Source organism: Sebastes umbrosus, chromosome 19 (assembly GCF_015220745.1).
Source record: "Sebastes umbrosus isolate fSebUmb1 chromosome 19, fSebUmb1.pri, whole genome shotgun sequence".
Classification (NCBI taxonomy): domain Eukaryota; kingdom Metazoa; phylum Chordata; class Actinopteri; order Perciformes; family Sebastidae; genus Sebastes; species Sebastes umbrosus.
This window is the reverse complement of record NC_051287.1, coordinates 25,102,257-25,246,435: the sequence shown is the minus strand read 5'-3', so window position 1 is coordinate 25,246,435 and position 144,179 is coordinate 25,102,257. Positions and strand designations below refer to the sequence as shown.

General features: G+C 41.1%; 4 protein-coding genes across 40 annotated transcripts in view; 2 read left to right on the top strand and 2 right to left on the bottom strand.

The window, feature by feature from the left end:
- Positions 1-6,039, top strand: part of LOC119477881 (alpha-synuclein-like) — a 10,697-nt gene extending 4,658 nt beyond the window's left edge. Inside the window, exons 5-6 of the mRNA XM_037752089.1 lie at positions 5,050-5,121; positions 5,352-6,039. Of these exons, the coding sequence (XP_037608017.1) occupies positions 5,050-5,121; positions 5,352-5,372 (93 nt within the window). The 3' untranslated portion in view covers positions 5,373-6,039. The remainder of the gene's footprint in view (positions 1-5,049; positions 5,122-5,351) is intronic.
- A 5,777-nt stretch (positions 6,040-11,816) lies between these two features.
- On the bottom strand, positions 11,817-27,497 carry nop14 (NOP14 nucleolar protein homolog (yeast)). 2 transcript variants are annotated; one of them, XM_037752071.1, is made up of 19 exons: positions 27,285-27,497; positions 26,790-26,975; positions 24,005-24,139; positions 23,647-23,788; positions 22,953-23,101; positions 22,417-22,548; positions 22,189-22,311; positions 21,967-22,098; positions 21,509-21,842; positions 21,146-21,276; positions 20,962-21,047; positions 20,698-20,833; positions 19,428-19,529; positions 18,884-19,037; positions 18,618-18,777; positions 14,382-14,529; positions 14,170-14,288; positions 13,911-14,066; positions 12,196-12,292 (listed from the first exon to the last, which is right to left on the bottom strand). In XM_037752071.1, the coding sequence occupies exons 2-19, from the start codon at positions 26,973-26,975 to the stop codon at positions 12,196-12,198; spliced, it is 2,622 nt and encodes an 873-aa protein (XP_037607999.1). In that variant the 5' UTR covers positions 27,285-27,497. The 2 variants fall into 2 exon arrangements, with proteins under 2 accessions (XP_037607998.1, XP_037607999.1); XM_037752070.1 differs by lacking the exon at positions 27,285-27,497 and having other exon boundaries at positions 11,817-12,292.
- A 3,729-nt stretch (positions 27,498-31,226) lies between these two features.
- add1 (adducin 1 (alpha)) lies at positions 31,227-78,148 on the bottom strand. Of its 30 annotated transcripts, none has more exons than XM_037752044.1 (20): positions 77,989-78,148; positions 61,191-61,399; positions 58,383-58,545; positions 57,905-58,056; positions 56,732-56,812; positions 56,401-56,550; positions 56,164-56,307; positions 55,915-56,013; positions 55,462-55,635; positions 53,167-53,517; positions 48,552-48,647; positions 47,666-47,758; positions 47,250-47,267; positions 45,291-45,377; positions 43,451-43,607; positions 42,633-43,001; positions 41,689-41,781; positions 39,260-39,275; positions 35,613-35,666; positions 32,029-32,162 (listed from the first exon to the last, which is right to left on the bottom strand). In XM_037752044.1, exons 2-19 carry the CDS (start codon positions 61,383-61,385, stop codon positions 35,615-35,617), a joined length of 2,490 nt encoding a protein of 829 aa, XP_037607972.1. In that variant the 5' UTR covers positions 61,386-61,399; positions 77,989-78,148; the 3' UTR covers positions 32,029-32,162; positions 35,613-35,614. The 30 variants fall into 30 exon arrangements, with proteins under 30 accessions (XP_037607965.1, XP_037607967.1, XP_037607983.1 ...); XM_037752050.1 differs by lacking the exon at positions 35,613-35,666 and adding an exon at positions 39,843-39,876 and having other exon boundaries at positions 32,103-32,162; XM_037752049.1 differs by lacking the exon at positions 32,029-32,162 and adding an exon at positions 39,839-39,876.
- Positions 78,149-85,369: 7,221 nt separating this feature from the next.
- sema4d (sema domain, immunoglobulin domain (Ig), transmembrane domain (TM) and short cytoplasmic domain, (semaphorin) 4D) lies at positions 85,370-143,784 on the top strand. 7 transcript variants are annotated; one of them, XM_037752034.1, is made up of 20 exons: positions 85,370-85,630; positions 96,418-96,537; positions 123,111-123,244; positions 125,961-126,106; positions 126,203-126,265; positions 126,350-126,448; positions 126,562-126,655; positions 126,830-126,946; positions 128,877-129,028; positions 131,216-131,391; positions 131,502-131,658; positions 131,848-132,070; positions 133,064-133,176; positions 134,509-134,681; positions 134,867-134,913; positions 135,045-135,425; positions 137,532-137,732; positions 139,293-139,505; positions 139,706-139,797; positions 143,052-143,784. In XM_037752034.1, the coding sequence occupies exons 2-20, from the start codon at positions 96,500-96,502 to the stop codon at positions 143,070-143,072; spliced, it is 2,640 nt and encodes an 879-aa protein (XP_037607962.1). In that variant the 5' UTR covers positions 85,370-85,630; positions 96,418-96,499; the 3' UTR covers positions 143,073-143,784. The 7 variants fall into 7 exon arrangements, with proteins under 7 accessions (XP_037607962.1, XP_037607963.1, XP_037607958.1 ...); XM_037752035.1 differs by having other exon boundaries at positions 85,371-85,630; positions 135,045-135,419; XM_037752036.1 differs by lacking the exons at positions 139,293-139,505; positions 139,706-139,797 and having other exon boundaries at positions 85,373-85,630.
- Positions 143,785-144,179: the final 395 nt, after the last annotated feature.

Below are 144,179 nucleotides of genomic sequence, written 5' to 3'. Positions count from 1 at the left end.
ATAAAAACAGTTCATACTATCACTTGAATTCCAACGGCTGAAGTTGTTAGCCGCTGCTTGTGTGATGTGAGCGCTTCATACGATACTTAAAGGCACACTTAAAGGAACAATGTGTAGCATTTAGGGGGGATCTATTGGCAGAAATGGAATATAATATTAATAAGTATGTTTTCTCTAGTGTATAATCACCTGTAAATATGAATCGTTTTGTTTTCGTTAGCTTAGAATAAGACGTTTATATCCACATACGGAGCCGGTCGCCATGTTTCTACAGTAGCCCAGAACGGACAAACCAAACACTGGCTCTAGAGAGGGCCATTTGCGTTTTCATGTTTTTGCGTCGGCCACCGTAGTTCTCCTACATGCTGGGGTCACGGGAAAATTTTCAGATGGTTGCAAGCTGCAACCTCTCCACTAAATGCCAGCCAATCCTGCACACTGCACCTTTAAATGTGTTTCTTGAGCTGTAAACGAAATTAAATGACTGTACTGTGGTGAAACACATCAATGCCGCCATTCAGCTTACACCATCATTCACATGTGTTTTTGTTTATGTTGAGATGTGCGGTACGTCAACAACGCGTCATCAGTTACACTGCGCATGTCCTAAAGCCTATGGTGTTAATGCACAGGCTGAGCAGAGTTATTAAAACAAATTCCCGAAGCCGGATCATGATCCGGATCGCCACCAAAATGTAATGGATTGTTCATTGGGCCACACCCCACCCCTCTAAAACATTTCATTCAAATCCATCTCGGACTTTTGGAGTAATCCTGCTAACGGACAAACCAACAAACCAACAAATCAACAATCCAACGCCGGTGAAAACATAACCTCCTTCCTAGGCCTTCGGCCTTGGTGGAGGTAAAAATGGCTCAACCGGTTGGCACTTATCTATGTCACGAAATAAGAAAAAGTAAGGAATGTTATTGCCCTCTAATCGAAGATGGGCAGCTCTTAAAAAAAATCCCCAAAATATGTACAATATCATTATAGCTTATAATTCCTTACACACAAAGGAAGAATAATTCAAATTTCAGTGCGACTTTGACTCGTCTGACCACAGTTGTTGAATGTTCACACTTCTCCACAAACATATCGATAATTGTACAATATGTACAATACACCTTTAGAAATGGTTGTTTTGCAGCCGAGCACATCTCTCCATTTCATGACAGTGGCTGCCAGCTATGTGTCAAAATGGCCTCCTGACCTTGAGTCATTTGTCATCACTTTTCATATCTACTGCGCGTCTCTCTCCTTTGAAATGAAGGCCGTTACATGTTGTTAGCTTTTCCTGCATTGTTCGTCTTGTCAGTCTGGCCATCGTTTGTCCAAAGGTGGAGGAGGAGGAGAATGAGGAGGAGGAGGAGGAGAAGGAGGTAAAGGCTGTTCACAGTAGCAAACTATTTACTGCTGCGACACAAACTCAAATATGAAAAATTATTTTCCCGTCCTCTTTTCTTTTTTTTGCCCTCTCCTTTTCTCTGGCAAAGATTTTGACAGTTCATGTTGATTTTTGATACAGTCAGGGCCGTAGGTAGCTGCCATTTAGGACGCTGAGATCATGTCTTAGGTCTATTTTTCTGGGAATTTGAGGCTTTAGCAATGAGTAGTTATATTGTATATAGCCTTACAAAACAATGAACTATTACTATACAATTAACTTTTCCAATGTGAAAAATGTTGTGGTTTTCAGACATTTCACTGATTAATTCACATGATATTTGCACCCGTGTTTTTTTTAGATATTTCACATGTGAAATCTAAGAAAGCACATGAAAACATTTATTTTTGGGGGGGGCAGAGCCGGTATGAGAAAAGTAAAGTGTTTTTAGAACATTAAAGCATGTAAACATGTTTTAGTAGAAACACAAAATACAAGTATGCACCTGAAAATAAGCATGATAGGTCCTTTTTAACAAAATAAATTAAATACAAAAAACTCACATAATTAACAAGAACCTGAGGGGCATTGGGGGAAGTTAGACTTCAGGATTAAACATCCTTTGAGTCCTTGAGTTCTTTGACTACTAGTAGCGCTGCTTCAACAAATGTACCCAGTTTTGTTACTTCTGCACATGCTCGAGGATGCAAAATGCGCAAAAAAGCTTCAAGTAAACAGTGCACAAATGTTTTATGAGAAAGGCACCGTTCAACAGGTCTGTTAGACCTCAAGGACACGTGTAGTACGTGTAGTAGATCCCTCGACCTAAATCTTTACTTTACTTGCTCCCATTAGCGCAGAAACCCTTTCTTCAAACAAGACACACTTTCTAAGAGGACCAGATGGCCTTCATGTTCACTGAAAAACACGGTTATCACTGTTCTTTTGTTGTCAGTTACATTTCCCCGTGGTATATATCTGGAAGGGATGAGTGAATTTGTGTGTAATTACCCTCCTCTCTCTCTCTCTCTCATAACATCGCTGTGAGTAGCAGGAAATGATGAGCCAATCAAATATTTCCCCAGGCGACACCAACACTTTGTTGAATGTTTGTTGTGATGCTCGATCTTCCTGCCCCCTTAATTAGCCATGAAACACGTTAAGGGATAACAGCTCACACACACACACGTGCACACATTTCTTCCGCTGTACTTTAATTGGCTGCGAATATGAAAAGATAAAGAAATTATTATTTTCCCGTCAATGGCAACAACTGAAACCTGTACAAGCAGTTCTTTTATTGAAGCAAATCATTTCCCCCCCTGCTGCTTTCACCCTTCATTCCTGCCATTTGATTTCATTATCAAAAGATGCTCGCAGTATTTCCCGCAAACACCCAAACACTGAATCCTCTCATCCTCGTTAGCAGTCGTGTTATTAAGGCAGTTAGATAGAAAATATTCACCCTGAGGGATAAAGACACTGATGGAGCTCCACCTGGAATGTGATCAGCTTCATTATGGAGAAGCCCCAAACTGGCAGGCGAGCACAGACAAAACAGATGGACAAACAGACACTGATGGAGAGATGGTGGACAGACTGACAAGAGATTAAATCCTGGTATTCCCAGCGAGAGATTGATGTGCAGATAGCAGCAGATTGTGCTCATTTAAACCATCGTTCCCAGGCGGCTCAGCCATTAAACGTCATTAATATTGATTTCATTTAAACAAATGTATGCCAGGTTGAGAGTCTCGTGTGCCACGTAGACACACAAACAAGAGGACGGTGGGATTAATCTCCTCATCTGGTTGTTTCGCCAATTCATCAGCTAGTGGTGATATCAGGAGACAGCCAAAGGTAGAAGGAGAGGGAAATGACAATGAGATAGGGAGTGGTTGGTAGCTGAGGAGGAGACATGACAGGAAATAGAAAACGGTCTCAACAAACACGTCTTATTGCTCGGATTTTCAGCGATGTGCAATAAAAGAGGCTGCTGTGTGTTTCACGTCCCTGAGAAGCTTTGAAACAATACAGACCGGAGGTGAGGTGTCACTTTGATTTTGCTTTGGAAGATGGTGCAGATATTGTCCTGAAAAGCGGACAAATCTTTAACTTTTGTCCAAAGTTTAATCTGACAGAAGCAAAAAAGACAAGCTGGTGTGTTTACATGAGCACACACATCTCTGCTCCAGCTCCGCTGGGTGAACAGATGGAGGCTTGATGGGTGGCGTTAAACACAAACAGCAGGAGGAGGAGGAGAAGGTGCAATAAGTGGGTTAAGGTGACGTGCGTGTGACACACATGCTGCAACGTCAGCGCACTGTGACCGCTTCCCAATTAAGGAAGGTCAGCTCAATGGCGCCGTGTAATCAAGGCGTCCTTTCAGCTATAGACGAGGAGGAGAGACGTCACGCCTCGCCTCTTTCTCAGCAGCCCCACTCACTCCAAACGACCACCGGTCACAATGATCCTTATGAGACGAGTGCCTCTTAATGTATAAAGGGACAAAGCAAGAGTGGGTTGTTTATATTCAAACTTGTGTTATATATAATACTGCATGAATTATGGCATAATGGTAGTAAATACATCCAGATGTTGTCCTGAGAGTCTGGAAGTGCATCTGTGCCTAGGGGCAACTAATGATTATTTTCATTATCAATCTTTAATGATTCTCTATTAATGTCTAAATTAAAAAAAAAAATAGTGAAAAATGCCTGTGATTATTTCCAAGGTGACATCTTCAAATGTCTTTTGTTTGACCAACAGTTAAAAAACCAGAAATATTTAGCTTATTATCATGTATGACAAAAAAACGTATCAAAACCTGGAACCAGAAGATATTTTTTCTTAAAACTAAAATACCGAAATGATTATTCAACTATTAAAGGGACAGTGTGTAGGATTCGGCGTCATCTAGTGGTGTGGTTGCAGATTGCAACCAGCTGAGTACCCCTCTGCTAACTCCTCCCTTTCCAAGACTGCGGTAACGTGAGCTACTGAGTGCAAAACCGTGGTAACGCCGTTGGCCTCGCTCAGAGGCCATCCTTACCGTAATAACACGAAGCAGAAGAAGTCAGACGGTGGCTGGTGGTTTTGCACTCTGCGGCTCACGTTACCGTAGTTTCACAAGCGTGTCAGAGAACTACGGTGGCCTTCAGGTAACGTAAAAACGTGAAAGTCTCTCTCTAGAGCCAGTGTTTGGTTTGTCCGTTCTGGGCTACTGCAGAAACATGGCGGAGCAACATGGAGGACTCTATGAAGAGGACCGCTCCCTATGTAGATATGAAGGGCTCATTCTAAGATAACGAAAACACGATCCTTAGTTTCAGGTGATTACGCGTTTATGAAAACATATTTATGAATATAATAATAATACTATATTCCATTTCCTTTGAAATAGCAGCAGATTAATCTTTTCTATTGATCAGCTTAAGCTAACCGCTTAATCGACTAATCATTGTAGTTCTATCTGTATGTCTTTTTTGTTGTTTTCTTACTTACAGTAATGCACCAGACCAGAGCACATATTAAATTCTTTAAATTTCCACATTCAACATCTTTTCTCCTATCTCACATTAAATATACAGTAACTCCCATAAGATCATGCGTATATAAAAATCAGATCATATTAAAATGTTTCCTTTGTGTCTCTTCCCAGTGTGATGAAGCCTCAGCAGGACAGGACCTGGCAGAGTCACCGGTTGATACCGACCCTGCTGATGCTACAGAGGTAAGACTCCTGTTAATAATAGTCAATAATAATAATAATAATAATAATAACTAGAATGGCCCTCGGAGAGTGTAGACCCCCCCAAAGACGACAGCAGCTAGAGGAATAAATAAACCATCTTAACGTGTCTTGTAACATTACCTCGACTGGTTAACACAGTTGTAATAGCGTCATGCCGCATGGCGACGGTAAATTCACCGTCCACCTCTTGTCCCTCTCCTCTCTCTCAGGACGACACCGATGATAACTGATCGAGAGCTTCACAGTCGAAGACCAACGATCAACAATCAATGACGAAACATTCCATGTCACTCTGCCAAGTCCCGTTGTGCCTCGTTTAATGGAGTCTGTGCCCAACGTCTCTCTGTGTGTGTGTGTGTGTGTGTGTGTGTGTGTGTGTGTGTGTGTGTGTGTGTGTGTTTGTGTTGTTACGTATGTCTGTACAGCAGTATATTTGTAAATGTTGTGTGAGTGTGTGTGTGTGTGTATACGTGTGCCTTTTACACATCAGTCCTGAAAGTGAAAAGTGTGTGTGTGTGTGTCTATATGTACGTTTTCTGTCACTTGTGTGGCTATATGTCAGTAACTCAACCATGGAATAACACCACTTCAAGCACCTAAGTGTCTCTATATAAATGGACAATTTACAGTGATCTGTTTCAAATGGAAGCGTAATGATAGTCTCTATTTTTGTCTGTATACCGTTAAAAACTGTTTTTTGCGGTGCGTTATGAAGTGCTGAGCTATTTGTGCATTCATATTGTATTTTTTAATTTATCACCTCTCACTGTAACAAATATATCTCACGTTGAATGGACTTTTGATGAACCAAGAGCATGTGAAACTACTCAGCTGAACTGCTGTGATATATAAATTTATTTGGAGTTAAGTGTTAAATAAAAATATGTTTAAACAAAAGGGGGTTGTCGCTGAAGTTTTTGTTCATTCAGTGTCAGGACAAACATGTGCACCAATAACAGGTTCTGCCAAGAGTTATAGTAATATAAGGATTCATGATTGAACTTTTATTTTCATCAGAGGAAAATGTGTCTTTTGGCATTTGCTTTAAAGGTCCCATATTGTAAAAAAGTGAGATTTCCATGTCTTTTATATTATAAAGCAGGTTTAAGTGCTATATAAATACTGTTAAACTATCAAAACACTCAATCCACAGAGAAATACACACAGCCTGTATTCAGAAACTGTGCGTTTGAAACAAGCCGTTAGGATTTCTGTCCACTTGTGATGTCACAAATCTACAATATTTAGACCATTTCACAGTTGTAAACGTAAACATTCTAAATGTGTCCCAATTTATTTCCTGTTGCAGTGTATGTGACTAACATCAGCTGACAGGAAGTAAACATGGACCCAAACTGTTTCCTAGTAACGCAATTCCGTTGCCATTCCGTTGATATGCACTAAAATGGAGCATTTCAGACAGAGGGTGAATACAGGTATATTCAGGCAGACAGTATGAGGAAAATAAAGTGTTTTTTTTAACATTACTGAATGTAAACATGTTCTAGTAGAAACACAAAATACAAGTATGAACCTGAAAATGAGCACGATATGTCCCCTTTAAAGGCAGTGATAATCCTGCCTGTAGCTACTGAACCAACCAGTGTGTTGTTACAATAGAACATGTTGGCCTTGATTATATGTGCTGCACCCAGCTGTTCAGCAGCAGCATGCTATAATGTGTGTTTAAGAGAGAAAAATATATTATGAGAACAGTAGATGTCACCTAGAAGTGGTGTACATCATCTGAAAACTCAGAACCTGAAGATGAATTTGAGATGCAGCTCAGTACCCTGTGTCAAGTTCTTCTATAGTCATAAATCTGAAATAAACATGAATGAATTAATAAAACTAAATTGTGAAAGTGTGTAAGGGTTTAGAACATGATGATAGAAGTATATGATGGTCATCCTCATGCTCTATTATGTCTCATAAGTTGTTGCAGCAATTTTTGGGTTAATACCATTTATTACACAGATTTGGTGCTAAATTAAACCATTTTTTACCACTGGAGAATTAATAAAAAATGATCAATAATCTCTCCAAAATAGCACATTAAGACACCAAGACCTTGAGGAATACCATAGAAAAAGCCATGCTGTGATTTGGGATCAAAAACTTTTGATTTGTCAATCTAGCTAGGAAAGCCACCCATCCTCTGAATGCTCTAGGTCTCTAGTTTGATCCATCCATCCTCTGAATGCTCTAGGTCTCTAGTTTGATCCATCCATCCTCTGAATGCTCTAGGTCTCTAGTTTGATTCATCCATCCTCTGAATGCTCTAGGTCTCTAGTTTGATCCATCCATCCTCTGAATGCTCTAGGTCTCTAGTTTGATCCATCCATCCTCTGAATGCTCTAGGTCTCTAGTTTGATCCGTCCATCCTCTGAATGCTCTAGGTCTCTAGTTTGATTCATCCATCCTCTGAATGCTCTAGGTCTCTAGTTTGATCCATCCATCCTCTGAATGCTCTAGGTCTCTAGTTTGATCCATCCATCCTCTGAATGCTCTAGGTCTCATTTTATACAGTGAGGTCAAGTTTTAAAATGAAATGTCTCCTATGGGGACTAACATCATCACACATGAATACAGTTGGGCTCATTGGATCAACAAGAGTCTCAGCTTTACAGTGATACCCTGTTTATGTAATTCCATGACCAGCATGCATAAATATTCAAACACATCATTTTAAAATAGGTGAAAATAACACATTTGTACTACATTAAAAAAAAACTGCATGTTATTATCATAAAGTGGACATGTCTGTGAAGGGGAGACTCGTGGGTACCCATAGAACCCATTTTTGATCACATATCTTGAGGTCAGAGGTCAAGGGACCCATTTGAAAATCAGTTTTTCCTCACCAGAATTTATCCAAACTTCATAGCATTATTTAGCTTTCTTCCCAACAAGCTGGTGTGACATGGTAGCGATGGATTCATTAGGTTGTCTAGTTTCATATGATACCTGTATCTTCACTCTAGCTTATGTCCCCCCTGTGCTGTGATATGCTGCTCATTACACACCCATCTACGGCTGCAGGACATCTTTTTTTGAACCTTTAGTACTGTAGAGCAGGTATTTCAGTGGTTGCTAAATTTGAACAACCTTTGTGAATCACTCCACCATTTTATGTCAAGATAAGTACTCCCAGGAAAACAGAGAGAGTCATCTGATTCTCTACTTTTCACTTCCAGTTCTAACTAATGAATCCTGCAGAGAGGCCTGCACTTGTTCACATCCTGACTGGTTATTGTACCTGTCGACTGCCGTTTCCTGGAACATCCCTACAGACTCCAAAGTATCCGATGACTCTGTGGTGTTGTTCATGCAGAGACGGGAACTGTGTCAACAACATGATGTTTATGTTTTTGTATTTTTGCTTATTTCATGATTCAGGTATTATCTTTTAGAGGTTCCTGTGCATGTGGAGAATGGCACGGACATCTTTGGAAGAGTTCAAGCAGCAGTGGGTAGAAATGGAGCAAATATGATTGAAAAAGGGTTATTTTTATAAAACGTCACTGACAATAGTTCATGAGACAGGTAACCTGAAAAAGATCATGTGCCTCTGTATCCTCCGGTGTCCTCTGGTGTTCCTAATGGCATCTGCAAGATTTCACAGAACGGAGGAAAACGAGCAGTCAGAGCTGATCTAGTCTGCTGTCCAGCTTCCGTCTATGAGAGACACGAATCAATCACTCACAAACTCCGACTGACTATTTCTCTCCTCAAATGTTTTCAGAATCATCTTGTAGTGTGCTGTTTAGCTGTAAAATGAGAAAGTTTGCGACCCGGCAGCCAGGTTGAGATCTGCTGAGGAAATACCAAGCACCACCCACCAGCCGGAGCACAGCCAATAGGAATGCTCTCTCTCTCTCTTTGAAGTGGCCTGTGATTGGTCAAAGTCTTCCGTCACGGGCTGAAAGATTATGGAATTTTTGCATAATGATGCCAAAAAATTGTTGCCTACTGCAGCTTTAAGGATAGGGCTGTCCTCAACCAAAGAAATTTGATTGATTGATTAGTTGATTTAATCGACAGATCTCTCCAAAAAGAATCACACAAAACCACCCCTATAAATATTGTGTTTACCAGAGATGTGGACAAAAATAGAAAGTAGCAGCGAGCACGTCTCCAAATCTTGAACAGTATTGGGTGCCAGGTAGTGGTAAGAACAGAAGAAACAAATCACCGGCGATTTGTTTCTTCTGTTCTTACTAGAGATGTGCTCATAAGTTTCTTGGAAAGAAATCATTCAGCGTGAAAAAAGCATAAAAAATTACTTATCAACTAAAGAAATCTTAGTCGACTCAGACCAAAACGACCGATAAGTCGACTAACCAACTAAAAGGGGCAGCCCTGGTTAACGGGATGTAACCTTAAACCTGCAGTAGGCAGAATGTTTTTGGCATCATTGGGCAAAAATTCCATAATAACCTTTCAGCATATTGTAATTCAAGTGTTCTGAGAGAAAACTAGACTTCTGCTCCTCCTCATGGCTCTGTTTTCAGGCTTTAGAAAATTGAGCCCATGGCGGGAGACTTTGACCAATCACAGGTCATTTCAGAGAGGGGGCGTTCCTATTGGCTGTGCTCCGGCTAGTGGGCGGTGCTTGGTACTTCGTCAAGAGATCTCAAGTGATTGACGGCTGGCTCTCATAGACAACAGCTGGACAGCAGACTCCAGCTCGGCTCTGATTGGTTGTTCTCCTCCGGTCTGTGAAATCTTGCAGATGCCGTTAGGAGCACCGGAGGACACCGGAGGACACCGAGACACATGATTTCTTTCAGATTACCTGTCTCATGCACTGCTGTCAGGATATAGTGATCGTTATATAATCATAATTTTAATCATATTTGCTCCAATTCTACGCACTGCAGCTTTAAGTTGTACTGGAAACTCAGCACATCACATGTATGTTCACATGAATCTACTCTATTACAGTTTTGTCTGAGAGGTGAGTGGAAAACAGCAGCCGTGCATGATGATCACTTTATTTGGATTAGACTTCATGCTCTCGAGTGCTAATGTTAACTAATGACATGGCTACTGTTGTTCTCCGGAAGACTGTCATGATCCACATTGAAGATATGTGTAAACATCCTTCAAGGCCCCATAAAACAGAGAGAGAACAACAGCTGGGAGATAATGGGAGCAGCTTATTTCCAAACTAGAATTACTGCCTCGCATTTGTATGCCTCACCACCGAAATCGAATTAGTTCATCCTTGAGTCCAGGGCTGCGGTCGAAAAGTCAATCAATTACATCCTAACGCCTTTTCCTCGACCTCAATGGAAAACGTCATGAAGTCAAGGAACGACGTGAAGGAGAATTCATAAGGAGTTAGGAAAAGACAACCGTGGTGTGATGAGAATCTGACTGCTCTTACACTAGGCTCCGTAATTATGATGCGACAGCGGTGGATTTTATTGACGTGGTGAAACTACAATGTTGTGAAGATGGACTACAAAAGGGGCTGCTTCCTCCCCGTGCGTTCTTAAATAACTCTTTCAGTGCTGAGCTGCTTCACCTGCGGTGTGTTAAAGAGAGATACCACAGATCCCCCCGCTGCTGGAACACTCTATCAACATATAATAAAAGATCATCTGACCTAATGTGGACAACCAGTGAAAAATATCACTTCATTACCAAGGTTGGAACTGAAATAAAAAAAGGAATAACCTACAGGCTACCACAAAGTTTATATGATAAATATTGAGTTCTTTTTTGAGTCATGGTGAAGGAGTAGAACCATTTAATGTATATTTCTTCCTTTTCGGACGTAATATTTATTGATGTATTGATTATTTGTTTACTGTTCATTTTATTAGTTATGCTTGTTTTTGACTTATTTGTTACTTGTTCGGAATAAATAAATAGAAATAAAGTGAAACGACTCATATTTATCAACATGAATCCCAATAAGTATATGACTGTATGAAAATATTATGCAAGATAAGCATGGCATTTCCGAGATATCACGAGAATGGGATGGACCTGAGGTCACAGTGACCTTGACATTTGACCACCAAAATCTAATAAACTCATCCTTGAGTCCAGGTGGACGTTTGTGCCAAATTTGAAGAAATTCCCTCAAGGCATTCCTGAGAAATTGCGTTCACAAGAATGGTCCGGACGCACGGATGAACTTACGTGCAGATGGACAACCTGAAAACATGATGCCTCTGGCCACGGCTGTTGCCGGCGCGGAGGCATAAGAAGCTTTTCCCAACAGGCGTGGACACTCCGATTTTCAGGGCACTACAATGGAAGTGTGAACAGACGGAGATGCACCGGCAGCGTGCCAACAAGAAGAAGGCGGAATAATGCAGGAGTTGAATGTCGTTCTTTGTTTAGGGGCAGGTTTAACCCTTCTCTGTATGACTACTTCCTTCTCCTCATTTCATTCAGGACTTCAAAATATATATCACCATCTCTATCTCACTATCTCTCCTCACACAACACTGCTGTATTTCAGAAAACCCTGTGTGGCTGTGGTTTCATTCTCATTTAAAACATAGTAAAGTCAAACTCCCTCTAAAGACGCCCACTGTCAGTTCTATTACATCAAATGTTTGACTTTTTACATTCTCATCATGGTGGGGATAACACTGAATCTTACTTTAGTGAGCGTGACTGGAAACATATTCATTGTTGATGGAAAGCAAGAGAACAGAGAGATACGGTCATTTATTTGTTTCTGTATTTAAGCACATTATAGTGATGGATTCTGGTGGTAAAAACAGAGAATGCAAACCAACTATTTACTGCTGTGTTGACTGACACCTCCAACAACAGTATCCGATGGTCGCATCAAACGCCTACATCATAATATTTGACAACTTCGTGTGACAGCTATTTGTCAAACGCTATAAAATGTGTGCTGCGACAAGACAAGTTGAATTTGTCTCGCGATTAAAAAAAGTCCATAGAGTACAAAACCCCAGTTCCACAAACGTGTTCAGGCTGTTATCCACACCACGAGTCGAGGGGGAGATGTCCATTTGACAGGGAACAGATGATGGGAGAGAAGCGATGAGATTCTGTATTTCACTTCCTCTTCCTCCTCTTCAGGGCCTTCCACTCTCCCTCCTGAGTGGCCAAGCTGCCAAAGAGCTCCCTCACTTTCCTCTTTCTCTCTGAATCTCTGAAACACAAAACATGTAACAAGTTAGACACAGAAACTAACCTCCTGCTGTTGCAGAACCTTACTGGTTCGGACTCTAACATTGTGGGATGGATTCTGGACTTCCTCACTAACCGGACTCAGAGAGTGAGAGTGAATGAACATCTATCTATCCGGACTGTCCAGAACATCAACTGACTCCCCCCCCCCCCCCCCCCCCCCCCCCCGAGGCTGCGTCCTTTCTCCTCTCTTGTATATTATGTACACCGATGACTGTCGTAGTGACTTTGATAACCAGCACATTGTGAAGTTTGCTGACGACACGGTTATTGTGAGCCTGCTGAACAATAACTGAACAATGCTGAACAAACAACGCTGAAGTGTAGGGATGCACCGATACCCGATACCAGTATGGGTATCGGGTATCAACGCCACAGACCCCTGGCGTCTTTTACATGGGCTGCGGCACGAGGCAGTTGAGGCGCACTGAGGACAGTCCGCCTCGGTCGACAGTCCCACCGGGAGCAGGGAGCCCCGTCACGGTGCGGCGAGGTCCGGGCGGGGAGCGCTGTAAAGCTGCGGCCACGAGCCACCTTTGCCCCGAGCCTTTCCAAGCCGACCTAGAGCCGGTCGCGGCGCACCACCTCGTATGCGGGACTCCCCAGCCTGCCGTGTGTCGCTAACACCCTCCAGCTGGCTGTTAACGAGGGTCTTCGAAGTACTCGTATCGGCACTCTGTATTGGCGAGTACCCAAATGTAAGTAAAAAGTGGTATCGGTGCATCCCTAGTGAAGTGTCTCATGGTCCTGCTTTTAACTATGTTTTAAACGTGACAAAAACTAAGGACATGTGCATTGATTTCAGACGTCAACAACCAACTCCTGCAAACACTACAATTAATGGACAAGATGTTGAGATTGTTTAATTCTACAATTATTTGGGCCTCATAATTGAATATAAGTTGAACCTTTGAGAGGAATACAGATAATCTGAGTAAGAAGAGCCAGCAGCATCTCTTTTGTTTGATGAAGTTATAGCCAAGTTCCAGGTTGACAAATCCCTGATGACACTGTTTTATACATCTTTTTATATTTTATATCCCAGAACAGAAAAACTCATTAACGAGGGTTAAAATCAAAATCCGCAGCAAAATCATCGGCAATCAGCAGAAATGTCTGTCTGAGCTGTACAACAAACAGCTGATAAAGAAATCAGAATCCATCATTTCGGACAGTACCCGCCCCCTTTATTCAGAATTTATGCCCTCTGGTTTCCGCCTCAGACAACCATCAGTCAAAACTAACCGATATAAATTGTCTTTCATACCCTCGGCCATTTCACTGCTCAACTCTGTGAAGTACAGTTAGCATCAGCACTTCCACCCAGGCCTGTTCTTTACTTCTTTTCACTAACTAATATGGCAACTCTTTTAACATTTTTGTACTTCAAGGTTTCACCTTTTTTACCCCTGTATTTAAGTGTTTTTTTAGTATGTGTTGATGTATGTGTATATAATCTATGTGATGAGTTGTTGTTGGTGCTACTGCGGCAAAAACCAATTGCCCCTCTGGGATAAATAAAGGTCTTGAACCTGAACTTTTAGGTTCATTTCCACGTGGACGCTGTGTTTCATCCGTACCTGTTCATGACCTCGTTGAGCTTCTCTCTGGCGAGGAATCGCGTGTCCTTCCTGATCTCCCTCAGAGCGCCCTTGAACTCCTTCTTGTACTTGTGCTTCAGTCGCTCCTTCTCTCTCTCCTCTCTGGTGCTGCCACGTTTCTTTCCATAGTCCAACCTGACAAATATTAAAGAAGAAGTATTTCAAACAGATGCACTAACAGCAAAGTGTGCATGCTTTTACCTCAGCTTCTGCAATTCATTTAGACAAGACCACTTACACTTCAACAATCTTTGGTGTGAGCAGCTTCAGAGGAATCGGCTTCTTCTTCTCTAAAACCAGCCGACTGCGAGTCACTGGAGCGCTGCTGATGGTCTCCAGGATCTCACTGTGAAGCTCCTGCAACAAAACAACAAACATTAGAATTAATAAGATACTTTGAGAGAGAAAAAGAGAGATATTTTGCTGTATCAAAGCCTCTTTGGCACCGACCTGTAAAAGCTCTGGTAATGTTTGGGCTGAGAGATGTTTGGAAAGCAGCGTTCTGATTGGCTGGAAGATGCATGTGAAGGACACGAGGTCTTTGTAGAGCAGGCAGCACCGCTTCACCAGGTCCAGGCAAGTAGACAGACACATCAACCTGCAGAGAGGTTTACAGAAACATGGATGAACATATCAGTTTTACAGTTTGATATTTGCCTCATGATTATCAGCCTCTGTTCACCTGACCCGACTCCTCACTGTTACAATCTACTCTTACTGAGGTCCTTTCTGCCGGAGCAGCCAAAAATAAAATACCCCACTGAACCGCTATGTAAAGATGTGTATGTGTGTATGTTAGTATATGTGGGGATATATTTAGAGGCCCTAGAGCAGGGGTCAGCAACCTTTACTATCAAAAGAGCCATTTTAAGCAAAAAAAAAAAAAAAATCTGTCTGGAGCCATAAAACATTTGATCATTGTGATGAAGGTAACACAGCTTATAGTCTAAGTATATAGTATATAAGTCTAATGCAGTGAGGGCCAAAGAGCAAATGTACTACGGAGTATTAGGGCCACATTGAGGGATAAAACATCTGAGATTTACAGAATAAAGTCAGAACTTTACGAGATAAAAAGTCGTAATATTACAAGAATAAAGACAGTTTTCAATTTCAGATATCCACAATTGCATTTTTGAATTCTTACTAGGAAAAACTCACATTTCAGATATTTACAATCCAATTGTTACTAGTCATAACTTCAGTAAGCTATTTTGGCATATTATTATCTTTGTTTGTTTCTAGTCATTATTCTAATTTTAGAGATCTGATATTGCATTTTTACTAGTCAAAATGTATTTTGGATATTCAAAATGACATGGATATCTGGAACGGTTTTTCATTTGGGATATCTGAAATTAAAGTTATAACTAGTAACAACTGGGAGATTTATATTGCAGATATCCAGAATGTTCATTCTCGATATCGAAATTGTGGGCATTGCAAAAGGGTCATTTGTCCTAGGAAGAACGTCACTGTGGAAATTTGAAATTTCAAAAACTTCCTTTTGACTCGGAAGAATTGAATTACAGATATCTGCGAGATATAATCCAGTCTAGCTATTAAATGTTAAAACAGTTTGTAATATTCCGCTACTCTATCTAGTTATCTACAAGAACCGTTTTCTCTCTATTACTGCATGAGCTCAACGACGTTCTGTGTCCAAATACATGAAGTCATCCATACACATTTAGACACACTATGGCCTTCATGCAGTGTTCACTCCCTCTGACCTTTCCCTCCCCAGATGCTAGATCACTCTGGCAGTAATAACCACAGCACACACAGCTGCTGCTGGTGTGGTGCATGTGACACTGTTAAGGCCTGAAGGAACGCAGAAATTAGAACATGACCGGGAGCCCGGGTGTGAGGAGCAGCAGCGCTCTGTTCATAACAGCGATTATTACGTTATGATTTACAGAGTAGGTATTTAGGTTGCAGCAAGCAACTGTCTGAGTCATTAAGAATAAACATACTGGTGTGAATTTATTTTATTAATTTATTTTGATTATTATTTTTTTAATTCATTTTTGTAACAATTTAATTTTTTTTTCTGCTCCCTTATTTTTTTTAATACTTTTCAATTTACAGTTACTATCTGTTATTATACTATATTGGTTATTATTTTACTAATTTATTTTAATTATTATTGTTATTATTTTTTATAATATAATTTATTTTAATGTATTATAATCCTTATTATATTTTTTATTATGATTATTATTGTTGTTATTATTATTATTATTATTTTATTTTTCAATTTATAGTTACTATCTGTTATTATACTATAATGGTTATTATTTTATTTGTTATGGTTTACGTTGTTGTAGTCATTTTTCTAAAGGAAACATTAAAAAGCATGATTCAAAAATAATTTAAATACTGTATATATAATAAACAACTGCTACTTTCAAAATAAAAATGGATAAATTACAGACAAAAAATGCTTAATGATTTTGAATTTGTAATCTTTGTAACTGATATTAGATACATAGACGATTAAATCAGGGTTTGTTCCTTGTGACTAACAGGTTTATTTGTTTTTCTTTATAGAAAATAAAAGAAATTGAATTCATTTCTCTGCAACATAACCATAGCGTTTGAGTCCGGGTCAGAGTGGTTTTATGGCTTGTTATGAGTATTCATTTTTAGTTGAGCACAAATATAAATGTATATTCTCACAAACCGTGCACAATCATGGTCGGCTGAAGCCTGTTTACAAGCCTTGCTTTGTGCCCACACACCAGCTGCTGTGTGAAAACCACGCTGGCGACTCATCCCAGTGGATGTATCAGCTCTGAGCCACACAGTCTGTACAGGTAAACACAGTATGACGGCTCATCTTAGCTTTTCATATCCGTACATTAATGAAGACCCTCGTCAAACATTGATTCCTTATCATCAGCACCACATGACATTCAAATTTGTTTATAAAATGTTGTAAAGCAGCTGGTTCATCTATATGAGTGCATGTGTGTGTGCTTCCATTTGGGTATTTTTTGTTGTTGTAATATTTTTTTACTTATATAAAAGGTCATTAAATCAGTCTAACGTCATGTATTGCCGTTTAATTTTTTTGGTGGTCATATTGTGGTCTAAACTGAACACGAGAATCTGTGTGAAGACGAAATGTGTTCTCACACTTCCATCTCCCTCCCTCTCTTCCTCTCTTCCTACTGGGCCTATAATTGTCTCCAGACAAATGTTCACTCCTGTCATTACATGCTGTTGTTACATACTCTACTCTGAATGGCCAATTAAGGCATTCTGAGATCTGTGGCATCTGAATGCCACGTCTCTGGGGGGTCAGCTGTATATACATATATATATATAGCTTTAATTTAGAAATCATTTTGAAACAGTGGACAATAAAACCAGGGGCTGTAATTAAATTTAACAGCATTCTTTTTCTTCAAAATCTTTCTGATAAGCCTGGATAGGTTTACATTTCTTCTCAAAATTATTGTTACAATTACTCACATGCCCATATTACATTGAAAGATGTATTAAACGTGCAGTAGGTGGAATGTTTTTGGCATCATTGGGCAAAAATCCCATAACAACCTGTCAGCATATTGTAATTCAAGTGTTCTGAGAGATAACTAGACTTCTGCTCCTCCTCATGGTTCTGTTTTCAGGCTTTAGAAAATTGAGCCTGTGACGGGAGACTTTGACCAATCACAGGTCATTTCAGAGAGAGAGCGTTCCTATTGGCTGTGCTCTGGCTGGTGGGCGGTGCTTGGTATTTCCTCAACTTGATCTCAACATGGCTGCCGGGTCACAAACTTTCTAATTTTACAACTAAACAGTACAATACAAGATGATTCTGAAAACATGTGAGGAGAGAAATAGTCATTACAGTAACAGAATATTGATTCATATTTGATCAGCGCTGCCTAGTTTGACCGTTTGATCGGAGTTCGCGAATGATTGACTCGTGGCTCTCATAGACGGCAGCTGGACGGCAGACCTCAGATCAGCTCTTATGGCTTGTTTTCCTCCGGTCTGTGAAATCTTGCAGATGCCATTAGGAGCACCGGAGGTCACAAAAGGACACCGAGGCACATGATTTTTTTCAGATTACCTGTCTCATGTTCTACTGTCAGGATATAGTGACCGTTTTATAAAAATAACTTTTTTTGATCATATTTGTTCCATTTCTACCCACTGCAGCTTTAAGCTTGATTTATGCTTGCTGCATCCGCAAAGTTCGCAAGTGTCCGCATGGCCAAAATGACGTCATACCATCAGGCATGGCCCTTCCAGGTTTTCGCCAGTCCGCGAACATCCAAATTTTTCTAACTACGCAGACATGGATGGACGGACAAAAAGGAGAACTTTGAGGAGCTTTGAGAATGTCTGTTTGAGGTGAGTAATGATTCAAACATCACTCATAAGCAAAATGACTTGACGAGCTGTTAAAGGTGCTAAATGCGAGACAGGGAGTATTTCTATTGCCTCCACACGGCTCTCAACATGGCGGCAGCGGCAGAGCCGGCGGCTCACAGTCAACAGTGCTCAAAGAGCTAACGGCGTGCTTTTCTATGTTGTAGTAGCAAATTGTAAAATAGATTATCTATTATTAAAGTCAACAACGATAGAAATACCATCAAATGAGTCAAACGAATGGTTTAGAGGTTTGACCGGCTTCTCTCCCTTCAGGTGTACTCCCTCCTCCCCTCCTACCTGTGGTGATCTCTGTCGAGGTCACTTCTGAGTTCCATGTGTTGGGTCACAGACAGTGGAAGGCTTTTCTTGCTCCAGCTCCTGCAGGACTCGAAGTCTGACAACACCAGCAGATCACTGCACTTCCCTGATGGCCTAAAGGGCGGCACCACAGTGTAACCTGCAACACAACATCAAACTCTGTGTCACCTTTACGAATGCTGGTACCAAAGACGCGTGATAGATTTCTGGAAAATGTGTTGTTAATCATTTGAGTGTGCAGCCACCTAGAGAGGTCTTATCCTGCACGGCCAGATGCAGCGTTCCGGTCAGGAAGTTGATGAGCTCAGGCAGGAAGCGCTTCGAAAAGGAGACGTACTCCACCGCCAGACAGCACAGCACTAAACCTGACGTCACGTCCTGTAACGACCTCACCGGACACTAAGGATGTATAAACACACAGGTATGATCGTGGCATTAGTGCTGAAAACTAAACAGCCTTTCATCATGCATTGATTTGATACCATTTAAGGAGGAGATTCACTTCAACATTAAACACTGAGTGTTTCAGCTGCAGCAGTGGAAAGAAAACAACAGTGGTGGCTTTAAACAGCTGTTGTGACCTGGAAAACTCATAATGAATCATTGAAAATGTTTGAGGTGTATATATGGAAAGCCTTTTCCACACAAATCAACACAAAAAAAATGATGAGAGGAGGAGGGCTGGATTCAAACAGAATGAGAAATGGTGAAATCCCATTAGAGGCAGGAAGGCGAGAACAGTACTCTAACGACACAGACAATAGCAATCCCATTGAACACTGTGTGTACCTTAGTGAGAGCCTGGCTGATGTAAAGCAGAGCTGGAGTGGTAACTGGGTGTCTGAAGTCTGAAGTAGGAAACAGCAGGGCTGTCACCTTCAGGTAGATGAGCTGGAAACACAAAAACAAACAGCTGCATTTGTCATAAACAGAGGAGAGAATGAGGAACAAATCATTTGATACCAAGAGAAAGGGCATCACTTCACCTTCTTTATTATTATTTCATCTGTATTTTTATTTACAGTTAATATTCTCCTTGAAAGACACAAGAATCGAACATCGATCAAAGATAAATCAGACCAAGAGGACGTAACGTTTCAAGCTGAGGTTAGAATGGATATACAAGAATCTGGGGAAGTACTGGATGTAAATGAGTCGCCATTACCGCGGTGGCGTCTCCCTACAACACGTGCCCGTTTGAATGCAAGCTGTCCTGATAATTGTACAATTTTCTACTTTTACCTTTACTTTCTATGTAACGTTACTTTCTAGGAGATCAGGAAGAACCTGAGCAGTTCTCAGCTGCCTAACGTCAGCCTGACACGGTGAAACAAATAACGTCGGCTAAGTTAACAACGACGTCTACCGTTAGTGGGCTAAAGGCACTGTCTAGGGGAGGCGGTGGCTCCACAGAATAAATCAACTCAATCAAACAACTGTGGCGCTATTGTGAAATATAACGTTAGTTGCTGTAACTAAAACATCATTCGGTCTGTATCACATACAAAGTGCTAACGGTGTTGACTGGTGACTCTCAGACGAACGGGTCGTGGTTGCTCGTAGTGACGGCAGCTGTGTCCTCGTGAAAGCCTTCCATTTTACTTTTGTACTTTTTTTAAATACATACTCATCTGTGTTTATCATCTAAGATGATACACTTTTTTTAGAACTGCTTTTAATGTGTGATTATGTGTTTTATATATTATCTTGTTTTTATTTATGATCATTTTAACTGTGTAAAGTTTCTTTGAGTTTCTTGAAAAGCGCTGTATAAATAAAATGTATTATTATTATAATTATTATTTTTATGACAACCATTCATGTAAGTTACAACAATCAACCCTGTGCGCTTTCGGCTGAAAGCCCCCAGTCAGTGCTGTTAGCAAACAGTAGAGTCACTATGACTTGCCATCGCAGTAATGGCGGTGGCGCTAGATGGTGGAACACACAAAGCGGTCGCCGGATTTTGTCTATAGGACAGTCAAGTGACATTTAAAACCTCTAAAAATCTCAATCCACCCTGATGGAACATACAGTATTCACAGCAAATAACCCATACCATGTCCAGTGCTGGGAAAGGAACATGTCCTTTGACCTCAAGAGCCTCCTCCGTGCTATGACCGACGTCTCCGAGGATGCTCTGCATCGCCTTACGGGCGGCTTCCGGAAACATCTGACACAAAGTGTACAGCTCTCTACAGAAAGAGAGAGAGAGAGAGAGAGAAGAGAGAGAAACAACAATGCAGGAATGATCAGATACATTTCGTTTCGAGGAAGAAATATTTGAATCGAGAGGCAAACTTGAGGCACTTTTTGAACTCACGGTATGAGTTTATCTACGGTGGTGAGTTCAGGTGGACTCCTGCTGGCCAGTTCTCCGACGTACTCCAACAGAAAGCCAAACAGTTTCTGAGACAAACAGAGATAACGCTGTTAGTTCAAACGGCACTGAACGCAACCTAAAACTGGCTACAGACACTCATTTAGCCTCCTGCTCTGTATCGTACCTGCAGTTTGAGCTTATTGCCTACAGCCAAACTAGCGTGGTTGCTTTTCTGAGTCCTGGCCACGATGAGGCGCTGGTTGTCGGGGGTGTGGCCGTGGAGCAAAGCTTTCAGGTCGCTGTAGCTCTCTGGAGCTACGAAAGGAAGAAGATACGCAGAATATAAGTGAAACAGGTTATTAAGACGGGAGAATGGTGATGATACTCATCTCGGCAAAGTCTCAGATGAACCAAAGTCAACCCCGATAGAAAAGACAAGTTAAGAAATGTACCTAAAAATTAAAGTTTCTTTTTTTCTTTCTTTTGTAAAATCAAATCGAGGTGGGATTTTAGGCAGTTTTGGTCATTTGTTTGTGTGTGTAGTTACCAATAAATGTGTATGGGAGCTCTGCTTTAGCTGCCTCCTGCTGGGCCTTCGCCTCCTCTTCACTCAGACTCGGTTTGGCACTGCTCTCTTCATCCTCCTGTTTTCCCTCCTCATCCCCACTTTCTTGCTCTGACTCCAGGTCAGAGTGACCATCTTCTTCTTCTTCTTCTTCTTCTTCTTCTTCTTCTTCTTCACTACTGCCCTCCTCCTCCTCTTCATCTCCATCTCCATCTTCCTCCTCTGCCTCTGATTCCTCCTCCTCTCCACTCTCTCCCTCTTCTTCATCTTCATCTTTATCTCCGTCAGACTCCTCTCCAATGTTCCATTTTCCGTCCTGGACACACAGAAGAAATGCCAATTAAGCACGTTCTGTATTAATATAATACAGTAAATCAACAAAAAGAATATTCCAGAAATGAACCAGTTCTTAATACATAAACCCTTCGTATTGCTCTCACCTGATAAGACAGGGTCTTCTGGTCGTCCTTATCCAGGATGAAGCCGTCGTTGAGGTCATCAGCAGACATGTGAATTTGACTCTGTGAACTCTCCCTAACTTCATCTCCCATCATCCTCCTCAGACGGTCAGCCTGGGGGAAAAACAGAGTATGTTGATAATGACGAGAAGTTGTTGGCATTGAGGTGAAAGTATTCAGCTACCCTCTGCGCTGTGAACATACCTCTAGTTTCTGCAGCTTCTCCCTCTCCTCCCTGGCGAGCTCCTCCGGGGTTTTCAGCTTCTCCGAGGGCGCAGCCTTCATCTCGAAGACCAGCTCTCTGACCATCATGTCATACTGCTCCAGCTGGAAGCAGAGAGAGAGAGAGAGAGAGAGAGAGAGAACCACTGCTGAATGAAAGCACACAGCGGGGGGGAACAACCTTTAGTTCAGTGATTGGTGGGATCCTACCTTGGGCTTCTCCTCCTCAGGACGTTCACCTTTGGGTATCTTTGTCACCATCAGAGACTGAATGCTCTTCCACTCCTGATCCAGCTTCTCAGTCAGCTCCTGTGACTCCTCTTTCTGCACCTGACGTTCCCGCTGGAAAAGTAAAACACAAAAATTAAGAAAACTCAGAAGTTAATCATCTGGACCACAATCAACCCGTAAAAAAGCCAACATCCTTACAGGATAAGGCTGCCAATATTTTTGTTATTTAGTTATCTTGTGAAATATAACGTTAGTTGCTCTCACTAAGGCAAACTAATGACCACAAAGAAAACATCATTGGGTCTGTATCACATACGAAGTGTCTGCTAACGGCGTTGACTGGTGACTCTCGGCCGAACGTGTCGTGGTTGCTCGTAGTGACGGCAGCCGTGTCCTCGTAAAAGCCTTCCATTTTACTTTAATCGATTTTAAATACATACTCATCTGTGTATATTGGTGTTTAACAGGGTGAGTGTGGAACCAAATGAATCAACAGGATTGTGTAACTGGCTCACCTTCTCCTGCTTGGACTTCTGGATGAGCTCTTCAATCAGCTCCTGTCTGGACTTAGCCCTGTGGCTTCCTTCCCCCTCCTCCTGCTCTCCTGATGTTCTCCTTCTGAGGAGGCCCCCTCCTCCTCCAAAGTGGGAGGCCGTAAGCTCAGCTAGATGAGAAAGAGGTATAGCGTCACCATACAGTTGGGTTTTCCACCAAAAGTTCCCAGCACTTTTAGTCCCAGGAACTACTTTTCAAGGAACTAAAAGGTTCCTTCAGCCCACTGTTGTCTGAGTTTCCACAGAGGTCGAAAGTTCCGGTGCTTTCAGAAAGTACAACCAACCCCCCCCCCCCAACAGCTTTGTTGAATACTCGATTCTGATTGGTCAATCACGGCGTTCTACGGTCTGTTATTTCCTTATAGCAGACCGTTGCTATGTATAACAGACCGTTGCTATGGATGCAGTTCTGATGTCGGACTCTGGAGGACCGTTTTTGTGTCACATTATTGATTTCTTCAGTAAGTGGCCGTGTAATAAGCGGGATAATGTACAGCTAGCGGCTCATTGTTGTGAAATCAACCCCTTCAGGGCGATGAGAGACCCCTCCGCTTCGCCCTGTCGGAGTTTATTTCACAACAATGACCGACTCGCTGTACATTATCCCTTACTTAACTTTCCGTTCATTTGGTGTTTGGACAACAGCAGCACTCACCTGATAAAAGACCCCTCTCCTCTGTTTCATCATCGCTATTCACAATGTCGTTGAATTTCTCCATTTCAGCCAGCGACTGGCCGTAATGAGTCAGCTCCTCCTCCTCGTTCAGATTGAACATGTCCTTCTTATCGTGGGCACGCTGGATGGTAAAGCACAGTTTTGTATACACACTGAGATTTGTTGACATTTTTGAGTAACAAATGATTCATGTAAAATTCCAGAAGGTCTTAGATAGTGATATTAGTAAATCAGTTTTCATATCTGTCTGAATGCTAGGTTTATTGAGTTGAAAGGTGACCTCTATCTCATGACCTGATGTCCAGTGCGTCCTAATACAAATCATTACATCACTGACCTGTCTCTCCATCGCGAACCTCTTCAGGATTTTGTCTTCTGGTGCCATCTTGGTGTCGTACTCCCCAAAGCGTCTGTCAACGAATTTGCTGGACTTGCCCTTCTGTTTGTATTCCTTCAGGAGGGTTTCTTTTCTCTAACAGATCAAAAATCAAAAATAGAATATGATGTATGTCCACTCAGGAAAACACAAACACACACAAAGCTCCAACACGCTACAAAAACATGAATTCTTTACTAGAGTTACAGATTTGTTCCCTCTGAGTTGTGTCAATGTTTCACTGATCGATATAAAGTAAGATTTAACAAAGTGTGCAGATTCTACTTTTATCCTCACTTTAACTTCTTCTTAGTTCTGTTCATGTTCTTACAACATTCTCAGTCTCTCCTGCAGAGAATCCCTCCCTCAGCATGATACTGTGAGCACCAGGCTTCACAGCACAGATAGTGTTAAACGGATGAAGAGCTGTGACCCACTTCTGCCAGATACACAGTACAATCTTTTATTTTTTATTTCATCAGACGACAGAATCTTTTGTGTTTCATTCCGCCGTCCTTTTCTTTATTCTGCTGTATGTACATTTTCCACTTCTGCTGTACTACTATGTCTACTTCAATGTTCAGTGATCCAAAATCATCGATGCGAAGTGAATACATAACGTCATCTTTAAGACAGACCTTTATTTTTTATTCTTTTTATTAAAAAAAGAATAGATTGTTTTTCCATTTTAAATGTCTGGAGGTGCCCAGTAATAAAATTGTCAAATCATATTTTAGTTTTTTTTTTGTGAGTTGATATAAACGGAACTGATTGTGTTAAATGAGCAAACGATATCATCTCATATCGATCGCATGCCCCTGAATTGAATCAAATCGTATCGTGGCAGACTGATGATATCAGCAAATGTTGTATTGTTGTCCAAAGAATCGACATAATATCATATCGTGATGAAACCTGTGATATAGACCCCTAATGGCTTCTATTTGCAGCAGCAGTTTCCTGTGTGTTTTGTCAAAGAACCAGACATCATTTTCACAAAACATCCTAAGGTTAATAAGTAGCTGCTGACGGGCCGAAATAGGGGGAACTCATAAAAGGGGGCGAGTCACTCTTCAGTCTAGGACTCCAGCGTTTTCGGTCTAACAGTGATTCACAATGTGCACCTCATCACTTCAGCCTTTTGTAAAATTACAGATTATGAACTTTCGAAAACACGATTTAATGACAGTTGAGTTCATAAGGATGATAACCTCATGACCGATGAGACTGTCGTACAGTAAAGGACGGAGGTTGTTGTATTCTGTACAGAATGTAAAGCCCCCTGAGGCTAATTTGTGATATTGGGCTATACAAATAAAATTGATTTGACAAACCAAAAATGTGCACCTCAGGCGCTGCTTAGTTCATAAAGCGTAAATTAAATAATCACCAACTGCAATAAATACATAAATAAAGTTGATTTCATTGCAATAACTGGATTTAAACTGGTAATATATGTAGAATAACTACATCATCAAAAGATGAAGATTTGTTGGGTCCACTGGAACGTGTTACGGTACTAACATGTAGATTGTATTTGATATTATCTATTAAACAAATCAATATTTTACTTTGCTTTATGTATGAAATCTGTCCATATATAGAATGAACACAAATCATTTGTGACTGAAATATATTTCTCTAGTATAATGTGCCCCTGTGTATTGATGAATTTGTTATTTCACATTCACTTACGCAACCTGTTCTCCTGTTAACCAATCACTGTAGACATAGTGAGTCAATTCATCCAACAACGTCACCATATTGTCATTTTGATTAAAAATATAAAGTTGTACTATTTGCGCTGAAAAGCAGCAAATGTTTAAAGAGCCCATTATGATCCTTTTATATGACCTTATGAGAGATTGTTATAAGGTTGCCTATGAGTGCACTAGCACGCAGAGTCAACAGGTCCATTTCATGATATCGGTCACCATCAACGGCACAGCGGTGGAGAGGGTGGACACCTTTAAATACCTGGGTGTCAACATCCATAAGGACTTGACATGGGCCCCCCACACCACCGCTGTAGTCAGGAAGGCCCAGCAGAGACTGGACGCTCTGAGGCGACTCAAGACTTTTAGACTGAAAGCACAAATCCTCAGGGACTTCTAATGGGGCCCCATAGAGAGCCCCCTGACAGGCTGCTTCACCACCTGGTACGGCAACTGCACCAACGTGGACCGTAAGGCGCTGGGAAGGGTGGTGCGCTCGGCCCAACAAATCACCGGGTGCGAGCTGCCCAGCCTGCAGGAGCTTTACACCCAGCGGTGCCTCAGGAAGTCCCTGAGGGTCATTAAGGACACCACACCCCCAAAACAGCCTGTTCTCCCTCCTGCCCTCTGGTAGAAGATACAGGACCCCCAGGACTCTCACCAGCAGACTGAGGAACAGTTGTTTCCCCCAGGCCTTCAGACTCTTGAATAGATAATTCATACGACACCTTCTCACACAATAATATATCTTATACTGTATATGTTCTTAATATATATGTTCTTAATACGCCTGTATATATTCTATACATGCCCTTGTACAAAGTATTTCCTTTTATAATTGAAATATAACTTATTATTTCAATGGAGCTCCTCAGCAAAAGGTATTTCACACGATTGCACCTATATAACCGGCGTGACAATAAACATCTTGAATCTTGAATGTGGCTGAATTGTTCTGTTATTACTTGCAGAGGGAGAAGTTGGTGCTGGTCAGTCAGGGAAGAAAGTAACAACCTGAGATTTGGTCTTACCTTATTAATGGCTTTGGATCGAGACACACCAGGGAGACCCACATCATGCTTGCTCTTCCTCCCCAGAATATCAAACTTCTTCCTGTTGATCTTCACCTCAAAGGGGTTGTTCTTGATCTCAGTGGAGGTCTTGGTTTTGCGGACCTTGTCGGCCAGGCTCTTCTTCATCGGTGTCTTCTTCCCCATCTGTAGTTAACACAGTGGACTGATTGAGCTAAACAACACAGACTCTGATCATCTGGCTACCTCCACCTCAGAGACTCAGTGAGTCTTTGAAGGTTAACATTGACGTAAATGAGTGACTTTAATATACTCATGGAAGCCAAGGTATAACATGCAATAAAAACGATGCTTATATGACTTTAGGCAAACAGTGGAGCAGCTTTATAGCCAGCTAGCTTCACTGTGAGCCGTCAGCAGGATGTAAACACACTGACATGCTTACACATGCTAACACATGCTAACACCATGCTAACACACAGAGGAAGAGTTTACCTTCAGGCCGCGTCGAGTTATTGAATCCAGGCGGAAGAAAACATGAGACACTAAAGCTCTGACAACTCTCAATCTAATAAATAACACTTTAATGTTTTACTATCCACGTTGTTTCACTGGTTCTCATCTCCAGCGTGCACCAGTCTGAGGTCAAAGGTGAAGACAAAGAAGCTGACAGGAGCTACTTCCGGTGTGAGATTCCCTCACAGCGCCCCTAGCGGTCACAAGAAACCCCTCCTTCAAAATAAGGGCACAGGTTACACAGAAAACAGGTTTAATATGAGGAGTTTACAACAATCGCCAGCACAAATATATGATAACTAATTTTAATAGCTTATCCCACAAGTAAGATCAAACATAACTATAGGTTTTATTATACAAAGCCTATCTGCAGAAACTGCAATGCTCAGTGGTGTCAGTCGGTTCACTTTGGTCCAGACTGATATGATGCAGTATCTCCTCATTAGAATCACTCACATAGCGAAAAGATAAACAAAAAGCAGTGCCAAAAAAAAAAGGACAACAGAAAGAAACAAATGAAACATATAATTAAAAAAAAGAGAATCACGCAGAAGTATGACAATAAATAACTTTGGAGATTCATTGTTTTCATAGCTTTTTTGTTTTGGGAGGAAGAAATCATTGACACATCTTGCATGTCCTTCATAAAAATAAAGAAATTAAGCTGTTTTTTGTTTTTTTGTGTGTGTAAATTAACATTTGTGAATCTGGAATTTGGCGAGAATTAAAATGAGATTAATAAGGAAAAATGCATTACTGTCTTTGCCACTGTAATCATAACAACCAAATATAATATTTCTATAGTAAAATGCAAAATCTGAGAAAATGTTGCTGATGTGAGCATTTAGCTCCAGTACAGCTTCACAGAGCCGCTAACAGGAGACCACTGGGCCTCAGTAGGCCCAGTGGTCAAGGTAATATCACACCAGGCCCTGAAAAACAGGTCAAATAATAGTATATCAAATGTATGGATACAAATATTGTAATGTATTTGATGATCAATTTTTGATTCATTTTAATCCCTGTTTTATTTTCAATTTTCTGTCCTTTATATTTTGAGCCGCTTTTGTTTGTTTTACTGACTGTTTTCCTCTGTGTGCCAATATTGTGTGAGTATACTCATGATATACATGTATCCATTGTTCGTACAATGTAAAACACATTACTATATGCATACACATTGCTGGTAATCAGTTAATTAAAAGTTGACCATAAAATTCTTTTACTATTTTTGACACCTTTATCATCTACTGAAGCAGAATGATCCATCCTGAACCTGAACAAATACTTCTAATATTGACTCATATATGACTGATAAAGGAGGTAGCTTACTGTATATTTCTACATTATTTGCAATGAGATTTTACATAAATGACTCCAATCACACAATACTGATTTTCAATGTAGTGTGTTTTTTATTCATGGCTGTAAAAGAGGCAGAACCATGAGAAAAGAGAGGTGGAAGTGTTCAGTCTGTAGATGGTGGAATGATGAGACACGTTTAGATTGGAAGTAGTTCAGACAGATAATACAAATCAGCATAGCTGCAGGATTAAAAGAAAACAATCTATGGTTGACTCAAATGAAAACCATGACTACAAAGAGTATTGTTATCAGCACACTAAAACTAAAATAAAATATAACTCAAATAAAAAGGGTATTACAGTCATTTAAAGGACAGTACACGCTCTAAGCACTCTACACATGCAGTCCTTCAGTTTCTCAGCTTGTATGCATTGATGTAGATTCACCATCTGTTGTGGACACAGGTGTGTAAAGAGTCTCAGATTTGGTGAAGCGTCCTGTTAAATTTCAGAGTTAGTAAGAAGATGAGGACTGACCCTTCACTAAAACAGGATGAATCAACACACGTTAGCAATGCATGGACTATTAATGCTCTGCAACGTTAAAGGGGAACTACGTTTTCCAAATTCAGACTTCCAACTACATTTACAAAAAATTATATCGGTTATTCCTGTCTTAGACAGTCCAAAAAATATTAATAAACATGAACAACTCTCTCCCAAATCCCCAAACCATAGTGCTAAAACTCAAACTTGTGATGTCATAGGGTATACAGTCTGCAGCCGATTAGAGTGTTGTCAGGCTATTAAATAGGCGTTATCAGTAGCTATAAGCACCATAGATGTGGGTCAGTAGGGGCATGCTACACCCACTAGTAGGTTTAATCATCCATTTACATAGTAGATCACCGAAAGAAGGTATAAAAGAACACAACAGCGACCTCTAGTGACCGTAGTAATTATGACAGGAGCAGAAGTGGAAGTCAGGCGCTGTAGTATAGACCTTGTGAAACTCCATGAGCAGTGGAGGTTGGGGACAATTTATGCGACACAAAACACAAGGTTTTCACCCAGGAGATAAGAATTCACATCCAGTGTGTAGTTGTCTTTGTGTTCGTAGTTATTTTAACACAAAACATGTTTTTCTCTAAACTTTACTGTTTTTTTTTTTTGTTGCCTTAACCTAAAGAAGCCTTTTTGTTTGTGTTCAAAATGTGACCTTTCATTCAGTTTTACATGTTAGAACGTGTTACTTTTAAGTTTCACTTTTATAACGAAGTTGGCGTAGTAGGCCCCTAATGACCTAAATCTATGGTGCTTAAAGCGACTGATAACGCCTATTTAATGGCCTGTAGTAGGCGTAGTATGCCCCTAATGACCCACATCTATGGTGCTTATAGCGACTGATAACGCCTATTTAATGGCCTGTAGTAGGTGTAGTAGGCCCCTACTGACCCACATCTATGGTGCTTATAGCGACTGATAACGCCTATTTAATGGCCTGTAGTAGGTGTAGTAGGCCCCTACTGACCCACATCTATGGTGCTTATAGTGACTGATAACGCCTAACCCTCTTTTTTTCACACCCAAATGAACCTTATTCTTGTTGCGAAACAGAAAATGTTCCCATATACTCCGAACATTCCCCTGGGCGCTCTCAGTGTCATCTATAACATCTCTCCCTATTCATCGTCGATGGAGCAGCTCCACACTTTATACCCTATGACATCAGAAGTGTGAGTTTTAGTACTCTAGTTTTGGGATTTGGGAAAGAGCTGTTCATGTTTACTAATATTTTTTGGACCATTTTAGACCATATATGAATTTAGAAAATGGGCATAGTTCCCCTTTAAGCACAGCTAATTTTTTGCAATCACACCGTTGATTACATATCTTAAACAAAAAAAGCTTCTCCAGCGTACATTGTGTCTTTACTGCAACTGGAAACACACAGGTAGTCAATGACTAAGTATTATTTGCTCAGAGTGGAGTTTTACACAGGAAAGTCCAGGGTGACATATCACTGATCATGCAGCTTCATAACAGTGACATTTACATGTTCTGTAACAACTGTATTAATGATAGAACGTGTGAGTTCCCAGACAGTGGTTTATAAAAGAGGTTCACAGTGCTATCTCACAGCAAGCAATCATGGCTCAATCTACTTTGTGAGAAAAAGCATAAAAACAAATTACATAATTGAGAATACAATTTCACACAATATGTAGCATTTCTGTCCGTTTCTGCCTTTCATGGAGACGGAGAGAAATCAAGGGGCATATGCAAAGCCAGGCTCAAATAATTAGAATAAATGAAAAATATGTTTATACACATTCCTTCATACTAAAGACTTACAGCCAGCAGCAAATATACTATCAACAAGAACAATGCTTGCGGACGCTTCCCGGGATGACTCACACTTCGTTGTGATCCACGCTGTTCAAACATTATCATCTGCAGGTTTACAGCACCACAGATTAATCTGTTTTTGAGAAATATCAAACCCAGCTTCCACATCCTATAAATATCTAAAGCACTATTCAACATACCTGTAAGTTAAGGCCGTGTTAAATGCTTGTGGGTTTTGAGTTTTTAAAAAAAGTCAACACAGATGGGATTTAGCTTATGGAAGATTTAATGAAAATGTTGGATTATGGAGACATTAATATGGACTTTGTATGTATGCATTTTCCATAAATAATCAACTGGAAATATCCCAACTGTTGTTCACCTGGCCTGCTTACATGGAATTCAGCTTCAGAGGTAAAATTAGCATTATGCAATTTGTAGTTTTAACCACCAGTTAAATGAGAGTACAAGCTTTTCTTTCTTTCTGCATTCACTGTTTTTAAAAGACACTTTGACATATTTTTGATACAATCCCAATACATTCTAGTGGTTACAATGGTTTAGGTTAAAAAGAAAAAAAGAGGGCGATAAAACCCTAAAAGCTCACATTAAATGTGTGGGCCTGTAGTAATAGACATGCACCGAAGGCCAGATGGAGTAGACAAGACAGAATGTATCACTCACTCACAACTAAAAAGCTTCTAATAATTAAAAACCTTTATGCAATCGGTCTGCACTGTATACAAAATTGGCACACACTAATGAGGAGAAGAAGGTTAATAAGCCGGCGACAAATGATATCAAAACAACAAAAAAAGCAGAACTGTTTGTAACAGTGGCTTGCTCGAAAGGGTGATAGCAGACGAAAAAAGCGGAAAATGAAAGGAGGCAGAGGCCAGCCTGGAGGACCGATCCGACGTTATCTAGGACTCTGTCTTTTTTTTGTTTTTCTTTAGGAAGGAAGGGGTGCGGAATTTCTTTTTCTTTTTGGAGGGCGACTTGCTGGGAGACTCTTCTCCCTCCTGGTCGCCAGCGTCAGCGGGTTCCTCCCCCTCAGCTGCGTCTGCACCGACGGGGGCGGAGGCGGGTTCTTCGGCAGGAAGTGCTGGGGCATCGGAGGGGTCGTCGGGTGTTAAATCTGGAAGGGTCTGTCTCAGGGTGGCGGCGTCGCTGTCATCCTTAAAGGTCTGTTCTGGCAAGGACTCTGATGGGAGGAGGAGGAGGAGGAGGAGGAGGAAGAAGAAGAGAGTTATTGATCTCAGATGACAAACTGATGGATCTGCGCTGCTGAGCTCACGAACCGCTGAGGCTAGTACAAATCCACCAACTGGATAAGCTGCTAAATCCACACCATTTCCTACTTTAAAAAAAGCTTTCTCTTGTCACTGCATGAGACCACACAACACATTCTCACTCCCAACTCGTCAAACACCGCCGCTTGGTCACAGCGACCCTCGACATCAGAGACCGACGCACGGGGTACCCCTTTTGCGTTACTTTTTGACGGACCAGGGACGGCGTCAATATACACTCGTTAAATGCAGAGTCCTTTCAAAATAAACTTTAATTTTCACAGGAAGTTAGGTTTAGGTAACACGACCACTTAGTTAGGGTTAGGAAGCGGTCGTGGTTGACATTAACGTCACTGACTGGCGACTCACTTGACTGATGACACTACCGACTCACAGGTCTCAAGGGACTGACGATAATAAAGACTCACGGAACTCATGGGACTGACAATACTAACGACTCACGTGACTCACAGGACTCACGGAACTGACGATACTAACAACTCAGGTGACTCACAGGACTCACGGGACTGACGATAATAAAGACTCACGGGACTGACGATACTAACGACTCATGTGACTCACGGGACTGACGGTAATAAAGACTCACGCGACTGATGATACTAAAGACTTACGGGTCTGACGATACTAATGACTCACGTGACTCACGGGAGTGACGATACTAACGACTCACGTGACTCACAGGACTCAAGGGACTGATGATAATAAAGACTGACGATACTAACGACTCACGTGACTCACAGGACTCACGGGACTGACGATAATAACGACTCACGTGACTCACGGGACTGACGATAATAAAGACTCACGGGACTGACGATACTAACGACTCATGTGACTCACGGGAGTGACGGTAATAAAGACTCACGCGACTGATGATACTAAAGACTCACGGGTCTGACGATACTAATGACTCACGGGAGTGACGATACTAACGACTCACGTGACTCACAGGACTCAAGGGACTGATGATAATAAAGACTCACGTAACTCACGGGATTGACGATACTAACGACTCACGTGACTCACAGGACTCACAAACTGACGATAATAAAGACTCACGGGACTGACGATACTAATGACTCAAGTGACTCACAGGACTCACGGAACTGACGATACTAACGACTCACGGGACTGACGATAATAAAGACTCACGGGACTGACGATACTAACGACTCACGTGACTCACAGGACTCACGGGACTGACGATACTAACGACTCACGTGACTCACAGGACTCACGGGACTGATGATAATAAAGACTCACGGGACTGACGATACTAACGACTCACGTGACTCACAGGACTCACGGGACTGACGGTAATAAAAACTCACGCGACTGATGATACTAAAGACTCACGGGTCTGACGATACTAATGACTCACGTGACTCACGGGAGTGACGATACTAACGACTCACGTGACTCACAGGACTCAAGGGACTGATGATAATGAAGACTCACGGGACTGACGATACTAACGACTCACGTGACTCACAGGACTGATGATAATAACGACTCACGTGACTCACAGGACTCACGGGACTGACGATAATAAAGACTCACGGGACTGACAATACTAACGACTCATGTGACTCACAGGACTCACGGGACTGACGGTAATAAAGACTCACGGGTCTGACGATACTAATGACTCATGTGACTCACGGGAGTGACGATACTAACGACTCACGTGACTCACAGGACTCAAGGGACTGATGATAATAAAGACTCACGGAACTCACGGGACTGACGATCCTAACGACTCACGTGACTCACAAACTGACGATAATAAAGACTCACGGGACTGACGATACTAACGACTCACGTGAGTCACGGGACTGACGATAATAAAGACTCACGGGATTGACGATACTAACGACTCACGTGACTCACAGGACTCACGGGACTGATGATAATAAAGACTCACGGGACTGACGATACTAATGACTCACGGGAGTGACGATACTAACGACTCACGTGACTCACAGGACTCAAGGGACTGATGATAATAAAGACTCACGGAACTCACGGGACTGACGATACTAACGACTCACGTGACTCACAAACTGACGATAATAAAGACTCACGGGACTGACGATACTAACGACTCACGTGAGTCACGGGACTGACGATAATAAAGACTCACGGGATTGACGATACTAACGACTCACGTGACTCACAGGACTCACGGGACTGATGATAATAAAGACTCACGGGACTGACAATACTAATGACTCACGGGAGTGACGATACTAACGACTCACGTGACTCACAGGACTCAAGGGACTGATGATACTAATGACTCACGGAACTCACGGGACTGACGATACTAACGACTCACGTGACTCACAAACTGACGATAATAAAGACTCACGGGACTGACGATACTAACGACTCACGTGACTCACAGGACTCACGGGACTGACGATACTAACGACTCACGTGACTCACAGGACTCACGGGACTGATGATAATAAAGACTCACGGGACTGACGATACTAACGACTCACGTGACTCACAGGACTCACGATAATAAAGACTCACACGACTGATGATACTAAAGACTCACGGGACTGACGATACTAATGACTCATGTGACTCACAGGACTGACGATACTAAAGATTCAAGTGACTGACGAGTCATGTGACTGAAGACTGACGTGACAAAATAAGTCAACGTTACTTTAAGTTTCACACGGGACACGAACACAGGTCTCCTGGTTGAAAGTCGTGGGTTTGTTTGACCCCATCCAACCCCCCTTCCGACCGACCTGAGTGGACTCTCATGCTATTTATACTACGTCACTTGCTCCAGCTGTTGAATAACGCCGAGGGAGGGTTTACAATGGAGTTAGTTGAAAAAGCAGTTCGTCATACTGTTGCTAAAGGGTGCCTCTGTACGTCGGTCTCCGATGCCGAGGGGCGCTGAACAAACAGTATTTGACGAGGAGGGAGTAAGAACGGGTTGGTCCACACAACGTGGCCTCTTTAGCAGAGCCATCTATTAAATTGATTTATTTAAATCTGTTCAAGATGCCGCTAAATATACACAAGAAAACAAAAGCTGAACACGTCCAAACGCAACATTCCCACTAAATTCACAAACACACTCTCATAAAATAACAGACCTGAACGGACAACCTTTCCTCAGAACAACAGCCAAACCCAGATGCACCGTTTCTCTCTTACATAACAGATCAGCATCTCTCACTAGCTCTACTTCTAACCTTGAACTAAAAATAAGTCTTTGCTCTCATTAAATCAGGATTTCATCTTTCTCTCTGACTCCTTTTATGTTCCTTATTTTGACAGGCCCAAGCCGGAACACAGCACTTTTGTTTTACCTTCATTTCAACAGGGAAATCTTAATGAGTGCCGTTCCCTGGCTCATTTGCACCCTGTGTGTACAAACAAACACAAATCAAAGTCTACAACACAGAAAGAAACTATTGCAATGTTTTTCAAAGATTTTAATAACCACACAAGCGAGGTTTCGTAAGTCAGGGGAGTTAAATTAATTCAAAACTGGCGCAGCTCTCAAGGAGAAATAAGAGAATTAATGAAAATTAAAATGAGTCTTTTAATCCAGATGCTGGGAGTATAAAACTACCTGATTTGTTCCCTCTAGTCTTAATAATGAATGCTAGAAGAGAGTCTGTATGTGTCTGGTTTTCACACATCACAATGAATTCCTCTGTAAATTATTTTTGAAATGATACATCAACTTGCTAATGCTGATTTAGTTTTTTAAATATTTTAATTTTTAAAATAATATAACAATAAAACATAAATCTAGCCTTTGTGTTTGTCCGAGTATGTTATAGTAAGCATCTGAAAATGTTAGAACGAAATGACATTTTCCTTATCATACTAGGGCTAACAGCCCTGCAATACCTGAGGCTTGTTAGCTTTAGCAAAATGCATATTTAAGACTGTTTTTACAACTTGAAACATTAAAACGTCAGGAAGACGATTCACATGGTTAATGTTGATAGCGTTTAGGGGTGGGAAAATAAATCGATACAGAAAGTATCGTGATATTTTTGCGTGGCAATACTGTATCGATACACGGACATCAAGTATTGATCTGTTATTACCTCCGCCAAGGCATAAGGCCTAGGAAGGAGGTTATGTTTTCACCGGCATTGGTTTGTTTGTTTGTTGGTTTGTTGGTTTGTCTGTTAGTAGGATTACTCCAAAAGTCTGCGATGGATTTGAATGACATTTTTTGGAGGGGTGGGGTGTGGCACAATGAACAATCCATTAGATTTTGGTGGCGATCCGGATCATGATCCGGCTTCGGGAATTTCTTTTCATAACTCCGCTCAGCCTGTGCATTAACACCACAGGCTTTAAGACATGCGCAGTGTAACTGATGACGCATTCATGGCGCGACATACATGAAACTTGCCTTGGCGGAGGTCTGCGCTCTCCGAGTTCACTTCTAGTTATATAAACTATTAACCTCTTAACAATTCGACAGTCACTGTTCTGTCTTTTAGAGGTTGTAGCGGGCTCAGTCTTAAAGCTAGAGTGAAGATACTAGTATTGTCACGAAGGAGGCTAAAATAACGTTCCAAACTTATGCTCGATTTTGGCGAGGAAAAACTGGCATGGCCATTTACAAAGGGGTCCTTTGACCTCTGACCTCAAGATATGTGAAGGAAAACTCTATCTTCTGAAATCTGTATCTTTTTAGATAAAACAGATGTTGACAAACTGCATAATTTGCAGTAGAAAAAAGGTAATAAATTGCTATGTCTTATTGCAGTACTCAGCATATCGCAAAATGTTTAAAATCGCAATAAGATCGTATCGTGACTTAAAGGACCCATATTGTAAAAAGTGAGATTTTCAGGTCTTTATATTATAAAGCAGGTTTAATTGCTATATAAATACTGTTAAACTATCAAAACACTCAATATACGGAGAAATACACACAGCCCGTATTCAGAAATTGTGCGTTTGAAACAAGCCGTTAGGATTTCTGTCCATTTGTGTTGTCACAAATATACAATATTTAGACCATTACACGGTTTAAACATGAACGTTCTAAATGTGTCCCAGTTTGTTTCCTGTTGCAGTGTATGTAAATGACATCAGCTAACAGGAAGTAAACATGGACCCAAACTATTGCCTAGAAATGCAATTCCATTGCAATTCCGTTGAAATGCACTAAAACGTAGCGTTTCAGATAGAGGGTAAATACAGGTATATTCAGGCAGCCAGTACGAGAAAAATAAAGGGTGTTTTTGAACATTACAGCATGTAAACATGTTCTAGTAGAAACACTGCGTACTTTTCTAACGCAGGACGAGGCTGGTTCTGGGAATATAACTTGTGTTCAGGTCACCGTGCCCTTATCCTGTTTATATTTTAAATAAAGATCCAAATTTAAAAAAAACTAAAAAATAATTTCATTTAGTTTTCTTCACAGAAATGAAGGTCTTGCAACCCCATGTAAAGCTTTGGCGACACCTAGTGGGGTTCGGGTCCCCCCAGGTTGGGAACCAGTGATCTAGTATGTGGACTTCATTTTTGCATGCTTTCCTATCCAGCGACTAGTATTATCATCTGGATGTAAGTGCTTTTTTTTTTAAAAATCCTTTAAAAATACTCCCAGCAAAAAGAGTCAAGAAGCAACAAGGTCAGTGCATTTTTTGGTCATTGGATTTTCCTTTCACAAACAGATATTAAAAAACAAAAAATGAGTGGTAATTTGATTTTAAAATACAAAATTGAAATACAAGGCATTTTTCTTTCTCAGGGTCGAAAAGGGATGAACAAAACTTAAAAAACGGGTTGATTTTCATTTTCTATTTCTTAAAACAAAAAATAAAATCACTAGAAGACAGAAACGAAAAAATGCCTGATTTTTCATATTCGGCGTCCTCCAGGCTGGACACATAACGTTGGTCTCTATGTGCAGCCGGCTGTGAGACAAGTGGTCAGGGGCCGTCTACAAAGTGCATCGTCGAAAAGAGATGCTATAAAAATATTCAATAACTTCGTTATACAGTGTAGTACCACCAAAATGACTTCACACATCAATGCTTTGGACAAATATACTTTTGCATAATTTTGGTGAATTTTTAATGGGAAAAATATTCAATAACTTCAGTAATAAACAGTGTAGTATCATAACATTTTTTCCCTGAGACACACTCTTTTATTGTTTAAAAAAAAACTACATACTGATCCATGTCCATCACCTTCAGTTACACAGCAGCACTGTACTTTTTTTCCTCTCATACACAGCACCGTTCTCATACGCGCTCTTACTTTTTAAATGGCAACTTCCGGTCGCAGGCTATGTAAAAAAACAGGCGTATTTTGTTTCTGTCTTGTAGTGATTTTTTTTTTATTTTTTAGAAATAGAAAATTAAAATGAACCTGTTTTTAAAGTTTAGTTCATCCCTTTTTGACCCTGAGAAAGAAAAAAGGCCTCATATTTCAATTTAAATTTTTGTATTTTAAAACGAAAATCAAATAACCACTAACGTTTTGTTTTTTAACATCCGTTTGTGAAAGGAAAATCGAATGACCAAAAGATACACTGACCCAACAAGAGCTGGTTCTGGATCCAGAAGCTCTGCTGCTTCAGTCAGACCTTTCCAGGGATCAGTGAAGCCAAACGGAATCCAAACCACAGCTTTTAGCTCAGCTACAAGCTCACACAGTGCTGTCAGTTGCAAAACAACTACAGCTTTGTTCAGTTTTAATGTAGCTCACATGCTACAGAGAAAAACCCCTGTCGTCAAGACCTGAGAAAACACTACTACACACCAGCCTGCATTTCACAACTCTCGTGTCAGAACAGAGATAGGGCCGAACTCACAGACAGATAAAAATGGAGACTCAACAACACCACACAGCCAAAAAGCATTGGACCTCGACCATCTTTCACACTAAACCAACAGAGAGTCTCAAGCGAAGCCGACAGCAGCATGTTTGGTTGGAAAGCCACACCCCAAAGAAAACACCGATGTACCTGGTAAAGGACTCGTCTGTAAAAGACAAACAAACATGTTGAAAACATTACCTGATTTCTTCCATGACACAAAAGTGCAATATAACATTGATAAAAGTGCTTAATGTGCAAGAGAGGGTTGGTTAATTTGACAGTGAATCGTTGGCAGGAGGAAAAGAGAGGTTATCTAATGTGAGAGGTTTGGTGAGTTGTGAGGTTTACTCCAGGAACATCCTCCACTTTTGTTTTATCATTCTGGTTAATGGGACTTTAAAGCATATTGCTCATTGGATTGTAAGGAAAATGTATCAAGATAACTTGTTATTTCTTGCCATGGTCATTTATTTATTTCCCACTTTTTTCGTGACAAAAAGGAGGAGCTCTGAAATAACCCCCATCAACCCCCAAGAAAGAGATTCAGGAGTTCAGAGAACCGAGTTAAAACCGACTGAACAGTCTCAAACCCCGGATAAAAAAGGGGTTAGTTCAGACCACAGAACAGCTCTACTAGTGAAGCCATGCAACGGAAAAACAAGGGCGATGATCAAACACAAGGTATGGAGGGTGAGGGTAATTAGGAGGGTGGTGAACAGTACGTACTTACTATGGCAACAGGTACTCTTTTGCATTTCCATCTCCTGATTGTAATCGCAGCCACAAAGAAGGAAAAAGCACAAGTAGAAACAAATGTCTATGCAGGTCAAACCACAGGCACAGTGTTAAATCAAAAAATTAATCAAAATGTGAGAAAAAAAAAAAAAAAGAGAAAAACACCAGAAGAAAATCTTAAAAAGAATGGTTGATAACCATTCTTAGTAGACCCCAAAAAGATGGAGAATGGAAGTGAAGGGGGTAAAGGAGATACTGTACATAGAGACATATGTTATATAACAACATTTCAAGGTATTAGATTACACCTTCGATCAAAACCACTCATCCCCCTTCTTCCCTCATGCAGAAAACTTGTAATGTATGACTGGAATAATGCCAATTATTGCTTAAATAAAGATTATAACTTTAACTTATTCAATTTTTTTAAGAGCCAGTTCTGGTATCATCATGCATGATACTGTTCACAGAGGTGTAATCCAATAGTAATAAAGACCAAGAGGGAGAAAAATAAATATAAAAATAGCCGTGTAGAGATGTCTGCACTGGGGTCCATCAATAAATGCTCATTCTTTTCAAATATATCATATCTCTTCTATTCAGTGTCACTCTTTGGGCATCATGCAAGAACCAGTCGTCCTAAAACAGATTCGTTCACCAATTTTCTCGCATTTTGAATTTTCTCTTTGGTATGAACTAGGTATTAAAATATTTAATCGCGATTAATCACACATTGTTTTAGCTGTTCAAAATGTATCTTAAAGGGAGGGGTTTGTCAAGTATTTAATACTCTAATATGCTGCTTTATGCAAATGTATGTATATTTGTATTATTGTAAATCAATTAACAACACAAATCAATGACAGATATTGTCCAGAAACCCTCACAGGTACTGCATTTAGCATAAAACAATATGCTCAAATCATAACATGGCAAACTGCAACAACAGCTGTCAGTGTGTCAGTGTGCTGACTTGACTATGACTTGCCCCCAAACTGCATGTGATTATCATAAAATGGGCATGTCTGTAAAGGGGAGACTCGTGGGTACCCATAGAACCCATTTACATTCACTTATCTGGAGGTCAGAGGTCAAGGGACCCCTTTGAAAATAGCCATGCCAGTTTTTCTTTGCCAAAATGTAGCGTAAGTTTGGAGCGTAATTTAGCCTCCTTCCCAACAAGCTAGTATGACATGGCATGGCTGGTACCGAACTAAAACTGAGTCCGCTACAACCTTAAAAGTTGCGTTATTATTGCATTAACTTTGACAGCCCTAGTACGAACACAATTTAAGTGTGATCCAGACCTGTCGTAGGAGTCGTGAGCAATTAGTCTGCTGTTATCCAAAACATAGCCTTAAGTAGTATCTTAAGGGGATTAATTATACTAATTTACAATTCTCATGAACGCACGCTCGATTACGCACAGGCGGCGGTCATAGTGTTTACGCAGGTCATTTACATCTGAAGTTAAGAGCGTTTGCAGTATAAGAATAATGTTCTTGCATGAGGCCCCAATGTCCTTTCCAAACTATTTCCTGACATTACCTCTGGAGACTGTGAATTAAAGCCTTTAAGTTTCCATCTCTCATAGCGTCGACCTGATTAAAGAATCCAAACCTCTTGGCCTGTTATTACAGGAAGCACAGCACAGCACCTGTAGTAGTATTATTAAAGACCACAACATGAACGCACAGGCAGACTGCAGAGCCTTCGCGTTCCCTCCGTAGAACCCTAGAAAAGCCACCAAAAACCCAGCCAGAGGGCGAGAGAGAGAAGCCCATGCCGAACCAGGCAGAACCGGGCCGCACCAGTGTGTCAAGTATGTCGGGCCGACCTACCTTCCTCTGCTTGGACCGGGGTGCTGGGTGGCGTGGTGGTGGGTTTCTGGATCTGGGGCTCTTCCTCCTCAGGCTCTGCTAGCTGCTCCACATCTAAATGAAAACCAGCAGAAATTAAACAGAGACTGTTAAAGGAATATATCACTAAATAAATGAGCAATTCAATTATTTATACGCTACAATTTTGATTGAACCCTCAAAGAATCGTACGGCGTCAACACAACTAAACACTAAGAAAAGGGAAGACAGTACAGAAACAAATCAGGAAGGAAGCCTTAATCAGGAGAACACTGATTTCAAACAAATCCCAGTAAAAATCAACCTGAACATATTAACAGAACTAACATTAGTTTTATTGGAAATCAGTCACAAGCACAGGAGGGAGAGTGGACACCAACAGAGATATATCCAGGACAGGTTAGCAGGAAGAAAGGGAGGACACCATTATTCATGTCCCACACATGGGATGCTCTGATTGGATGACTGAGCACAGCTTCCTCCAAAAAAGATTAGCACAAGAACACACCACTGCAAAAGCACTTTTAGACAGAGCGCCCTCAAAGAGAGGGGGCGGCTTTAAATCTGAAAAAATTAGCTTCTTCACATCCTCTCTACTCAGCTCCTCGTCCAATCAAACTGCAGAAAGGTATCTGATCTGCCTGAACTCTGATGCCTTTGGACAAAACATCAGAGAGCAGGGATGGGGGGATGAGGGAGGAGGGGGGGATAATCAAGCAAAGGCTTCGAAGATTGAACTGTGGGTAGGGAGAATGCTTGCGCGTGGTAAAAAAACAGCGGCAGCAGACTCCAAACCCCCAGAAACAGGAGAGGACACAGCAGGCAGGGGGTTCCCACACTCCCAGTGCAGCGGACCAGGGCTGAGCAGGGTGAGGAGGGTTTAGCGGGAGGCCGGATTTTTTTAGGCGTGACTCCGCTTCATCTACCTGGAGCCTGATCCGCCTCAGCCGCCTCTACCACCGACGGCTCTTTGCTGAGGGCTCGCAGCACGGCGCAGTGGAACTCCTTGTGTGGGGAATCTGGAGCTGAAACAACCTCTCCCGTCGTGGAAAAAACGTCATCTGTGGAGTCTGTGCGGCCCCGACCGGCCGGCTCAGCCCCGCCGGAGAGGACGAGTGAAGGGGAGCCCTGCCCGGAGGCTGGCGTGACGGGCGTGGCGGTTGTAGGCGGGGCTCTCTGTAAGCTGGGCGAGTCATTCGCAGACTGCAGAGGTGTGGAGGCGGAGGCTTGACCCCTCGGTAGCGGTTCGGGCTCAGGACAGGCTGATCCCTCCCTACTACCGCCTCGTCCCTGCACTGTGAAGTCATGTGTACAGTATGTGTGTGTGTGTGTGTGTGTGAGATTACAACACCAATCTGAAGTTCACTGGGTTTTTGCATGATCCTGCAGGAAGGTAAATATTCTTTTATTACAAGTATCCTTTAAAAAAAATCTTCTAATTTTATTATGAGCATGTTCATTAGCTGCACATACCTTGAACAGAAAACATATAGTACAACATCAACATGTAACAGTTCAGGTGATCTCTACCTAATTCTTGCCTGTATCTATACTTGCTGTGAAGACAGATCTAAATGACTTTTCTAGAGGGAGGTCGAGGAAGAGTGATTACAGGAGGAGGGAGCTGTGAGTTACACAACACAATTCCCTTTTGTCCATGCAATGCAATTTTACCAAGACAACTAAGGATTCAGTATGTTTTGTTTCTTTCACATTTTACTGAGATTTATTTATCAGTCGTTACCTTCAGGTCCCTTCTGGTTCTGCTCCACCTCCTTACGGTACTCGTCCAGCTCCTGGTCGGTGAGTTTGTTGAAGGGGTTGGGACCCTGCTTGCTGATGATGACCCTGGGCTGGTACTCCTTCTCAATGATGGCCTTGGATGCGGTCACTAGCTCCCCCTACAGGACACACAGAGGGGAAGGCAGGGGGAGATGATGAGTCACTGCAGGTTACACATGGAAGGATTTAACAGATTGAAAACTAGCTGCTGTATCAAATGATATCAAGGATTATCAGATAAGAGGCAGGTTACACACAGAACTATAATGCAGCATGAGCAGAAGTATATCAGCCGTAGATGAATAAATGTGTCTTCAGGGCACAAGTTAGAGCTAACAGACCCTTTAGAAACTCAGGAAGCACACGTTATGATGAAAAATAACAGGTTACTTCTTATTATGTTACCAAAGAGCAGGATTATTCATGTTTCATGTTCATTTTATACAATAAACACAGCTATTTGAGAAAGAGTTCAAGCCAACTGAGGCACACAGGAAATAGTCAAGATGAAGCAAAAAAAAAAAAAAAAAGAAAGATCGCAGTAACTATCAACAATAGCTGTGTTCTTTAACCTCTTCCACTCCTTGAGGGCGCTGGCGCCGACTTTACTTTTTTCAGAGGCTGTAGCAGGTTCAGAGCTAGAGTGAAGTTACTGATATCAAATAAAACTAGAAATCCTAATGAATCCATTGGTACCAACCATGTCATGCTAAAACGTTAAAGTTACGCTACATTTTGGAAAAACTGGCATGGCCATTTTCGAAAGGGATCCTTGAGCTCTGACATGAAACTTCACGACCACAAACTAGAGACCTAGAGTATTCAGAGGATAGATGGATTTCCTAGCTATATTGACAATAAGGGGGTTTCTGAGCAGTTTACACAACAGAAGCCCTCGCCATCCAATCACCAAAAAGTGCAATTCTTGCAGAAATCTCCAAAATGTCAAAAGTTTTTGAAACCAAATCACAGCATGGCTTTTTCTATGGTGATCCTCAAGGTCTTGGTGTCTTAATGTGGTATTTTGGAGGGATTATTGATCATTTTTATCAATTCTCGAGTGGACATTTTTTTTTAAATTTAGCACCAAATCTGTGTACCAAATGGTATCAACCCAATAATTGCTGGGAATGACCATCATAATATTCTAAACCCTCATACACTTTAAACATATATTTCAATTAAGTCATTAATTATTTTGTTAATTTCTGATTTATGACTAGAACAACTTGTCACACAGTGCTGAGCTGCACCAATTATATGTGACATCTACTGCTGACCTGCTATCTCCCCCTAAGGACCCCCTGTACCCCCCTAAAAAAGACAAAAAATGGGACTATGAAAAAAAGGGGGGGGGGGGGTCGGGGGTGGAAAAGGTTAACCCAAAAACATATTAGTTTTAACTTCATTTACTCTTTTAAGCATTTTTTTTTTTTTTTTAAATTCTGTACCATTCATGCAGCAAACCCCACCATCAGTGGATCTAATAGCTGTCCTCTTTCGTGCCCACTTCAACTTCCAACAACAAGAAAATCTCTCCTGCAGACGGACTCAAGATACACATCGATCTTTTACCTCAAGGACCCTAGCTGGCACGAAAAAAACATTAACTTTATCCAAAGTTCTCGGCTCTAGAATGCATAATCATGCAGAAAAGACAAGGTCTCATGACCACACAAACAGAACGAGAGAAAACGGCCTCATTCTAGCACCATTATTCACTTCATCTATCAGGTGGCTATCTGCAGGCTCAGAGGAATGACTGGAGGGTGATGTGGAGTACAGGTGAATAGTATTTGTACCTTTCTAATTGATTTAGCAGGACTATAGGACCCCTCGGACACATCGAGGCCGTCAATAGTGTCTGTACAGTCAGACAGAGGGGCGTCCTGCAATAGTAAACCCAGTGAGGAGGGGGGGCACAACCCAGCTCTTAAACACCAGCACATTCAAATCAGCAGTCTGTCAGGCAGGCAGGAATGTGTGCAGGAACATACCACCTTTCACCCACCCACACCCACACACACACACAAACAAAGGTGGAAGGACGATATATCTCACTCAACTATAAATACTATTATGCAAGTAATCCTCAAGCACACGTGACGGTACTACTTTGAGTGACATATTTATGGTCACTGTGAAATGTCGACCTGGCCATGACCAGAATAAGAATACACACTTATAAAGTTTGGAGACAATACCTCTCAGAAAAGAGGCAGAAAAGTGATTTTAAAATAAAATACACAACTGCAAGCTCATCTTTAAGTAGTTAAAAAGCTGTGTGAAATCTTGGTATAAGTAGGGTTAATAATACATTTTCTATTTGTCTTATTAGTCACTTTCCACCTCTGCATACACACATACCATACAGACATACCCAAGCAATGGAAATGCATGCAAAGAGCGGTGGTTCTGGGGCTGTGAGAAGCAGAGCAGCGATGGAGCAAATATCTGAGCTCATGCATTGTAAAGACAAATGATCCACATCAAGGGCGCCTTTGACATGCTGGGTGACGTTTTAGGTAGCCCCTAAAACCTGTTTAACGCCCTTTAAAAATGATTAGCAGCTCTGTTTTAATTTGTCCTACCCCTCATGGTGTTTGGGTTAAAGATGCAGTGTGTAGGATCTGGCGGCATCTAGCGGTATCTAGCGGTGAGGTTTCAGAATGCAACCAACTGAAACTTCTGCCGTGTGTCAAGCGTGTCGGAGAACTACGGTGGCAAACGCGAAAATGCGAAAGGCCCTCTCCAGAGCTAGTGTTTGGTTTGTCCATTCTGGGCTACTGTAGATATTAACAGCTCATTCTAGGGTAACTAAAACACAATTATTCTTATTTTTTTGGTGATTATACACTAAAGAAAACCTACTTATTAATATTATATTCCATTTCTGCCAATAGATCCCCCGAAATGTTACACACTGTTCCTTTAAATGTCCAGGAAGTCATAGAATTGAGCTAATATCTGCCCAAGGGAGGACAAACCATGCAAACTCATACGTCAAATTTTAAGCAATTTTTAATTATTAATTCTCAAAAGAGGATAAAGAGTGCATGCACCATAGGTGCCGGACTACAAGACTTTTTGTTCCCCCACTTTCCCGTGTTATGGTAAAAAAAAACGGTAACGCCTGCCAGGTAGAATGTCGGCGATAATGTCTTGATGGCGTCTAACATGTTGGACCGTCATCCTATCATAATCAACCATTGTGTAGCCTAATTCAAATGAAATCTAAGTGTTCTGACATCCAGCCCACTACAGTTTCATAATGATCCGGAAATATTTTTCCACTTCTCTTCTTTTGATAGTTTAACAGTATTTATATATCACTTAAACCTGCTTTATAATATAAAAGACATGAAAATCTCACTTTTTACAATATTGGACCTTTAAAATGTACAAAGGGTCCAAGGTCTCCCGCCCCCCATAGTCTCACTGAATCCTGTGGGAAACGCTGTATTATGTCATCCAAAACTGAATGCCCCCCCCCCACTTAGAAACATATTCCAGCGCCGCAGGCATGCACAGAAATAAAAGTATATTAGACTGTAATGATCTGATCCGATGAAGGAGCTTGTTAAACATGTTAGTAACTGCAAGTTGACCAGTCTGCATGTGCTGAGACAGGTAACTCAATAAATCAAAACCAAAAAAGAAATGAAGGAGAAAAAAAGAAAACTATGTATGAATATGGACACGACCTGAGCTGGCAGGTTTGGAGAGCAGAGTGAGGTTACCTCTCCCAAACACTTACTCACCTGCCAGATTGACAATCTCTGTGGTCAAAGAATAATGGGACAGTTACAAAAGTCACTCCGTGCTCTGGGACACAACATGGAGGACATGTTTCAGTGCTCGCTGTTATCAACGGTGAAGTTACTCCCTTCAGAAACTGATGTCAGATCAGATTACAATGAACATTTTCTTTCATTAAAGCTTAAAGGACAACTTCAAGCACAATATTCACACTTTGCAGGGTTTTGGTTTAAGGGGGAGACTCCAGACCTGGACAGAATATATCAGGAGATTTTTTTTTTAAATACATTTTAAATGCATTTAAACTGAATAGAGGAGACCAAACTAAAGTATTTAATCAGTAAGAGACTCCTATTCATCTCCAGGTCAGGATGGCTGTAGCAGCGAGGGTTTTAATGTGCAGAGTTCTCAGACTGACCTGGTTGAAGGTGCGCTCCCCCCCGGAGCCGGCACAAAGGACCTGAGACTGGGGCCCTGCTGTCTTTATGTCCTGCAGGTTCTGCTCACGGATCTACGGACAACAACATTTGAATTAATCCAGGGGTCAGCAACTTGTGGCTCCAGAGCCACATACGGCTCTTTAGCTCCTTTCCAGTGGCTCCCTGTGGATTTTTAAAATTGGAAATGAATAACTGTTTTCATTTTCATTTTTATTTATATTTATCATTGTTGTAGGTCTATGGTACGACGGAGTATTAGGGCCACATTGAGAAAAAATAAATAAATCTGAGATTTCGAGAATAACGTCATAGGTTTACGAGAAAAAAAAGTTGTAATATTATGAGAATAAAGTCATATTATTATAAAGTAGTAATTTTACATGTTATTTTATTTTTTTCCTCTTAAAGTTCTGACTTTATTCTCCTAATGCTACGACTTTTTTTTCTCATAAAATTATGACTTTATTCTCGTAATATTACGACTTTTTTTCTCGTAAAATTATGACTTTATTCTCATAATATTACGACTTTTTTTCTCGTAAAATTATGACTTTATTCTGGAAATCTCTGAATTTTTTCCCTCAATGTAGCCCTAATACCCCGTAGTACATTTGCTCTTTGGCCCTCACTGCATTAGACTTATATACTATATACTTAGACTATAAACTGTGTTACCTTCATCACAATGCTCAAATGTTTTGCTGCTCCAGACAGATTTTTTTTTTCTTTGCCTAAAATGGGTCTTTTGATATTTAAAGTTGCTGACCCCTGAATTAGTCACATAAGAATAATAAACATACGCTGTATCAGGAGCCTCAGATGGTCTTTTGTTTCACAAAAGTAAAGAAGAGAAACACGTGATACCTTATTCCTCATTTCCAGGACGTCTTTTGGGTTGGTGTTCATCGGGATGAACTGATTGGCTACGGCAGCCTGGCGGAGTCCTTCTTCCTTTGTCCACTGTAAATACCACATAAAGTGTTAGAAAAAACAACCAATACCTGATATACTGAAAGAGGTACAAAAATAGATTTAGACAAAACACTATGCAGGCTTCACAATACAGGAAACATGCTGAACTGAAATGGACAAAGTTGGATGGCTGTAAAAAGGCTTGAATGTAAAAAAGTGAACCAATGATGATGAGATCCATTTAGAAATTTAGTCGGGGACTGTTCTACATCACCTACGTTACCTCTCGGATGCTTACTTATCAACCCAAAACACTGTATTATATCTAAATACGTTTTTCATACCTACCTCAAGTCTTGTGTGAGTGATGCACGATTCTTGTGATCTATGTACGTTGCTGCTGTAACACTAACATTTCCCTTTGGGGATCAATAAAGTCAATCTATCTACCTCTCTATCCAGTAATAATGTGGTGCAGTGGGGCTCAAACACAGACTGGAGCAGGGATTACATTGTCTAAATGGAGATTATTAGTGTTTTTTGTGTGTGTGTGTGTGTGTCCATTGTGTGTGTCTCACAGGGGCATATGCGTTTAATTTAAAAGGTAATGTGTAGAATTTGGTGGCATCTAGTGGTGTGGTTGCAGATTGCAACCAGCTGAGTACCCCTCCGCTCGCTCCTCCCTTACTAAGACTGCGGTAACGTGAACCGCAGAGTGCAAAACCGTGGTAACGCTGTTCGCCTTGCTCAGAGGTCATCTTTACCATAATAACACTACTTTAGGAGCAACGAAGTCAGACGGCGGCTGGCGGTAGCACGGTTTTCCACTCTGCGGCTCACGTTACCGCAGTTTCACAAGCGTGTCAGAGAACTACAGTGGCCTTCAGGTAACTTAAAAACGTAAAAGTCTCTCTAGAGCTGGTGTTTGGTTTGTCCGTTCTGGGCTACTGTAGAAACATGGTGGAGCAACATGGGGGACTCCATGAAGAGGACCCACTCCCTATGTAGATATGAAGGGCTCATTCTAAGCTAACGAAAACACAATGATTCTTAGTTTCAGGTGATTAATCAATATTATATTTAATTTCTGCTGATACAGCCCCTTTAAAAAAAAAAATCATTGAAATCCGTTTTAGTATTTATATATTATGCATATCATTTCAAACAAAAGAGCTAATAGCGGTATTCTGTAATTGATTTTTTTTTTTATGTTTATCCGTTAGAGGGAATGCTTGAACACTAGACACTCCAAGATGAACCCGCAAAAAGGCTGCTGGAAGCAGGCTGCTGTTCTCATAACACCGTTTGCAGCTATACCTAGGAGAAGTAATGCACTGTAATTCGTAATCCAGGAAGTATAAAGAGCGACACACGCAGTGTTAGGGAGAAGGTCGGGGTTGATCGGGACGGTCGGGGTTGATGGGTGGGTCAAAAAACACCGGACTTTCGCCCAGGAGACCGATGTTCGTATCCCGTGTGAAACTACTTGTCAACGTTGATTTATTTGTCACATAACTTCCATACTTAAAGGTCCCATATCGTAAAAAGTGAGATTTCCATGTCTTTTATATTATAAAGCAGGTTTAAGTGCTTTATAAATACTGTTAAACTATTAAAATTGAAACTCAATCTACAGAGAAATACACACAGCCCGGATTCAGAATTTTTTTTTAACATTACAGCATGTAAACATGTTCTAGTAGAAACATGAAATACAAGTATGAACCTGAAAAGCAGCATAATATGGGATCTTTAAGTAACGCCACTTCTGTAGTTATTTTAACCCAAACCACGATCTTTACCTAAACCTAACTAAGTCATTTTGTTGCCTAAACCTAACCAAGTTGTTTCCTATGAAGACTTTATTTTGAAAAGACTGTATGCATGTAACAAGTGGATACTGACACATGTTGCTGGACAGTCGTGGGAAAACGGGCAGAAAACGAGGAATAACATTTTGTAAGAGATCATACGAACCGCTGTATGAGAATACGTTGCAGGAAGCGATACTATGAGGAGTTGCGGTTCATGATTTTTTTAAGTTGCTGAGAAGTAAAGCTTGTGTCAGGTTTTAGGGAGCCCACACAGGAAAGGAAACACTGTTTTAAAACCCTTCAAATGGTTATACGCCTCTTTTTGAAGGATTACTTCGGAGGTGATCAGCGTCGGTGATGCTCAGTCATCGTATTTGTCATCATCATTGATATACTATCACTATCCAAAACAATCAGAAGGAGCACACTGAAGATGAACTGAAAAACATCACAGAATAAGAACCCAAAATGTAAAAAAGGGGTGAGGGAGGGAGAAGTGAGGGAGAAGTGAGGGGTGGGTGGGTGGGAGCGGGTGACAGATGATGAGGCTGGCTTACGAAGCGAGAGTGGCAGTGAGGGGTGAGCTGGCATCACCAAAGTCATTTCCCAGGCTGATACACAACAACAAGGACGACAGAGATAAGAGAGAAACACACCCGAGGACAACTCGCCCACAACGCTACAGACTAAGAGTGTATCTTTCCTGCAGAGGATGAAACCTTTTTATATCCTTTTTAATGTGGAAAACAATACCCCATCTACTTCTCACAGTGTTTTCATAAACCTGGTAATGCTCAGCATGATTGGAGGAAAAAAAAAAGTCTGTACCCATCTCTTGAACTGAATGAGCAGCGGGCGACAAATCAAATCTTCAGCTTTCATGCAAAATATCTTGTTTAACCTTTTTTTTTTTTCAAACTAGGCATGTGATTCGCGGTGGAAGGCGGTAAGCTCATGACTTTCATTCCTGCGTTTACTTTAAGCTTGGCTGGTTAGCTGTCGAAACCAACCTGGGGCTAGATGAGGGAGGGTTTCTGGATGGAAAGTAGCCGGGGTTGGTTGAGTTATGAGATGAACATGTAAACGTGATATATACTCACTGAGAGAGAGTCTCACAACACAACATTTCCTACTTTCCCAACAGGAGATAATTGATTCAAAAGTCAGGTCAAATTTCATGGCTTTTTTTTTTTTTTTTTTTTTTTTAAAATCTGTTTTTTTTTCCCAAACAAATCCACTCATGCAGGCCTCGAGGTGTTCAAAAACCAGTTTCAGAATAAACTGAAACCAGACAGAGGAAACAGATACAGCTCGGGAGAAATCAAAGGTGTTTTAGGAAACGAGAAATTAGAAAAAAAAGCAGGCTGCATAACTCTTTTTGAGGAAAGGGAATTTTGTTTAACAATTATTTTTTCTTATCAAATGCTTATAATGTATCTACATTATTCTGGTTTATTAAAGGATTCTCAGTTAGAGATATGCCACCTCCCTCATTTGTGCTGGCAAAATAAATCTTATAAATACTAGGGCTGTCAAAGTTAACGTGGTAATAACGTGCAAATTTGTTTTAACGCAGCTAATTTCTTTAACACATTAATGCAATCGATCTTTCGTTCGTTTTAAAGCTAGAGTGAAGATACTGGCATCATATGAAAATAGACAACCTAAAGAATCCCCTGGCACTGACCATGTCAACGCTCCAAAGTTACGCTAAATGTTGGCGAGGAAAAACTGTCATGGCCATTTTCAAAGGGGTTCCTTGACCTCTGACCTCCAGATATGTGAATGTAAATGGGTTCTATGGGTACCCACGAGTCTCCCCTTTACAGACATGCCCACTTCATGATAATCACATGCAGTTTTGGGGCAAGTCATAGTCAAGTCAGCACACTGACAGCTGTTGGGCTTGAGTTTGCCATGTTAGGATTTGAGCATATTATCTGTCATTGTTTTGTGTTGTTAATTGATTTCCAATAATAAATATATACATACATTTTCATAAAGCAGCATATTTGTCCACTCCCATGTTGGTAAGAGTGTTAAATACAGTTTGCAGAGATAAAAAATTTGAGATTAATTATGATAAACTATGGACAATCATACGATTAATCGGGATTAAATGTTTAAATTGATTGACAGCCCTAATAAATGCGCTTTGATATAGACTAAAATCTCACTGTACTTTACTGTATCTTTTTTCGCTGAATCATGCTTGAGCAACAAGGTGAACAAAAGCTAACTGTGTGTACTGCGAGGCGGTGAGTAAAAAGTGTAGTTAGCAGCGACGTCACCGCATCTTGCACACCTGAGGACTGGTGCCACACCCCTGCTGCTCGCTCCTCTGGGAAAAACATCAACACCAACAATGCATTTCACTACTACACATGCAGTGGGGCATGCTTTGGGCAGCTGGCCCGGCATCATGGAGTATTAGGAGACCAGGAGGGAGAAGGAGGCAAAGAGAGTTCAACGAATACTCACAGCTATGCTACGAAGTAATTAACAGAGCAGAGTGAGAAAGGAGTGGTTAATAACATCTGAAATTAAAGTGCGAGTTAGAAGAAGTGAAAAGCAGGATCCATTTTTAGCCTAGCAGTTACATAAAAAAGCTCAATAATAGATAATCGATAATCCAGCTTTGTATTATTTGACTCCTCTCTGTCCCCAGCACCTCAGGATGCCGACCACCTGCCCATTTCCACCAACAAGGTAGCTGTAAAATCTTTACTATGAACAGTAAGGTAGGCACAGACCAAGCAGTTGGTTATACAGCTTGGCACGCAGACACCAGACGAGAGAGACTGCAGCAAGGGTTTGACGTGATCGTGTGTTATGTTCGTCCACACCTTAGGCTTCGACTTGGGGCTGCCGCCGTCGGGCCCGTCCTCGTAGGGCTCGTCGGGCCGGCCGCCGGCATTGACCCAGCGGGTCTTGTCGCGCTGGCCGCGCTGGAAGCTCTGTTTCAGCGGGGAGCGAGCGCCTGAGTCGCTGTCCTCCCCGTACGAGTAGCCGCTGTGGGCGGAGGGAGCGATCTCCGCGTCACTGTACTTTTTAGCTTTGTCTCGCAATGCCGGGCAGCGGTAAGGGTAGCCCGTCCTGTAGCCCTGGGAAACAGGAAGACACACAACAACAGGGTTAATACTCCAAACTATCTATCGATGTTTAAAACAGGATTATATCTTTAAAAGAAGAATTAACACATTCTTCTTCTCTCAAACAAAACATTTCAAAACTCAACAACACTCGGGGGTTTTACTGTTACAGCATTACTTGGTCTGGTATGACCAGTAGCTTATGGCAGAGGTGTGGACTCGAGTCACATGACTTGGACTTGAGTTACAAATTTGATGACTTGACAAAATAAAAAAAGACTTGCAACTCGACTTGGACTTTAACGATACTCGATACCTTGCCCTAAGCCCAAAGTATGTTATTTTAAAAGTGTGTGCCGACGGTGTCGGAGATGTTGGGTTCATTTACTTTTTATTGATTTGTTTGGGAAGAGGATTCACTCGTGAGGGAAATAACTGAACTAAACAAACTGAATTTCTATCTTTCGTTGTTTATTGTTGAATCCCTGAAAAGTGGTGTTTTTATGCTGAACTCTGGACTCTGTATTTTTGGTGAATATTACTGGGACTTGCATTTGATTATCCTACACTTTCAACTCCCAGGATCCACTTTGTTTGAACCGATCCAACAGCATCCAATCAAGTTGCAGGAGAAAACCAGGAAGAAGTAATGTTTTGTTACTGAGCGGCAGTTACTCTGTTATTAAAATGGAATTACGTTTGGTGAAGAGTGACTTGTTTAGGACTTGAAAACTCGAAGTTTAGGACTTGGGATTTGACTTAATGCTAGCTAATGTTGGCAAACGTTAGATAGATTGCTGTGTAACTGATATTACCGAGTCAGTTTTACCCATTATCTTGTAATTGTCACTTGTGGCCTCAATGGTCTGTGTAGGAGCAGTGGTTCTCAACCTTTTTCATGTCATGGACCCCTAAATTGATACACATTAGGTCAGACACATTTTGATACTATTTCCCTTCAGGGACCTCCATGGAAAAAGATGTTGGTCGTTATGATTAAGAGCAGAATTCTACAGTTGTCTACTACAGTTGAGGAGATAACCGTGGCGGAAGTGAAACCTATGATCAGAATAGCCACTGATTCTTACTCACTAAATTAAAAAGTTTCTGGGGACCACCTGGAACTCCCTCAAGGACCCCTGGGGGTCCCTGGAACCCTGGTTGAGAACCACTGGTGTAGAGGAAAACCTAAATAGTCTTCCAACACAAGTTTCAAGCATGTAAAGTGATCATATAGAGTGGAGAAGTGGGTAGTAATTCATCCAGTAGCCATGGTTCCAGAAATGAAAAGGTCCAAAATTACAAACAAAAAAAGAGCCACCACCTCTAAGGCCTTGTCCACACGTACTGTACATGGGCATTTTTGTAAACAAAGCTTTTTCTCTGTGTTTTGGGTTTTCGTCCACACCCAAATGGCGTTTTACGTCACTGAAAACAGAGCTTTTGTAAAACTCCGGCCAGGGTGAAGATTTTCAGAAACTCTGTTTTCAGTGTTGACGTGTAGACCGACAAACACTTTTTTAGATCGTAACATCAGAGTGTTCCCTGTTATCTCCTTTGTGAGGCGTCACTAATGATGCAACATGACTTTTCACATCTTTACACATAAATGTACACTACATTGAGGAACAGAGGTGTCAGAATGCGCCACAGAGGTCACTGCTACTTATCCGATGCAACACTCCCACGACACAGACCCCGTCGCCGAGTGTATGGCCCAACCTGCCCGCTGGCTTTGACAGCGCTTCAATGGTGTTTTTGTCTGGACTGAGATTTTTTTGAAACCGTGCTTGTATGGACGGGATTTTTTGTTTTTTGAGAATGAAGGAGGAAAAACGCAGTTTAGAAAAATACCCGTGTACGTGTGGAGTAGGCCAAAATGTTCAGAGAATGAAGAACTCCCACTCCCCCCCGGAAAAGTGTTTATGTTTATGGGTTTCTTTTCTTTGTATGTACCAAGTTGTCGAGCATTCTCATGAGAGCCTCAAACTCCTGCTCCCCGACTTTCCAATTAGGGTGTGCGGAGGGCCCGTCGCCGGCTGGCTCCGGGACCCGCGGGCGCGACTTGTATTTGGCCGGATCCAGCAGCACCAGATTATCTGGCCCTCCAGCGCCGGCCAGCGTTCTCACCTGAAAGAAAATTGGGAAGGGATACCGCCAGACGGATCCGGAATACAGAAGGAAAATAAAATGTGGACACACAGAGACACACATATGGACGTCGACATGAAGAAAGATGGACATGTATAAGAGAGACAAGGGACAAAGACATTTGTTATGAAAAATGCAGACAAACAAATGGTTCTATACATCATACCACAATGATTGCAAAGTGATAATACTTAAGACATAAATAAATTGATATTTCAGAGTGTGAGTGTTCTTTGCGGCGCTCAGTGTGCATCCTACCTGGATCTCACAGGCAGTGACCAGATTGTGCATGTAATAGAAGGCTTCCTCCACTGTTTCGCCTACAGACACCAAGCCATGGTTCCTCAGGATGAGCACCTGGGAGAGAGGAAAAATAAATACAAAGTTGGCATTTCTTCTATGTGTTTCAGAAGTTACAAAATAATAATTTAGCAACCACTTTTACATTTTAAATTGATATTTCCACAGTAGTGTTCACATACATACAGACACACAGTCTGCTGTTACCTTGTTGGTAGGCCCAAGGTTCCTCTGTATGGTCAGACCTTCTTCATCATCCACCAGTATGCCTTGGTAGTCATGATAGGACAGCTCGCCCAAGGACAGCGCCTCAGGTGAGATGGGCAATAGGCCGCATTTCATGGCTGACACCTGCAACCAAACAAACATATGACATAAGACTTATAATGTGTCCGTGTCTGTGTTCATGTTGGGTGTGATTACTTTGTATAACCTGCCCCTTACCGCAGCACCCGCGGATGTGTGTATATGCACGATACACTTGACGTCGGGCCGCGAAGCGAAGATAGCAGAGTGGAGAGTGAAGCCGGCCTGGTTGACCCCGAGATTGGTGCTTCCCCGGTCGACTATCTCACCTTGAAGGTTTATCTTCACCTGGAGAGCAGGGGCAGACGACAAGGTGTTACTTTAGCTATGAATCTCACTTGTTTCAACATATTTTAATCACATGTGAAGTAAACTTAATTAATCTTCATCGAAACCACTTGAGAGATAAATGGAAAGAAAACGTAAGAAAAGACATGCAGTTCTGTTAGAGATCAGCTCAGATTCTCACCAGACTGGAGGCGGTGACTTCACTGAACAGGAGCCCAAAAGGGACAATTAGGAAGCGCTCCTGGTCTGAGCTCACCCTGACCTAAAGGAGCAGAAGACAGTCACATTAGGTTATAGTGTTACTATACTGTTCATTTCACTACAAACACCAAAGCATACTCTCTTAGAATAAATTATAAACTTCTAAAACAGATCATCTAACCTCATAACACTGTACATGTACAATTTAGCCTATATTTGTTTACATTTTTGGCAAAAATGCACCATTAAAAAGTATGCTGAATTAGCTATTAGCAGTTCCTGTTTGCAATGTACCCATGGATGCACAGAAAACTACCAGTGGACTACTTATTTTTACTTAAAAAGGTATGGAGTTATGGGAGTGACATAACAAAAAATAAATCTGTAAAAGAAGAAAGAAAATAAATGTGGAAATATAAAGAGGAATAAATAAAATAATATATAAGTATATAAATATATGTTGAAATATAAAGATGAATAAATAAGATAATATATAAGTAAATAAATAAATGTGGGAAATATAAAAAGGAATAAATAAAAGAATAAATAAGTAAATAAATAAATGTGGAAATATTAAGAGAAATAAATAAATACAAGAATAAATAGGTAAATAAAAAATGTGGAAACATAAAAAGGAAAAAATAAAAGAATAAATAAGTAAATAAAAAATGTGGAAATATAAAGAGAAAAAAATTAAGAATAAATAAATGTGGAAATATAAAGAGGAATAAATAAAACAATAAATAAATATGGAAATATAAAGACAAATGTCAAAATATAAAATAACAATTACAAGCATTTTAATTTATTTTCACATTTATTTGCTCATCAATTCTGTATATATCTATTAAGGTTGTTTTTTTTTTTACAAATATTTATTTATTTATTGCAAACAAATTACTCAGTTTTTCTGTATAATTTTCTATTTCTTTAATTAATTATTTTTTTTATAATGTCATTTATTTATTTGTATCCCTTTACTTTTCCTTATTGTTTTCCCTATTGCTTTTGCCATTCCTTCTCAGGCAAGGTTCTTTAGTGGAACAGATGGGTATACTAAAAGCCTCAATGTAAATATATCTTTACTTAACTGCTAGATGACAAATTCAGTCAACATTTTCAGTTGTACGATAAAGAAAGAAGCCCATCTTACTGTGAGGTGGTTGTAGATGAGCTCGGACCAGCCGAACAAGTCAGTGAGCCGATGAAAGGCAGCCAGCTTGCAGCGGAGTTGCTTCTCGCCCTTGTCATAGGAAATAGAGTCGGAGCCACGCAGATCATTCACTGGAGTCACCATACCCAAACCTGAGAGGAACAAAGACAGGGTTCACTTACATGAAAGAGGTGGAGAAAATAATAATAATAATAATAATAATAATAATAATAATAATAATAGGGAGGAAAAAGAGACAAAAATGGATAAAATGTAGTGTAGAAAAATAAGAACCATTCCTGATTCCCTGCTAGCAAAAACGAAAAATAATCTCACTTACAGATAATAACAATTTAATGGAGTCTGCCAACTGGAATCCTCTTTGTCCAGAAATTAACTTTGGCATACGCTGCATTACTCATCGCACAGACATCGCATTGCTGAGGTCAAAAAGTCCCTCATTCTCTCCTGTGCTTACTCATGTTGAGCGCCGCCATGCCTCCCTGCGGAGCAGCGGGATACATGGAAGGCATGCTGGTGGTCATGAAGTCTGCGATCTGCTGCAGGGCCAGCAGGCTGGTGGGCGTCTTCCCCTTCTTCAGCTGGTCCTGGATCATCGTCTCCAGCTCATCGCAGAATGCCTACCGGTCATCAACGAAGGCACAAAAACAGAAACATGTTGAGGCAAAAAAAAAAAAAAACACCATGTGTACAAGCTTTTAATAACCATACCATTGGCAGCTCAATATGGCTTTTTAACAGACATATTGTGGCACAGAGGCAGGTATAACCACACAAGTACACACATTAGCAAATCCTACACTCACTGACAGTTTAGTCAGTACACCGGTCTAATACAACAGTCCTGCAATAAATCCTACCTTCATGAAGGTTATAATCTCAAAGATTTTCATTTAAATTAATGTCTGTTAAGTCAGAATCTATCACCTAATGAGGTAACACAATGGTGACTGAGCCTAAGGCCCACTGATGAAAGTATTGCAATATTTATATATTTGCAGTATTATGAACTGGGTGTCAGTGGCAACATAGAGTGCTCCGGGGATGACGTATCTTTGTAGGCCAACCAGGAAGTTAGCATTGCACTGGTACCCTCGACAAAAAAATAAAAGGATTTTTTCCACTGGGTTTTTGCAGAAAATAAACTCTTTGGCAAACAAACGTTCATGATACTTACACGTTTTGTTTATCAAGATAATCTCCATAAAATGAACACCACTTTATGATTTTTGACTGCAATCGTCAGAAGTAAAAAGCTAACGTTAGGCTATAAACAAACTACACCACGGTCACATGAGTGTGAGTATAAACAACGAGGCTGTAAAAGAGGACGAGTCGGCGTGATGACGTTCAGTAGTCTCATTTAGATACTTGTTAGCAAGTATCTAAGCCTTTTTTTTAGACATATAAAAGCTTAAAAATTCATGAGGGGATATGTATTGATTTATTTTAGGTCGTAGAACAAAACGTTAAAATCTCTTCAGCTTGTGTTAACCACAGACCAGACGAGGGAACCGGAAGTGCTAAAATGCTAACTCATGTCCGGGCTTTAGGATTCATTCCTGTAGCACTCTATTTCCAGAAAGAAATGCTGTATTAAGTTACAGCTAATGCAGACCGAACATTTCCTACTGCTGCAGCTTCACATTAATAGCATTTAACTGGTGAAACATGAGTTGACTTTTATTATGAAGTAGCCACAGGAAGTGCAACGCGTTTTAATATTGCAGGGCGCAATGGAACAAGAAGTAGCAGCCACAGTGAGTTGTTAGATGAAGAGCTGCGGGCAGCGGCAACGGAATGAGTTTTGAAGTGGGGGGGCCAGCTTTGGATGGCTTAATACAGTGTTACCCACAGGATTTTGAGAGAATGATGGAAAAAGGCCAATTATTTCGTGACTTCTTTATTAGAATAACAATAGTTTGTTTTGCTGCCCCTGAGCACTCTGGGACCTGTGGCATTAAACCGCATTGGCTGTTACCACCACAATCAACCAGGACTGAAATCTGATGGATTGCCAATTTAAGTTTTTGTTCAAACTGATTTAGAGAGGTTTTGATTCAACTGTATGATCCGTTTTGGTGGCTGCAGTTTGTGTTATATTGATAGGTGTATTTATATCAATGAGGGTCAGCTTAAAACCAGAAACACCTCTCTTGGATAATGCAACACAAATCAACAGGACTGCGTTAGTTATGGCTGAAACTAATAAATAGGCAACTGAGTGTGTATCAACTAGGGCTGCACGATTATGGCCAAAATGATTATCACGATTACTTTGATCAATATTGAGATCACAATTATTTATCACACGATTATTCATTGATTTTAGCGACAACATATTTTTATTGCGAGAGAGCTGGGAAGAGAGATGTACAGGTCGGAGTGTTCCGCAGGCATGTCTTGCTTTGCTGACGCGTATCTCCACATCCTTATCTGCTCCTCCGTCTGTGCTGATGTTGCTTCTCAGTTAGACAAATTCTGCCACATTTTCTAGGGGGTTGCTCCTTGATATTTATTGCTTGATGGGATTTAGTGTTGATCCTCATGACCTTGGTCTTTCCAACGTTGACCACGAGGCCTATAGCTGTTTGCTATGTTCATGTAATTTGTTTGTCTTCAGTTGCATTTGTGTGTGTGTGTGTGTGTGTGTGTGTGTGTGTGTGTGTGTGTGTGTGTGTGTTCCTGAGATCAGTGCCAAGTCATCTGCAAAAATCAAGGTCTTCCAATTGTGTGAAGGGTGTCCACTGTAATCCCGTCCTTTGGCCATCCACTGACTTTTTTCATGGTCCAATCGATGGCAACAAGAAAGAGCAGGGGGGGGACAGAAGACAGCCTTGACGTGCTCCTGTTTTTATGTGGAGGGTGTCTGTCACACCCTCACAGTGTCTGTGATTGCGATTAATATTGGATTAATTGTGCAGCCCTAGTATCAACAGGACGTAAGGTTGAGACAGAAAACACTGCTGACTTGAGCTTCACAAAGTCAAAACACCACTCTGGGCTCTTTTTTCCAACACATCAGTGCTTTCCACACATACAATAGGCCTTTAAACAGAGCCGTTCTCTGTCCTGAGTATTCAACTGGCAACAGACACACTGTTGATGGGGAATAAACTGGATCCATCATGTGATGTTGAGAAGACTGCTGCCTTTACACACATTTTAACATGCTGGTTGTGGCAGTGTGAGCAGAGTATTTTGTCAGTAAATGTAGTGTATGCTATAAAATATTAATATATTTATAGCGTCTGTTAACACTGACCGGGCTCTGTAGGATCATGGAGACCCTCTTCCTCTGCTCCATCATGTTGAAGTCCTGCCGCAGGTCGGGCGCCATGTTTCTCTCCCTCTGGTACTCCGGGCTGCTCTCGTCCACGCGGTCGAAGTACCGCTCCTTGTGGGGGGCTGTGGTGGGAGGGGGGGCCGTCACCACGCCGGCACCTGAGTCGCCGTTCATCCTGGACTGGCCTCCTGTACAGGGAGTGATGAGAGTTAACTTTTTAAACCTTTTCCTTTCAGTTTAAAACAAATAGGTAATGCACACGCACACGCACACGCACACATATCTGTTTTTAAATTTTTTCCCTAGAATCAAAACTTGTCTGTGGGGACGGGGGGCTGGATGAACACCAGGTTTTATATAATGCTGTCACTAATAAAAAATGTAAATTCATTTTAACGCCATTCATTTCTTTAATGCATTAACGCAACTTGCGATTTTTAGGTTGTAGAGGGCTCCGTTTTATAGCTAGAGTGAAAATACTGGCATCATGTGAAACTAGAAGACCTAATGAATCCATCGGTACCAACCATGGCCATTTTCAAAGGGGTCCTTTTGACCTCTGTCCTGAAGATATGTGAATGAAAATGGGTGCATTAGAGACTGTAAGAATTATAATCTGTTACGGCAGCAGCGGATGACGTCCTCAAATGTGTTGGGTTTTTTTTCTTAAAGAATTACTCAAACTGATTAATCAATCATTAAAATAGTTGGTGATTAATAATAGCTGAGAACTAATCAATTAATTGTTGAAGCTCTAAACTTTTTATATATAATTATAAATGGCTTTTTTTTAATGTATAGTAAATTAATTAATAAATATCAATAATAAAGGTTTCCCCCGGTAAGATGAGGAAATGAGCATCGCCAGTCATTAGACCAGAAAGCTAATCACACGGAACCACACTCTCCTCTACTTCCTTTCAGGGTCAGGTGACCACTCTCCCCAGCTGAGATGGGCTTTCATTGATTTCCACAACGTGTTTCCTGGAATCACAACACCCCTGAACTGTCAAGGCTGAGCAACGGAAAGTAAAACAAAAACTGGAACTATAGTCACAGGTCTCTTGAAAAACATTAGAAGTCTGAATTATCACTCGGGAACTTCTAATGTGTGTAGTGGACATAACTATTTCTGTATACTGTATGTTTGGGATTCAACATTTAGCTCAAACATTATCACGTGTCTCCTTCAAGTGACAACAACAGTGACGGTTTTAGAGACAGAAAGAGGAAAAGAGAGACAGATTTCCTATTGATCCGTGTCCATCCAGCTGGCTGGGTGTATGTGAGGATCTCCGCCTGTCTGTCACAGCCCAGACTACTCGAGGCCTGACTCTGAAGGACACAGACAGACTTACGAGGGCTGGGTAAATGTGTGTGTGCAGGCATGCGTGGGTAATGTGGGGTCGCTCTGGCAGAAACCGATGCGGCCCATTAGCCGGCATCAATACAAATGTTCAGCCAAAACTACCATGACAACTGCAGACCAAAGTCGAAGCATCCAGTATCACACTGAGAGCTGGCAGAGCCCCCCACCCTCTCTGATTATCTCTCTCTTTTATTGCTGTTCTGAGATTTTACACAATATCACATCTCAGGTCACCTGCTCCAATCAAGGTTTCTGTGTTTTCAAGCTGTTTGGCTAATTTCTAGGCCAACAATGTGTTGTCCATTTTCACCTCATAAACACATCAAAATGAAGGGAGATGATCACAATATAACATGTTGTAGAGAGAAAGCTGAAGTTGGTCTTTTTAGACTGCTTATTGTAACAAAATGGACCACAGATAACTGCACTCTGTGTTTGGAAAAAGTGAAAACGGCATTTAAAGAAAGTTTTTTCTGCTTTTCATCTACAATTTATTAGTAATTACCTTCAAATAAATATAGTCAATTCATTTATGGTATAAAAGAAGAAAGAAAGTTCAAGCCAACTCGTGAACTCCACTTTACTAGTCATGAGTTGACATGGTCGTGCTACTTTGCTAAGCTAGGCTAGTTTCCTTTTAGCAGGACTGGTTTAGCTGCTTTTATTTGCCATAACCATATTTAGCGACTACCTTATTTATGTATATAAATAAACTAAAGCCCCAAGATATTAATTCATCATAATTGATACATTTCAAATACAGGAAACAGTAAGTAGATTTAGCTGTAGCCGAGGCTAGCTGTGGCTATCTCACGAGATATCGAGTTAGTTAGCTTTAACTGGATTTGTCACTCTCGACTCTTTGACTGTTTATTTGGTGATTTGTTGTGTTTTGTAAAACTAGTAACCACAAATAACACGCTGTTTTTAACAATTTATAGCATCAAATTATGTATTTTAAAACAAATGTCAACAAGTCAGATTGTGGTCTTAACTAGGGCTGAAAGATTTCAAAAGAATATCTAATTGCAACTATTTTGACCGATATTACGATTGCGATATGATTTACGATATCAGAGGGAATGATCATTTTACATCATTATTCTCATTTCCATTGAAAAACAATCAAAATGATTATGGTGTGATTTTTGAGCACAATGTGTACCAAATAAAGATGTCTTCTTAGGTCTGTAGAATAGGATGTGTATGCCACACAAAAATGGCATTTTGACACATTTCACTTTTTACTGCATTTTCTGTATCCTCCTATCAAAGGGTCATTCTGCATTAACTTTCTAACATCTCTAATATTATTTATTGAGACACATATTAAAATGAAATACTCTACAAACCCTTACACCTTCTATGTGTGAAGATAATTCCAAACTGTGTCCAGAGAGGAGGTAGTTGGGTTCGAGACTCACACGCCTTTTATAACAACATTCACCCCCGATTTCATAAAACCAAATCCTTTGTCGTCTCCTCTCTGCTGTTTTCCTTTAATTATAACTACTGTCTTAAACTGCAATTACCAAAGAAACAAAATGAGAATCACAAGCTGTACACTCTCTCTGCAAAGATTCAGGAGGGAAAACGGTTGTTTTGTCTGACTCGTGTGATTAGGACATCGGTTATTGACAGAAGAATAAGGACATCAGCAGCTCAGCTGCCAAATACTCTCATTAGGGAGAAAGAGAGTCGCTGGCCTGTCATTAATACAAATGTGTCACTGTGCACTGCAAAAATCAGCTCAGATTGGTTTGTTGCTGGAAAATGTTGGCAACAGCAGCGTGATGCACATCAAAACCTGCCACATAAACACTCAAAAATAGCCTTAAAACTAATATACTGATAGATATAGGCCGAGTTATAACACTTCAAAGAATACATGACACACTGCAGTCTCTGCAGCCCTTCCAAGACCGGCCCATGTCAGCCCGGTTTATAGGAAGATGGTCTTAATGCTTCGAGATTGCTAGTCTGATCTCATCCACTTTGCTCTGACTTGTTTATGCTGCGTTTGCTGCCTGTTGTTCATGTTGGTGTTTATTGCTACGAAGGGAACGTCTGCTGACAATGGGATAACTGAAAGAAGTGACAAAACAAAAGTGTTTAGAGAGAATATACTTGTTCACAAATCCATTTTTAGCACCAACTAAAAGCAGAATTCAGGCTTGACATCAACGCTCCGCACTAAAAGCACTGCAGGAATCGTGTTGTAGGATCCTTTTCGATTGCCTCGAGGCTGCCGTCAGTCCAACACTGCAGTGCACACAGCCACAAAAATCTGCTAACACCTGCAAATACAGGATGAATGAACCGTAAGTAGCACTCAAACTGCATGACGGAGCAAGATAGAAGAGGAGCAGCAGGAGGAGATAAGATGATACGCAGAAACACCAGTCAGGTCCGCAAATTTCATGGTAATTAGTTGATAATTAGTTGATAATTAACAAGTAACCTATTAGAAATTTCTTTGGAATTACTGCCAGATTACCCCAATATTTACCTCAAAATGTATCAACACTTACTTTATTATAAACATGATTTAATAATTATATGTTAAAATAGCATATAATGGTTAAAATAGGGCCCCTTGGCTTGAGAAGGGGCTGCACTTCATCGGAGGTGGAAAACTAATAGAAGACACTTCTGATCAGGAACAAATTCACCATTGTGTGACTTATTGTCTCCACAAATGTAACCTGGTAGCTAATGTCATGATTCAGGGAGTTCTTCAGGAAATTTCAAAGAAGTTATTTGCTAATTATTATCTATTTATCAGCAGACATGGAAATAAAGCATATCAATTAACTTTGTATTCTTTACCTGGAAATGTATTAGATAAATGATCAACTTTTTATTACTGCTTATTGGGAAATAGTGGAATATAATTATTAAATAATGTTTATAATAGATATAAAATAATAATAAAAATAATAAAAGTCCAGAGTCAAGTCCCAAGTCAAGACAGCCAAACAAAGTCATTTTTGAGGTAAATATTGTGGTAATTTGGCAGCAGTTCAAAAGAAATTTCAAATAGGTTACTTCACCTATTCACCCAATTACCGTGAAATTTGTGGACCTGTAAAATGAAGTGTTACCGAAACACCTCTGTAGCTTTCAAACATTCTCCTGTTTTCTGCTCTCTGTCAGTATAGTCACCTCGATGTCAAAGTAAACAAAGCAAGGAGAGGTTAAAAAGGGACATCTCATTTCATGCTGCGCTCTGTCTTCCCACAAATGTTATCTGAATTACTCCAGCTGTGAAATACTAGTCCCAATACTAGTCTCTGTGATGCTAAAACAAACATCCAGATGTTTATTTCTTGTGAACTACGCAGCATTAACAGCGGCAGTAGATGCAGGAAGCTTCCTCCCGTCTGTGCACTATGTTGTCATCTCACAACCACCCGCGCCCCCGCCTCGCCAGACCCCCTACTTCTCATCTCTCCTCGGATATGTAGGTGCATGGGGGATCGGCTGCTAGCCTCCACTCCTGTTAAAAGAGTGCAATCGCTATGGAAACCAAACACATCACCATGGAAACACGGGACAGCCTTTTAAAGATTGCCGTTATGTAAGACCAGCTGTAGGCCAACATCACGCTGCAAAGCTAGTCAGTGTCACAGGGCGCACACCTTTAAACTAATGTGTTACTCATTTTACGTTAGATTTCAAGTCGGTGTCTTATTCAGGGACGTCTAGAAACACAACATACATTGAATTAATAGTAGCATTTGTTTTAGATTAAGATGAAGTCAAGTTGGGAATTAAATACAACAGTATATATATATATATATATATATTTCTATAGAGCATTAGGACTGCCCCTTTTTAGACCATCAGTTGACAGTCGTCTGCATTTTGGTCTGAGTCGACTAAGATTTCTGTAGTTGATTAGTGATTTTTGATGCTTAAAGGTCCCATATTAGAAAAAAGTGAGATTTTTTTTAATTATAAAGCAGGCTTAAGTCCTATATAAATACTGTGAAAGTATCGAAACACTCAATCCACAGGGAAATACACAGCCCGTATGCAGAAACTCTGCATTTGAAACAAGCTGTCAGGATTTCTGTGCATTTGTGATGTCACAAATATACAATATTTAGACCCTTTACACAGATTTAAACATTCTAAATGTGTCCCAGTTTATTCCTGGTTGCAGTGTATGTGAACATCATGAGCTGACAGGAAGTGAACATGAACCCAAGCTGTTGCCTAGCAATGCAATTCTGTTGCAATTGTGTCGCAATTCCGTCGAAATGCGCTAAAACAGAGCGTTTAAGACAGAGGGTAAATACAGGGATATTCAGGCCGACAGTATGAGGAAAATAAAGGGGTTTTTGAACATTACAGCATGTAAACATGTTCTAGTAGAAACACAAAATACAAGTATGAACCTGAAAATGAGCACGATATGGGACCTTTAAATGACTTATATCAAAGAAACTCATGAGCACATCTCTGGTAAACACAAGATTTAATGTGGTGCTTTTCTGTGATTCTTCTTCGACAGAAGTCAACAAAAGCGTATCAGTATTAGTCGACTAAGAATTTCTTTGGTTGAGGACAGCCCTACATTGAACTAATTAAAAAAAAAAAAAAAATAACACGAGTTCCCAAGGTTACAATCTCATTGGAATTACATACCCATGTTATACTCACATCACATGGATTGAGTCTGATGTGCAGGGAAACTAAGATGTTTTACTGTTTTATAAATGCACGTGTTTGGTATCACAATGTTAACCAAAAACTCTACTCCGTTTGGAAACGGGTCAATGATGTGACAATTGTGTCCATATGGTTTTGTTAAATTCGAAATTCTTAAAAGTTGAAAATAAACTTCCAAATGACTTGCACACATTCTTGTTTTTGAGGACCTTGTCTAAAGTTTCTGATTTTAAATCCATTTTGAGAGAATATTTGAATGCCGATGTGGTGTAACCGTAAAAACTCTGAACCAAATAATTAATGCTAAAAAAGGTGAAATTCTCAACAAAAAAACAACCCATCAACTAGTTTGGAATAATCTTACATTGGAAGTATTTAATAGTAAATAAAAGTAATGGAGCACCATTGTTTTGAATATTATAATTAATAGGGCTGCCAAAGTTAACGTGATAATAACACGTTAACGCAAATTCGTTTTAACGCCACTAATTCTTTTAACGCATAAACGCAACTTGTAACTTTTAGGTTGCAGCGCGCTCATTTTTAAAGCTAGAGTGAAGATACTGACATTGTATGAAACTAGAAAAACCTGAGGAATCCATCGGTAACAACCATGGCATACTAGCTTGTCACGAAGGAGGTTAAGTAACGCTCTAGACTTATGCTAAATTTTGGCGAGGAAAAACTGGCATGGCCATTTTCAAAGGGGTCCCTTGACCTCTGACCTCAAGATATGTGAATGTAAATGGGTTCTATGGCTACTCACGAGTCTCCCCTTTACAGACATGCCCACTTTATGATGATCACATGCTGTTTGGGGCAAGTCATAGTCAAGTCAGCACACTGACACACTGACAGCTGTTGTTGCCTGTTGGGCTGCAGTTTGCCATGTTATGATTTGAGCATATTTTTTATGCTAAATGCAGTACCTGTGAGGGTTTCTAGACAATATCTGTCATTGATTTGTGTTGTTAATTAATACAATAATAAGTATATACATACATTTGCATAAAGCAGCATATTTGCCCTCTCCCATGTTTATAAGAGTAATGAATACTTGACAAATCTCCCTTGAAGGTACATTTTGAACAGATAAAAAATGTGAGATTAATTGCAACTAACTATGGACAATCATGCGATTAAATATTTCAATCGATTGACAGCCCTAATAATGAATCATGTCAGTCGAGTTAACTTCATGAAGTGTCATGGTGGTGTAAACACCATTCAAGGAGCCATTTTGTTAATATTGTTCAAGAAGACCATGTGACAGGAAACCACAGAGAAGGGCCCCTGATGGCCGTATAACTGCTGCATGCCAATGTTAGTAATGCTGTTTAAAATAGGAGATCATTTGACATTATTAAAGAGAGTAAGGTGGTCAGGTATGCAGGTTTGCATGTCAAATGGTATGATCCCAGGAACACATTGATCATTCATCATAATTATGAAAAAAAACAGCTACCCCAGGAGCATCTTGTGATCTCCCTAAAGACAGATTCACCCTGGCTCCATAACCGCACCCTATTAAATCATCCGTACTGGAACGTACCCTGTCCTCATAGAGTGGAACCATGGGTGTGCCTGAATTTGCAAACTCATGCGCATCACCATGCAAATGTTGGGGAATTTATAGCGGCCCTGACGGTAAGTATCTGGTCCTTTTACTGTATTGTCTTGTGGCAGCTGCCAATTCTCTGGTGCTTGCTGTTGTTTCCCTTTTCCCTGGTGTTTTTTTTGGTTGAGTTGCTGAGTGATTAGAAGGTTATTCAGTTCACCTGTTGCGCAGGGTGTGGGGACTGGCTCTTAAATGATAGTTGAGAGCAGCTTGGTGCATTCCCCTCTTGGCCAATCAGGGTGTAACGACGCCCTTTCTGTAGGGCTTAAAAGAGGAGGGAAACTGCACACCCAGTGTCATTCTGATCTCTCCTTCACTCAATGCAACATGTGTTATCAGCTTTACCAGAAACTCTGGTCTGTTTTGGGCCCTTTTGGGATTCTGTGATCTTTGTGTTTTGTTTGTTGAGAGTGTTGACTCTCCTAGTTGGGGAAACAAGTTAAGTGCCAACCAATTGGGTTACCTGCACTGGGACGTTTAGGTACTATTTGTGCAACGATCTGGCTTGCCTTACAATAGCCTAACGCCTGAAGGCTGTATTTTTGTATTCTATTCATTTGTTGATTTTCAATGAAACTCTTTATACCCATTTCTTTTAGTGTATTTTATTTGGGAAAACTTTAAAGGAGGGTAAAAGGAAAAACACAAACCAATATTTCAGTTTCCTTAATTGTTTGTTAATATAGAGGCATTTGTTCATTATTATTATTAAGAAGGCATTTTATTTTATATTATTATGTGGATGGGAACTGTTTTTCAGTCTTCTGACTGAACAACTAAAGTCTGGGGAACTCAGTACCGCCACAGTCTGGCCTGACTAGCACTCTGTGCCCTGCAGGTTTGGACAAAAAGAGCATATATGCTTAACCTAAGCAACAAAAGTGCCTGCAGGGAAGACTTAAGACACTACCGGTTTGCCGGTGTCCCGAGGGCCGCTAATACACAGAACATACAACAGCTTATGCACATCAAAGCTGCTATTTCTGCCTCCGTTTTCACTGTGGATGACCCTTAGACTGGATGCATCCGAGGGGGTTTCTCATCTCCAAGCAACAGGAAAATGTTGGAACGATGAATCAAGCATGCTTTTGTGTAAGAAATTAGAGAAGACATTTTGATTTGTCATTGTAAAGAATCAAGAGTTTTGGATTTGCTAACGCTACAGATATAAGCAAAGGAAACAGCAGCTTAAGGATGGAAAGAATGATTACAATACCTCCCCTCGGATACTACAAACCTCAGCTATACTATGGCTACATTCCAAATCCCATACTTTTTCTTTTTACCTCTAGTACACACTGCAGCTGCCCTTACACAGTACGTACTGTTGCATGCAGTATGAATACAATCGGTACAGTACATACTACTTCATCATAACATTGCGCCTTGAACTTTGACCCTCTTGCTCATATATCCGCTGCACAGAGGATTGTGGGTCAGAATAGCCAGAAGAGCATGCTGGCTAGCATACTACAAAATGTGACCGGATGTAGCAGAACATCCTGGTATTTTTGGCATGCTACATTTGACATACTAGTTGCGTCCGAAATTCCACACTAACATGCTGTTTAGCACGCTAAAACAGTATGTGAGATTTTTTTAGTGTGTCCGAAACCTCAATATGAAACCAATAGTTCCCCAACGGCATACTATTTCCGGTGAAATATTACAGTGTGCAAATGCTGGACACTACGGCAGCATAAATATCCCACAATGCAATGCAGTAGTGACGACGACGTTCATAACAGACGCTGACGGTAACATCAATAACGCTTCTCTTTTAATTGCAAGTATAAGATTCCACTTTGCTAGGCGTTATATACATTTTAAATTAATTCAGACTTTGATTCTAACAAACAGTCGTTTTGGTCACATGAGGTTGGCACGGGTTACCATGGTTACACGTCTCCAACCAGCAAGGGGGCTCTCAGGAAGTGACGACGTAAATTACTGCTCAGTACGTCTGAAAACATACATCTGTGTATATGTATGGATATGTAGTGCATAGTATGCGATCTTTTTCTGGTATACTAAATAGTATGGTAGTACTATACCCATACTATGATAGTATGGGTATTGGAACGCACAGTATGGCTTCGTCCGAAATTGCATACTATGCACTACATACCCAATAGGTGTACTATCTTTCAACATACTTTTGTGTGAATAAACAGTAGTATGTTTCTTTTTGGACGCACTGAACGTGTAACCACGGTAACCAGCGTGCCAACCTCATGTGACCAAAACAACGGTTTGTGAGAATCAAAGTCTGAATTAATTTAAAGTATATACCTGGCCTAGCTAAGTGGGATCTTATACTTACAGTTAGCGTTATTGATGTTACAGAGCTGTCTGTCAATGTCCATCATGACATGTCATTACTGCCGCATTGCATTGTGGGATATTTATTCTCAGGCAAAAAGCTCTTCTTAATCTTAAACCCATAACGTATGTGCTTACCATAACAATGTACACACAAAGAGGAAAAATCTACAGGATGCTGTTGCGTTAAACAAGTGATTGAATTTCCTCTATATGGTTGACTAAAGTGATGTTTTGAACTTACAGTGACACCACTCAATACAGATGGCAGAGATGTATATGTAGAGAAGGCTCTCTGCTCTCCCACGGTGGCTGGCTTTAAAGCGCTGTGTGTGTACTGTACATTGTGCATATATTATGTGTACCGTGCATATACTTTAATTTGATCATAATTCTCTTTTGAGAGGCGGAAGGAAGCCTGCACTAAACACACATCTTTTCAGCATGACTAAGCTCTCTGAAAAAAAAAAAGAAAGAAGCAAAAAGTTCCATTTATTTTGTTCCAAAAATATGCCAATCAAGCAATAGGCAGTGAAAAGATCATCATGGTGTGAAAAAAAAAAAGTCTTGCTGATCTTTCTGTAACAGTTTTAGTGTGTTAGTGTGTGTGTGTACAGTTGGTGTTTCGAGCAGTTTTCAGACATTTGAGAGTGAGAGAAGCACTCGGACAAGGCTCTTTATATCTCTGAGCTGGATGCCAGTCATTACTGGGGACGAAGAATCCACCAGCAACTGCTCTTCAGTGTGTGTGTGTGTGTGTGTGTGTGTGTGTGTGTGTGTGTAACAGACCCTAACTACTATGACTGGTAGGAATGCATTAGGTGTCATTTTAGCACTGTCCCATGTATGGTCTTGTGCACCAGACAGTAATTGACATACGCAGATAAGTCACAGGGTTATGGACAACAACACAGGAGCTAACAGCAGACAAACTAAAATACAGTGTTTAACAACATGAGGAGACAACGTGCACATTACTGACCTCGCTGTTCAAACCACATCACTTAAAAAGATACCGTTTGTAACTTCATATAAATCGGGTCGGTGTCCCATGCACTCGCTCGTGTGTGGCTACGCTGTTCCAACACAAACTACACGGAAGCACCAAATCTGCAAAGTTCTATCTAGTGAAGCCCGTCCTGCAAAACAGTGTCAACTATTCCTGCTCCAGCCCCCCAACCCTTTTTGCAGGGATCTGTACCAAACAAAGATGTTTTCTTAACCCTGTAGAATATGATATGTAGGCCAGGACATATCTGCAACACCACAATATCTCATTTTAAAAAATGGTATTTTGACACATACTGTATTTCCCCTTAACAAATATTGCACCTCCTGCGATTTGAAAATTGCAGTAGGTCATATAGTGATTTTGATAAAAAAAATGTCCATTAATTGTGCAGCCCTATACCACACTGCATGCACAAAAATGGCATTTCAATATTGTGTGCATGTTTCAGCTCTAAAGCATGGCATCTATCTGAGAACAAGAACAGCCAAAATCACATCTGATGTGGTGATTTTTCATGAGAAATTTTGGCCAAATTTTGCCTTTCCCATCTTTGACAAAGGAGCAATGTTGAATATGTGAGTTGTTTGTATTGGACCTGGTTAACTTAGTAAAGTCGTGCACAGCTGAATGCAACCAAAGCTCATTGTTTCACCCCATAATTATCTTTAATTATCCCACTCACTATATTACATTAAAGTGACAGTATGCAGAATATTTTTGGCATCATTGGGCAAAAATTGCATAATAACCTTTCCACCACCACCTCCAAATGTGGTCTGAGCGATCGGATCTCAATACGTCCTCAATGAGTCTTGCGTGCGTTCACACCTGAACTCAGAGCTGTCCACTTGTGATCCGATCACCGAGGACGCATGTTAATACCATGTCTGAACAGGGCCTATGAGAAAATGAGCCTACTTCTCTCTTGATTTATTACCTCAGTAAACATTGTAAACATGAGTTTATGGTCTCAGTCGCTAGTTCCAAGACTGCTTCAATACAGCATGATGTTCATTTAGAAAATGCTTTAGGGCGGGACTACCTTGGGATTGACAGGTTGCCACCACGGCGTTGTCCGGTCTGGGGGTTGTCTGTGTTTACGTCTTACAACTTTAACCCTTTCACAGTGTGTTTTCAGTTCATGAAAGTTAATTATAACCCTTTTGGTCGTCTAAAAATGTCTTATTCAGCGTTCGGTTGTACTTAGCTCCACCCTCTCGTGTCACTTCTGGTTGCAAATAACCAAGAAAGTGACGGGCAAAAACCAAGATAGCGACAGCCAAAAACCAAGATAGCGAGAGCCAAAAACCAAGATGGCAACAGCTAAAAAACAAGATGGCAACAGGCAAAATGCCAAACTTGAGGCTTCAAAATGGTAGTCCACAAACCAATGGGTGACGTCAGTGCCCGATCGCTACTGTGCATGTGCAACTCTCAACAGAGATGAGAAGGAAGCGAGATAGCTCGATCAAGCAAGTGAGTTACTACATCATTGATGTAGTGATGCACCGATCCGACTTTTTCAGTCCCATTACTGATAGTGATACCTGGGCTTTGAATATCTGCCGATACCGAGTACTGATCCGATACCAGTGTTTAATTAATAATCTGTATGCTTCACTGTGTGGAAGTGACTGGGATCATTCTTTTATGTGTAAGGCAACATTAGGCTTGATTTTAACTTTGGATAACAAAATGTAAGAAATAAATACATAGATATACATTTACTGAATTGTTATTTATTATTAAAATAATAAATAACCAACAACTTGGCAAAAAAAATCTTCAAAATTAACAGGAATTACAATTTAGGTGTAAACCTTTTTAATACAGCAACAAATTGGTCAAAACTTTAACAGGAATTAAATTTCCAGTCTATAATGCATATAGTATATAAACATAGAACTGAATTTAATAGATCGGCCCCATTGTTACCCATACCGGACCCAGCTATTCGAGTCAGTAACGACCTGATATCCGATCTCTATTTCCCTGGTAACACCTGAGGGTTTGCTAATACCTGGAACAATCATTACCATCGCATAAGGTTCTAATGAAATGAAAACGTTATCCACTACTCCAGTAAAAGTAGATGGCTCCATCGGACACGCGAGTTACTAGATTTACTAGCCCGACGTGGCTTTTTACTTGCCTCGAATTATCCTTTCAGTTGAGCCCTGCAGGCAGGCAAATGCTGTGTTGTGTTAGAGTGTGAGAACAGTGACTATGTGTTTATCTGGCTGTGTCATATGGGACAAAGTGGTGAGAGATTGCTCTCTGAAACAAAACACACCCCTCCCTGTACAGCTTCCTTACAAACTCTCAACCTAGTCTGTAGCTACCATCATGTTTGCATCTTAACAATCTTCTGCTGTAGATACACAGCCTTCAGTATGTTGACACTAGGGATGTTAATAATCAACCGTTTAACCGTAAACCGACATTAAGCATTTTAACCGATTAACGTTATCGGTTAAAGCTGGAGCCAGTGTTAAAGATACAGGAAGTTGGCTCCCGTCTATAGCTCGCTTGAGCGGAGGGGATGTAGCCTCGTAGCATTTATTGACCGACAGATAAACTGTACACACACTGTCTGCTACACCTACGTTCACAGCTATAACGCCACCGATAACACAGTCGGTTGGAAACTCGCTGAAGTTACGCCCCGCTGTCACAGACCGTATGTGTGTGGCTACAGCGGGCACGGAGCCACCGGCAACATTAGCAGCTGCTAATGTAGCACAAACACACACACTGTTTGTAGGGCAATCGTTAATCCGGACAGACAGAGTGTCGTTACGCCGGGCAGACACACAGCGGACAACCTGCTAAACTAAACTAAATGTGCGGTGGAGACTTTTACTGGGAAAGTGGCTACCTGCTAAATTAACGCTCCCGGACGGTGAAGTGGAGATAGTGAACGCAGCATACGCTCCCGTACGGGTGAACTGGGGACTCAGTTGTCTGTTGTCCTCATACACTGCAGCTGGCGCACCGCTGCTTGCGAGGCACAAATCTTGTCAAAATGAGCATCCCTAGTTGACACAGTGATCTCTGTTGTGTGAGGGAAAGTTCAAGAATGACCGTTTTCTCATCTTTAACTTAAAAAAAGTCTCCTGCTAAGTGATGGCATGTGGGGAGGAAGGAAGGAAAGAGTGCAATAGAGAGACTTGAAATGAGGAACACATTTTCAGCTGCAGTGCAGTCGGTGAAGGGTGTGGGCGTGGGGGAGTGGGAGTAAAACAAACACTCTATATATCTGGAGTGAGTGTGTGTGGATGTGTGTAATGTGTGGCCAACATGGAGCCGGACAGACAGAGCTAAGCTCCGTCCTCATCGGGGAGTTTCACTCATTCTAACAGAATTACCAAATCCAGGGAGTTACCTTCCTTTAACACACACACACACATTCTCACAGACATTTTGTCTTTGCTAATCTTCATACAGTATGAGGGGGAAGGGACATCTCTTAGAAAGAAGCCAGACACAGCGATAGCTTTATGTTCTCCAGTTTGGGGCGAAAAACAAACTGTTAAAAACTCGCAGATTATTATCACCTTTTAATCCTCCTACACACTTTTAGTGCTGCAGCTAACAATTATTTTCATTATTTATCAATCTGTAAATTATTTCTTCAATTACTCTACTCATGTTTAAGTCTATTAAATGTCAGAAAATAGTGAAAAATGGTCGTCACAAGTTCCCAGAGCCCAAGGTGATATTGTTTTGTCCGACCAACAGCCTAAAATTTGGAGGTAATCCTATTTACAACTAGAATGCCACTCGGAGAGCGCAGACCTCCGCCCCCCCTCTCCGTTCAGCTTGCGCCATCATCCACTTGTATTTTTGTTTCTGTTGAGATCAGCTGTACGTAGCGGAGCATCGTAAAACACTTCATTCAAACTGGACAGAAACTAAATAAAACTCACCTAAACCATTGTCGTTACTCTTTCCAACAATCACCAAGTGTGCTTTGGTCGAACTCAACTGTAATTTCACAGAATTTAATGTGAAAAAGCGCTGATTCTACAGTTGTTTCCCCCTCCCTCTACCCCCGCTCTCTCTCTGTCCCTCTCTCTGCAGGCAGAAGGAAAGAGGCAGGGTGACGCGTCATGAATGCATCATCAGTTATACTGCGCATGTCTTAAAGCCTGTGGTGTTAATGCACAGGCTGAGCAGAGTTATTAAAAAAAAATTCCCGAAGCCGGATCATGATCCAGATCGCCACCTAAATCGAATGGATTGTTCATTGTGCCACACCCCACCCCTCCAAAAAAATTAATTTAAATCCATCACAGACTTTTGGAGTAATCCTCCAAACGGACAAACCCACAAATCCAACGCCGGTGAAAACATAACCTCCTTCCTAGGCCTTCAGCCTTGGTGGAGGTAACTAGAATGGCACTCGGAGAGCACAGACGTCCGCGAATGTGCGTGACTTTAAAAACAGATCACAGCTCACAGCTGGCGGTACCGTGAGGTGGTCAGCCTATAATTATTAAAAACAGAGAAACACGGCAAATTATTACATCTGAGAAGCTTGAAGCAGCAAATATTTGGAATTTATATTATAATACTGTATATATAAAATATTAACATAAATAAGTTATGTACATATATAATCTATTTATTTATATTTTATTTTTATTTATTATCATACATTATTATTCTATTTATTTAGACTATTATTATATTACAATATATACAAAATATTAATACAAATAAATAATATACATTACATATATTATTTATTTACATTTTATTTTTTATTAAGCATTATTATTATTATCATCATCATCAAGTTCACAGAGCCCAAGGTGACATTGTTTTGTCCTACCAACAACCTAAAACTTGGAGGTAATCCTATTTACAACTATATAAAAGAAATGATAAAAGAGAAAAGCGGCAAATTATCACATCTGAGGAGCTTGAAGCAGCAAATATTTGGAATTTTTCCTTGTTGAGACATTTAGTGTCAAACCATTTATCAATTAATATCATGACATAGCTTTATTGTATTTTTGCACTACTAATGCACAGTTTATTACCATGCAATATCATTGTATACTGTATATTTGGAGTTAGGAGTATGGTCTAAGTACATTTCACTTAGAATTTCCCATTGGGATTAATAAAGTACTTTATCCGATGCAGACTGGCATCTTATACTGTGACAGGATGAGAAATGATGGGCTTCCAATTACAAAAAAAATAACGTGCACATTTTGTATTATTATGCAGGACACAGTGCCATCTGAACAACAGGAAACTGCTCCATCACCACCCAGCTCAATAATATCCTGCTCCAAAACACACGCCCAGAAACAGACAGAACACTCCGTATCGACCCGAGCAGCTCCTATTAAATAGCTCCAGTAACTGTAGCAGTAGCTAGTAACTGTGCTGCTAATGCACAATAATGCAACTACAGGCCTGCTCGGGCTGCAGCGGGCTAACCACACACACACACACACACACACACACACACACACACACAGGGCACTGAGCTGGACTGTTGTTGTTCAACACATGAAGCCGTCTGAGCTCAGGAGAGATCATTTAAATGCACTAAAACGCAGAAATAGTGGTGAGAAAACGTGCACAGCCGCGTCTCTGCAGACTGCACCGAGAAGACATGTTAGCAAAACACAGAGAGAGAGAGAGAGAGAGAGAGAGAGGTGGAGAGATACTGGAACACAACGAGACTGAGGAGCAAACATTAGAAACATGATAAACACACACCGGGACAACGAGCAGTACGGGTTACTCCCGAGCTTACCCTCTCTGTGATGAAGTGATGAAATGTGTAGACAGTGGTCGGTGGAAGCAGGACGGCGGGTTTCTCTCTCTCTGTTTATCCTCTACTAGCCTGCTGCTCTCAGAGAGGGTTTATCTCTCTGCGCTGCTCGTCCTCTCGTCGCTCCGCCCTGCCGCCATCAGCCCACCAGGGTGCGGCAAACTGCTTAATCTGCGGCTCGCTATTGGACAGCCTGAGACACGTGACAGCACCGGGGACAGTGATTGGAGGACGCGCTGTTTACCCGCCCCCGAAGCCGTATGACGCTCAAAGGTACAGTTATCCACTTTCATATACCTGATTCATATACCTGATTCATATACCTGTGCTATTGGTGGTCAGGGGGTTAAAGTATATATACTCAAGTACTGTATTTCCTGTACTGTATAATAATATTGTAATATATATTATATAATATATATAATAGTATAATATCTGCAACCATCTTGGACTCTAACCACTGGCGCACTTTACACTTACTTTACACTATACACCCTATATACCACTTTATAGACTGCACATATGTACATATTACATTTATTTATTGTACATTCTACATGTATTTATTGACGGACTGTACACACTATGTTCACCCATTCACTCTGTATCTTTTATATCTCTATTATTGTTTTTGGTTTTTTTTATCATTTTTGTATACCTTTACCTCTTCTGTATTTCACTCTGTTTGCTGATGTTGCTGCTTTGAAACCTGAATTTCCCTCCGGGGATTAATAAAGGTTCATCTTATCTTATCTTATCTTAGTGGAGTAGAAGTATCATTAAAGTAGTACAAACTGGAATACTTAAGTAAAGTAGTACCTCAGACTTGTACTTAAGTACAGTACTTGAGTAACTTAGTTACTTTCCACCAATGGCTATAATTGGTGTAGAAAATAAAATAAAAGAAGTACTTCAGTACACTTTTGAAGTACTTGTATTGTGCTTGACTATTTTCATTTTATGCTACTGTATACTTACTAGAATATTTTTTTTCCCCCATATATATATATACATATATATATATATGGGGGAAAAAAATATATAAATAAATATATATATATAAATTCAATTGTTTTTATATATATTTTTTATTTTATTCATTTTTTAAAGTCTCATATATCATATATATATAGTTTACTATAAATGTCCTTGTAATGAAGTATTTCTACATTGTGTGTTACTTTTACTTACAGTAAGTAATGAATCTGAGTACTTCTTCCATCACTGTTGCCGGCAGTAATACACCAATAAATTGAAAGTTCCCATAGAAAATGAAAGAACAAGGAGTTCACAATTCATACTATTGAAACCTGTATATTTCTATTCTATCTGCTGCATATAATTTAATGCTTAACCTAAATGCTATGATACAGCGTTTGCATTTTTTCTCCTCCATCTGCTTGTCCCTGTGCTGCAGCATATAATATAATAACTACAGACTAAACATGTGCTACATTTGTATATAGAATCTCACAGTAAACACTAAACTAGTAATTTATTTATAGACCATATAGCATGGCCTTCAAAAACAAAATAATATGAAATGAAAGTATTACTTAGATTGTTAATCGGCTTAGTTACACAGAGCAAAACACGCTTTATCTGTTGCCTTGTGAAGTTTCAGTTTATAAATGTCCTGTATTGATGCAGCATTAAGTAATTCTCTTATGTTCCATTTTGTATAACACAAAAATAATTCAGACCTCAGTCAGCTCTACTCTCAGTTCATTTTAGCCAAATCATCTGCACAGTCAAAGAGCATATTACACAAGCATTTAGTCCTCTCCTCTTTGTGCAAACATGTCAGATCTTTGTTGGCCTACATTTAGGTAACTAAACACGGCTTCACCGTGTTGTATAACTTGCAGCCAAACTTACAGATGTGGTGCTATAGCACAGTTCTACTGCAGCAGTTAGACGTCCTCATGTGGACTGTATAGTGCAGGTCAGCTGGGCTATTTTAAAACCATCCCGATGGCACTCGAGGTCAATTACATCACGCTGATAGTGGTAGCTGTAAGTGTCCACCAGGGGACGCAGGCTACCTAGGCTACAAATACCTCCAAACTGTAGACCTACCTATGTACAGTTACTTTCCTTCACTGGGTTTCAGTAGGCCGATAGGAAAGTAATCCATTTATATAATTGTCAATAAAGTTATTTAGTAAAATAATATTAATAACTTTTTTTTAAGACCGAAAGACCAAGAACAAGTACGCATATCTTTTAATGGAGAAATGTAGTGGAGTAGGAGTATCATTAAAGTAGTATAAAATGGATAATTTAAGTAAAGTAGTACCTCAAACTCGTACTTAAGCGCAGTACTTGAGTAACTTAGTTACTTTCCACCACTGGCTATAATTATATTCACCAAGTTATACAACAAGGTGAAGCCATATTTAGTTACCAAGCTGTAGGCCAACAAAGATCTGACATGTGTGCACAAAGAGGAGAGGACTAAATGATTGTGTAATGTGCTCTTTGACTGTGCAGAGGATTTGGCTAAAATGAATTGAGAGTAGAGCTGACTGAGGTCTGAATTATTTTTGTGTTATACAAATAAACCAATTTTTCAAGTACTTGCAATTTTGAGGTACTTGAAAAATTGGTATCAAGTAGAAGTATCATTTAAGTAGTATAAAATGGATTACTTAAGTAAAGTAGTACCTCAAACTTGTGCAGTACTTGAGTAACTTAGTTACTTTCCACCACTGTCTATAATTGGTGTAGAAAATAAAATAAAAGAAGTACTTCAGTACACTTTTGAGGTACTTGTAGTGTACTTGAGTATTTTCATTTTATGCTATTTTATACATCTACTCCACTCCATTTCAGAGGCAAATGGTGTACTTTTTGTTTTTACTGCACTACATTTATTTAAAAATTTAGCAGATTCATATTAATAACACAAATATAATCAACTAATATATTATGATGTATTATTAGAGATTAAGAAAATACCTTATTTATCCCAGGGGGGAATTCACAAGTTACCCAGGAGTAGGCTATATATAAAATAATCAGTAGTAAAAGTACCAATACGACAATGTATACGTACTCCAAGTTTACAAGTAAAAGTCATTCATTTAAAATCTTACTTAAGTTATAAAGTGAAGTTGATTGATTTGTTAGGGGATGTGATGAAAATGTTCCCTCTGGCACAGTAATCTATATCAAATATAATACCTCCCTGGTGTCTGATGGAACAATTTAATCTTTTTTTCATTATAACTGAAGCAACAAAAAGGGACACCTATCTCTTCACGCACAAGATACATCCACTTGCGCGCAGAGAGCAAAGGTTCATTCAATATAAGAATGATATGTTTGATATTTGTGTATTCCTACACTGACCATTTGCACTGTACTGATCTCTGTACGTAGACTAACTGTATATACACAGAACACATACCCTTAAATACATTTCTTTAAAAGAAATGTTGCCGTGTATACACACTTCTCACTTAGATATATTTTTTAACTGCACTGTCTAAATTTTTCTATTTTATCTTAACTTTATTTATCTGTATGTACTGTATATATAAGAGCAAAACGACATTTTTTCTGTTTGTATTTTTAAGTTACCCATTTTTATTTAGACAATTTATCTTACACAGCTCTGTTTATATGTCTTTATTGTAGAGGATTTTTACTTATTTTATGTACATTTTTGTTTTTCTTTCACACTTGCACTGACAATGTAAACGTTGTAAATGTTTCCCATGCCAATACATTTTTGAATTTGAATTTGAATATTTGCCACTAGATGGTGCTGCTTTACCACACTGGTGTTGGCCAACCTGTAATTCTTAAAAGCAAAATAATGATGTTATTTCCTTAAATCACCCTGACAAGAGTTTATATTACACATGATTGGTTTAGGGGGAATGAGTGGGCTAATAATTCATCTTAAAAAATATATCGTTGTATTTACTCAAGTGAGAAGGCAAAAGGTACACCAAACTCCTACCTTTTGCCACTTCTGTATGTTTGTCCCACAGCAGGAGTTATTTTGATTTAATGGGATTTAAGCAAATGTCCATCTTGTGGATTGTGTGTTACATTCCTTCAACAGTGGGAAACAAGGAAGACAGGAATACTTTATTTCTATTTTTTCTTTCATTTTAATCTTTATTTTAACTCGGAAATACATATATAGATATATATCTCTTTAATTTACCTATACAGTATCTATCTATCTATCTATCTATCTATCTATCTATCTATCTTGTATTAAAAGTCATATAGAGGGTAATGTTCCATTTAAAACGTTTCTGCATATACTTTTGATCTGAGTGGACCCTGACCTCTGACTCTTGTGGTGTCGATCCTCTCTCGTATACCAGTCGACACACACACGCACTCCCCTCTCGACTGACCTCAGACCAGCGCTGGCCCTTCCAGTGTTGTGAATGATTGCGGTCTGCCTTGTAGCATGGATACACCAGCTAGAGTCTCTAAATATATCCAACTGGTGTGTCTGAAGAGCTCCAGCATGAAGATCATATACTTACACTTGAAATCTACACCTCAACTCTAGTACTTTCTCATCTATTGTGTGTATGTGTGTGTGTGTGTGTGTGTGTGTGTGTGAGACTCTCTGTTCCTGTTACATTTACATTTTGGCCATTTATCTGATATTCTTATCTAGAGCGGTATTAAAATAAGCTTCACTGTGTGGGTGTCTGTCTGTCCCTTTTTCTTTAACATCTACAACAAAATATATCTTTAAAAAATGCAGATCTGTCTAAGTGGTGACAAATCATCTGAGCACCAGTATTACGTTTGGGTTTCAGCACGCATTCCTCGGTCTCCTGTTTTCTCTTAACAGCACATGTCACAGAGTGAGTGAAGATAAACCCAGCTGCTTTACGTATTCATTTCAGGCAGCACTTACCGTCCCCCTTTTAACTCCAGCCAGCCTTCAACCCCTAAGCTCTCAAATCACCAGGGGCTGATATGAAAATAAACAATTTGTAGTATAGCGTATGATGCCTGGGAGTACTGGCATATTTAAGGATACGGCAAAGAAAAGGCTTATTGCAGGTCAACTGGGCAGGTAACCTTGTTATTCAGTGACGCCACAAAGCAGCCACAGAGGTGGACTGCGACGCTGTTCTATCTTCTCAAAGATGGTATTGTATTCGGCCCGCAGTGCCATGGAAAGCCCCTCTCCCTCCTCCTCCTCCTCCTCCTCTTCCTCCACCACCCTGCACAATGACACAAGGGTCAGCCTGTCTTTCCTCCACTGTGTTTTTGATTCACTTCTCCTCTAGGAAAATGTTGTGTAACCTTTGACCTCCAACAGTGACCTTTTAAACTGGCCCCACTGGCCCCCCTAGAGTCCCCACAGCCAAGGCTTAAGGTGACTGTAGCTGGCTACCACAGAGGTCATCGAGGTCACGTCCTTGGTCATATTTCTGGAAATTTGTGGGGTTTGAATGAGTGAATTAATATAAGGGATTTGTATTCTCCACCTAAATTACATGCCTGTAAAAGGAAGCCTTTGCAAAAGTCCAGCATTCAATATTTAAGATAATAAAAGTATAGACGTTTTAAGAACAATGCAGAAAGGTTGTGTTATACCATTACATTTGATATTATTGAACTATTACTACAGATGCATCATATAAACACTATTTCAATGTTGTAGCTGGAGGAGGTAGATCTAATTTAATTTTACTACTTAAATTGTGTTTGGCAGTTTTATATATGCATTATATTTTGATTCACAAGCTACCGAACAGTAGGTCTATATAAAATAAATATCATATTTACCAGCTGCAACACTAAAGTGATAAACACATTAATGCATAAATGATTATAATCTATTACATATCATATTTTTCTGAAATGGACTATTCTGCATAATGAGTACTTTTAGCTTACTTATAGCCTAGCCCAGTGGTTCCCAAACTTTTTCACATCAAGGACCCATAAACTGACACAAATAGAAAAAATAAACCACGGACAGACCCCTATTTGATAAGATTTTGTCCCCCATCTGATAGGACTTTTTTGTTTTTAGATGTTTTATTATAGAAAGTGAATGAAACCCATGACCAAAATAGTCATAGCCTACTTTCTGTCATTGTGTTACTGGATGGAATTATAGTGGAAATAAATGATTCCCCTTTTTTGCTGGGGACCCCTTGGAACCCCTCGCTGGGGACCCTACTTAGAAAACCCCTGGCCTAGCCTACATTTGATGCTAATACTTACTCTACTTTTATCGTTATTTAAATTAGCAGTGGGTAGAAATGGAGCAAATATGATTTAAAAAGTTATTTTTATAAAACGGTCACTATATCCTGACAGCAGTGCACGAGACAGCCAATCTGAAAAAATCATGTGCCTCTGTGACCTCCGGTGCTCCTAACGACATCTGCAAGATTTCAGAGGCCGGAGGAAAACAACCAATCAGAGCTGAGCTGGAGCCTGCCGTCTCTGAGCAGCTGTCAATCATTCGCAAACTCCGATCAAACGGTCAAACTAGACAGCGCAGATCAAATATGAATCAATATTCTGTTACTGTAATGCCTATTTCTCTCCACAAATGTTTTCAGAAACATCTTGTAGTGTACTGTTTAGCTGTAAAATGAGAAAGTTTGTGACCCGGCAGCCATGTTGAGATCAGTTGAGGAAATATACCAAGCACCGCCCACCAGCCGGAGCACAGCCAATAGGAATGCTATCTCTCTCTGAAAAGACCTGTGATTGGTAGAAGTCTTCCGTCAACGGCTAGATTGTGTAAACCCGGAAAATAGAGCCATGAGGAGGAGCAGAAGTCTAGTTATCTCTCAGAACACTTGAATTACAATATGCTGAAAGGTTATTATGGAATTTTGCCCAATGATGCCAAAAACATTCTGCCTACTGCAGGTTTAAGTGAAAGTTTATGTTCACCCTACTTTACTCCTTTGAGTTCCCTACCAAAAAAATAACTTCCTGAAAATGGTCTCTCAATGGAATTGCAGTCGTTTTTTTAACCTAATTTTAACCATTCATAACCATAAATGAAAAATTAAAGAATATTTTGAGTATTTTTTAATTTTATGGCTTATACTGTACTTCTTGTAGAAGTGCATGACTTTGCACTGGGGACAAGGTAAAATCAAGAACATGTACCAAAAAAAGCCAGTAAAAAAAAAAAAAAAAGATTATTAACGTGCATTATTTTGTGTTTATGAGATGTAAAAAAAAAAATACCGTAAAGCTTCAGCAGGCTGAATGCTTTTGGTATCATTGGGCAAAAATTCCATAATAACCTTTCAGCATATTGAAATTCAAGTGTTTTGCCCAATGATGCCAAAAATATACTGCCTACTGCAGGTTTAAGTAAAGTTTTGAATGCAGGACCTTCACGAGTATTTTGACGTTGCTTTTGCTTTACTCCGACTAACGTTACTTCTCCGACCACTGGGTCTCTCACCACCACCGCCTCCCTCTGCTCCCTCCTCCCTGTGTGCTGGTCTCACAGCCCGGAGAGGTTTGAATCAGTCTCTGGTCCAGCAGCCGCCATGCTGAGCTGAGAGAGAGAGAGAGAGACACACGGACCAAACTTTGTCACGCTGCACCGACTCATCTCCGTACCCACCGGGACAAAGAGGAGAACATTCCCACGGTGAGTCGCAACATACATTGAATACTTTCAGCGCGTAGTTTAGTTTAGCGAGCTGCTAGCTTAGTAGCTCTCCGGTTTAAAACTGCTGACTTATTTGAGCCGCTGCTGGTGTTCATGCGGGCTGTCTCCACGGACTGCGAGCTCAGCTGCACTTGTTGCACTGAAACCCCCACGGAGACACTAAAGAAGAGAAACCCAGCGGTACAATTCAGTTTTTTTTTGTATTTGTTCCTACTTGTTTCGACCGCGCATATAACTTTAACAACACTTACCACGTTGTTTTAAAGCCCAACGTTAAATAATAAGATAGTTAGCGGAGGACTTGTTGCAGCAACTCTCTCTGTCTCTGTCCTTGAAGCGCAGAATACCTCCTGAGTATAATATCTCTCTCACACACACACACACACACACACACACACACACACACACACACACACACACACACACACACACACATCTTTTTAAAGACTAAACTCTCCTTGCACTTTCAAGATGCCATCCTGGCAGCCAGAGGTCACTCAGGGGTTTCTACTCTTGGCATGCATAAATCAACGGTGCTCTTTCACTGCAACAACAAAAGGCTTTTTATTGACAGCACTGAAGCACCATGTTGTCACCACACTTTATATATATGAAGACTGGCTGGAGCAGGAGCAGGAGTTGAATTAAAACCTCTGCAGCATGATGTGTTTTTGTAGTTCTTCAGCCTTGAAGGCATCTTGTGCCCAGACAGACAGACAGACAGACAGACAGGAGGGCAGTCCAGTGCAGCTGCAGCTCATCAGTGGATGACCGTAAACCTTTCACCTGCATGCATGTCTGGCTGTGTGGACCGGAGGGAGTAGTGAGAAGTTATGGAGCTGTTTTCTGTCTCTTCATTTGCCCTCTGGCCTTAGCTAAGTGAAGTCCTGTGTCTGTGTGTGACTCTCCTGGCTCCATGCAGTATAATTCAGGTCAGGTTAACACCTAAAGGTCCGGTTCCTGAATCGGACCAATGCGAGGATGATACATTGTTTAAAGGTCCCATATCGTGCTCATTTTCAGGTTCATACTTGTATTTTGTGTTTCTACTAAAACATGTTTACATGCTGTAATGTTAAAAAAATCCTTTATTTTCCTCGTACTGTCTGCTTGAATATACCTGTATTTACCCTCTGTCTGAAACGCTCCGTTTTAGTGCATTTCAACGGAATTGTAACGGAATTGCGTGGCTAGGCAACAGTTTGGGTCCATGTTTACTTCCTGTCAGCTGATGTTATTTACATTCACTGCAACAGGAAATAAACTGGGACACATTTAGAATGTTTACGTTTAAAAAAGTTTTATGGTCTAAATATTGTATATTTGTGACATCCAAATGGACAGAAATCCTAATGGCTTGTTTCAAACGCACAATTTCTGACTATGGGCTGTGTGTACTTCTCCGTATATTGAGCGTTTTGATAGTTTAACAGTATTTATAAAGCACTTAAACCTGCTTTATAATGTAAAAGACATGAAAATCTCACTTTTTACAATATGGGACCTTTTAAGAAAACGCTCAAACAGATTAATCGATTAGCAAAATAGTTGGTGATTAATTTGATAGTTGACAACTAATTGATTCATCGTTGCAGCTCTAGTCTCTACCACATGCTCTTTAACATTTCAAATATGCTCAAAGGAAATGACTCCTCACTTCAGAGTAAAGAAACGCCCCTCACATTATATACAGGCTTATATTGCATGAGCACTGTGTAATTTTGAAACATGCCAGCTATTTAGTTTCCCCCTTTTAAATACAGCTGTTGCAGTTTCTAAATCTATTTTCTGCTACTTCGTTAGTGACATTAACCGCCCCTCGTCTAAAGCAGAACACACGGGTTATGACATCCCTTCCCTCGCGGCCTCAATAAGTAATTCTTCTGCCTCATCGAGTTTGATTCCACAGGTCCTCGGCCGGGTCGCATCAGGCACGGGGGGCAGCCACCCGGATCTTGTCAATATGATGGGCTGGCTGGCGCTTCAGTGGCACCGGGGCGAGCCAGAATCATGTCAGCCAGACCCTCGGGAGGTGGGGGGGAGAACTAGCCAGAACAGGATATTGCTGTGCGATCATTCACTAGCGGCAGACAAATCATTAAACCAGTGGCTGCGTGCCGCTGAGAGGCGTAGACATTTCTGTCTGTCACACTGACTTTCCCCCTCAGGTTAGAGGTTTTGTTTGCGCTGTAAGGTTGTCATTGAGGCCTGCACATTTTGGATTTGCCACTGGAAAGAAGGGCAAATATGGTGGATGTATTATTTTCTCTGCAGTGCATAGTATTGTAAACTTCTAGACTTACCTGCTTTTTATGGGAGGAAATCTTTGCACACATGTTGCTTTCCCAGGACCTCCCGTCTCAGGAAAGCTAGTTTGTCTATTTTTACACACGTGCGTGTCTGTGTTTGATTTGTTTAAATTCTATTAGTGAAGAAACTGAACTATCCTTGTCTTTTTTTCCCACATTCATTGGAAGCACAGGATTCACATGTGCTAAATGAAATTACACAGAACGCTCTTGCTTGTTAATGATAACCACACATGAGCACGCACACCCGTCGTCTTTAGAGTCCATTTCTTCTATCAATAATCAATTTCAAATGGGTGGGAAATGGGAGCTGAAAGAGAGCTTTGTTGTTAAACTTGAACTTTGTGCAGAAATGGCACTTGTTTTGGATGCCAGGGGTTATTTACTTGGATGCCTTGTTTGGTTTTTCAGAGCAAGTCTTGGCTGTTTGTCAGATTTCTCTCTTGTTAAAAGGTGGGAGGAATCGGTTCTTACTGGGACGCTTCCAGCTTTGCATATAGGAGCTCACATTGAGCACACATTATGTGTCCGAATGCAATTATTCGACCACCTCAAAGGAGACTTTTAGGAGACGTCACGTTTCTTTACATTCCTACAGTGACTGACTGTCAGGTAATTGAATAAAGTCTTCATGGATATGAGGGGGACCATTCACGAGGCTTTCTTCTCATCGTCCCCTCTGCTGGGTTTGGTCGTCAGCCAGTCTGCTCTGATAGAAAAGGCTGGAATACCTGCAAACGATCTGGGCAGTAACACTTCACCTCCTGCTGTGGAGGTCAATGTAGAAGGTGACAAACACACACGACCCCCTCATTGTTCCCTCCTGCTCATTAGAAATCGAATGATCTTCTAGCAATCTGCTGGCAGTGGAGTCAGCAAACCAGACTTTTAAGGCCTGGCCCCTGACACCAATTTTCATCTTCATCTCATCTGATCGTTCCAAAACACTGATATCTTCACAACGACACGGCCATCTGGAATAAAGCTCAGTGGTGTGAAAATGGTTGCCAAACGCCGCTTTGTTTCATGTACATGTCATAACAACGGCTTGTATATCCGCCGTCCTCGGTCTTCTGTTTTTTTTTTAATGATGAATACAGACTACCGCGACCTGCTGGTGTGGAGAGTTATTTCCTCTCACGCAGGCGCAGAATGTATGTGCTAACTGGCCGTCGTCTTTGCGGTGTGTTCGGGTGCAGCTTGTCGGCCACGACAAAGGCGACGCAACAGGCGGCCTTCGTCGCCGCTAGTTTTCTGATGTCGAGTTTGCGTGTCCCCCAAATCCAAATCATACGCACTGCATGCTGAAAGATGCACATGACAACAGTTTCATAAGAGCCATTTACAAAACAAGGTGGGCAATTTTGATGTATGACCTGCAGCAACCTCATTGTTTTGGTCCTGCAGGAGTTAAAGGGCAGAGGTCAGGGGGCCAGTCTGTGAGGTTGAGGTGTGCTGTGCTGGCTCTATGAAGCAGACATCTGGGGCAACCCCCCCACCTCCTTTCGAAATGCATCCAAAGCTCCGCTGCCACACCCTAGTATCCCCCTAACACCCCTCAGGCTGGAATAATTTCCTACTGGCGAAGCATCTGGCTCCATATCAGCGTCAGACAGTGGGCATGTGCAGGCGCTTCATGTGTGCGCCTGTGTGTTACTGGCCGTGCATAATGCGTAGCTGCATTCCAGAGATGTCTCAGCAAAATTGTCTCATGATTTGCTTCAAATCAGCTGATACAAAGAAGACAAACACTCGACGTTAAGCCTCGGTTTCCTGTATTTCTTTGTTAGATAACAATACAGGTGAGGAACGGTCCACACCCTTTAAATCTTTTCAATGATCAAAAGTAGTTCTAGTGTTAGCTTCCACAGCACAGCAGTCGTGTATATTCATGAAGATTCCCAAGATGCTGCACCCCCCAAAGCTATGACTAAGCTTTTTGCTGAGAGTGCAGGAAGCTTACTGATGCGTTGCTGCAGCGCTACTGACAGCTTTACTTGATGTTTTGAAAAGGTTCCCGGGCGTTGTGTTGCTGCTGAGAGCAGGGAGCTGGAAGGGAATGGAGAGGGGAGAGTTGGACATACAGTACATTCTGTTGCTGTGGAGGAGGATATCACCGTGTGTGACACAGCCCAGTGGACAAGGTGCTCCCTGTCTCTGTGCAACTTTCAGCAGCATTTGTTTTATAGGTGGTAGTTTTTGCATGGAGACGATGTTGCGTGACAGACAGGGAGATTTGAATCAGTTTCCCGTTTATCTGTTTGATTTGTTAAGTGTTTGCATGAGAAATAAGTCCTACCATCAACAATCCATTGCCTGAGGTTAGCAAACTGTCTTTACAGTTTAACTGTGTGTGTTGACAGTTTATTAGGTACAGCTAGGCAATACCAATGCAACAGCCATGACATAAATCACACCTTCTAGGGTTCTAATGTTTTTGTTGGAGCTAGGGCTGCAACTAACGGTTATTTTCATCATAAAGTGGGCATGTCTGTAAAGGGGAAACTCGTGGTTACCCATAGAACCCATTTTCATTCGTAAATTTGACATGGTTGGTACCATTGGATTCCTCAGGTCTTTTAGTTTCATATGCCAATATCTTCACTCTAGCTTTAGAACTGAGCCCACTCCAACCTCCGAAAGATCCAATCCTGCCGCTAGATTTTTAAGAGGTTAATTAAAAGCGTTTGGAGACTCGATACAGTATCGCAAAACATAAAATCGCGATACTGATGTGTATCGATATTTTCTTACACCCCTAATTTTCCTCAATTAATCAATTAGTTTTTTGGTCTATAAAATATCAGAAATTGGTGATTGATCAGTGTTTCCCAAAGCTCAAGATGACTTCTTCAAATGTCTTTTTTTTGTCCAAAACTCAGAGATATTTAGTTTACCGTCATAGAGGAGTAAAGAAACCAGAACATATTCCCATTTAAGAAGCTGGAATCAGAGAATTTTGACTTTTTCTTCTTAAAAAAATTACTCAAACCAATTAATCGATTATCAAAATAATTGATGATTAATTTAATAGTTGACAACTAATCAATTAGTCAATGCAACTCTAGTTGAAACTGTAATAGACTGCATTGTTAGGTGTACATAATAAACTGTCAGTTAAGTGTATACCACCCAGGGCTAAATACAGTGCTGAGAGAGCGCAGCAGCTGGACCTGTAATTCCCATTCACAAAAAATAGTCCCCACAACAATAGACGCAGATGCACACTACCCTAACCTCAGCCCCACCCCCCCGTCTTTCTTCCCCTCACCCGCCACCCCAAAATCCCCCTCCCCCTCCTCAGCAATTGTGTGCATTGACGCTTTCCAGAGGCGCGATCTCTGCGTCTCCACTGGCGAGCAACGTTTGACTTGCTGTGACAGGGGGAAAGGCGAACCTGGGCGTTTTTGTTACACACTCTAGACGGACACAGTCTGCCACTGACATGCGTTAAAGTGAAACAGCCCTTTAACGCGAGCACTATCTCTCCACCCGTTGCAGTGTTTATCGTGCAAGATAGAGAGATAGAGAGAGAGGCAGGGGGAGACCGGAGCAGGGTAAGAGAGAAGGAGCATGACCAGGGGAGCAGAGAGGGAGGAGGTGACAGACTCGTGCTGGATGACCATATTCTATTTTTCATCTGTCATGCAAAACCATCGCTGACTTTCCCCAGTAATAACAGTGTGACTGCAGAGCCTCTCTTTCAGCATTCTTCTTCTTCTTGTCTCTCAACCTGCAGGATCTTCCCTCTCAGATTATGGTAAGATTCATGTCAATGTGGACGCCACTGCTGTTGACTGCTGGCGTCTCAACGATGTCAACACCTTGTTCCTCTGCCATAGCAACCAGATATGTTTTTATGCTCACTATGTGCAGTGGGGAGAGTCTCCAGTACAGCAGAGCACATGCTATTTTTACCCAAATCGCAATTGGGAGGTAAATAATTCAGTGTTGTGGTGGATGGCATGTTTGTCATGATGCAGTGAGTGGCACTGTGCTTGAGGAAATAAATGCCCGAGCATTTCACTTGGATCAGCCGCTTTTTGCTTCACTTTTATGAGCTAAGATTTGAAATGTTTAAAGAAGAGAAAAGGGGTAGTATTGTCATCGTTGTGTACTGTTTTGTTCCCAGTAAAGTCGCACAGAGACTATGGATTCGGCCTGAATGACTAATTTTTAAAAAGGGCTGAATTTCTGCCAGATTGGTTGTCGTTTGGCATGAAGTCGGAGGAACACAACGCCTGATTAACGATCAGATGGATTTCTGGCATGAAAGAAATTCTGGGCTTTCAATTTGAGCAGTTCCTCGGTCCGATTTCCCTCATGGCTGCTGTCAAATAATCTGCTCCAAACTGCAGGTGAGCGGGTTTTAATATTACCGGAGTAGCATTTTACATATCGTGGCTGAGACTGCTGTGATATTAAATTGAATTTAGACAATATTGTCTGCATCTTCCAGACATCTGCGGCTCCACATTTGTCCTTTTTTTTTCGAAAAGAATTGCACAAAGTATCACTGCCTTTTTCTCTCTTTTTGTCAACATTGAGGATGCAGCCATCTTGTTTTAATAAACTTTATTGCAATTGTCAGTAGACATAACCAACCAGGAATTCTGTGCTTACGTCAGCCAAGTCGTGGCAGGTTTTTGAGCATAAAAGTCGCAGGTTCTGGCTGTGCAGAAAGGCTGATTGAAATGAACAAAAATCGCAGAGTCTGCCCAGCTTCAGATGTGGAAAACAGTTTGTGTTCCCCTGGCTGGCTGCTGTCAGGAGTTCATAAATCACCCTCAGAGAGGGGAAGGACTGGCATTGCTCTCCCAGCTTGGACATTTCAGATTTTCCTTTACCATGCCACAAGTTGTTCTCTTTAACTGGGCATTGAAACACTTGGAAAGAGAGACTTGATTTAATTGTTTGTGAGTGTCGGGCTCAGGTAGATCACAGCTAGCTAACACGTGGCTCTGAGTACATCTCTATCTCAGCCCTCCACTCGTTGTCATTCACGTGACCTTTTTGTAAACCACCAGCTGCAGATTTCTTGACTGTTCTTTATTGTTCTCCCGCATCAAGTATTGTGTTGAGCGCCAGCATCCAGGCCACTGTATCATTGTTTGCGTGAGAAGGCGGGAGTTTAATTTTGGGCTCTGGGTAAGGAACTCCCGGCTTTTGCAGGAAAACACCACATACATCATCACAACAGCATGCATTGGCGAGCATGGGACATTTTTCAGTGGATTGCCACATTGTGCAAAAGCATGGACTGTTGCATATTTCAACAATTCAGTAGTGTAAGGAAATGTAAGAAACGTATTGTGCTTCTCGAGAGAAATGCTGTGACATTTAATACATAACATTCCGGTGCAGCCTCTTTTTTAACTCAACAAAGAATAATAGAATAAGACAAAATTTGGCAGCAGCACCATCACCCCAATTTAGACACATTTCTCCGAAGGTATCTGCGATGTCGGAGTAGGGGTGGGCAATATATCGAATATACTCGACGTATTGCGGCTTGTTCTATGTGGGATGTAATAAATGACTATATCACCAACATGGAGTACAAATATTAATTGACCTAATTTTTTTTATGCTGCTGGTATGAGACTCACAGGTCAGAGGTCAAATAAATGAATAAATAGTCGGACTTAATAAGAATAGAGTAGTACACCACTTCAGAGTGTTCAGATTAGTTAACTAGAATGATCGGGCTGGTATGATCGTATGCATCAACGGGTTAAATCAAACAGTTATGTTATTTTAGAGAAAATATGATAATATTGAGATACATTTTGTATATCGTGATGCAGCCTAAAAATATTGAGATATTATTTTTAAGCGATACCGCTCAGCCAGCCCTATGTTGGAGTCTCTCCTCTTATAAAAATATTCCCCATAAACACAGTGGCTGAGAGACCAGAGGAAATGGAATTTAATTGATTACCGGAGATTACTTGGGGCGTATACAGCTAATGCCCGTTTCTGCACTGAAGACAGACACAAGTTCAATGAGCTGCCATTAGACAGGGAAAAAAGAGAGACAGACTTGACAGGTAAAGAGAGAGGTCTTGCAGACACAATGTGCAGAGGTCAGAGGTGTGGGAAAAGGTGAAAGGAAAGCGGGGAAAAGGAGTCACGTCTGGAGCCGAGATCCCCACGCAGACGGACCGCCGCTGGCTGGCTCTGGGGCTGATGGCTGTCTGTCTGGGTTTGGGGGCAGATAGGATTGGCTGGGGGTTTACCCTCAACTCTTCTGTCTCCCTGCAGTTGTAGCTGACAGTGATAAAACCATTAAGTCCTCTTTGGTTAATCAGTGTTGGATTATTAACTGAAATCATATTTCTGCGGTAAAACACGATTTAAAAGCTTTCCTTTTCTGCGTCGAGTCTATTATTGACTGTGAATTGGTATCTCTAACCTTTATCTGCTTACGGAACGTAAATCCCACTCTGGCAGGTCACAATCTGTGTTATGACAGCATAACCGGATCTAATCTATGAATCTAATGCACTGCTATCGTAATCTTTTTAAAGGCAGATAAGCTGAAGAGCTAATGCCAGGTTTTTGGAGCCTGCAGGTCACAGGATGTGCCTCGTCTCATCGCCTCATTAAAATTTCCAAATCTGAATGCTGGCAGTGAACAGCTGCTGATTTATGTGCATTCCCAAGTATGCATCTATTAGCAGAGGTGTGGTAATAGATTTCTTCTTAAATGATGGCATTTGTTACACCCTCTTGTATAATCCTTTTATTAGTGATGATTTATGGATTATGCAAGCTTTGATGTAAAACAGCTCCAAAACATCATTGCTCCTCAGTCACACAACGCATTCTTCATCAGCGATTGGATTCAATACTGTCTGGAGGATTTCTGGGTGCACTCTGTTTATGCTAGCTTAGCTGGCTGGTCTGCTGCCTTGGTAACCATGGTAACAGTATCCCCCAGAAAGTTGAAGAGAATCGGGGCATTGCTAGGGCTAATTGTGAGTAAGTGAAGCGTGTCTGCAAAGTTAGCTGTAGTCCTGTAGCCTGGACGCTGGCTGTTCCTGTTCAGGGGGTTTCTTTTTGTCTCTGACAGACCTGCAGTAGCCGTCACAGTAGAAGTGATCGGATTGTTTTATAAAGTATTTGTTTCTCATCAGAGAGCCTTGAATCATATCGCTACTTGACCTACATACATATGGAACAAAATAATGTACATAATTCATGATAATAAAAAAAAATACTTAAAATTAGAACTAAATTGCCATTTAGAAAGACTTTTATTAATAAGGGGCATATAGAGTGCTTTAGTTGTTTGCCTTAAATAATGTCTGTGGTTTACATGAGTTTAAGAGATTTTAACGTTTTGTTGTATTATATAAGATACATCAATTAATATTCCACTTTATATCCACATTATATAGACAAAACAAGATAATGAAAATAGTTGCAGCATTACATTATGTATCTATAAAGTTAAAGCCATTTCCATGTGTTATTGATATTATCTTGTCTATCTACTGTAGAGCTACGACAATTAATCGATCAGCTGTCAACTATTAAATTAATCACCAACTATTTCAGTAATCGATTAATCGGTTTAAGTAATTTTTTAATAATAGTCAACATTTTCCAATTCCCGCTTCTTAAATGTGATTATGATCTGGTTTTTCTCCTCTATGACAGTAAACTGATTATCTTTGAGTTGTGGACAAACGAGACATTTGAAGACGTCATCTTGGGCTTTATGGGAAACACTGATCCACATTTTTCACAATTTTTTTTTTACATTTTGTAGACCAAATAACTAATCGAGAAAATAATGGACAGATTATTCAACGATGAAAATAACCGTTGGTTGCAGGCCTAATCGCCTGGTCCTGCTTCTCACATGAGGGGATTTGATGTTTTTTCTTTGTCGTTTTAGACTGTCGGTTGAATAAAACAAGCTGTTTGAATACATCGCCTTTAGTTGTGACATGTAGCATTTTTCTCTATTTTCGGACATTTTATAGACACTTAATTGATAATGAAAATAGTTTGTTAGTTGTGTAACTATAAAGTTAAAGTCATTTTCCATGAGTTATTGATATTATCTTGTCTACCTATTGAAGGTGTGAATGAATGATTTACTCGTGTTGCTTTTCCCCTCTCTTATTCTTACATTTTTATTTTGTAACACTTATCCCACTTCCCAGCATTTTGTATTTACTTATTTACACAGTAGTTATATGTTGTATGCAGTTTGATGCACATTTTTACATATTTCTTACATTTCTCATTTCTTATTTTCATTATTTATTTATATTTCTCTACCTATATTGTTATTAATTGTACATCATTTACATGTTACCTACTCCTTTATTTAAATTTTTCTTATATTTCTTTATACTTTTATGTAAGAGCAACTGTGACGTCCCAATTTCCCCTTAGGGATCAATAAGTATTTCTCATACAGATTGTGATTCTGTCTTGTAGACTGGTCTTGTGACGTTTGCCCTGGGCCTCTCCCTCCGCAACCCATTTCCAACCGTGTGAAGACAAGTGAGAAGGAGTTTAAATGAATCAGTATTCGCTCGCCGACGCCATGACCGACAAGTAAGTGGTTTATCTTTTTTGAAAAGTGTGTTTGTGTTGCGTTTGTGTGAAGAAAGAGCCCCACTGTACTCTCTCTGTGTCCCTTTGTGTGGTGTGAAGTAAGAAGATGATGTTGCCTCTTGTGATTACACTCTCGCTCTGCACAAGGTTGTCTCCTGGAAGTGTTTTTGTGTTTCAGTGCAGCCGTGGAGGAGAATCGGGGGTTCTGGTAGCACAGAGAGAAGTGTGTTGTGTTGGGGGGCGGGGGGTGGTTGGTATAAAGACAGTCTGTTTCACCCCTGAAGACGTATGACATTTGCATCAGGGCTGATTTGCATTCTCGTTCACTGTGCTGGTATGTTGCTGCTGCCGCTGTTGGCTGCTCTTTATTTCCCTGACAAAACACAGTCATTTAAAGGGTTTTTGAGCCTTTGCAGTTCTACCTCTTCTCCACCTTTTTTTTCTTTTTCGTGGTTCCTTCTTCCCCCTTTTTTTCATTTCGGACTCCCTATCTCTGTTTGTCTCTTTTGTCAACTTTGTCTTTTGTCTCTCTCTGTCCCCATGTTTGTTGGATTCGATCTACATAGAGGACGGAGAATTCGGGTGCAGTAAGCAAAATAATCTGCTGTCAGCGTTCATAATAAGCGGAATAAGTGGTGCAGACCGGTCAGCTGAAAGGGATAGGCGCAAAAGGCCAAACAAGGCCGGGCCCTATTATGTGCTTGAGTTACAGAAAATGAAAGGGCAGTTAAAAAAGAAAAAGGTTTGGCCGGCAACGAAACAGAAAGAAACAGGTTGTTTTCAGAATACTTTGATGAACTGTGGAGATAATGTATGCTTGTGCCGGACTCAGTGAAGAGGAAGTAGGAGGTTTATGTGCATGTAGTGTTGTTAGATGAAATGAATGTGAATCGATGTTTGTATGCACTTAGTCAACCTCCAGCACTTCTTACTAATGCACCTGTTTACCCTTCGAGAGAGAGAAAGAAGGGGGGAGATGTGGCGAGTGACTCAGTCTTTCTATGAAACAGGCCTCAGGGTAGCTCCCTAACACCAGCACAATATAATGCCAGGATAAAATATTGTGAATCTTAGTTGGTTAGCAGAGCTGGATAATGCTATATTTGCCCCGAGGGGGAATTTCTCTTGCAAATTAGAAGGTTGTACCACTTCAGCTGTTCTTTTAAGGATGCATCGCAGAGCCAGACTTGGAGGTTTTATTTAAGTGTTTTGGATGCAACATAAAAGGCAAAAAAAAAAGAAGCTTTATTTTGAAAAACAAGATGCAGCAGTATTTTTTTTAATGAGGTTCTGCTGGACCAAAGCAAGTCAAAGTGAAGGTTGGGAGTTTCTAAGTAAGTGATGATGTTGTTGACAAGCTGTCCCGCTGGATGAAAGGTATCCCAGCAACCAGAAACAGGGCGAGAGGGGGGGGGGGGGTTGTGGGGTGGTAGTTTATTGTGCGCTAGATGCTAGTCCATGTTGTAGGATGATTGTTCGTCGGGGGGGAGAATGATAAATGTTGCACCAAAAGGAAGTGAGGGGAAAAGTTGGAGGACGTGCCCCCCGACGGTGACGGCGGACAAAGCCTCCCTCGACATGGGACTACTTAAGATTCATACAAAGGCAGAAGAAGACGGCTACTTATTTTCTCTCTAACACACACATACACACACACACACACACACACACACTCCCTTTTTTTCTAAAGCTCACTCACGAACAAACATTTACACATTGCGGGATATCAGTGGACATTCCTGCAGATATGTGCATTCCAATTGGTATTCCCAGATACACGCTAGCCTGCAGACACATCTCGAACAAGTGGAATTCTTTGCATTCCCAATTTTCTGACATTTTTCCCCAAAGTGCATACGGACCCTGAAACGCACGGTCTTCACATTTGTTTAGTAAGAGTTTTGCATCTGTGTTTTCCATGCAGATGTTGCCTTTGATCAATGTATCCTCATACAACGGTTTGTACGATATCCAGCGAAAAGTGGTTCCTTATTTTTCGTGTGTTTTCCTACGAACGTCCAGCAACACGTGTTATTTTCAGCTCGTTACATGCACACAGTCTTTTCAAAATAAACTTCCCGTCTTCACAGGAAACAACTTCGTTAGGTTTAGGCAACAAAACTACTTACCGTAAAACTTTGATTAAAAGCCGAGCCCCAATTAGACGCTGAGTCTCTTTTACTCGCCGGGTAAGGCTACACATTTTGACAAATAAACACAACTTTTGTCAATATGGACATGTTCCACATTGTTAGATTGGTTTAAAAACAACAGGTAAACAAGAGAGATGAATAAAAAGCTGCGACTCATTTTTTCCTACCTTTTGAAGCGGTCATAAAGTCTGAATGTGTCCATTCCTCAATTATTTCTATTCCTTTTGTCCGTAAGGGTTCACCAATCAACAGAATCAAAACGTTTTTTCATCGAATTAATCCAAATTGTGAATACTATCATGTAAATTCCACAACAAAATAAAGGTCTCCCCACCTTTCTCCGTTCAGTTTTCACCCCTTTTCCTTTTTAGGCGGGCCGGCTCGTCGATTACGGGCAGCTAGCTGGGTTTAAACAGGATAAAGAGAGGTGTTGTGTCGGTATGCTGATGCCGTAAAACAAGTGTTTTTAACGGTCTCGGAGCTAGATCAAATGAATGATTCATAATTCATATGTTATTCAATAGCCTAATTTTTAAACCATTAATATTTATACTGGTTTAAACAATCAATTTGGTAGTATTTCCCATCTTTGCTGAGCATGAATTTTGTGCGAAAGGAATTATAGGCCCGTCCCATATAGATGCCTGTCCCAAATATACCCCGGTTGAGTTCAGTGATTGAAGCAAATAAAAGCGCGTTAGCTGTTAGTAGCAGTCTTACGGTAGGAAAACATCGTGGTCTGGGTTAAAATAACTCCAGAAGTGGCGTTACTGAAGAACGGAAGTTGCTTGACAATAAATCAACGTTGACCTCGGTTTCACACGCGGTACAAACACCGGTCTCCTGGGTGAAAGTCTGGTGTTTTTTAACTCAACCATCCACCCCGACCTGCTCCCAACGCGGCGCTTGTCACTCTTTACACTTACTGGTTTGCGATTACGTGAATAACATACAAACTGACTTCCTGGGACATATATACGAATTACAGTACATTACTTTTTGTAGGTATAGCTGCAAACGGTGTATGAAAACAGCTTGTTTTGATTCAGGAGCTGATTTTCCAGCTGCAAATGTGCCCCTGCATCCTAATAAATGAACATGTTTCAATTTGCAGGATTTTAAGTCGGGCCTCTTATTGTACCAGGATGCTCTGGGATGAGGAACGTTTCTAAAGCTAGATTTGCTCCGTAGCGCTTGTAGACAGGGATTCTTTCTGTTGAAATTCAAGCCCTGCGTTAATCCTCTTCAACACACTGCTCTGTGTGTGTGTGAGTGTGTGTGAGTGTGTGTGCGCTTATGTGCGAAAGTACAGAGTCCATGCACCCTCCATCCAGGATTTGAATGAACTGGAATTTCACTGTTTTTTTTCTTTTCTTCTTTCAAACTGATTTGCAGCAGGGTTCCCTGTATTGCATCATGTATGAAAGTAGGACAGAAAGATAAAGCCCCCAATGCACAGAGAGAATGTCATCATGTGAAAACATGTAAAAAAACAAACATGTTATTTAGTGTAAAAACACATTTCTACATGTAAGCTGTGGATTGTAGCTCCAACTGGGAGCCCCTGTCCTTTGGGGGAAAAACACAAAAAACAGAAGCAAAATGGAAAATATGTTGTTCTTGAAGCCCTCCAACCATACTCATGTTTCTTTATGCAGCGCTTCCATTCTGTTTTTTCCATAAGGAGAATCCTCCTCCTACTCATTTCTCCTCGTTCTTCTCTTTGTCCTCCTCTCTTCAACCACTCTATGAATTTGCACGCTCGAATATCCTCTCTCATAGCAAACTCTCTCTCTCTTCCTCTGTCCCTCTCATTTTCCTTCCCTCCCCCACCTGTGGTGGTGCACGCTGACAGCCCTGTCAGAGACTTGGGATGTTTATAGATGGACAGTAAGGCTGGCTGCACAGATGAGAGAGAGTGTGTGTGTGTGTGTGGGTGTGTGTGTGTGTGTGTGTGTGTGTGGGTGTGTGTGTGTGTGTGGGTGTGTGTGTGTGTGTGTGTGTGTGTGTGTGTGTGTGTGTGTGTGTGTGTGTGTGTGTGTTTGGGTTTGTGGTGGGGGGGCTTTTACTGGAGATGAGAGGCCTTTTTTCCCAGTCTACTGTATCTGTTTGCTTTGTGTATCAGTTAATGCCCCACACGTGTGTGTATCCATGTCAGTCTCAGGGGAGCAAGGATCCAAAACCACCATCTGAAGCCGGTTAAGAGCTTTCTAACCGTCACTCACACAAAGCTGCAACATGTGTTCTAGTTAGAAACCTGCTAAACAACCCCAGTTTAGTCAGAAGATGCACCCTGGAGAGTAGAAATGGCAACACCAGCGTTACTGATTACACCAGACATTTAACAAGAAAAGATTACGCTCGATATAGACGAATCTGGTGACCGCTTAGTGCGATCTAGCAGCGCCGCCATTATTGCGGTGGCACTCACTACGAGCAACGACGACGCATTCGACTGAGAGTCAGTTAACGCGGTTGGCAGACACTTAGTACGTGTTCTGTTTGTGATGCCGACCGAATGAGGTTTACTTTGTGGTCATTATTGTCCTAGTTAGAGCGACTAACGTTATATTTCACCATAACGCCACAGTGAGTTGATTGAGTTAATTTATTCTGTGGGACCACCGCAGCCCCTAACTGTGTCTCAGCCCAACTAACGTTAGCTAGACTAGTTAGATAGACTAGCTAAGCAACTTAGTTGACGTTACTTGTTTCACCATGTTAGGTGGCTGAGAACTTTAATCTTCAATGTTGGATGGCTGTGTGTCTGGCCTTCTCCTGTCCATCTTTTCACTGTTGGGCTGCAGGTTTGCATCCGGCGCTGCTGCACCGCGCACACCGGCTGCAAACACTCCGTCCACCAAACGGCAATTGCTTCATTAACGTTATGGTTCCCTTAAAGCATTGGGTTGAAATCCAAAATATTGCCAAATAGGCGCTTGTGACTAGGGCTCTCAAAGTTAACGTGATAAGAGTGAAGATACTGGTATCATATGAAACTATAAAACCTAAGGAATCCATTGGTACCAACCATGTTTTGGCGAGGAATGCCCACTTTATGATAATCACATGCAGTTTGGGGCGAGTCATAGTCAAGTCAGCACACTGACACACTGACAGCTGTTGTTGCCTGTTGGGCTGCAGTTTGCCATGTTATGATTTGAGCATTATGATTTTGAGCTTTTAAGCATTTTGATGCTAACTGCAGTACCTGTGAGGGTTTCTGGACAATATTTGTCATTGTTTTGTGTTGTTAATTGATTTCCAATAATAAATATATACATACATTTGCATAAAGCAGCATATTTGCCCACTACCATCTTCATAAGAGTATTAAATACTTGATAAATCTCCCTTGAAGGTACATTTTGAACAGATAAAAAATGTGCAATCAATTTGCGATTAATTGCGATCAACTATTTTAATCGATTGACAGTCCTAGCTTTTGACACTAAATCCTCCGCCATTGTCTTGTCTGTCAACTCTCTTTCCTCCAGTGTGTGAAATATGACTTTGCTGAGACTCTGTACTTTCACTTTGTAGCGGCTGTCGTTCGACAATGTGTTGATAACACGCCGCTGATTCGCGAAAATTAACTAAATGGGTTTTATTCTATAAAAAAAAAAAAAAACGATGGTGGGGGCGGTGGGCAAGTAATGTAATCTAGTTAGAGAGTAAAGGAAATGGAATCAGACGAGTGCTCGAGCTGGGACCTTTTATCAGCGCGGGTAAAATCAGGTGTCACGGTGGCGTGAGCTCAATAGCCCGTCCTGTCAGTATGTTTACCATAGGCTGCGTTTCTGAAGTAGGCCTACTCATAAATTCGTTCTGCCTTGAAGAGTCTTCAAAAGGCCAGCTTTGTCCAGTCCTCATTCAAGTCCACTCATCAATTAAAAAAAAACCCAGACCCATGACATCTCCACTTCCTCTCTGTGCCCTCTCCAGACCACTGTGTCACCAAGGGCGTGGCTTGGGGGGGGGGGCACGGCCGGGCTCGACACCCACTCAGGACGTCCCGAATTGAGACATGTGAAGGCGTGGTGTCACTGGTGTCACTGGGATTCGTGGGTGCATAGTAAAAAGTCTGTATCAGCTGTCACTGGGTTTTGTGGGAGACGAGGGAAGGCGAGTCAAAGTGCTTCCTAAGGATGTCGAGGGGGATGCGCCCTTTGGCCCGCGGCTCATCAATCTTCAGCAACTGTCATCTTCTCCCAGCGGTCTATTGATGCTGTCAGAGGAGGGCTGCGTCGTGTGTTTGTGTTCGCTTGCATACGTGTTTTTCTTTTCTTTGTGTGTGTTGTTGAGCGAGGAAGCGACGGGAGAATGGGAAAGTCTGGAGGAAGATGGTAAAAACGGGGTGATACATTGTGCATATTGAAGGACCGCACTGTCTTAAAGTGGCTACACACTGCAACTATCAAGCGTAGTTCTTGACCTTGATCTACAGGAATAACCAACCATCCTCTCTGGTGTTGGTGAAACTGATAGTAACCATGAAACTGATCTGAAGTAATATGCTATTACTTACGGTCAGCTAAAATCAATATTTCAAGACAGAAATGTACTCCTAATATGGATAAATGTTCTCCACCGCAACCAACTCATTACAGGACACTGTGGTTACAGTTGAATAAACGTTATAGTCGTGTCTAAAGATGATGCTTGTAGTCTGGTGTGTATCATCCCTGTTTAACATAATCTGATTATTCTTTTATACAGTAGAGCAGCCATGGTGGGGGGGGGCTGCATTACAGTAGCTTACCCCACCATGCAAATGCTAATGAATCTGGATATTTGGGTGACCTGAATTCAGTTGTCTGGAAGATTTGTCTCCTTTTTTTTTGACAGTTTCTATTGTGACAGCTTTAGTCTGTTATTTTTACTGATTTTTGTTTGTTTTTATTTATTTCAAGATAAATTAAAGTTTTATTTTTTAGGATGTAGAGATTGATTCCCTGTTGAAGTACCAGTAGAAAGTCCTATAAACTATGAACTTTTAGTCACTCAAACCCACTTGGATTGCAGTGGACTGTGGGAATAAAGCTTGTGTACTTGTGCAGGGAGAATGTATTCAGGCTTGTTGTAAAGGTTTTCACTTTGCTCAGGGAAGCAGTCTAAGGGAACAGACTTGTGAATGGAGGTCCAACCATCTGTCACGATGGCAATAAGAAGATTTCTACTTTCCCTCCCTTTGACTTATCAAATCCTGTTTTTGTTTTTTTTATGCACTGAAAAGAAAAAAGCTAAAGAATTTTCCAGCTGACCGTTTTGTTGCTGTTGAGGCAGATTATTCCCTAAAGTCTCTTTTCTCGTCGTGATTCATTAGCGATGCACAACTCTCTCTCTCGCTGCTGACGCTGTACAAAATGTTAAAGGCCCCGAAAACTTATTTTCTCTTTTCTTTTTTTGTGAGCGATGTGGTTGAAGTTAAAACCGTTTTGGTTGGTGGTAATCACACCACCCTGACGCAGTCCTGATGAGGCGGATTAGCTGAGTTTGAGTGTTAAACTCTTAATCGACAATAACTTAGGATGTTTTTATCCATGCTAGTCGTGAGGCTCCAATGGTGGCAATATCAGGCAGTCAGACAGTTGGATCTGGTGACCCCCTGACATTTTATCTAGCGCAACCAGCAGATTAAATTTTTCACTTAACCAGTGAAATATCTCAACATCTACTATGTGGATAGGCACAACATGTGGTACAGACATTCACGGTTCTCAGACAGTAAATCTGAATGACTTTATCGATCCCCTGACTTTCCCTCTAGCGCCACCGTGATGTTAACATTTGTGGTTTGGGGAGAAATGTCTTGACTCTAACTGATACACAAATTCATGTACCCCGTCTGGATGAATCGTAACAACTTTGGTGACATCTAAGTGCCATCATCCAGTCAAGATTAGTCGATCTACAGGAAGTTAATCATCACTTATTTTTAGAACTGTTTGCCTAGTTGTAGGTACCATTGGAGCTCCACAGATGGATTTGTTCATTGGGGGACTTAAACTAAACTTTTACATATTCAAGCAAAAATGTCAAACATTTGTTATTATTTCTCAAATGTGAGGATGAGTTGCGTTCAGGACTGTTGTTCTGACTGTTGTTCTGACTGTTTGTACACAAAACGATGATTTGATTAACTGTGAAAATAATCTGCAGATTATTCGATCATGAAAACAATTGTTAAGGCCTTTAAACACCGAGGGCGAGACGAATAAACAACACGAAAATGCGAAATACTCGCCTGCGAATATTGTATGTCTTGGGCTTTTATTGTGTTAGGTAAGAACGGAAGGAGTGGATCTGGTCTGCGCTGCCTTTGTCAAGATCGAAAGCAGTAAAAGTCTGCTGTCCTGATTTGGACAATGGAGCCTCCATATTGTTGTTTCATAAATATAGGCGCAACTCAACCGGTTCTGCACAGCGTGATTGGTTGATGCCTTTTATTCGCAGTGCGAAAGCTCAGAAAATCAACCAAATCACGTCGCTTTTTTTGCTGCGTAATATTCGCCTACTGTGTGAAAGTACTCATGATAAAAAGTTAGAATATGCGATAATTAATGGCACAAAAAAACACCCCCAGTGCGTAAAGGCTTTTAAATGTAGACTTCAGAGAAATAGTTTTAAGGTAGAGTGTTCTTAATGAACAAGTAGTTTGATCCCACCTGCAACGGAAAAGAGAAAAGTATTAAAACAATTAAAACTCACTTGATGAAAGTGGAAAACAATTTATAAAAGTTGAACTTTATATTCGCCAATTCACAATATCATTCCTCTGCATTCCACCATCAAACTGCTAATCGTATGAATTGTGCAACCCCGTTCTCTGAGTAAAAGTTTTGCAGATTTAAGGCTTGACCGTAGCTGACCTCTCAATGGGATTAACCCACATAGAGCAGATTCAAGGGTTGGTGCTTTCACTGTATTTACATCTGGTTGATCCACGGACATGGCTGTCCACAGCCTTCAAATTTGTACAGACAGACTGGAAAAAAGCAGCGAACGGTCAGTCCCTCTGTAGTGGAAGAGGAAATGAATATAGCAGCCACAGGCCTCAAGTTCCTCTGATGGTATTAGCACAAGATAATGTTTATCATTTGGCTGCCCACCATTCATGTGTCCTTGGTTATAAAAAGTTAGCACAGTATCCTGACAGACATCATATGATATCACCGGCTTAGTGCTCGGTGGATATTTAAGTCACTATATAATTGTTTTGTCCTTCCCAGAATGAGAGGTGTGTGTGTGTGTGTGTGTGTGTGTGTGTGTGTGTGTGTGTGTGTGTGTGTGTGTGTGTGTGTGTGTGTGTGTGTGTGTGTGTGTGTGTGTGTGTGTGTGTGTGTGTGTGTGTGTGTGTGTGTGTGTGTGTGTGTGTGTGTGTGTGTGTTGGATGGACAAATGGGTGATATTCCTATATGTTTTATTGAGCAACATGTGTTTTCATTGCATCATCATTATATCTGTCTAACCATGGTCTAGACAACTAACCACACAAACTGCTTCCTCCCTCTCTACATTACTGTCTTGTCTGATGTTTCTGTCTTCTCCCCCCCCTCCCTAGCTTGAGGATTTTATAATTCTCTCCAGAGGAAGAGCGTCGCATCTTGTAAGGAGCCACAGGTCAGAAACTCTACTCCTCTCCCCCCCACTCCCTCCTTTGTGCTGTGCAGACCGACACTGAGCTGCTCTCGGTCCGCATGCTTCAACACGAATGCTGCATGCTTTTCCAACCCCCCCTCCCATATACCCTCTGTAAACCGCCTCAGGGCTTTGCTCCTGTTTTATTCCCCCCTGCATGACCACACCTGGGCAATCCACCTTTTTGTTTGATTCCGCTTGGCTTGATGCTTGTGGAGAAAAACGTTTGCAATTTTCCTTTTTTTTTACCAATCAGTAGCCCCTCACCGTGTGATTTGGTTTTCCCTTTTCCCTCTTTAAGTTGTGATCCTCTTTGTTGTCTATCTGCTTTGAAGCAAGCCGAAGGTCTTATTTATATCTGATGATGTTCATAGCGACATACAGTACATGGTGACCGGGGGACTTTTGGACCGTTCACTAAACCACTCCCCCCAAACAGTGATTGTCCAATCATAGTTTAGCAACCGTAACTAGGCACAGGAGGCCAGTCAAGCTTTGATTTTCTCCAAATGCTGAAGCAGTATATGAATGGAGCTTTAAACTCAAGAGTTTCTACAGTGATTTATTTTTTTATTGCTTTGTCAAAACTGAGACCAACCAGAGCAGAAGTGTAATGGATTAAAAAATTGGTTTACAATGTCTACAATGTCAGCATTTCCGGCCAACCGGTTACTAATGTTACTTCCAACTTTTTATTTAGTTTGGGGAAGTTTACAGAATAAGGTTTCCTAAAAAGTATATATTCGTTAATCCCGACCCTCAAAGCCTTTTCTTATTATTGAAACTTATTGTTTGAAAATATTAAAAATAAGGCATAATTTAAAGGAAAAGTGTGTAGGATTTGGCGGCATCTAGTGGTGAGGTTGCAAATGCAACCAACTGAGTACCCCTCTGCTCGCTCCTCCCTTTTCCAAGACTGTAGTATCTTTGCAGCTCACATTATCATAAGCAACTCAAAGTTGCAGCTACTACGACATCATTTCATCGGCTAGAAATGAGGAGCCTGCTTTTATTTACTTCTGAGTGAAATCAATGACCTGCTGCTTCAAAAATAACTTTGAATCTTGAGTTGTAAACTGCATAATGTGCCGTGCTAGAATTGACACAACATGCATAGCAACAGTAACTAAGGGAGGAGGGGCTTAGCGAAGTGTCAGCCGATGCCAACACTTCTCCCAGGGATCAATACTTTCATAAGCGCTGCCCAGGCATTTTCTTCTTCAATCATTTTTATGATTAATTTATATTTTTTCAAGATATTTTGCTTATACAGCTGCTTGGATTTTAAATGTACTACAGAAGTGTGGCCCCTAAATCATCATTATCTCGCCAGATCACAAGAAAAACAGTGTTTTAAAGTTTCAGGCTCGGCTTTGTGTCGCTCACGCCTCTCTGTGCTGTGAAGGAAACGGTGAAATTAGTGTTTTATCTCCTTGGTATGCCAAGTTCAGGAGGACACACTGTTAGTGTTGTGGCAGCCTGTGGGTGATGGGGCGAGTTTTCACACAGCACTCCAAAGGAGGTTTTTGTCTCTCCCGGGCCAAAATTACCACCATGAAATCAGTGCCTGCAGAGAGAAAGGCAGAAGAGAAAGGAGTCCTCCTGTTTTAAAAGCAGAAAGGAGAGGAGGAAAATATAGCAGGGCTTTTTAGTGAAGTTTACAGCCCCTTCAAATGTCCCATGACTGGTGGGAAAGCCTAGTAACTGTCATTTGAAAGACTGTTTCTTTATTTATCTCATGGTATTCCTTCACCAGTGCACCAAACATCAGTAAAATGTTTGCAATGTAACTAAATTCAAGACTCCACGTCAGCTGATTGAAAACCCAGCTCTAGAGATTTATTCCGCTCTGGGAGCTGAAGTCACCTGCCTTTGGTTATTGCTGTTTATAAAAAAAAACTACCACCAATGCGACTACCATTCACCAACTCGGGACCGCGAGGCCTTCAGCTGGGGACCACAAGACCTTCAGCTGGGCTTTCGCAACTTCCTAAAATAGTCCCACGTTATACGCCCCAAGGCCGGGCTGGCATCACAGTAGCCTCAAGGAAACGACATCAAGTGAAAGGTTTATGACTTCACTGGGAGCTGTGGCTTCCATGTGACCCCAGGCTATATAATGTACCAGTATTATTCACCCCCACGTTAAGTGACAAGTATCACTGCACTATGTGCTCTCCTCCAGCTTAGTTTTAGAAGTTGGCAGTTGTCTTCGTCCAAAAAATATCATCTTCTTTTCTATCCATTTACTAAGATTTGTGCTTTATTGGTAATATTGTGTCTGTAGGAGTCTGTTTGTATGAAGATGGCAACATAAAAGGTGATTTTCAGATGTATAGTAAGTAGTAGGGGTATAAGAAAATATCGATACAAATGAGTATCGCGATAGTGTTTTTCTTTTAACCGTTTAACCGATAGCGTTAATCAGTTAAAATTATTAATGTCGGTTAACGGTTAAACTGTTAATTATTAACTTCCCTGGTAACAACCATGTCATACTTGCATGTAGCGAAAACGGCTAAGTAACGCTACAATGTTACGCTAAATTTTGGCTAGGAAAAACTGGCATGGCCATTTTCGAGGGGGTCCCTTGACCTCGGACCTCAATGTATGTGAATGAAAATGGGTTCTATGGGTACCCACGAGTCTCCCCTTTACAGACATGCCCACTTTATGATAATCTCATGCAGTTTTGAACAAAAAAGAAGTAGTTTTTTTGCATGTAGTACAAATGTGTTATTTTCACCTATACCAAAATGGTGTATTTGATTATTTCTTCATACTGGGGTCCCAGACAGTCTTGCAATTACATACGTTTTCCTAAAAAAAAGAAAATCGCAATATATCACCAGATTTTTGCCAATACACAGCCCGAATAAAGTAGCTTTTCTAGGTGGTGCTCAATACTTCAGTTCCTTTATTGTTGTTTTTGCCAATGCAGATGTCAATAGTAAAACCTCCTCCACTTTTTGTCTCCTTTTAATTAAAAGAAAAAGTGCCTGGTGATTATGTTTTCATGTCAGACTACAGAGGCCCATTCGGTACTTGGACGGGGGAACACCACACAGCAGTCCTTGTTCCTCTAGTTCCTTCACTGTGCCTGTATGTTTATAGGGAAGTTTTTCAGATCGTCCAGAGCCACGTGACTCAGAGAAAGGGCGTGTTGTTTTTAAAAAGCTCGCCATCGGCCGACTAAATATACCCTTTACTGGACCTGACCCCTCATTTGCCTTTGCTGTGGCCACTTTAGGTCGACATGCTAGCTCAGCAAGGGCCCTACAACTACTAATTATATAGGAGGGTTTCCATTTAACATCCACTGTATAGTGTTGCCTTCACACAAGCTCTTTTCCTCAGTTTAGACATTTGGGGTTGTCATTGATGGTTTACCTATATTTTCATTTCAGTGCAACCAAGTGGTTTCTGTGTCCCACCATACAGAAATGAGCATCATGTGTCACCATTCAGCCTTAACTGTAGATGTGAATTAATGAACGTAGTAGATAATGCTGTAATCCTTGATCTGGCTTTTTAAAACTTTGCCTCCCATCTGTCATCCAGCTATAGCTCACTGTGGATAAAGTACGCTGCTGCATCAGCTGTTGCAGTTTTTTTAGTTGATTTTTCTCCGTATGACCGGCAGTCAGTCAGCTGTGTGCAACGCGGCTCATTCAGCTGTTCACTGGCTGTTCAGACGGCTTCATGTTAACATGATGTGGCTTTGACATGGTGGCTTTGCACTTCACGACTGAAGGCTGACATCTCTCTTCAATGAATTCCAGATGGTTTGAATGTGGATCACAGCTGCAGGTTTAACTGGTGTGTGTTGATTTATCGGACAGTTTGAGTTAAATTGAGCAGATGAGACATGAAAGTAGCTTAGGGGGGATCTCCACCAATTTTACACATAGTAGTTGTATTAAGCCTTTTGACTCATCTCACTTGGCGTTGGTTGGGACCAGCGGGCAACCTCCGAGTCTTGAGAAGTGAAGCCAATGCGGAAGACTCCTCTGGTACTCCCACCGGCTGTGACTGCTCCATCCTCCGAATGGCGATTGCCTCATTAAAGGGACTCTATGTAAGAATCAGAAATTGCTTGTTAACAGCGACACCTGTGGCCGTTAAGTCAACGAAAGTCAGCTTCCTGTTGCTCGCACTTGTGCTCGCTCTACGTGGACATGAACGAGCATCGCTCAAAACAGTGAGGCGACACACGTCATCTAAAACCACAATATCACTCTATATTTCAGCTGCTTGGCAGTAATGTTAGCTGACCAGACAAAGGTCTCTCCATGAATCAATGCTGATCCTAGTGTTGGCTTTTCCTGCCTCAGCCTCCCGACCGCGGCCGGAGGGAACAGGGGAGACACCGGAGTTTTGGTCGGAGACGATAACGTTTCTCTCTTCACAAGACACAGGAAACCTCTGTTGGTCTGGAGGAGCTGCAGCATTTATTTCTGCACAAACGTCCACTGTACATTCACTACATATTCTCAGAGCTAAACTAACTCTTCTGCAGTGTTTGGTGTGCGCGCATGCACGTGAGAGTGGAGCGAAAGAGCGAGAACAAGCGCGGTGTGTGAGTGAAGGCAGGCAGAGGAGCAGAGTACAGCAGAGACTCCGGTCCTGGAGACCAAAGCTACGGTCTCCCCCGCGTCCTCCGACCGCCGCCAACACTGTTCAACAGACGGGCTTCACTAGATACAACTTTGCTGTTTTGGTGCTTCGTGTAGTTTGTGTTGGAGTCTGAGTCTGAACAACGTAGACACACGAGCACGCATGGGGCACCGACCCACAATGATTTATACGTGTAAGAAGTTACAAACAGTCCCTTTTAACGTTATGTTTCCCCTATAGCACTGGGTTTAAATCCAAAATATTGCTATAATAGGTGTTTTTTGCTTTCCGTTTTGACACCAAATCATCCCACATCTTCTTGTCTGTCAACTCTCTCCCGTCCCGTGTGTGTGAAATCTGACTCCTGCTACTCTGTAGACTCTGTGCAGAGCAGTCACTTTCACTTTCAGTTTGTAGCATCCGTCGTCCGACTATATATTGATAACACGCCGCTGATGAAAATAAACTAAATGGGCGTTGGGCGAGTAATGTAATCGGTGTATGCCTGAACACTATGTAACACCGGTAACACCGACTACCGCGGCAAGCCTGTGTTAGAGGACTTCAATAAGATGTTGCCCAGGAGTGGCACAAAAACTGGGGGCTGTCTGTAGTCTTGATCATCAGATGGAGGGAGTTGTAAGACCAGTAGCTCAGCCCATACTGAGTGACTGTAAAGCCTTGATCGTCAATACTCAAAATGTCACAAACATTTCATCAGCCTGTGGGGAGACGCAACCCCAAAGCTCTGCTGCAGCTGGCAGTATTTTAAGATGGCTCTCCCTGTCTGGTCTTATAAGAGGGATTTGATGCCCGCAGTTGGCATTATCGTGTACACATGTGAGCGTGCCCGAGTCTCTGCCACATCTATTGCCAAACTCCATTAATCTGCAAATGACATTGGAGCAGACATCTGTCCCCATCAGTGTGTCATCCTCTGCGGTCTCAGTATTTTGTTTCAAGCGAAGGCTTGCTCACTCGCTCACTTTCTCTTACATGCCTGGCTCCAAATAACCCACAATACCCCTGGAGAATATAAGAGCAAGCCCTGGTGCTGCTGTAGGAAGAAGCACCGACACTTTGAGACACTGAAACAAACCTACTTATGTATATTCTAAAGAGAAAAACCATCTAATCATTGACCTAAATTTGGATGCAAATATTACATTATATTTAAATGGATTGTGGGAGATGCTAGAGGCATTTCTCTTTAATTGTAGGGCTACAACTATTAATCTACGTTATTTCCTCAATCGATGATCATTTGGTCAATAGAAAATGGGAATTAAATTACCGTCGTAGAAAGAAGCAGCGAGCATGTCTCCAAATCTTGAACAGCATCGGGTGCCAAGTAGTAGTAAGAACAGGAGAAACGCGGAAGGACGGAAGATCCTTTATCTGTGAGTGCTGGTGATTTATTTATTATTTTTCAATTAAATTACCTTTCGCAAGTTCTCTAAGCCCATAGGGACGTTTTAAAATGTCTTGGTTTGTCCGACAACAGACAACAGTGCAAATATATTCAGTTTACTTTCATAGAAGGCGAAGAAAGCCAGACAATATTCACATTTGAGAAGCTGGAAATTTTACTTAAAAGTTTGCTTAAAGGTCCCATATTATAAAAAAGTGAGATGTTCATGTTTTTTTTTTTATTATAAAGCAGGCTTAAGTGCTATAGAAATACTGTGAAAGTATTGAAACACTCAATCCACAGGAAAATACACACAGCCCGTATTCAGAAACTCTGCATTTGAAACAAGCTGTCAGGATTTCTGTCCATTTGTGATGTCACAAATATACAATATTTAGACCCTTTAGACAGATTTGAATGTAGACATTCTAAATGTGTCCCAGTTAATTCCTGGTTGCAGTGGATGTGAATGTCATCAGCTGACAGGAAGTACACATGGACCCTAGCTGTTGCCTTGCAACGCAATTCTGTTGCAATTCCGTCAAAATGCGCTAAAACGGAGCGTTTCAGACAGAGGGTAAATACAGGCATATTCAGGGCAACAGTATGAGGAAAATAAAGTTGTTTTTTTTAACATCACAGCATGTAAACATGTTCTAGTAGAAACACAATTACAAGTTTGAACCTGAAAATGAGCACGATATGGGACCTTCAAAGGATTGATCAGTTACCAATATAGGTGTGATTAATTTTCTATCATTTGATTAATGACTAATTGTTTCACCTTTAAATGTATTTAAATGTTGCTACAAATCGCAAATAAAGGCCGTTACACACTGGAGTTTTTTTGGGGGGGGGGGTTTTTGTGCGATTAATTTGCATGTCAATATATTTTTTTCAAACGGTTGTTTTTGTCATGAATACTTTCACACACAGTCATTTTCTTTTTCAGAAAGAGGTTGATTTTTCTGAGCTTTCGCACAGCAAAATAAAGACATCAACTAATCACGCTGTGCAGACCCAGTTGGGTTGCGCCTATATTTACAGTATGATACAACAACACAGAGGCTCCGTGGTCCAAACCAAAACAACAAACTTTATTACTCCTTTCAACGTTGACAAAGGCAGCGCAGACCAGATCCACTCCTTCCGTTCTTACCTTTCACAATAAAAGCCCTAGACTTTTAATATTTGCAGGAGAGTATTTCGCATTTTCGTGTCATTTATTCGCCACGCCCCTGGTGTGTAAAGGCCTTAAGGCTTAATTTATAAGTGTGAATTATTAGAAACATATTACCAGCAAATAAGCAGAGGAAAGTTAAAATGGCATGTACAGTATATCACTTTAAAAAACATTATTAAACAATGAATTAAATAAATAAATGCAACCTGCACTTTCATTCATCTCTTGATTAAAATGATGAAGTAATATCCACCGACGGATCCTTATATTGCTATCAATAATGATGTCAAACTATGTGAGGTTTATTAGAAAACCTTCAGCAGAGCGCCCTCATTAGCATAAGATGCCTGTGCTGTGTTATCAGTATTCCCACAGCTGGGTGGGTCCTGTACTGATGGTCCTGTTGATAAAGTCAGCAGTCATACAACTAAGAAAATGTGTTGCATGCACTCCAAAACTGGAGTGCATACAACACATGAAGTCACATGAAATACCAACTCCTGCTCCTTAGTGCTGAATTGACAGTAGTTTTTAGTAGACTTTACATGGAGGTGTGACAACAGCAGATGTTATTTTCACTAAGTAGGAGTGTGAACAACTTAGAGCAAAGTTTGGTGCGCAGCACAGCATGGAAATGTCATACTGAACTGCCAAAAGAGACATTCTTTCCACAAAATGAACTACTTTAAAGCACATTTCCACATTACACAGCTTGTTTGTGCGTGGTTAGGCCCGTTAGTATTATAGCAGCAGACGGAGCCTCTTGGCTTGCTGCAGCAAAAGGAAGAAGAGCAACTCTGTGCATTGATGCTGATGATGAGTACATGGAAAAGAGAGCCAGTGAGGGGAAAAGAGGAGTTGTTGGCAGGCGCTGAATGTCCAACTCCTTCACATCACCCTCCATCACACTGTGTGTCCTCACCATGCTCTCCGCTCACAGGATGTGGAGCTTCTTTTCTGCACTCTGCCTTGGGAATGATGTGGCAAGTGGTCTTATGTGACAAGTCATCCTAATTTCATCAGGGATCTATCTTTGAGTCCGATACAGTTGGTTTAGTTGATACAGCTTCGGTCCTCATTTCCTTATCCGTTTCTTTGCTAAAATTTTAACAGACGACCATCACTACCAACAAAATCAAATGACATGTTCATGTTTGGATCAGCATGAGACCTCCATTCATTTCAATGAAACCAGTCCATCGACACAGCTGGGGGTGCCAATCCCCACTTAAGCCAGATTTATGGTCAACACAAGGGGTTAAAGGGAGTTAAAGGCGTTGGTTTAGTTTTACGGTTCAAGGTCAAATTTCTCCCTGCAACACTAAATGTATGCATCGTATATGATTTAAGGCCCTGATTAGACAGAGCGTCCGCTCTGCCTTTTTGTTGCCCGATCAGACGGAGTATTTTTTTCAATTTGCTGCATTTTTTAGGCGAGGCAACCCCCGAATGAGTGCTTAGCTTAACATAAACCATGAACTGTATGATACTTAAAGGGATGGTTTGTAAGAATCAGAAATTGCTTGTTAACAGCGACACCTGTGGCCGTTAAGTCAACGAAAGTCAGCGTCCTGTTGCTCGCGCTCGGGCTTATGCTCGCTCTACATAGACATGAACGAGCATCGCTCAAAACAGTGAGGCGACACACGTCAGCTCAAACCACAATATCACTCTATATTTCAGCTGCTTGGCAGTAATGTTAGCTGACCAGACGAAGGTCTCTCCATGAATCACTGCTGATCCTAGTGTTGGCTTTTCCTGCCTCAGCCTGCCGACCGCGGCCGGAGGGAACAGGGGAGACACCGGAGCTTTGGTCAAAGACAATAATGTTTCTCTCTGCGGAGCTCCGTCACTTCACAAGACACGGGAAACCTCTGTTGGACGCTACAGTGCTACAGTTTAAATTAATGAAAACAACTTAACCGAAATCTCACTAATTTGCCTCTTGCTGTTTTCTTTTCAGATCATGGTAACTACAGTTGGTAAAGTCATAAAGGTCTGGGTATCCAGCAAAAGTCATCGCGATGAGAAAAAACGCAAATGACTGGGCTTTTCCGCTCCGAGTTTAACTTATTTCAACTCGAGGCGCTCAGCAACGCAAAACCAGTGCGCAAAACGCCTCAGTCTCATTGAAAACAATTACAAAAAGCTGCACCTGGCTGCTAAAAAGCGTGCGGTATGATCAGGGCCTTAGTCTGTGTCGTGCTTCAATTGTATTTGGAGGGAATGTCCGCCTTGTTTCATTACTGAATTGAGACTTTGCAGTCGCTGTACTTGCGTTGTGTCATCCACTGTGATAGAGAGCTGCTGTTGCAGTGAGCTAGAAGATTTGCGGCAGAGATAGCTTTGCTAGATGTGTGTTACTAAGAAGGTGATGATAACGGAGCCTTTTTTTCAACATGCTTCATGTTGTCCTCACTCTCGACCAGTGGGCTACGTCTGGGCCTGAAAAGTGAAGCCGATATGGAAGTGCCTTAAACTTCTTTCTAACAGCCAGCAGGGGGCGACTCTTCTGGTTGCAAAAAGAAGTCTGATTGTATAGAAGTCTATGAGAAAATGAGCCTACTTCTCTCTTGATTTATTACCTCAGTAAACATTGTAAACATGAGTTTATGGTCTCAATCACTAGTTTCAAGTCTTCTTCAATACAGCATGATGTTTATTTAGTAAATATGGTCCCATTTAGCGTCAGATAGACCATAAAGCAGGGGATGCTTTAGGGCGGGGCTACCTTGTGATTGACAGGTCGCTACCACGACGTTGTCCGGTCTGGGGGTTGTCCCAGTTTTCGTCTTAGAACTTTAACCCTTTCACAGTGTGTTTTCACTTCATGAAAGTTAATTGGAACGTTTTGGTCGCCTAAAAATATTTTATTCAGCGTTCGGTTGTACTTAGCTCCACCCTCTCGTGTCACTTCTGGTTGCAAAAACCAAGATGACGACGGCCAAAATGACAAACTCAAGCCTTCAAAGGCACAAATCAACAGGTGACATCACAGTCACTACATGGTATATCCGAAAGCGCCATAACTCTGACGTGCTGTTACATTTTTATGAATACACACATCTATGGTGTAGCTACGGAACAGCAATGACATGTCTATCCATATTAAGTACAATTTCTTTGTCCATGTCATAAGATTCTGCCATCGGTTACATCAGGTGGGAATTTAAAAGGAAAAAAGTCATCAAACCAGCAAGAGTAGAGCAACCAGCACTGCTGTACCAGTCAGCTACACATTCAGGCAGTGAAGAGAGTGTTACAGCACTTACTTTTACTGATTTATTGTTGAACATTTTCAGAACTTTCCAGAGAATCCAGTTGTTTATTTCCCACCAAGGCTTCCCCATTTACAGTACTGAACATGGAGGGGTGGGTTTATACAACACAGGATACCTGCAAACCGTCAGCTCGTCCTCCTCCTCGATGTTTCCGTATTCGTCTTCACCACAGTTCTCGCTGCAGTCTGTCAAATTTGACGTAGCATTTTATCTGCACTCAGCAGAGGGAAGTGGGTTCTTCTTTTATGACAATCCCACAGATACGTCTCATACACCTGTTGGCCTTTAACAAAGATTATTTGCTGTGAAGACGCCACTCTGTATCTCTTATCTTTTTGTCCTTTACGAGGACACTGCTCTGCCTCAACAAAGAAGTGCAAACAAACTTTTTTCGTTCCTTTTAAAACATGCTTTATTTTTAAACAGCGATGACTTATTTGGGCTGCCTTGGTAATTTAGCAGTGACTGTGGTCATGCTGAACCCTATAAAAACGGCTGCAGGAGATAGTTGTTTGCATGATCCTGTTTAAATCAATCTAAAATAATAAAAAAAAAATCATTCTTTTTGCAGCAGAAAGCTGAGGCTTCTGTCTTCACGTAGTACCCTCGTTACGTGCGGAATGGAACGAAACTATCAAAACGCCTTTGTACTCGATATGCTCCTAAAAGTGAGCATATCTCAAAAACTAAAAAAAATGTGCATAGTTCAAATAACTTATGGAGTGTTAAGAAATATTTTGTTCATGCTTATACTTTTAGAAATACTTTGGATCAATAAGTTTTGTGATTATTATTCCAATTTTATGAAAAAAATATCAGATTTATTTTTTTTAGGGCTGTCAAAGTTAACGCAATAATAACTCGTTAACGCAAATTATTTTAGGTTGTAGTGGGCTCAATTTTAAAGCTAGAGAGTAGATACTGGCATCATATGAAACTAGAAAAACCTAAAGATCCATTGATACCAACCATGTCATACTGGCTCGTGGGAATGAGGTTAAATAATGCTCCAATCTTGCCCTAAATTTTGGAGAGGAAAAACCTGCATGGCCGATTGACAGCACTATTATTATTTTTTTTAAATTTATGACACAATTTCAATACTTTTATTAACTATTATGGTTTATTTAGTTACTTTTAGTTTAGGTTGTACAGATTTTCGGGATATGAAGCATTTAAAAATACTCCAAGAAATGACATCACAATGTGCAAAAATACCAATGTAGGCCGCTGGCGGTCCATTTGGAACAGTGTGTGCCAAAGGGGCAAAATAAGAATCAAAAAGTATATAGCTGCCCAGCGGCTAAATCTGGTTACACAGTCGTTTATTATGACAACATAAAATCACTTTCCACAGCTAGTTTTCTCTCTTACACACTCACTAACACATTCCCAGTTCTCGTGCACAGATAGGCAGAGCTCCAGTGTCCGTCCCCCAACCCCCCCACCACTCCTCTCTGTCCTCAGTGGGCAGCCTGCCAATGTGCCCAGTTAGCAGCCCAGTGCTGGGAACCCCAAGGCCCCAAGCAGGTGTCAACCTCCCTGCTCAGCCAAAGGAGCTGAGAGAGGAACACAAAGGGCTCAAAGAGACCTGCCAGCATGGTAACCGTCTTAAATATCCCTGGCCAGCGTGGCCACTCCTCTAAATCTCTCTGCAGCAGAGGGTAGCTGCCAGTTTGCTCTTTCTGCTACTGTAACGCCGACTCTCAAAGGAGGTTTGAAGCTTTTTTTAAGCTTTGCCCTTAACGGGGGCCCAGAGTGGTAAGATTGATGGAGGGCGTCAGATGGAGGGAAGAGTCTAGTTTGAGGCTTTTATTTATGCAGCGTGCAGGGAAAAAAAAGCTAAAAACGAAAGAGAAAGTTTGTCTGTCGGGGGGGTTTCATCATGGATTCAGTGTTGTTATCTCATCCATTCACATTGTCTACGTCACTCCCTTTCTTTCTCCCTGTCTCATCAGACAGTTTATGAATCATCTTTACGGGATTGCTTCCACATCTCATGGGCTGGTGTGCTCTTTGAAAACACTGGCTAGTGGATCAGGGCTAAGCTGTCCTGGCATTTAGATTGGCAACACTGTAAAAGAAGTGGATGAGAAGGGAGAAGTGATGCCTTTCTCTCTCTCTCTCTCTGTTCATTGTTGCCTACTCTGCAGTGATGATGTGGATGTGATGGGGGGTGGAGCGGAGTGGAGTGGAGGCTACCCTCATCTTCAGTAAACAATAGGTCCTTGTGTGTTTGACCCCCTCTTTAGCGGAGTGGAGGTTCGGGCTGAAGCCGGGATGGAATTCCATCTTTGCCAGATTTAGTCGGTGGAAACCCTCGCACCAACAATGACAGTGTTAGCAGGGTCATACCTCTGGGGTAATTCATTCTTACTTACAACCACATCAATAATCAATTATGGTTCTTTCTCTGGCTGCGGTGGCCCTCATTGATTGTCTGTGCAACATGATATATCTCCCCCTCGGCTGCCTAACCGATTACTAACTGTTTGAGTGGGATGAGCCACAATGGTGCCACTAGGTCATTAAAAAGTAGTTGACAATGATTTATTTGTGCTATAGTCATATCATTTGTTCGGTAATTTTGGTTAGAAAAACTAAAATGAGGACAAATTACCTAATAAAGTAGTAAAAACACTTTCACATTTTCCTTGTAAGATCGTATCTTGTATGTCATTTTTATTCACTAGGTCTTCTTTTAAGTGAACGCAGTTCTTTGCAGCTCGAATGCTATTTAAATCCATATTATTAGGACATGGTGAGACAGCTTGCTGGTTCCCATTGAAGAGAAAAGTTTTGTTATCTCAATCCTCGTCTTACAAGACATCCGATAACCTTTTATCCCCTGCTTCATTGCGTGACCGGCCCCACACATTTTTTGCGGAGGTATGTTGTGCTGCGGGTATTTCGGCTTCTATTGAGCGCGTTGTGGAAAACCAGAATGACCTGCTTTGTGCCAGATCACTTTACTTCCTCAGAGAACTGCATGCCAGACCCACCTGTCTATTACAAAGCTTCAGAGTCCTCTCCGTTATTGTAGAAGCAAACTTCAACCCGTGCTAAACGAGAGTAAAGTCAGGGTACAAAGCTGGAGTTGTGCTGACACGTCCCTCGCTGCTCCTCTCACATGATTGGATCAAGAGACAGGAAGCACTTGAGCTTCACAATTAAATTACGTCGGTTAATCACTTTCTGAGTTAATACCATTTCATGATATTGACAGAGCGAAAGAAGGTAATCACTCTTCTGTCCATGTCAGAATGAATTTGGTTGAAGGGCATGTAAATTGACCTCAAGATTATTGTGCATGTGCCCTGCGTCGCGGTAAATTTGGCTTGTATTACAAGCAGGATTGAGAACAGATTTAGAGATTTATTTTAATATTTTACTTAAGCTTTAAAGCATGAGCTTTTACCCCCTCCAGCTTTTCTGCTGACCTAAAACTGCCGACTTGAAATACGGTTTGGTCAGCCAAAGGATATCACCACTTCAGACAAAAATGAGTGCTGAAATAGGGCTGCAACTACCAGTTATTTTCATTGTCGATTAGTTGTTCAGTCTTTAAAATGTCAGAAAATGGTGAAAAATGTTGAAAAATGTTGATCAGCATTTCCCAAAGCCCAAGATGACTTCCTCAAATGTCTTCTTTTGTCCACAACTCAAAAGATATTCAGTGAACTGTCAGAGGAGGAAAGAAACCAGAACATATTCACATTTAAGAAGCTGGAATCTTGAAGAATTTAGACTTTTTTGTCTTAAAAAATTACTCAAACCGATTGATCGGTTCACTTTGGATGGTACAAACGGGATCAATAAGTTGATTAGAAAGGCTGGCTCAGTGATTGGTCTTGCACCAGGCTCACTGGAGGTCACTGTAGAAAAGAGAACAACTAAAAACAGTTCTGCATTTTGAAGGCCATCCATTAACGGACTCAGAAGCTCATTCAGTGAGCGACTAGTGATGCCTCGGTGTTCTAGCGATGCCTCAGTGTTGTAGCGATGCCTCAGTGTTCTAGCGATGCCTCCGTGCTCTAGCGATGCCTCCGTGTTCTAGCGATGCCTCAGTGTTCTAGCGATGCCTCAGTGTTCTAGCGATGCCTCAGTGTTCTAGCGATGCCTCAGTGTTCTAGCGATGCCTCAGTGTTCTAGCGATGCCTCCGTGTTCTAACGATGCATCGGTGTTCTAGCGATGCCTCGGTGTTCTACTGAATGATTCAGGAGGTCTTTTGTTCCAGCAGCGTTCAGATTTTTTAATGAACATTTTCAGATATGGCCTAGATCCATGGTACCTCTCAGCTGTTGATTATGTCTCAAAGGGCTTTATTGGTGAAGAGCGCATTATGACTTGTTAAGGACTCGAAACTCAAAGTTTAGGACTCGGGATTAGAATATTTGTAACCTGCAAAATAATGACTCGGTCCCACCTCTGCTTCTCTTCTACTTCATCGATTTTACCAGCAGAAACTGCAGTGACTTTGCACTTTAAAAGCTGAGTGCCACAGGAAAAACAATAATTCAATTAAATATGACAACTTTATTGAATATGACAACATCAACCTCCTGAGGTGGGTCTGGACAAGTTAAACACTTAACACAAATGGCACAGGGCAGCCTAATGGAGTCCTTATCAGGCACATCCTGAAGTGAAAGATCACAATGCTCCACAAATTGGTTAAATGGAAAACAACACCCACATGATAAGAGCTGATAGATACCAGGAATGTTGCCATCATCATCATCATCGTCGTCATTGTCGTCATTGTCGTCATCACCACCCGAGGCAAACGGATACACCTACCACTGTGTCTCAACAATAACGCAGCGCAGAATAATACGGAGGATTTTCTTAAGCCAGCAGTGTTAAGTTGTTGCATAACGCACATGCCAACAATCAACTGAAGTGTCACACAGAGGTCACAACACGCACCACATTAACTGCACTGTTAATGGAGTTTAAACACACATTCATGTGTGTGTCAGGCCAACTCTGTGTGTAGTTTTTGAGCTGATGATTTTCTGCGGCTGTAAGTTGTGTTAGTTCAGGATGTCATCACGTGCTGCAGCCCTCCCTCTTTATCCTCCTCACCACCCCCCCGTCTGATTCTTCACTCAGATGGAACTTCACTTCCGTCTGGTTTCCTGCTGTATTTAACATTTCTGAAATGGTTCCAAGTTCCAAACGCAACCAGTCATTTTATTAGAGAGCCTTCAGATGTCTACTGGAATGAAAGTATGTAAATGGCAAGTTGTTTCCGAACAGTAGCGATAGTTTACTTCCTTTTTTTTTTGCGGTTTGTTAAACAATAACTGCTGATTCATGAACATGAAGGAGGAAAGACATGAGTAGCATTAGTTCCTGATTCATAGGTGACTTCTGCAGCTGACTACTGTGTGCACGTACAAATAACGCACATGAATAACAAAACCAAAAAAGTGAAATAAAATGTAATTTATGTTCAGCAATGGAGTGTGGCCAAACAAAAGTTGCCCTATGTCACAATTGAACACATGAACACGCCTCCCAGTCACAGAAAAATGTAACTATTGCGGCGAGCCGTACTTGTGAATTCTGAATACGTTTATCCTACATGTATATGAAATAACCACATGGTAAAGCCTGTTTTTGTTTACTCCTGTGTGAATTAAATACTTGACAAATGAAAAGAGTATTTTCTCATTTTAAGAACTTTAGTGCAAAATCAACACAACAGTTTTAAGTGAAATTATAGAGACAAATTAAATAAATATAGGCCTAGCCTATAACACAGTAGGAACCATATAGAAAAACATATATGATAGATATTTTCATATTGTTTTGACGATATACTGTATATTGTCATATTGCCCAGCCCTACTGCTGACTAATCGATTGATCGACTTCTCTTTCTATAGTGTCAGAGAGTGGTCAGAACTTTTTATTTTTTGACATGTTTTCACAGATATTATTTATGAGGCTTTTATTCTAAAGTTGAGGTATTTTTATTTTAATTTTAAAATTGTGCAGTTTTTTCTGTCCAAAACATCTTCTTTCATTGATTTTATTCATATGCGTGTGACGTGCTTCACTAAGCGATACAAAAGAGGATGAATCAGTCCTGCCAGCTTTCAGTATAAGGGAAGTGGATTTGGTGCATGTCCCCTTTTTAGCATCTGTGCTGCATGATAAAAGATCAGCCTGTGAGGAGCTCGCTCATTTCTACATCCTTGTAATATATATATATATATTTTTTTTTTTTTTGTGCATGAGGTTTTAGTGTATTTAGTGTTTACTTTTTGTCTTGCAGAGGAAACTTCACAGTTCCGAAGTTATCAGAGTCTAACATGGGATTTGGCGTGCTGGGAGTGTTTCTGGGGCTGCTGCTCGAGGTCTCCACCCATGGACCCCACGCTGTGCCTCGAACTTCCTGGAGACACCAAGGTAAGCCTCAACGGCATCATATATACATTACATACATAAATAAATCTAAATGTAATATTCCACAGGGATTTAAACAGATTCTGTGTTATGTAGTTGAAAAAAAAATAAAATGTACTGATAATAGTAAACAGCATAAGTTAGCTCTTACATAAAAGACATAAAATACAACAAAGACGTCGATTTTTGCTCTGGAAACTTTAAATTGGCATTTGTTATTTTTTTTTTTGCCTTTCCAATCAATCGATTTATAAATATATCAACTCATAAAAAATCTTAAATAAACGTTTTTTTGTTTATATCAGGGCTGCAACAAACGATTATTTTCATCGCCAATTAATCTGTCGTTCTCGATTAATCGATTAGTTGTTATGTCCATCTCAAATGTCTCGTTATGTCCACAACTCGGAGATGTTCAGTTTACTGTCATAGAGGAGGAAAGAAACCAGAAAATATTCACATTTAAGAATCTGCAATCAGAATTTGGACTTTTTTCCTTAAAAGAATTACTTAAAATCAATTAATCGATTTATAAAAAATAGTTGGCGTTTCATTTAGTAATCTACAGCTAACCAATAATGTAGACTGATCAGTTAATCGTTGCCTCTCTAGTTTGTATACATCTGTGTCCTTTTTACAGTGAATCCTCAGAAAACGAAACAATTTCTGGTAAATGTTCTGTGCTGATTTAAATTGAAACCTTGCTTTAGAAACTGAGAGTCTACAGCCACTCGATGTGGGAAGTCCTACTTGTTAGTCCGAGTTGGTATTTATGAGCTTACACGATCTTAAAACAAGAAACCGGAGACGCTAACGCAAAGTTCAGTTGCTCCGCTAGTAGTTCACGGCGAGCCGAGATAGATTTTGTGATCTTAGATCTCTGTGATATAGATCTGAACTCGTTCAGCTCAAGGTTCACATGTAGTTAGGCGACACCTGTTTCCTTAAATGTATCTCAGACTAACCTCAGTCTAACCACAGGTCTCAAGTTAGAGCGTTCAGGCGTCAGGAGGAAGTTCTGTTTGCATACTGCTGTTTACATAAATAGCTCCGGTGACTCCTGTGAGAACCAGTACAGCTCACCCTTTAACACCATGGCACAGTCACTGTTTCAGTCAGTCAGTGAGGGGGTTTGCTTTCATCATTGTGGTGTTTATGTCCAGGCACCTGCAACCCGAACCCACTTGCACCTGGCACAACCAAAGCCAGCCAGACACAAGCGCTCCACTGAGTTCGCCATCAATCACAACACTCAGTATAGCGAGAGATACATGTGTCTCAAACTTCTCTGTTTGAGGGCCTCTACAGTAATGAAGGTTGTGTTTTGGTGGCTTTATCTCCAGACTACATCTGTCACCTTTTGTTGACACTGTTGACATTTACCCGTTTAAGGCCTCTACACACCGGCGGTCTAGGGATGCTCATTTTGAAAAATGTTCTTAACCGATAACCGACCCTCGTTAACCGATTATTAACCGTTAACCGACAAGCTTTGTGTCTCGTACCAGCTGTTGACGGGAGTCCACAGTTCACGTCCTCGAGCGTTAACTTAGCAGCTACGATGCTGCGTGTAGTGTCGCGGACATGCAGCCACTTTCCCAGTAAAAGTCTCCACCGCACATTTAGTTTAGTTTAGCAGGTTGTCAGCTGTGTGTCTGTAACTTTAGCGAGTGTCCAACAAACCGTGTGTGTGTTTGTGCTACGTTAGCAGATCTAGCATTGCCGGAGGCTTCGTGCTTGCCGTCGTCACACGTAGTCTGCGTAACTTTAGCGAGTTTCCAACAGACCGTGTGTGTGTGTTGGTGGTGAGTGTGAGGTTGTTGGTGGCGTTCTAGCTGTGAACGTAGGTGTAGCAGTGTGTGAAAAGTTTATTTGTCGGTGAATAAATGCTACGAAACTACAACTCCTCCGCTCAAGTGAGCCAGAGACCGGAGAGTCGACTTCCTGTATCCTGCAACTCCGGCTCCGCCTCTTAATGTGGGCTGTTAAGGTGGACCGTCTTTTCTCCTTAAAGAGACGAGCCGCTCCTCTGAGCCGCTCAGCTTTTGAGTTAATTATTAACATTTCTTTTAACCGTTTTAACTGATAGCGTTAATCGGTTAAATCGGGGGCAGCAGGAACAAGGTGGTTTTTGCCTTTGTCGAAAAAGAGTTGATGCGCCAAATGGAAACGCCTTTGCCGAATGAGTTCCGACCTAGCGAACATTTAACTCACATGACTGATCAGCTGGTTCCGCCGTGGGCTTCTTCACGGATATTCCCATAACATGTGAATGCTTGTCTTCATCTCCAGACAACATGAACCTCTGCTTCTTCTACTGGCAGATTACACTATAGTGCCAACTTCTGACTAAATTACGCCATAGCCAAGTTTTTTCCGCCCCAAACCAGTTGATGGTAACACGCCTAATTTGCGTTTCTTGTTTTGCAATATTTCAAAAAGTTTGCTTAACATTTGCCCGACAATTGAATAGAAACACGACTAATGAGCTGGAAGACGTTAAAGTGGTCTGGAGAGCGGAGGGGAACTGGAGAATTTGGTGATAAATATCTGTCGACCCCTTTCACATTACCCAGAGTCATGTGATCCATTGTTATTATAAAAATATTGATTATAGCAGCTTTAAATTCAATTCTCAATACTGTTGAATACACATGTTGATAAGTAAAACGTTCTGTGGATGTTAAAGTAATGGGATCCAATGTTTTTTTCCCACTAGATTTAGATCTGATGGAGTTTTCGGAGCCGGGGATCTTCAACTATTCCACGTTGCTGCTGAGTGTGAAAAGAGACGCGCTGTATGTGGGAGCCAGGGAGGCCATCTTTGAGCTCAGCATGAAGAACGTGACAGTCAAAAACAACAAGGTACCAAAATACGAAAACGGCTTTAAGGATAAGGAAAAGAATACTTGTAAAAATGTTAAATGTGATTTTCTTCTTTTTTTTTTTTACCACTCCAAGGTTCAATGGACAGTTGCAGAAAACCCCATGGTGATGTGCACACAAAAAGGAAAATCAAAAGAGGTTAGTTCAGTAATTCATAAGTTGTTTTGGTGTCTACAGTAAAACACCAGTGTACTTTAATCAGTTTGGATTGTTTCTTTCCAGAGGGATTGTCTAAACTACATCCGAGTGCTCCAAGTCGTAGACGACGAGCGGCTGTATGTCTGCGGCACGCACGCCTTTCAACCTCAGTGTGACTACTTGGTAGGTTGACGCTCAATCCCTCCTCAACTGGAAACATGATGCCGCACTAATAAACATGTGCTCGGACTCGCCAATCATCACAGTGACCTTTTAACTGAAATTTAATCTTTCAGAACCTCGCTGACTTCTCGTTAGACGGCCGACCCGAGGACGGCCGGGGAAAGTGCTCCTTTGACCCGTCACAAAGCTTCACCACGGTCATGGTTGGTGAGTTGAGAACAGATTTATGTCATATAACAAAGAGCTCTTTTGGTTGTGAGACCTGCCCTGCTATAAAATGCACAATAATCCCCCAATAATCTCTTGTTTTTTTGGGAGACAAAATGGACTTGCTGGACAATAAATTGCTATTTTTTGTTTGATTCCCTGCGTTTCTATCAGATGGAGAGCTGTACTCGGGGACAGCTTATAACTTCTTAGGCAGTGAACCGATTATGTCCAGATACTCTCCGTCCCAGTCGCTGCTGAGGACAGAGTACTCCACATCATGGCTCAATGGTGAGTTGGCAAAATGGATCCCAGCACACTAGATGCTGCTTCCGTGAACACTTAATTGATTACCACAGGTGAGGTTTCGAACGTCTAGCTCTTCTTCAGACGTTCGAAACGTGACCGGTGGTAATCAATGAAATGTTCATGGGAGCGGTATCTAGAGTGCAGACTTCATTTTTCCGTCTTTTACATGTTTTTCCGTCCAGCACCTAGTATTTATCTTCTTGATGTGCGTGCTTTTGTAAATACTTTTTCAATGGTGATATGTGACAGTATGTGAAAAGTGAACATCTTGAATGAAAAAAAGTAATGGATGTGTCTGGTAGAGATGTCCCGAGCCAAACCTAAGGCTCACTAACGGGGCGTTATATTTTACTTGATCAGTATCGGCTAAAATGAAAATGGTTCATAATCGGATCCTTTCTTTACTCCGCCCCTCAGCCTGCTCGTGTTGTAGCGATGCCCTGCTTTAAGACGTCGTACTTTGTGAGCATTTCGCTCACACATGCGAGTGAAAATTCCAGTGAGACTATATGGGTGGGGGAAAATATCAACTACAGTATAGTATCGTGATATTTCGCGTGGTAATATTGTATCGAGACACGTCGTCACAAGACAGGTATCGATCATCTTCTTCTTATTATTATTATATAAACTATTAAAGGAATAATGTGTAGGATCTGGCGGTATCTAGCGGTGAGGTGAGGAGATTGCAACAAGGCGGTGCAACATGGCGGACTCTGTGGAGAAAGGACCAGCTCCCTATGTAGATATAAACGGCTCATTCTAAGCTAACAAAAAAAAGTAATAAATTGCATTATATCTTATCGCAATACTCAACATATCGCAAAATGTTTAAAATCACAATAAGATCGTATCGTGACTTTAAGGACCAGTCGTAACAATTAGGGGGATCTATTGGTGGAAATGGAATATAATATTAATAAGTATATTTTCTTTAGTGTATAATCACCTGATAATAAGAATTGTTGGGTTTTCGTTACCTTAGAATGAGCCGTTCATATCTACATAGGGAGCGGGTCCTCTTCGTGGAGTCCACCATGTTGCACCGCCATGTTTCTAACCCACTACAGACAAACCAAACACCTAACTTTTCCTCCGGAGTCAATAACGTGAATCGCTCCCGTCATTGTCGCCGCTCTCTCTCTCTTGCTTCACCACTCACTTCCCATGTACACACACACTTTAAGTATCTTGATAACATCGTATCGTGGGGCCTCTTGTGATTCCCACCCCTAGTGACTACCTGTAAAATGATTTGTTTGCACCGACAGAGTGACTCTGAGTTCAGACACTGAGGTTGACAATAAACACAGATTTGCTGTAATGGTAACAAATCTGTTTTGTGTCCTTGTTCTTTCTCATTAGCAAAGAGTGCAAAACATTCAGGTAGCAGTTTCTCATTTTTAGACTGCACTGGTCGTCGCTTTCACCGATTAAAATGACAAGCGTTTCCGGCGGTAGGTCATATCAGCTGTCAGTGATTAATGTTAATTTATATGAGCAACTTGATATCAGACCAAAATGAAATAGTTTAAATTGTTTATGAGGTAAAGGATACTCCACTCCGTAACACCACCGTACAACCGCGAGTGGACCGACTGATACATCTTCTCATCAGTTTCAGGAGTCGAGTTCTCCAGTTCCACTTTTGTTTAAATCATATCAATAATTGAAGCTTATGAAGTTAATATTTTTGAACCCTTGGACCTCCAGTAATTGGATCAAGTAGCTCATAAAAAAATGTGTGTCAGATTAAGTAGCCTACAGCTGTTTAGGCTTCAAAAGGAGTTTCTGGGAGCAGGAACACAATGAGGCTTTCACAATAGCAGATCAATGGTCCTAATCTTCCTATATTCCCTTTTACCAATACCTGTCTCTCTCTCTCTCCTCTCTCTGCTCTCTTTCCTCGCAGAGCCCAGTTTTGTTTTTGCCGACGTGATCAGTGAAGGGAGAAACAGAATGGATGGCGAAGACGATAAAATCTACTACTTCTTCACCGAGGTGTCAGTGGAGTACGAGTTCTTTGGCAAGCTGCTGATCCCCAGGGTGGCGCGCGTCTGTAAGGTCAGTGCACGTCATCATGTACCATCTGCACATACCAGCGGCATCCCTCTTTAGCCCACATCTCCCTGCTGTCTGTGTGTGCAGGTCTGTCTTTCTCCTGCCGTTGTCTTTTTCTCTCTAACCTGAGCTCATATCATGGTACAAATTAAGGATTTAAAAACGAACCGTTCAATGATGTACTAACCGAACCGTTGCACCACTATTAAAGGGACTGTTTGTAACTTCTTACACGTATAAATCATTGTGGGTCGGTGTTCCATGCGCGCTCGCGTGTGGCTACGCTGTTCAGACTCAGACTCCAACACAAACTACACGGAAGCACCAAAACCGCAAAGTTGTATCTAGTGAAGCCCGTCTGTTAAACAGTGTTGGCCGCGGTCGGAGGACGCGGGGGAGACCGTAGCTTTGGTCTCCAGGGCCGGAGTCTCTGCTGTACTCTGCTCCTCTGCCTGCCTGCCTTCACTCACACACCGCGCTCGTTCTCGTTCTTTCTCTCCACCTCTCATGTGCATGCGCGCACACTCCACACTGCAGAAGAGTTAGTAGCTCTGAGAATGTCTAGTGAATGTACAGTGGACGTTTGTGCAGAAATAACTGCTGCAGCTCCTCCAGACCAACAGAGGTTTCCCGTGTCTTGTGAAGTGACGGGGCTCCGCAGCGAGAAACGTTATCGTTTCCGACCAAAACTCCGGTGTCTCCCCTGTTCCTTCCGGCCGCGGTCGGGAGGCTGAAGCAGGAAAAGCCAACACTAGGATCAGCATTGATTCATGGAGAGACCTCCGTCTGGTCAGCTAACATTACTGCCAAGCAGCTGAAATATAGAGTGATATTGTGCTTTTAGCTGACGTGTGTCGCCTCACTGTTTTGAGAGATGCTCGTTCATGTCTATGTAGAACGAGCACAAACGCGAGTCCGAGCAACAGGACGCTGACTTTCGTTGACTTAACGGCCACAGGTGTCGCTGTTAACAAGACATTTCTGATTCTTACAAACAGTGCCTTTTAAAGATATTTAAGATGTTTAGTGAGCAGCTGTTCAGTTACATTCATAACTCTGTTATGTCTGACATTGATGCTCACTGATGACCAAAAACGGTTGTGAACTCCCAGAAATGATCAAATAGTGATAAACTGTGATACAAATGACATGTTCCCGTAAAAGCCAGAAGCCTAATTAGAAACAGGACGCCACAGTTAATTTTCATTATATTATCAGACTTTGATTAACAGCTGTTGTGTCAACTGTACACACAACTCAAGAGTGTAGTTTTTCAGAAGTGGAGTGGTAAAATAATATATGTATTTGTATTTATCAAACAACAAAAACATTTTTATAATTTGATTTAAATAGTAGGTATAACAGAAAATATAAATGCTATGTAAACCTCTAAAGCTATGTATTGTTAATGCTCTAACCCATCTTAAAATCATTTAAATACTTCTGATACAGTCTGATAGATAACATTTGATTTGCAGCTTTACTAGGCAAGGCAAGTTTATTTATATAGTGCATTTCAGCTACAAGGCGATCCAAAGCGCTTTACATAAAACATGAAAAGCATCGAGACACAGTGCAAAAGAAACACATTATAAAAAGACAATTAAAAACATTAAAAATCCAAGAGAATAGAAAATAAAAACAAGCTAAAATAAATAATAAAATACAAGAATAAAAGTGACAGTGCAGCCTTGATTTACAAGAGTTGCAGCTGACCTGCTGTTTTCTGGGAGTTTGTTACCAGATAATATAAAAACTGAACGCAGCTTCTCCATATTTAGTTTTGACTACGGGGACAGAAAGCAGACCGTCCCAGATGACCTGACAGGTCTGGATGGTTCATAATGTAGCAGAAGATAGAGCTCTGTGGTTTACTGTCTTGTCTTTAACTAATGTTCAATTCTGGCATCTTTTTAGGAGAATATCAACTGTGAATATAGATATTACCCATTGGCAGGACATAAAAAGGTCTGCCAATCACTTATTGCTTTGCTAGAATGGTAATGACTGCAGGAGGCTCAGACAAAAATAAGATTTTGAAAAGTAATGGGGACACGTTGCTCCCACCCTCGATGGAAAATTACGGCCTTGCACACATTCTTGTGCCTCTCTCTTCTCCCTTCAGCCCTCATTCCTCTGCCTCTCCCCCCATCGCCTAATGTGCTGAATGATAAACCTCTCTCCACACAGGGCGACCTCGGGGGGCAGCGCACCCTGCAGAAGAAATGGACGTCCTTCCTGAAAGCCAAGCTGGTGTGCTCCATGCCCGAGCTCAACTTTGTTTTCAACGTAGTGCACGACGTGTTCATCCTGAAGGGGGCGGACCGCAGGGACACGGTCATCTACGGAGTCTTCACCTCCCAGTGGTCAGTGATTTTAAAGATCTTGAGAAGGGGATCAGAAATATTTCAATATAATGCACGTTCCTTAAATTCACGTCTCTTCTCTCCCGACTCCTTCCTCCTCATCCCCACAGGGGTAACGTGGGCTTGTCGGCAGTGTGCGCTTACAACTTGACGGCTGTGGAGGAAGTCTTCTCCAAGGGCAAGTACATGCAGAAGGCCACAGTGGAGCAGTCTCACACTAAGTGGGTCCGGTATAACGGCATCACTCCTTCTCCACGTCCTGGAGCGGTACGTACCATTAACACAGCTCCAATAATTTAGCTCAGGTTTGTGTAAATGCTTGTAGGCCAGGGCCAGGGAATGCTTTATTTATAATACAGATGTTAAAAAAAAGAGGAGAATGATGTGTCTCAGTTCTTTTTAATAGACGGATGTGAACATACTTTACTATAATAAAACATTGAATGTCTCCACCAGTGTATTAACAACCTGATGCGACGGCAGAACATCAGCAGCTCTCTCCACCTGCCAGACAAGACCCTCCAGTTTGTGAAGGACCACCCCCTGCTGGAGGACCCCGTCCTGCCCATCGGCAACGGGCCTCGCCTCATCACCAAAGACGTCAACTACACTCAGATCGTCGTGGAGAGGGTGCGCGCACTCGATAGGAACATTTACGACGTCATCTTCACCGGAACAGGTACGGACACATCAGTTATTAATAACACTTTTGAATTTGAAACTGTTATAAAATGACTGTTCTCACGCTACTGGAATTTCTAACTTTGATACGATGCCTTGAAAAATATAAATTTTTAATATCACTGGCCTGGGAAAAATTTACACTGAGGCGTGTAATTTTATATTTTTATTAAAAGATAAATAGGTGTGTGTGTGTCTACTTGCTGTCTGACAGAACAGAGAGCAAAAAGCACAGCTGGTCTCCGTGTATCGATACTGTGGAAAATGAATATTGAAACAATTTCAAATATTCAGTATCAATATGTAACGATACTTTGATATTTTTTTAACACTATTTAACACTATTATATATATTTTATATATATGTATTATATATATATATATATATATATATATATGTATTATATATATATATTTATATATATTTATATATTATTTGATATATATATAATGTTGTCCTTATCAAGTTTATTGGCCCCTGGTGTACATATGTGCTGAGCCCCAGTATATTTATTCTATTTGTTATTTATTGATGTATACAATTAAATAGTTCTGTTTTAAGAAAAAACTGCCTGTATCACAACTATTATATAATGGTTTGGATTTTATTTTTTTTAAACAAAATATCAAAGTTGACAATTTGTAAAAAGATATTGCAAATATTCAAACATAAAAAGATATTACATGTAACTCACAATTCTACTCAAACGGAGGTGTCTTATTTATAACATAGATTATGTGTAAGGTTGTCAAACTCTGGACAGTTTCAGTGTTCAACACCTAGAAGTAGTGGGTCTGTTTACCAATGAAAGCTGAGCACATATGGAGAATAATAAAGTAAAAGAAACTGATCAGTCTGCATCTATCTGATACCATTCAGTTGAAATACGCCTCGATCATTCAGTATTGTGATCTTTGTTGTTTTAAAGAGGCTAATTTCTGGCTTCTACCTCCGCTGATTAATTGACATTTTTACCATTCTCATCTTTAGATAAGGGAGTCCTGCACAAGTCGGTGGTGTATGAAGGAGAAGTGCACATTGTGGAGGAGATCCAGCTCCTGAAGAACTCTGAGTCCATCAAGAACCTGCTGCTGTCCTCTGAGGTCAGTGACGTTACTGTAACCGTTAATAACCGTACAAAGAGACAACTACGGCACAATAATAGTACCTAGACAGGCAGTGTGACAGTGTCTATGTTGTGGTATACTGCACTCAGTTGCCAGTTTATTAGGTACGCTAAGCTTAATCCATTTGTGCCCGCAACTGATTTTTTTAATTTCCTTTAGTGGAAGTGTTCTCTGGGCTTTCCTAAGCACTAATGTGAAGACATTTCTTTAAATCAGTCAAACCGTTTGGCTGAAAAGTGAGTTGTTCTTATCATACTGTATATTTAGTATTTGGGCACATGATGGGACCACTGTTTCGGCAAAAGACTCCGTTATATTTCAGGAAACGACAGTAGTCTTGTGCCCAAATACTAGAGATAAGAAAATGACTATCTCAGAAAGTACAAGGAACACAATCAAGTCTTTGGTGTCTATAAACTCATAACAAGTTGAATATCAAAGAAAAGTACACATATGCAGTGTAAACATGTAAAATATTTAATAAACACACTGTCAGCATTTTCCAAATTTTTCAAAAATCCTGACTTGACGATTAATAAAAGTGAGATTTTTCAGGTGATCGTACTGTTAGATAATTGCCCAAAGTAGGTCCATACCAAATTTTAAAGGTCCCATATTGTAAAAAGTGAGATTTTCATGTCTTTTATATTATAAAGCAGGTTTAAGTGCTAAATAAATACTGTTAAACTATCAAAATGCTCAATATACGGATAAATACACACAGCCTGTATTCAGAAATTGTGTGTTTGAAACAAGCCGTTAGGATTTCTGTCCATTTGTGATGTCACAAATATACAATATTGAGACCATTACACGGTTTTAAACATAAACATTCTAAAAGTGTCCCAGTTTGTTTCCTGTTGCAGTGTATGTGAATGACATCAGCTGACAGGAAGTAAACACGGACCCAAGCAGTTGCCTAGCAACGCAATTCCATTGAAATGCACTAAAACGGAGCATTTCAGGGAGAGGGTAAATACAGGTATATTCAGGCAGACAGTATGAGGAAAATAAAGTTGTTTTTTTTAACATTACAGCATGTAAACAGCACGATATGGGACCTTTAAGACTTTTGACCAATCAGAACAAATCTTGTAGCATTTTTCCTTATCATACTAAATCTAGTCTTAATGCAGTCTAATACAACAGTTGTGCAAATAAATGCGAATGTTCAGTTTTTGTTGATTAAACTGATCATTCTGTGCTGCTGTTAAACAGAGAGCGTTTTTTGTTCCCCTCACACAAACCTGCAGGTTTGTTTGTGTGTTTGCATGTTTTTCTGATGTGAACAACCTTGTGCTCCCACAGACCCGCTCCCTGTACGCCGGCTCTGACTCCGGTGTAGTCCAGTCCCCCACAGCCTTCTGCAGCCGGTATCTGTCCTGCGACGACTGCGTCCTGGCTCGAGACCCGTACTGTGCCTGGGACCCTCACGCTGCTGCCTGTGTCAATATCTTTGACGTTCCCAGCCAGCGGCTTAGGTAATCTTTTCTTTCTACATACCGGTACTCCACTCATGCGTTATTAAAACTGCCTATCGAAACCAAAACCACCATTGTCTTTACCGATACTCCATCCAGTTTGACAGCCTGCTTTACTGTCTCGGTCGAGATAAGCGTGCATATTTTTAGATTGCCATGAAAATAATGCTTGTTTGTGTTTTCAGGAAGCTGATCCAGAACCTGAACGGTGACGCAGACAAGTGTCCTTCAGGTAGGGTGCTCACATGTGGCCTAATAAAGAAGCTTTAGAACACCTAAATGTAATCCTTGTTGTATGATTGTCCTCTACTGGACCTCACTGGGCCCCGAAAGTCATTACTTCCTCTCTGTTTTGCCTCTTAGCATCAGGTCTGTCTCTGAAGGACTACCAGCGTGTGACAGTGAAACCAGGGAGCTCCGCTGAGCTGCCGTGCCTGGGACACTCCAACCTGGCCCAGGTGATGTGGAAATCCAACGGCTCCGCGCTCACCGAGGCCTCTCGCTTCCACCTCATAGGCGAAAACGGTCTCCTCATTTACAGCGTGGCTCCGGAGGATCAAGGTCACTACGAGTGCTGGTCGGTGGAATGGGCCCCCGCCGCCGGGAAGAACTTCAGCCGCCTCCTGGCCGGATACGTCCTCACTCTGGATCTCCCGCCCAGAGCCCCTCACCAGACGGGCCACGTGACCGCCACCACCCTCGGCGGCCGGGAGACATCCAGCGCGCGTGCAGCTGAAGGTAATGGTAAGACAGACAGAGCCCTACTAACGTCGGCCCTCGCCCCTCCCAGCTTCACAGCCACAGTCCAATTCACCCCCCCACCCCAAACTGACTCATCACTAACCCCGCCGCCCAGCAGCACAGTCCAGTTCCAGCCGAAACAGCACCTTCCTCCGAGCTCCAACGCCCCCCACCCGGACAGCCGGGACCCGGCGGCGGAGTATTTACAGCACAACAACAGCACCGCCCTCCTCTTCCTTTTCCTCCTGTTTTTCCTCCTCTTCTTGGCAGCGCTGGCGTACAACTGCTACATGCAGTACCTCCCCGCTCCCTGCCTGCGGCTGCGAGCCGCTCTCCTGGGCAGCCACAAGAGCGCCCATCAGCCTGAGTACCGGGCCTGCGAGGCCGGTTTGATGGAGGCGTCCGCGAGTGACAAAATTAACATGACGGAGCAGCCGACGCAGAACGGCAGCCAAACCACTCAGAACCTGCGGGCGCTGCGCGACACCGGGTACGAGACCGAGCCGGAGTGCGGCAACGGTCAGATCCCGTCTCAGACTTTCGGAGGCGACAGCCCGTCCCAAGAGAAACCCTTCGACGTGGACTGTGAATCTCAGCCCATCCAGTTTGCAGATGCAGATGAACCATACTGCTAGCCACAAGTTGTTTCTCTCAGAGACTATGTCATGGGGGGGTCACACTCTTGCTGCCTCTTCCAACGACTAACAAGTCTAAGTGGTCTCCTCTATATGAAAGTATGTTCAGTGTACAGCATCACATGAAGTTTAGTTATCACAAGGCTTAAGTCAGGCGTCCCGCTTGAACTGGAGAGATTTAAAGAGGTAGTATGAGGTGTTTCTCAGTGGGGTTGTATGAGGTACTGATCCATAGTCAGTGTATTACCTACAGTACATGACGGTCAGCACGCCCACAGTTTGGAGAAGCAGACAGGACTAACAGAAGCAAAGCAATGTGCTGCTGTGGACGGGGCCGGCAGCAAAACGTATTTTAGCTATCTAAAAGAAAAGCCCATCTGAAAAATCAATAGCTGTGTTTCCATTCAATTGTCAAGCAGATTTTAAGCAAACTTTTGAAATGCCTCAAAAGAAAGTTATGCAAGTTCGGCGCGTGTCCATCAACTGGTTTGGAGCGAATAAACTCGGCTACAGCGTAGTTTGCTCAGACTATGGATCAGTACCTCATACAACCCCACTCCAAAACACCCGAACTATCCCTTTAACTCTTGTCTGATTTGGGGTTTATGCTGATAAATCAGAAACTGTATTGACAGAAGCTGCACCCTCTCAGCTTAGTCCAGCAAGAAAAGCTATTCCTTAAATTCCAAATTGGAAACATTGTTTACCAAATTGGTAAGTTACCTTGATGTTTTCCAAATTGGAGTCATGATTTTTTTTTGTACAGCCTGGGTGAAAAATAATCTCTTGAAGCTTTTTGCATCTGGTGTAGGCTATTATTGGACTAAATGCTTCAACGTTACAGTAATTTCTCAGGGAAGATTTGCTCTGTACGTTCTTGCCTAGCTGTGTACAGTGTTGCCATCTGCAGCGCCTGGTATGTGGGCCTTAATCTCACCCAGTGAGGTGGCAACGTTTAGGGGTTTGAAGGTCAGAGAAAAAAGAAAAGCGACAACTTGCATGATAGAAAAATGCTGGAATAAATCAAACCACTGTCTCGTGTAGAGTTGTCTTGTTGAGTTTCTCTGTATTTTATTTTAAGTCTACATTCCTACACGGATACAACTCTGATGGTCCTGTGTATTAACCTTTACTAGTAATTTTCCCTTAAATATGTTCAGTATGACGTGATGCTTGATAATATCAATCATCAGTTCTTGTTCTAAAACAGCCCTGGAAACAATCTTTAGAACTATTTTTTGTATTATTACTTCAGTTTTAGAGAGTTATTATTTAAGATGAGTCACATCTGTGGTAATAATCATTTTGTTTATTGTGTAAGTAGTTCTTCATTTGTTATTTTATTTATTGCAGCAGATTTCTGTAGTAGATCCTAGCCCCCCCCTTCCTCTTCCTCTCGTCTGTGTTGCATGTCACCCTCTTGTTCCTATTTTCCTCAACACTCTCTCTTTTCCCATCACTCCCTCCCTCGCAGCTTCTTCTCCTGTCGACACTTCATCTTCCCTGTCCTCTTCCTCCTCCTCCTCCTCCTCCTCTTCTTCCACCTCTTCCTCCACCAAGCCCCACAGCGTGGAGGCCCGGGAGGCAGAGGTGAGGCTGTTGCCTCCCCTGCTGAAGGACCAGGCCTGGGGGGTTCACGCCCAGGAGTCCTTCCTGCTCTTCTGCCTCGCCTTGGGTGAGTGGTAGTCTGTGACGGCGACTCAGCTCCCAAACTGGAAGCCTCTCGCTTTTTTTAACCCTTTCCTTTTTCACTCATTCTCTCTCCTTTTCTGCATGTTGCATGTTACCTTTTCCCAATCTAACCGGGAGTGTGTTTGTGTGTGTGTGTTTGTGGATTAAAACAAGCCCACCCTTTTGCTTCAAGGCGTCTGACTCACGGAGAACTGTTCATCTCCGTTTTAGGTGTCTGGTAAGATACCTGTATAATGAGCGAATGTTTTTAAAAGACATTAAACTGTCAACCTCCCAATTCACTGTTAATAAAAGGTACAGTCTTGTGTATAGTAATATGTAAAAGCAGTCTCACGTGAAACTTGTAAAATTGGATGGATCCTTTTTTTTTTTAATCCAGGGTATTGTTGAAGGCGTCTTACATCTCAATCTTTTTTGTGCCTGTAAATATATTTGTATATATGGAAAAAAATCCCATTTGAAGATGTACATAAATCTAGGGGGACATTTTGGGGACTATTGCTCTTGGTAGGGAGGCTAAATAAATCTTGTCAAATGTTTTCAACACTGGCTCGTTTTCTTACATTTTTTACTTCGGTCATGACTTTTTTTTTAAGCAATGTGGACTCATTAGTGACAATAATAAAGTGGTGCAAGGATGACCTATTTTGTAGGCCAACCCCGGAAGTTAGCGTCGCCCTGGGTTCTCTCGACAAAAAAAAATAAGCTCTGTGGCAAACAAACATTTATGATACTTAGATGTTTTGTTCAGCAAGATAATCTTCAGAAATGAACACCACTTTTAGGATTTTTGAAGCGTGAATGCAATTAACATTATATGCTGTAAAGGCGGACGAGTTGCCGTGATGACGTTTAGTAGTCTCACTTAGCCCGTTGTTAGAACCGCCTTTTTAAAGACACGTAAAAGATTCAAAATTTAAGAGTATTTATTGATACATTTTATGTAGTAGAACAAAACGTTAAATCTCTTCAGCTTGTGTTAACCACAGACCTTATTTCAGGCATGTAACTAAAAACCCACCGACTTCCAGACGAGGGAACCGGAAGTGCTAAAATGCTAACTCATTTCTGGATTTCAGGCAAGGCCTATGGAAAGGAGGCTGGGTCACGGGCGGACATGGGTCTTGGGGTATGGGGTATCACACCAAAGATATGACGCGTTGATGACGCGTGACCCAGCCTCCTTCAATAGGCCTTGGTTTTAGGACTCATTCCTGCACCACTGAAAAAATACTCCAGAAGACGACTGTATGTGGCCAAAAGATGAGGATCCTGTTACATATACCGAAAATATAAAAAGAAAAATAGTTGAAAATGCTGGTTATCTTAACAAGAGATGAATTCAAGTTATAGAAACTCTATGCAAACTACAGTATGTAGCCTACAGCTCAGTAAATCTGGCTTCATATGACTCCGCCTGTTCAAGATGCACTGAATAACAGAGGTGAGATCAGGCATACTTTTACACTGCATGTGTGGCCTGTCAGTGTCTCGACCATCCCCCCCCCCGATGGTCAACATGAAGTCCTATTCTGTCCCTCAGGTCCAAGTGATGTCCACATTCACTGGCTAATAAACGGGCACAGTCTGGATACCCCGATCATGGAGCACCGCCGGGTGCTGGGTCAAAGGGAGGTGCTGGTGAGCAGCTGGCTCCGAGAGGGGGCGTTGCTCAAGGACGCCCGCTACCAGTGTGTCGCTGAGGCCAGCACGGGAAGTGACATATCAGAAGTGGACCTCCGCCTCACTATCGGAGGTATCTGGACCGGATGCTTGTGTGTCCAGTGTGCTGTACAATATGGATCCGTCCACCTTGACAATATGTGTATTAAAAATGTCTCCTAAATGTGAGATATGTTAGTGTAGAGTAATGCATGTAAAGTAGAGAGGTACCTGGTATTGGTTGTCAGCATTGCCACTGCCATTATTTCCATAAAAGATGTTGTTATTTGACAGATGAGGAGAGCATCCCATCCAGGAATTCGAACCAATGGAGAGGTGCACTCACAGAGCACGAGCAGTTGCTAAAAAGATGGGAAAAGGCCTGGGTAGGTCTATGTCTGTGCATGTGAGTGTGAGTTTTCTCCCAACGTCATAATGGTTATTGTGCAGTTTGCCCGGATCACGTGCACCAGTTTGAACCTGTGCTGCATGTTCGGCTGTAGTAAAGTGGTTTGAACTCTCTGGCAGTTTGAGAAGTGCAAAGACCAGATTCATTGGGGGAAATAATTAGGGACACAAAGCTAAAGCCAGCTAATTGATATTGCATGAAAGAAGTGAACTAATTTAACTAAATTACTAGCTAACTTCTTTAACCATCACATTTAACTCCATTACATTTAAACACATTTTCTGCTCCACATGAACTATTACAGTTTTTTTCTCATTAGATTTGAGCTCAAATCTCTGAACTATTAGTTTGCTGCTCACCACAGATTTTACTTTTTCATTCATTCAAGCAAATTGCACGTGTTTTGGAACAATGTGCGCGAAAGAGTAAGTACAATATTGTCTCCAATTTGCACAATAACCCTTGCACATGGCTTGCTGATCAACTGATGAGTTGACTGTTTGCAAATTGTTTTCACAACTCCTAAACATTCTTTCATCGTCTGAGCCATCACATGCAAAGCGATCCATTCAATCATCTAAATCTGTCAGACACACATATATTCCATGAATATCTATTACATGGTGTTAAGTACTATGAGGAGGTACAATTAGTTTTGTTTTTTTTACTGAACAACAGCAGTTTTTATTTATCTTTAATGGCATGGATCATTTTGTGTCAAATTTTCTATTCGCTGTATATGACTTTACATGAAAGCTCAATGGTGATGTTTTTTTTTATAATACGTGTGACACATTGCTACTAGGGTTGTCAATCGATTAAAATATTTAATTGCGATTAATCGCATAATGTCCATCGTTAATCGCAAATGAATTGCATATTTTTTATCTGTTCAAAATGTACCTTAAAGGGAGATTTGTCAAGTATTTAATACTCTTATCAACATGGGAGTGGGTAAATATGCTGCTTTATGCAAATGTATGTATATATTTATTATTGTAAATCAATTAACAACACAAAACAATGACAGATATTGTCCAGAAACCCTCACAGGTACTGCATTTAGCATAAAAATACGCTCAAATCATAACATGTTAAACTGCAGCCCAACAGGCAACAACAGCTGACAGTGTGTCAGTGTGCTGACTTGACTATGACTTGCCCCCAAACTGCATGTGATTATCATAAAGTGGGCATGTCTGTAAAGGGGAGACCTGTGGGTACCCAAAGAACCCATTTACATTCACATATCTTGAGGTCAGAGGTCAAGGGACCCCTTTGAAAAAGGACATGGCAGTTTTTCCTCGCCAAAATTTAGTTAAGTTTGGAGCGTTATTTATGGATTCATTAGGTTTTTTTAGTTTCAGATGATGATGATTTGCATTAACGCGTTGTTATGGTGTTAACGTTGACAGCCCTAATTGCTACACAAATATATTTACTGTAAACACAAATGTGCATATCCTGTTTCTGTCTTTACAGTATTGACTTTTCCCAGTCAATGTTTCCCTGCTGGGAATCTAAACAGCTCAGTGCGATACACAATAGCCTTCAGCAAGACAAAACGGACATTCTGGTAGCTACATAAGCAGTCAGTGTCAACAACAAGTAGAACAAAACAGATTTGCATATAAGAAACATTTCCAGAGTTGACTACCATAGTGAAAAAAACATGTTTAACCAGTAGCTACGGCTCGCACAATGACAAAACAACGTTTCACTTTAGTGGCATTGGCCAATTTACTGACACAATAACTAGCTTTTGAAGCATGAATGAAGTGTTTTGGGTGAGTTATTACCTTTTGTAGACATGCCAAAGACTTATTTCCCATGAAACAGTTATGATAATTGCACTTATAGTTTAGAGAAAGTCAAGACTTTTTTCAATAAATGAGCCAAAGCGATAGTGAAAAACTGTAAGATACATTCATCTTAGTGTGTTCTTGATAACGAGACACTTTTCTGTTCATTTAAAATGATTACCAAAGGTTTTTTCCAAAAAATATATGCACTACATGTCTTGTGACTTTTTCATGTCAGTGTCAGTGTCAGTAAACTTTGAAATTCTTATGGGGAGTCATTAGATCTGTTGATAGATATATGACTCTGTCTCCATCATTAAGGTAACATTTCATCAGCCATCTTTTCCTGTAGCTGTTAAAGTTTGGATAAGCAGCATACATAAAAGTTTCATGATTCAGATCCTGTCCCTATTTGTTTGAATGCAGTACTACTTGCATCAAGTTTGAACAGAAATTTGGAATTGCGTTGCTAAGCAACAGTTTGGGTCCAGGTTTACTTCCTGTCAGCTGATGTTATTTACATACACTGCAACAGGAAATAAACTGAGACACATTTAGAATGTTTACATTTAAAGCCGTGCAATGGTCTAAATATTGTTGATTCCTGTCTATTTGTGACATCACAAATAGACAGGAATCCTAACGGCTTGTTTCAAACGCACAATTTCTAGAAACGAGTTGTGTGTATTGCTCCGTATATTGAGCATTTTGATACTTTCACAGTAAGTATACAGCACTCAAATCTGCTTTATAATATGAAAGATATGAAAATCTTACTTTTTACAATATGGGACCTTTAAATTACTGATAAAATCAGAGATGTGGGCAGCGATTCAGAGGTCTAGAACTAGGCTAGTTTGAAGAGGACCTATTGTGCTTTTTCCCTTTCCTTTAGTATGTTATATAGTATTTTTGTACATGTAAAAAGTCAGCGAAGTTACAAAGTCCACGCCAAAGGGAGTTACTCTCCCCCACAGAAACACTGCTCCTGAACTGCCTGAAAAGCCTCGCTTAATTTCCTGCCTTTTCTTCTGTAACATGGTGATGTCACCAAGTAACACATTTGCATAAAACCTGGCTGGCAGCTAGTTTAGCACACCCTCAAAAAAAGCTAGCGACTCCTCTGGTTGTATAGAAGTCTATGAGAAAATGAGCCTACTTCTCACTTGATTTATTACCTCAGTAAACATAATAAACATGAGTTTATGGTCTCAATCGCTAGTTTCAAGTCTTCTTCAATACAGCATGATGTGCATTTAGTAAATTATGGTCCCATTTAGAGTCAAATAGACCATAAAACAGGGGATGCTTTAGGGCGTGGCTACCTTGTGGTCGACAGGTCGCTACCACGGCGTCTGTTATTAACATTTCGTCCATTTTTACATCCTTCTCTACTTGTACGGTACAACTCTGTTTTTTTCCTCCACAGGAAAGCTGTGATGGCCACTGAGCTCTGTGAAGACATCATAAGCTGAATCTGGTTGTGAACACGGTCCTCCCTTCAGCCCAGGTGGGCCACACCTTTTGACACTGAAACTATCAGATGGAACACAATGTCCCGGTGTCACTGGAGTTTGGTGGAGCGTGAACACCTGCCTTCTGCAGGAGTGGGGGGGGGGGGCCTGGCTGCGACGATGGTGTTGGGACTCCTTCCAAAACTGACGAGGAGATGAAGGTCATCGGTCTGAGGACGTGTGGGCACCAAATATGCATTTATTTCTATTTTTACTGATGAAATCCTGAAAGCAGTGCTCGTATGGAACAATAAGACTGATGATATATGAGGAGCACTGATGTGTATTTGTAAGACAAATGTCTCAGATGTCTCAGTACGGTCCTTCAGAGCTATCTTGCAGTTTGACATTTTCACTTGAGATTGCACAGTGTCTTTAATATTTATTGGGCATTTATTTTTTTCCTTCCAGAGGGTCAAAGCCTAGGTTTATTCACTGGGTTTTGATTGCAGGAATGGAGTAGGTTACTGTGGGAAGTAGGGTTCTTTTCAACCAGAGCATACCTCTGATGTTTGACATTAAGCATATCGTTGGTCTGTTTCCTTACTGCTTATCTGTCTGCAGTTAGTTTTTGTTCACATTTAAACTGTGACTACCTATTTGCTTTTGAAGCAGAAATAAACAGAGTTTGTTTTATCTGCTGCATCACATTTTTGCTATGTTTGAATGAAGCATGTTTATCTGATGATAGATTAAATATTCACAGACCTGATTCACCCATTTATAAAGAAGTTATTTCTCCCGCAGGATCAGAACTAAAGTGGTGACACGTCAGCCTTTTCCACCGGAACACATTCTACCATCTGAATTATTAACCGACTGACCGACCAGCTTGCATTTCTCACTGAAAGCCACTTATGACATTTTCAGAGGATACGATAATATTCTTGACTGAAAACTCCTCCATAGATGTAGGTTGTAGACCTTATCTGAGGTGCTTATGCCCCACAGATTTATAGATGAATGGGCATTTATCATTATATATTTAACATAAGTAGAAATAATCGCACAAAAGTTAGACCTTAAAGGTCCCATATTGTAAA

What these genes read in the sequence shown, in the direction of transcription:
- nop14 (XM_037752071.1), bottom strand. Translation starts at nt 26,975, where the DNA reads ATGGGGAAGAAGACACCGATGAAGAAGAGCCTGGCCGACAAGGTCCGC. An exon ending in GCTCCCATACACATTTATTG is followed by an intron (nt 21,277 to 21,508) that starts GTAACTACACAC and finishes TTCCTTTCGTAG; the next exon opens with CTCCAGAGAGCTACAGCGAC. An exon ending in CTTTCCCAGCACTGGACATG is followed by an intron (nt 19,530 to 20,697) that starts GTATGGGTTATT and finishes TTGTGTTTCCAG; the next exon opens with CTCATCTACCTGAAGGTGAC.
- add1 (XM_037752037.1), bottom strand. Translation starts at nt 61,385, where the DNA reads ATGAACGGCGACTCAGGTGCCGGCGTGGTGACGGCCCCCCCTCCCACC. An exon ending in CATGGCGGCGCTCAACATGA is followed by an intron (nt 58,057 to 58,382) that starts GTAAGCACAGGA and finishes TGTTCCTCTCAG; the next exon opens with GTTTGGGTATGGTGACTCCA. An exon ending in TCACTGCCTGTGAGATCCAG is followed by an intron (nt 55,636 to 55,914) that starts GTAGGATGCACA and finishes ATTTTCTTTCAG; the next exon opens with GTGAGAACGCTGGCCGGCGC.
- sema4d (XM_037752030.1), top strand. Translation starts at nt 96,500, where the DNA reads ATGAATCAGTATTCGCTCGCCGACGCCATGACCGACAA. An exon ending in AACCTCAGTGTGACTACTTG is followed by an intron (nt 126,449 to 126,561) that starts GTAGGTTGACGC and finishes TTAATCTTTCAG; the next exon opens with AACCTCGCTGACTTCTCGTT. An exon ending in CTCCACATCATGGCTCAATG is followed by an intron (nt 126,947 to 128,876) that starts GTGAGTTGGCAA and finishes CTTTCCTCGCAG; the next exon opens with AGCCCAGTTTTGTTTTTGCC.